At 32.4% G+C, this 121896-nt stretch overlaps 3 protein-coding genes across 5 annotated transcripts; 2 read left to right on the plus strand and 1 right to left on the minus strand.

The window, feature by feature from the left end:
* Positions 1–39599: 39599 nt before the first annotated feature.
* Positions 39600–83329, minus strand: LOC127705059 (DENN domain-containing protein 2C-like). 3 transcript variants are annotated; one of them, XM_052209330.1, is made up of 19 exons: positions 83211–83329; positions 77358–78887; positions 75053–75091; positions 68893–69030; positions 67531–67630; positions 65665–65741; positions 64790–64930; positions 61406–61423; positions 59413–59498; positions 58645–58714; positions 55561–55638; positions 53658–53777; positions 53025–53087; positions 49581–49687; positions 48524–48701; positions 47636–47759; positions 46898–47016; positions 46322–46457; positions 39600–44986 (listed from the first exon to the last, which is right to left on the minus strand). In XM_052209330.1, the coding sequence occupies exons 2-19, from the start codon at positions 78786–78788 to the stop codon at positions 44889–44891; spliced, it is 3123 nt and encodes a 1040-aa protein (XP_052065290.1). In that variant the 5' UTR covers positions 78789–78887; positions 83211–83329; the 3' UTR covers positions 39600–44888. The 3 variants fall into 3 exon arrangements, with proteins under 3 accessions (XP_052065290.1, XP_052065292.1, XP_052065291.1); XM_052209332.1 differs by lacking the exon at positions 75053–75091; XM_052209331.1 differs by lacking the exon at positions 61406–61423.
* A 10-nt stretch (positions 83330–83339) lies between these two features.
* Positions 83340–93676, plus strand: LOC127705074 (60S ribosomal protein L27a-like). The gene is made up of 5 exons (XM_052209352.1): positions 83340–83369; positions 88575–88638; positions 89534–89609; positions 90889–91060; positions 93522–93676. The coding sequence occupies exons 1-5, from the start codon at positions 83367–83369 to the stop codon at positions 93648–93650; spliced, it is 444 nt and encodes a 147-aa protein (XP_052065312.1). The 5' UTR covers positions 83340–83366; the 3' UTR covers positions 93651–93676.
* A 12406-nt stretch (positions 93677–106082) lies between these two features.
* Positions 106083–113392, plus strand: LOC127705060 (RING finger protein 145-like). The gene is made up of 3 exons (XM_052209334.1): positions 106083–106198; positions 109103–109303; positions 111393–113392. The coding sequence occupies exons 2-3, from the start codon at positions 109189–109191 to the stop codon at positions 113102–113104; spliced, it is 1827 nt and encodes a 608-aa protein (XP_052065294.1). The 5' UTR covers positions 106083–106198; positions 109103–109188; the 3' UTR covers positions 113105–113392.
* The last annotated feature ends 8504 nt before the right edge of the window (positions 113393–121896 follow it).

Raw genomic sequence — 121896 nt, forward strand, 5'->3', positions numbered from 1 at the left:
ATAAACCAATGTGATTAACCTTTAAGTATGAGACTTAGTAAAATGCAGCCTACTCTGCTTATATACTACAGTTAACACAACCAAGAATTTTCTTTCTTTTTTATATTACCTTGTGCATGATCCAACAGAATATGCTCTTCCGTTAAACTGTAATATACGGTATGGGTTTTTCTCAGTGTTGAAGGCCGTACAGTTGCCTATAATTGCTTACATCTACTTTATTTGAACTTTGGTGGATAGTTGTCTCATTGGCAATCATACCAAATCTCTTTTTTTTTATATATATTTAATAGAACTGGATTTACAGCTTCAGATAATAAACAGGTACATACAAACAGATCACTGTGGACATACATTTTGCTATGTACACACACACATTGTCCCTGACCTAGGATTTATAACAAAACACATCATAACCTGTTTGTTAATAAGATATTTATCAAAGCTTATCAATGATATTTCATAACATTGCACACTCATACATTAATGCTGTTTTAGGCTTTGTTTACAACAATTTGTTTGACATCGAGGTCGTTGATGAATGATGCAGCATATGCATTCTCATAATATTGAGTATTTTATGTCTTATTTTTTATCGACCTCACAGTTACATTCCTTTCAAGAATATGCACAAGCCCTCTGTGATATGTTTTGATCATAGTTTTTTTTTTAAATTATTATTTTAGTTGATGTTATCAGAGGTTTACTAAATTTTCAATACCGTTTTTAGTTTTTGTTCAACCGTGATAACAATGAGATAACGACATTATTTCTTATGAAGCGTTCCTTTGCTATTTTTTATACCGGGGTGTAACATTGGAGGACTTTTACTACATACTTGGATATAATGTACAAATATATCATGTTCAGGAGGACCGATATTTGTAAAAAATACCAGTCGAGAGAAGATATCATTTTCTGACCCGCAAACTATATTTATATATATATGCGAAATAGATTCAATTCATAACTGTTATTTTTCAAAATTACCACTCCTGAACATGACATATACATGTATCTGTTCAAATACACCGAATATATATAGGGAGGGTTAAGGTGGTCGAGTAAAACATTCGTATTTAATACATACACAGGCGATGAAAAGTCACCGTGAAGGGTTAAAAAGGCAGACGTTTTGGTATATACATATACCTTGGCATAAATTTTAGAAAAGTCATATCCTAGTGCAAATACCCCCGCAATGGTGAAAAATGAACGATAATTAATTAGATAAAAGAAATTTCATGAACGTTCATTGTTTTTTTACCAAACAGTTTAATTATCAAATGTGTATGAATTAAAGTGAAAATAAAATTGCGTTTGACCTTCCCGGTGTATATGCAGAAGGAAATACTTTGTTTAACCTCTCTGTCGTCATGCCAAAACGTATGTTCCTTTTGTATCCTTCAAGGAGACGCTTGATCCTTTATGCGCTATTTTTTAAATGCACCTGCCTTTTGATCCCCGTGTGTTATAGTTTAGCTACGGTAAGGTTCTATTTACACCTAGGGTAACTAATCCGATTAAAAGATTATTGCTTCACCAGATTCAATCAAAAGTATTCAGAATAATTTATAATGGTATTTCACTGATTGATTCTTCATGTTCGGTTGGACAGAAAAATAAACCCGTTGGCTAATCGTGTTGTAGTTAATTTTGAGGATCCCCGATACAATTATTTCTCATATCCATTTTCATTGATAACATTACCTAACGCAACCAACCTATATAAGTGCAACACGTCAAAAAGTATTGAAGCATAATGAAAGGAATCATAGCTTTATAGATAATGAATTCATTTAAAAAAAAGTGAAATTATTTTAAAAGTCTGAAGTGTATATTGTGAGAGAGGCAAATGGATTTACTCTAAATCATAGGGAACGTATATATTCATTAGATTATTAAGGTAATAATTTAAAATTAAAGGAATAACAAATTACAGAAGAAGAACATTTCCCTCATATTTCAGATCAACACAAAAAATTGCGATTAACTGGCCTAGTAAAAAACCTATTGGCATATAGTGGCATCGAACCAGTGGTTTTAAAAACTAAATAAAAAATACCAGACATTATCGTTAAAAAAATTAAGTTGTACGTCCATATAATATTGCAGTCTCAGGGTTAACTATTTTTGCAAAGAAATGTTGTCAAAACAACGGATCTACTTCCCTTTTAAAACGCATAGTCGTTTTTCCATTTACCATCTCAATAAAATTGGAATTACGCAGATATTTTTCCTTCATTTTATAATTTGAATTATATAGCAGTAATTAATAAGCTAAGCTTCAGGGCAAAAAATATCATCAAATTATTGTGATTGTCATACTCAACATTCTATAAATAGCCAAATTACAGAATAAGAACATTTCAATTATATTTCGGGTCAACATAAAAAAGGCGGCAAACTTGGCTAGTAGTAACCTATTGGACAAATAGTAGCATCGAATCAGTGGTGGTAAAATGAAGGAAAAATATCAGATTTAATTCAAAAACGATTTACATTAGTGATATTTGACAGACACTACCATAATGTTGAAGACACGTTTTTATTGTTAAGTTGCAGACTCATTGACGAATATTTATATAGATATAAGAAAAATATAAGGGCCAAAAATCTCATCAAATTAAATTTGTTGGTTAAACCTTGTTTATGGCTAGCTAAACCTCTCACTTGTATGACAGTTGTTTGTAGTTCCGCTATATTAAAAACATTTCGTAAGCAACCATATAGTTGGTTAATGTGACAATATTTGGGATCCAGCAGCTACTACTGTGTAAACATTATGATTATCATATTCCAGTCTATGTTAAAGCACTATACAAATGGAACGATACTCTATATCACCATTCATAAGCCACGCCAAACGTTCATTCAGTATGACATGCACTTTAAGTCACGATTTAACATCAAATCGCAGACTGATGTTCAGTAGGTACATACAGTTACAAATATTTTTGTATCCATCAACAGATCATTTATGAACAGTCAGTTTTAAAATCCTTGTCCACCTTAATTTAAGATAGATTGTATAATGCATTGTCAAGATCAGTGTAAAATTTCAATCCTGAAAAAAAGTATGAAAATAGTAGACACCTTTCTAGAGCAAAACATTCACCATGATTCTAGAAATGAAATGAATGAGTTATTTTGATTTTATTTTGCGAAAGCAATTGTTTAATGGAGATTTTTTATCAGATAAGTTTATTCTTAAATTAAATATAGAGAAGAAATCCATTGGGAACTTATATGAATTGTGCATGTATGGCTGTAGGAACGTTCTCACTTTGTGTATATCCAATGAAGAATGACATACGACAGCCAGAAAACAATTCTTGATTTTGAGATGGGTCTTATGGACCTCCACTTGAAATTTTGCTTATGTCTGCTTAATAAGATATAGGAAGATGTGGTATGAGTGCCAATGAGACAGCTCTCCATCCAAGTTACAATTTATAAAAGTAAACCATTATAGGTCAAGGTACGGCCTTCAACACGGAGCATTGGCTCACACCGAACAGCAAGCTATAAAGGGCCCCAAAAAATTACTAGTGTAAAACCATTCAAACGAAAAAAAACAACGGTCTAATCTATATAAAAATGAGAAACGAGAAACACGTATGAACTACATAAACAGACGACAACTACTGTGATCAGATTCCTGACTTGGGACAGGTGCAAACATTTGCAGCGGGATTAAACGTTTTAATGGTACCAAACCTTCTCCATTTTCTGAAACAATAGTATAACATCACAACATAGAAAAACAAACTATAAAATATCAATTGGAAGGCTTAACTCAATCAAAAAACGTAAATTAACACACAATGAACGAATAAATTTGACCTGTGACACCTGAATGTAAATAAAACAGTTAATAAAAAATTACAAGGGATAAATAATTAAAATCAAAAGTAAATAAACAGGTTTAAACAAAGTTAAAGTATGATATCACTGTGAAATTTCAAACAATTTTTAGAAAATCATCACTTTTGAAGAAACCTGCGTCATATTATACACAGGTAAATGAAAATAATTTTGTTGTTAAGCATACTTCTTCTGTGTATATATAATCTTCCGTTTAGGAATACCAAGAAATTTCTTTAATATCAATAAAACTAATCTAACACTTGGTACATGTGGGGTGAATATCAACAATAAAAATAGATTAGCATCTAAGGAAAAATGAAATAATTTTGATGTTCATAGTACGAAAAAGTGAAAATGTGTAGTAAATCAAATACCAAATAATCAAAGCTGGTATATAGACAAGATCCAAGTTAACATTAAATAACAAAAAAGCATTACAAATAGTATCAACTGGTCAAATTAAAAAGAAAGTACGATATGAGAGTACTCGCAGTTACTGACAACTAGTTAAAAGCCAAAACAATTAATAATAAAAAATCATGCATCAGAGACTATAATCAACTAAAATAGTATTACATCCCAGGGATTTAGTATTTTAACGTCATGAATAGTCAAAGAAGACATGAGTTGTGTATTGCCAAAAATAAATGTATCGACAGGTAGTAGGATAGTTAGGAGTGACTTCTTTATAGATAAAGATGAACGTGTGTGTGTCTCTATACATCCTGTTTGAAAAGAAAATACAAATTTAGTTATGTTTAAATTTGCTAATGACAAAATCGATATTAGTGCCAATGTAAACTATATTCAGAGATCTAATTACAACATTGGTACGATAACCCTTACTAATGAGTTTGTTTAAAGGATCGATGAGTTTACACGGATCACATAGTGATTTCCGCGCTTTGAGTACAATATTACCATAAAATTTAGGATGTAAAATACCATTTTTGTTAAGATTTCTACAGGTACAGCCAATAATACATTCTTCATATTATATTTTCTATGAATCACACTTATATCTTAATTTTCGCTATTTTAGATGAGCAATAATTTGATAGACTGTCTATCTCTCACAATATTATGACCTCAAAAATGCTCGTTTGTTTGGTCGATTAGTGTAAAGAGTAAAATAACAAAAATACCGAACTCAAAAAAATTCAAAAAGGAAAGACCCTTATTAAATGGAAAAATCAAAAGCTCAAACAAATCAAACGAATGGAAACCAACTGTCATATTCTTGACTTGGTACAGACATTTCCTGACGTAGAAAATGGTGGACTAAACCTGGTTTAATAGCTAGCTAAACCTCTCAATAGTATGATTGTATATAGTAAACAAGGTACCAGGATTATAATTTAATACGCCAGACGCGCGTTTCGTCTACATAAGACTCATCAGAGACGCTCAGATCAAAATAGTTATCAAGCCAATCATGTACAAGGTTGAAGAGCGTTGAGGACCCAAAGTTCCAAAAAAGTTTTGCCAAATACGGCTGTATGACTGTCGCATCAAATTCAATTATATTGACAACAATTTGTAAACAAAACAAACAGACATAATAGGTGAAAATGTCAAAAATAGGAGTACAGCAGTCAACATTCTGTTATAATTTTAATCACTATAAAGCAAACAAATATGTCAACAAAGAAAAACAAAATACCATATAAACAAAGCACATACGCAAAAATAAAAGACAAGAATACAGAAAATGACCATAGCACAATAACACAATGGCGGGATGTTTAAGTATCGAGCAACGCCAAAAAGATATCATCAAAAGTGGACTAAACTAAGTGGATGCCGTGTTTGTTCTGTCTTTAATTTCTAGTTCTGGAGGATATATTACCCAATCAGAAAAGTTTGGATTGTTTATGGAAAGAACATCATCAATATCAATAAAAATGATCTGGCTTTATTGATTTTCTTGGGTTTTTTTCACTTTTGGCAAGTGTCTGAAGGCACTCCGACTCGTATGAAAATAAGAAGAGGTCGTCAAGGAGAGGCGCACAGTACGTTTCCATAGGAATGCCGAAAATTTGTTGAAGAATTCTACCACCAAATTCAACAAATATGTTGTCAATAAGAAACTCCAGCATACTGATCACTTGTTCCTCTGTGTAGCATGTTTTATGTTTTATAATATAGTAGTCTGTTTCAGTATGTATCCGAGACTCCATTTCATAGATGACAGTTTTATACATAAGGAAATGCCTGTACCAAGTTAAGAATATGACAGTTGTTTTCTATTCGTATGACGTGTTTGAGCTTTTGTCATTTGCCATTTGATAACGGACTTTCCGTTTTGAATTTTTCTTGGAGTTCGGTATTTTTTGTTATTTAACTTTTGAACAGGATTCAAACTATGTTTTTATAAACCACTGTTTAACATTCTAGTCTTTGGATGTGTATTAAAGGATATTTCATTCTGGAAAAAATCTCTCTTTTTTTTATTTGACTTTTTTAAAACTAGCTTTTGGTAGCAGTAAGTACTCTAAAATTAGTACTTTTTGTCTTTCGTCTTTAAATTTATTATGTTGGTGCTAAATACCTATCTGATAAGTCAAGTTCTTTCCAACTGATATGTACAGTTTGTTTTCTGTTGTGTTATTACATCACTGTCAACCTTAGGGGTGTTAAGCACTCAAAAACAATCTGCTTGTGTCTTTCCAAGAACAGGAGCCTTAAATACAGTAATTGTCGTTGGTTGCTGTCTACCATACTTTTTCGGTTATTGTCTAACTATAAACCTGGTCATTGGTGTTCTGTTTTAAAAAGAGAGGGCGAAAGATACAAGAGGGACGTTCAAACTCATTAGTCGAAAATTAACCGACAACGCCATGGCTAAAAAAAAAGACCAACAGTCAAACAATAGTACACAAAACACAACAAATGCTTCTTTTGAACATTTGAAGGTCCCTACTATGTATTGGTTACCTAAACTACACAAAAACCCAGTAAAATATCGTTTCATCTCGGCCTCTAGTAAGTGTTCTACAACTAATCTTTCAGTGCTTTTAACTAGTTCCTCAACTACTATCAAAGAGCTTATCATAAACTATTGTAATAAAATATATGAAAAGAGTGGAATTAACTATTTTTGGAGTGTAAAAAATTCATTAGTCGAATATTTTAGATAAATTAAGTGCTTTTGACGGTCCTTTTGATTCTGTTGACAGTTTTAATTTTTTTTTCTCTTTACACTACACTTCCACACAATCTTATCAAACGAAAATTTGACTATTTAATTAAATGGTCGTTTGGTTGTAGGTATTCCTATGGGCACTAATAAATAGCAGACTTGTTTTTGTACTGTTATGAATCACAGTGTATGACCAAACTTAGTAAAGACCCGTCTAAATTTCATCTAATTGATAAATTCAACAACACTTACCGTTATCTTGATGATATTTTTTCGTTAAACAATCAAGAATTTTCTCAATATACTGCCGAAATTTACCCAAAGGAACTTACTTTAAATAAATCAAATTTAAAAGGTAACGACTATCCTTTCCTAGATTTAGATATTTCGGTTTTACACGGGAAACTCCACACAAAAATTTTCGACAAAAGAGATGATTTTTTTTCCCTATTGTTAATTTTCCCTTTTTGGATGGTGATGTTCCTTTGGCATCATCTTACGGTGTTTATATTTCACAACTCGTTCGCTATGCCCGTGTCTGTTGTGACGTTTTTGATTTTAACGAACGTAATCTATGAATTACTGATAAATTATTAACCCAGGGATCTCGTTACCACAAATTACTTAAAACCTTTATTAAATTCTTCCACAGATATAAAGATTTGGTTTTGAAGTTTGGTTGTACCTGTAGAAAACTTATTTCAAATGGGATTGCACATCCTCATTTTTAAGGCAATATTGTTTACCGCGCCCGGAAATTTAAAAACGATCCTGGTAAACTTATCGATCCTTGAAATAAACTTATTCTAAAAGGTTACCAATTCAACACTGTAATTAGTTCATTAAATATTTTTTTTTATTGGTACTAATATTGATTTTGTTATCAGTAAATTAAAAGCAAACTAAATATCATTGTTTTATACATATACACATTCATGGATCTACAATCTGTCGATACCTGTATCTTGGCATTGCACAATGTCATGTTTATGACGTAAATCCATTGGATGTGTACGGATTGATAATTTAGTCTTAGATGCATGATTTTCTTTATTAGTTGTTAGTGGCTTTGAACTATTTGTCAGTAACTGCGAGTACTCTCAGATCTGTACTTAGTGTATTTTTGTTGTTTGGATGTACAAGTACCCGGCCACGTCCCCTTGTATTTGTAGTATTTGTATTTTTATCCATCTGATCAGTTAAGCCTCTTTCAACTGATTTTTATAGTTCGTTCTTATGTTGTACTGTTACACCACTGTCCCAGGTTAGGGGGAGGGTTGGGATCCCGCTAACATGTTTAACCCCGCCACAGTCTGTATGTATGTGCCTGTCCCAAGTCAGAAGCCTGTTATTCAGTAGTTGTCGTTTGTTTATGTGTTACATATTTGTTTTTCGTTCATTTTTTGTACATAAATTAGGCTGTTTGTTTTCTCGTTTGAATTGTTTTACATTGTCATTTCGGGGCCTTTTATAGCTGACTGTGCGGTATGGGTTTTACTCATTTTTGAAGGCCGCACGGTGACCTATAGTTGTTAATGTCTGTGTCATTTGGTCTCTTCTGGAGAGTTGTCTCATTGGCAATCATACCACATCTTCTTTTTATATAGAAAACTAAAGACTGAGCAACACGAACCTCACCAAAACCTGGGGGTGATCACAGGTGTTCCGGAAAGGTAAGCAGATCCTGCCCCACATGTGGCACCTGTCGTGTTGCTTATGTTAGTACAAACCCGGTTTTAAGTCTAATTCGGTAGGTCACATTATGGGAAAAGGGGACGGAATTGTATTTAAGACATTAGGAATATATCCGCTATCATCTGTGAAACGGATATTTCATAGCGGTCAACCAACTCGTGATGGCGTCCGTAAAACTTACGAAGGGATGATTTCAACTTCACCACTTGGAACTCTTGGTTTAATAGCTTCCTTGTGAGCAGCAACTCTCTATCAAGGAAATCATGATAGGAAATACAACTGGTTTCATTTTTTTTTATCATACCAAGTTTTCTATAGCCTACTAGACTCAATGCATTTTGCTCATTGTGGAAGGCCTTACGGTGACCTGCAATTGTTTACATCTTATTGATTTATGGATGGTTGTCTCAGTTGTAGCCAAACCACATCACTGTATAATGAAAACCAACTATTTTTTGTCGCAGCTTTCGCAAAAAGAAAAATTACACACGTATACAGTTGTCTTGAATATATAAAACTTCATTAAATGTCAAATAAGAAAATAAGAAAATAGCAAATATGTGTCGCTGCGAAAACGAACAAAAAGGATGAAAGCGAAATACATTATCCGAAAAAATAAAGTTGGTTTACAGTTTTTATAAATGACTGTCTACTGTCAAAGTTACTGTTGAGCTTACTTTAAACACAAATTTTAAACATACAAATTGTGTCAGATTCAGGAAAAAAGAACTTACAATAATTACTGCACTCCATAGCGTATAAAAAAAGAGGGAAGCCAATAAAGCTTGACAAAAATCCAACGTTATACAATATCAAAGAAGAAAACGAATGTAAAATAAATTTCATGATCTTGAATTGGTACAGGCATTTTCTAAATAAAATGGCGTCTTAACTTTGTTTATGGCTAGTTAAACCTCCCACTTGTATGACAGTTGTTTATAGGTCCGCTGTATTGACATCATTGGGTGAGCAACCAAAACGGTTATAATTGGTTAATGTGACAATAAGTGGGATTCAGCGGCCAAAACTGTGTAGACAGATGAATGCTTAAATCTATGTTTCAACAACGACTTATTAAAAATCCGTTAATGAACATCACATGGTTTCTATTATGTATTTTCTGCTTAAATTACACAAGAAGCTTTATAAATTTCCTTTAATATTTGCATCAATCTTATGTTCAAAAACAACAATTTATGTTAGTTTGACTAATGTTCTAAGAACCGCTAAAACATGTTAACAAATATTGCTACAAAATCTATACAATACAGATATTTACTATTTATAAGTGTTTAAGAATATAGGAAGACACGAATAAGCTGCTTTTCTTTGAGTTTTGTTGACAGTAAATATTTATTGTTTCGTTGATAAAATGAACGGTACCAATTTTACTGTTCCAGATGTGAATTTCGGCAATCAATGTGTCGTCAGTAATGCCAGAGGCAAAAATACTTGCAGTGGCGGATCAAGGGGGGGGGGGGGTTCCAGGAGTTTGAAACCCCCCTTTTTTGACGATCAATGCATTTGAATGGGGACATATAGTTGGAACCCCTCCCCCTTTATCCTGGGTTGGGAACTCCCACTTGTAAAAATTGCTGGATCCGCTCCTGACTTGCAAATCGAAAACTTATCTAAAAAACTGCAGACCTGATAAAACAAAAAAGGAAAAAAAAGTGTAGCCAAATTAACTGTACTACCAATTATTAGGCTGTTTGTTTTTGATAAAATGACATTAAAATGAATAAAAGTATACATATATCTTTTGAAGTTTAAGTTTTATTAAGAAAATTCAGGCGCACATAAAGTTTTTCCGTTAATCTAAAGCTAGGGGGTGTGCGTATTTTTTTACTATCAATTTCATTTAAAATTAAATTAAATAATGATGAATTCTCTGTTAGACAAATCACGTATTACATGTATACAAATATATTTTGTCGATATTTGTACATGCATATTTTTGAAATATTTGTATATGGAAAAGAAATTAAGGTGACATCTTGGATGTAGAAAATATTACAAGGAAGCATTTTGTCATTTTATTAAATATATACATATTGATACATTAATTAACTATTGAAAGTACAATGATGTAATCTTATTTATGAAAGTACAATGATTTAATCTTTAAGTTAACAAACGTTTGATAATTATTAAGACATATTGATATATTGATATAGCTTTACCTTAGATCTACGTCTGATTACAGAAACCCTGAATAGTAAATTTCCACTAATATTCAAAATTGATTTCAAATGTGTATTCATCAAATGAGTCGGTGAATAACTTCATAGTGCTCCTTTACTAAATTTTTAAGTAAGATCATATTGTATAGTTTTTGGTAAAATATAACTTGAAGAAATCACAAAGACAAATATTCGTTGCTAAACAATGGTATTTAAGGCTTTATCATTTATAAAGAATTCAGCACAAACGAAATCCATCAAACAGTATTATTATTTGTGTTTTATTCAAATTCGTTTAATACTGTTTAAATCAAGTATTGCTTATGTTGTGTCACTTTTGTATAATATGAATTCACATGAATTTTCAAAACGGGTACACATTTACAAACATACCAATATACTGAAAGACATTATTTCAATGTAATTGCTTAAGGTGGATCATTGGTATATATTTCCTTAGATAGAAGTTTCTTATACTTTGCCAAAATGTAGATTTTTCCATGATTTTTTTCAAAATTATAATAAAAAGTATCGGTCACCGTGCTATTTTTCAAGCTACAAGTCGTGCAAAATTGCCAAAATTTGCAAAGATTGTTCATGAAAAAAACACTTTTTGTGAATAAAATGAAATCTATTAGATAGAATTTTGAAACAAAATATGATAAATTAGGTTTTAAAATATGCTGTGTTTGTACCGGCATACAAAGCAGTTAATAATGTAGTGGTGGTGTGACGCATATTCTACACGGAAGTTCTCCAAAAACGAAATTATCAGACACAGAGAGTCAAATTGTAAACAAGCATATCACTGCAACTACCCAGCTTAAAGCCTTTTTCGAACATTTGAAATACCCGATAATGTACTGGTTACAAGTCATGTCTTCTGTAACTGTACATGGCGTTAAAGCACTAAATCTCTGTGATGTGTTCTAATCGATTTTAGTTTTTGATTCATAACTTTTTATTATTAATTCTTTTTGGCTTCTAACTAGCTTTCAGTTATTGCGAGTACTCTCAAATCGTACTTTCGTAGTAATCTGACCTGTTGACACAATTTGTAATGCATTTTTGTTATTCAATGTTTACTTATTTTGTGATATATCTCGTCTCACTATTTTTAATATGTACCACCTTTGATAAGTATTTAGTATGACGATATATTTTCACTTCTGTATTCGTACTGTGAACAACAAATTTATTCATTTTGTAAAAATTATTCTCCGTACTCCGAACAACAAAATTATCATATTTAAATAATCATAATAGTCCGTCCGACTAACTGTAAATAAAATGAAATCGTATATTGAACATTTGTGATATTAACTGTTTTGCACAAATGTGTTAAGGTAGTGGCAGGGGTGTCCTGCTTTTTATTGTATAAAGCTTAAGTGTTTTTTTTTATAGATTTTAATCCCTGAATATTGGAATTTAGTGGATATACATAGTTGTACTAGAAACTGTTATGTGTGCGACATCAACTTTTTTATAACTCCTCATTCCGGAAATTATTCCAGTGAGAAGGTGTTCCATGATTGAAAGTTAATACGTATTGAAGAAGAAGAAAAAGATTTACCTGTGTACGTTTTTTTTTATTTAACGCCATTTTGTCCTAGGTAAGTGTTGTCTTTTTGACATTGTTTGACATCTTTTTTTTATCAATATTGTATTAATATTGTGTCATAGATAAAATGTATTCGTTCAGTGTATGTTTACTTGTTTTTGTTTATATGTCTTTTTGGTCGAGTTAAGCCATTTCATTTCATATCTTGTAGTGTGTCTTGTTGTGTTGTAATGTTACACTACTGTTTCAGTAGTCAACATTACAACATAACATTAGGGTGAAGGTTGGCGCCTGTTAAAACGTTTAAACCCACTGCATTTGTATGCACCTGTCTTATGTCAGGAACCTCTTGTTCAGTGATTGTCGTTTGTTGATGTGGTTCAGAAGTGTTTCTCGTTTCTCGTTTTTTATATAGAATTTTATATATTAGACCGTTGATTTCCTGTTTGAATTGTTTTACACTAGTCATTTTGGGGCCTTTATAGCTTACTGTTCGGTGTGAGCCAAGGCTCCGTGTTGAAGGCCGTACTTTATCCCATAATTGTTTACTTTTTACACATTGTGACTTGGATGGAGAGTTGTCTCATTAGCACTCATATCACATCTTATTTATATGTAAGAAAATAAAGAGAAAAAATGGTGTCACCGACCTTGTTTTCTTCCTACTAGAAAACACTGAAAATTACTCTATCATTCCTTTTTAAAAAACTAACTATTTGAGATATCTTCCCTTAAATGGTTAATTTGACAATTTGATCCGAACAAACACAAATATTTAATATTTGATACATCAGTCTTATTGGTCCGTGTATATTTGCGTCCCTTCGTTTTTCGTTCTGAGATATCAAATTATTTGTATTTTCTAGCTATGAACACCAAGTTTTTGGAGTAAATATCATTGTTTCACATTGTAAGGGAAAATATGAAAATATGTATGGACATAAACCGGTATGAGCCCGCGTTATTGACAGCCATTAACAACTAATAAAAGAAATCATATATCTGAGACTAAAATATCAATCAGTCCACATCCAACAGCCAATGGATTTAGTGTAAATACTTCATTTACAGTCATTACAAACATTACCTTGTGCAATGCCAAAAATATAGGTATCGACATATTGTAGTACCGTGAAAGTGCATATGTGTATAACATACTATTAGTATTGTATTAATTTACTGATAACAAAATCAATATGTATACCAATAAAAACAATATTCAAAGATTTAGTTACAGTGTTGAATTGGTAACCTTTCCGAACAAGTTTAATTAAAGGATTGATAAGTTTACCCGATCGTACATAAATTTTCGGGCTCGGTAAATTATCACCGAAAAAATGAGGATGTGCTATTCCGTTTAAAATAAGTTTTTACAGGTAAGGTCAAACTTGCTAACCAAATCTTTGTATCTATGGGAGCATTTAGTAAAGTTTTAAGTATTTTATGATAACGAAATCACTGACTTAATAATTTACCTGTAATACATAGTTTACGCTAATTGAAATCCAAAACTTCACTATAAACAGGGGCATAGCGAACGAGTTGGGAAATATAAACACCATAAGACGGTTCCAAAGAAACATCACCGTTCAAAAAAGGAAAATTAACAATAGGGGAAGAAAAATCATCCCTTTTGTGTAGAGTTTCTTGTGTAAAACTGAAATGTCTTAATCTTAGAAAAGACACTTATTGTTGTTAATATTTGATGTATTTAAGGTAAATTCCTTGGGGTAAATTTCGGCAGTATTTTTTTAGCATTCTTAAATATTTAACGAAAAAATATCATCAAGATATCGGTAATGTTTTTTTTATAATATAAACTACTGTTTTTACATAAACGTATTCGGATGTGTATTTAATGATATTTCTGTCTGAAAAAAAATATTAGTTAAAATTGACTTTTGACTAGCTTTCAGTAAATGCGATTACTATAAGGTGATACCTTTTTTGTGTTTTGTGTTTTCATTAATTGTGTTTGTGCTAAATACCAATTTGTTAAGTCAAGTCTTTTCCGACTGATGTAAACACTTTGTTTTCTGTTGAGTTATTACACCACTTTCTAGGTTAGGGGGTGTTAAGCAATGACAAAATTTGCCAGTCCAAGACCAAAAAACCTGAGATTCAGCTGTCTTCCATATCTTTTTTTTTCTCGGTTATTGTTGTATTATAAATCATGCCATTGTTGTTTTGTTTGAGGGTTTTCAATTGTTTTATCATACACATTCTGTTTACCTGCTTAGTAGACTGTATGCATTTTGCTCATTTTTAATGCCTTGGGATGACCTGCAATTGTTTTACATCTTCGTCTATTGTTTATTGATATTTTTGTTTCATTTGCAACCATATGCATACTACACCACAAAACACTGCAAACCAACTAATTTTTTCAGGCGATTTATCGTCACGACTTTCGCAAGTATAAACATAACATCAATACTTCACTTCATCAAGAAAATAGGAAACTCGCGAATGTATATAGCGGTGAAGATGGCAAAAAGGTTAAAAGCGAAGTGTCCGCAAAAAATAGTTTGTTTTTAAGTAATTATAAATTAATGTCTTCTCTCAAAGTCAGTGTTGAGCTCACTTTAGATACAAACTTTCATGTCAAAAAGTACAAATTGTGGCAGATTCAAGAATAAAGTTTTAGCAATATATATAGCTTATTTTTTTCAGGCAATGTACTATAAGAAGAGTACATCTTCTTTTACTCCATAGGAACTGATTAACAAAGCACGTAGACACATTATTCAAAAACATGTTTGTCAATATTTTTACATTTATTTCTAAAAATTATGAAATTAAGGTGACATCTTGTTTGTAGGAAATCATGACATGAAAGTAAGTTTTTATTTTTTTACATAAATTAAACTATTAACGTACAATGATGTAATATTTAAGTTAGCAAATGTTTTCAATAATTGAGACATGCTTAAATGAGCAAAATGGCCGACTGTGCAAGACTCTCACGGTTGTTAAATAAAACCCTCGTCGTCAAAGTACCCCTCTGAATTTGTTGAATAAATGTTCATCGTGTTTGGTAAAAGATAAGTAGTTAAACGTTGAAAAATTAAAAAGACAAATAAATAATGGTATTTTTTTTATTCAAATGCCGTTTAACATTGTTCAGTAGAGATATTTATTTATTTTGTTATACTTTAGTATAATTAAGATTAAATGTTTCAAAACTAGAAACATTTGTACAAACTTACTATTATACACACAAGCATGAATGTGATCGCTTTGATAATTTTGATATTGATGTGATAGCTGTAGTCTTATATGATCTACGGCGTAATTGTTTATTGTGTCTTTTAGAAAATGGTTTGATTATTTACTTTATAAGAGAGTAAAATCATTTTTCAAATCTAAGAGCATTTGAACATGGACAGGGTAACTGTTAAAATTTATAAAATTTCTGTTTCAACAATTCTTAGACTATACATTTTTTCTATATGTTGACGTACTAATAGTAAGTACAATTATTTTGAAAATAAACAGTGCATGCCAATTTGTTCACAATTGTTAAACTTCTTGTAGTTCGATCAAAGGTATCTTTAAAGGCAATGTGTATGGCTGCTGAATACTATTTTTGATATTTGTTGATGAACTCATGTGTTTTATATGGACTACTAAATTAATTTAAAAAAAGATACCAAATATACTGACAGAGAAGTCCAGACTTATGATTTGACATTAATCATACAATATTTACGTGAACGACATATCAGAATGACATTTTAGAGATAACGGTGTTGTATTTTAAGCTTTGTGGACGTCCAGCGGTAGATTCACTGTCGAAAATTGATTTTTCCTGGCTACTGCAGCGTGTGGATTGCAAACCTGCTGGACTTTTATTAGTAGTCGGTGTTTGGGTGCAGACATGATTTATAGTATTTTTTTTTCCATTCTTCGTTGACGATTTAAAAACTATTCAGATATTAGAGTTTCAAAACAATCAGACGTAGTTGACAATCTTACACAACGGTGAAAATTGGATTTCCATTCATTTTATTTGATTTACAAATACATAACTATGTCCTAACAAATAAGATTGAGAATGGAAATAGGGAATGTGTCAAAGAGGCAACAACCCTACCAAAGAGCAAAAAAAAAAAAAAAACCGAAGGCCACCAATGGGTCTTCAACACCGCGAGAAAATCCCGCACCCGAAGGCGTGCTACAGCTGGCCTTCAAACAAAAATGTGCACTAGTTCAGTGATAATGGAGGCCATAATAAACTCCAAAGCATATAAATGAACTAAGATAAAAAAATCATACAAAACTAACAAAGGCCAGAGGCTCCTGACTTGGAACAGCCGCAAAAAGAAGGTTTTATTTAAGGATCTTGCAAATACTCCAGGACACCTTGTTCTAAAATTTTATTTGATTAACCTAAAAACCTGGACATGAAAGTTGCAATGAACCTACCTACATTAGATCTTACGTTAGTCAGTAACAAATATCGGTAAATTTACAAAGACATGTTGAGTTAATTTGAATTTAGGCACTCTCTTTGAATTTTTAAATATTTACACATGTATTACTTATTGCTAACCTTAAAACGCATTGAAAGGCTACGTTAAACTTATCTTCATCATACAGCCATCAGATGCTAGATAGAGAAAATAACAAATCACAAATAACGTAAACTCGAACTGATTTTAAAAGTAAGTGTATTCTAAATAGGATACAGACACAATCATGATTTGGTTGACTATTAAGGAATATCATTCAAATAGGTGGAGTTTAGACCTAAGTTTCTTAATTATGTAACTGATGCTTACAAATATATCTATATCGGTACATATTTAACTACTGCATATTTTAAAAGTTTGCAGTCTATCTAATCCATTAATTACCGTAAAGAGAAAAAAATCATTAAAAGTTTCTTATCAATGTACTACATGTATAGATTTATCCATGTAAGTATTTTTGTTAAATGTTTTAACTTACTGTTATGACAAAAATAATAAAGTGTAATTTACGCAGTGTAGAAACGCAGGAAAAATTAGACATCGCTGTCTTTCATAGATATACGAAGATGTGGGATAAGTGCCAATGAGACAACTCTCCATCCAAGTCACAATTTGTAAAAGTAAACCATTCTATGTCAAAGTACGGCCTTCAACACGGAGCCTTGGCTCACACCGAACAGCAAGCTATATAGGGCCCCAAAAATGACAAGTGTTAAACCATTCAAACAGGAAAACCAACGGTCTAATCTATATAAAAAACGAGAAACACTTATGAACCACATCAACAAACTACAACCACTGAACATCAGGTTCCTGACTTAGGACAGGTGCAAACAAATGCAGCCGGTTTAAACGTTTTAATAGGCGCCAACCTTCACCCTACCTGAAACAATAATGTAACATTACAACATAGAAAGACACACTATAGAATATCAATTGAAATGGCTTAACTCAATCAAAAGACATATTAACAAAAACAAGTGAACATACACTGAACGAATACATTTGATCTACGACACAATGTAAATACAAAATTAATAAAACAAGGGGTTAGATGTAAAACAATATCAGAAAGACCACCATAACATTGGACAAAATGCCGCCAAATAAAATAACGTTTACAGGTAAATAAAAATAATTTTGTTGTAAGGTATACATGGAGTATTTTTACAAAATAAATAATTTTGTTGTGCTTGTACGAGAACAAAAGTGAAAATTTATCGTCATACTAAACACTTATCAAGTGGTATATATTAAAAATAGTGAGACGAGATATAACACTAATTAAGTAAACATTAGATAACAAAAATACATTACAAATTGTATCAACAGGTCAAATCAACACGAAACTACGATATGAGAGTAATCGCAGTTACTGAAAGCTAGTTAAAAGCAAAAAACAATTAATAATAAAGAATCATGCATCAGAGACTAAAATCTACTAAAACATGTACACATTCCAGGGATTTAGTGTTTGAACGTCATGGACAGTCAAAGAAGACATGACTTTTGCAATGGTTTGTTCTTTTATGTAATATCATTTATTTTTCACGTGATCCATGTTAAAAAGACTATAACCTTGGACAAAACGGCGTTAAATAAAATAACGTACACAGGTAAGTCTAAATATAATAATTTTGTTGTTAGAAGTACGGAGATATTTTTTACAAAATAAATAAATTTGTCGAACTACTTGTTGTATATAACATATGAAATTAACAAAGAGCGTTTTTGTACATTTATCTAAAAACTGCATGTACTGTTCAACTTTTCTAACAATTCAGCAAGTTTTCTTTATTGTTAACGTTCGTTAACCCAAGGCTTACACGTTTGTACTTTGAAAACTTTAATATATGTTTTTATATCTTTATCTCTTAAACATAACTGTTTTCTTGTTATTATTTCTTACATACAAGATGTCACATTTAAAATAATTATAAACATATTATGCAAATACTGAGGTAAAACTATTAGCAAAATGTATTAAATTAATTTGTCTGTGTTTTTTGTGTCCAACGAGAAAAGATAAAATTGATCGTCTTTTTCCACAAGGGGCAAATCTCCAGGCATTGTCCTTGTCACACGGGTTTCATCTGATGAGATATATTAACACAAGGACGTTTAGAACCTCGGAATCAAAGACAAAAGTGTACAAATGTCTACTCTTATATATATTTTGACATTTGGTGGACAGGATTATGTATACCTCTATAACTGAATTGAATACAAATTCAACATGTCAAACCTATAACCTGTCGAAGTTTTCGTTCCTCATTCTTTAAAGAATAAAATATCCATGTTACTTTTGTTCAATATGGGTTTCAACGGGTTTCTAGACTATAAGAAAAGAACAATCTTCCTGTCATGATTTAATGCGTGGGGCTTCATAAATCCCAATTATCTTTTTTGCGCATATTGCAAATAACTTATTTTGTGTTGTTGTCGTGTCTCATATCATTGAACTTCAAAATGTTTGGAAGTGAAATTTGTTTTTCTTTAATTTGATAATTTGCTGTTTCATGAATCCTTACACTACCAGGGCACCAAATTTAAGGATCCATGTTAAATTCTCTCATACAACCAATATGCAAATTACTTGACTGTCACAAATAAATCTTGGTTCGAATAGCTTTTAAGCCTAGTATTTGTTTTCATATTTAAAATAAGAACACATATTTGATTTTTGCTTTCAGTGAATCTACTTGATTTCACTTTATTTCTGTTGAGTTATTCTCGTCGTTTATTTGTTGCCTACAGGGTTTGGTAATTAAAAATGGGTCGATCGGATGTTGTCAAGGACACAACAACACCGATTATATCAGGTGTCCCCATGATCATCTTAAAGGATGTACTGAAAACGACACATATGCAGTCTTCTGATTCCTCTTTATACTATACAAATTCAGACAAGTTTGTTTTGTTCGGCCCTGTACTGTTCAACTTTCAAATATTTTAAATTTCAATGACAACTTGCAATATTACTCTATTTCCAAATATAACCGTAAAAACTGTAAAACCTTTGATATACTAATATCTGATACATACTTTCGAGGTAACTTGACCACGACAAGTTACAATACACACAGTCATGAGAATTTAAATTGTACTGCTTCAAATATTGTGTACGGTATTGAATGTGCTCTGTTTGGACTGATCTATGTCGCGGAAACTCGACAAAGACTCAATTTAAGAATGAATGACCATCGGTATAATGTTAATGATCCTAATAACAAAAACATTCTCTGTAAACATTTTAATCAGCTTGACCATTCTATTGTTTCAATGAAAGTCCGGATTATACAGAAAATTTATCATTCAACAAATGACCCCATATTGAGCACATCTTATGGGTTACAAAGAAAAGACTTTTGGTTTAGAGAGTTGGGAACAGCCATTCCCTATGAATGCAATGAAAGAATTGATGGTGTAGGTATTTTGTCTAGTCCCAGCTGTAGTACTGTCAATAAATTACAATTATTTAAAACTTCTGCTCGTCGAAACATGGTCACAGAAATTATACACCACCTGCTGTTCACACCGTGACAATTGATAGTCTGTTCAAACACCTGTGGGAATTCACCATATCAGAACTAAATCATACTCCGTTCCTTTATATAAATTTTATTTACTATTCAAGAGGCCCAAAGTACATCCGTTATTGATTCTAATTCTGTTTTGTATAGATTAGTTGCAAAAATGGACATTGCTAACCATAGACTATTCAACCCGAAGTAGAATTCGCTAATAAAGGTTTAGATGCTATCAATATTAGCAATATTTTCCACCAGAAATCTGTTCAATAAATTATACCTGATTACTTCAAAAATAAAGCCACACCTGTAATTTCATATACTTACACCAAGCCTAATGCATCCAAGATTTTCAACCACAAGAGGGTTTTAGAGGCCTTTAACCTCACAGATGAGAAATCCGAACCTACGGATTGCTCATGTGCATCGTCAAAATACAATTATAGTCCAGCTGGTCATGGTACTAATGGCGACCTTGACATCGTAGCCAATGAACAATTAAGAGAGTTGTTAGCCAAGGGATTAAAATGTGTAATTCCCCAGCCAAGCAACTGGAAAAAGAATTTCAGGTTACTGATGGATGCAGTTGAGGACTATGCCAGAAAATGGGTAAACCGCGAGTCAGATGAACAAGAACAGGACACTTTGTCCGAATAGATCAAAGCTATTCGATCATGCATTCAGAAGCGCATTCGGAATCTACGATGTACTATGAGCACAAGGGTTTTTATAGATATAAGAAGATGTGGTATGAGTGCCAATGAGACAACTCTCCATCCAAGTCAAAATTTATAAAAGTAAACCATTATAGGTCAAAGTACTGTCTTCAACACGAAGCCTTGGCTCACACCGAACAACAAGCTATAAAGGGCCCTAAAAATTACTAGTGTAAAACCATTCAAACGGGAAAACCAACGGTCTAATCTATATAAATAATGAGAAACGAGAAACACTTATGAACCACATCAACAAACGACAACCACTGAACATCAGATTCCTGACTTAGGACAGGTGCAAACAAATGCAGCGGGTTTAAACAATTTAATGGTACCAAACCTTTACCCTTTTTCTGAAACAATAGTGTATCATCAATACATAGAAAGACACACTATAAAATATCAACTGAAATAGCTTAACTGAATCAAAGGACATATTAACACCAGTGAACATACACTGAACAAATAAATTTGACCTATGATACAATGCAAACACAAAATAAATAAACTAAGGGAGGAATAATAAAAGTAACATGTTATACCGCTATGAAATGTTAAACAATTTAAGAAAAACAATATGCTCGAATAAAAATATCAGCCATTTGCAATTTCTTTAAACAAAGGTAAATGAAAATAATTTTGTTGTTAGGTATACGTGTACAGTTCAAATAGAGAAAGGAAATATTTATTTTGATGTTCATAGTACGAAGCGAAAATTTATAGAAATACCAAACACTTATCAAAGCTGGTATATAGACCAGATATAACCCTGAATAACATTAAATAACAAAAAAGCATTACAATTAGTATCAACAGGTCAAATAAACAAGAAAATACGATTTGAGAGTACTCGCAGTTACTGACAGCTAGTTGAAAGCCAAAAACAATTAATAATAAAAATCATGCATCAGAGACTAAAATCAACTAAAACACATCCCAGGGATTTAGTATTTTAACGTCATGGACAGTCAAAGAAGACATGACTTGTGCAATGCCAAAAATAAATGTATTGACAGGCAGTAGGATAGTTAGGAGTTTAACCTCTCTATAGATCAAAATGAACGTGGGTGTGTCTTTATATCCCGTTTGAAAAGAATACAAATTAAGTTATATTTTAATTTGCTGATGACAAAATCGATATTAGCGCCAATGTAAACTATATTTAAAGATCTAATTACAACATTGGTAAGATAACCTTTACTAATAAGTTTGTTTAAAGGTTCGATGAGTTTACACGGAATACATAGTGATTTCCGCGCTTTAAGTACAATATTACCGAAAAATCTAGGATGTGAAATACCGTTTTTAATCAGTTTTCTACAGGCACAGCCAAATTTACTAATCAAATCTTTGTATCTATGAAAGAATTTAGTAAACGTTTTACGTAATTTATGGTATCGAAATCCCTGACTTAATAATTTACCAGTGATGCATTGATTACGTTCGTTAAAATATATGACATCACTACACACACGGGCATAACGAACGAGTTGGGATATATAAACACCGTATGATGGAGCCAAAGGAACATCGCCGTCTAAAAGAGGAAAATTAACAATAGGGAACGAAAAGTCGTCTCTTTTGTCGTAAATTTTCGGATGGAGGTTCCCTTTAGAGATTGAAATGTCCAAATCTAGAAAAGGACAACTACTGCTGTTTATGTTAGATTTAGTTAAAGTAAGTTCTATTGGGTAAATTTCGGTAGTATAGTAAGAGAACTCTGGATTATTTAACGAAAAAATAGCATCTAGTTAACGGAAGGTATTGTTTAATGTATCAACTAAATGTAACAATGACGTGTCTTTACTGAGTTAGGTCATAAACTGAGATTCATAGCAATACCGGAATAAATCTTTGTTCCAGCAGATAAAGCCTCCAATAGTATTAACTTCATATGTAAAAACCATTACTAAGAATGTCCCACAAAAGAGCTTGGAATAAACAGCAAAACCGGTAATCCTTCATATTCATTAACATCATTTACAAAGGATGAAATTTTAGAAAATCACAAATCTGTCCTTATTACTTTCGGTATTATCATCAAAGAAAACGAAGAAATCTACCGTCGTTATACTGGATACCAAAACTTCACAAAACACCTTATAAAGAACGATACAGAGCTGGATCATCAATATGTTCGACTAAACATCTTTCTAAAGTGCTGACTACTATTCTTTCTACAGTAAAAGATGGCCTTCAAAAATATTGTGATGAGATATATTCAACCAGTGGTGTCAATCAGATGTGGATTCTTAAAAATTCTAAAGACCTACTGCTAAATCTTAGCTCACAATCTCTGCAATTTTGCAGCAACATTAAGACATTTGATTTTTCTACGCTTTACACTACTATTCCCCATGCTCAATTGAAAGATCGACTTTCCCATCTCAATAAACAGAGATTTTGCTATAAAAATGGGAATCGTAGATATAAATGTTCTTGTTTTGGGTTATAATAATTCTTATTTTGTGAAAAACCACACTGATTCTATCAGAAAAGACACCGAAGATGATATTATCAAAATGCTGGACTTTTTGATCGACAATATATTTGTTGAGTTTGGAGGATTGATATTTCGACAGACAGTCGGTATTCCAATGGGTACTAATTGTGCATCCCTACTGGCCGATTTGTTTTTGTATTCGTATGAAGCAGAATGCATTCAGAACCTTCTAAAAGACAAAAAGAAAAGCACCTAGCGAAATTCTTTAATTTTACTTTCAGATATATTAATGATGTTCTATCACTGAATAACCCATATTTCAGTCAGTACTTATATCTCATATATCCCAGTGAACTTGAAATTAAGAATACTACTGATACTAGAAGGAATGCTTCATACCTTGATCTTTTCCTCAATATTGACACAGATGGACGACTAAAATCTATGACAAACGGGATGATTTCAACTTCCCAATTATCAATTTCGCATTTCTTAGCAGTAACATACCCTCTGCCCCATCGTATGGTGTTTACATATCTCAATTGATACGTTATGCTCGTGCATGTTCACACTATACGGACTTCATATAAAATTGAGAATGGAAATGGGGAATGTGTCAAAGAGACAACAACCCGACCACAGAACAGACGACAGCAGAAGGCCACCAACAGGTCTTCAATGCAGCGAGAAATTCCCGCACCCGGAGGCGTCCTTCAGCTGGCCCCTAAACAAATATATATACTAATTCAGTGATAATGAACGCCATACTAAACTCCAAATTGTACACAAGAAACTAAAATTAAAAATAATACAAGACTAACAAAGGCTAGAGGCTCCTGACTTGGGACAGGCGCAAAAATGCAGGATATACAGGAGTTATGAGGAGGAAATTTTAAAATTGACACTCCGTAAATTTTGTGGACACCATCATATACGATGTGTATGTGTCTCAACTAACTAACGACATTTTTACCACGTCTTGGATTGTGGTTTACCATCAACGTCGTCTAGTCTGCTAAGTACCGAACGTGACCTACTCCCGAATATGACTGTTTTGCCGAGTGCGAATTCGCATTGCTATACGACGCATCTCGGTATTTATACATCAAACATTCATGTATTTAGTTATGATGTTTCTTTCTTTTGTATGTCTTGTTGAATATTGTGTTTTGTCTTATAGTTTGTGGTTTGAGTTCTGTGTTTTCGGTGCATTTCACATGTGTCTTATTTGTCAATGTGGTCGAAATACTCGTGGATCGTCTACGTGTTTTTGTTTTGTGTTGTTTGTTTTCGGGTGTGTTTGCTGTTTGGTCTTGCATGGTCTTTTCTTATATTACAGTTGTTTTATTTTTATTTTCTGTGTGGGTGTGAGGGTTGAGACAATTAATCAGCTGCTTCATTTATATGCTTTTTAAGCAACTATATGCACAGGATGTTTTTTGTCTTTGTTTATACACAGTTTTGATTTCGGAGAAAAACCGACATGGTTAGAAAATACAAATAGTGACACCATTACAAACACGGCTCCATTTTGATGTTCTTGTCATGGTTGGAGGATACATAAAATAACACCATTGCAGACTCAATCTTGTATTATTGTGCGTCTACAATAAAACAAATCTATTCTATTTTTGGAAATTTACCTGTGATAATAAAAGCGTCACAAAAAATACGTCACTTTTTGTGGCGTTGATACATTCGTGAAACGCACAGTTTATAATATGTTTGTGGTGTCCTGGTGTGCTGTTGTGGATTCATGGGAGGTGTCCGTTGTTATTCTGTGGTTTACATGTTGTAATGTACTATTAAATTATTTTTTAAATGTGTTTCTCTATTCTGAGTGTTCTGGAGTTTTTTTTACTGTATTCCTGTCACGTTATGTTGTCATTTTAGCTGTATTTTTAACATTGTCATATCAGTAGGAGGTTTGGCTAGCCATAAAACCAGATTCAACTCACCATTTTTTCTTAAAATGTCCTGTACCAAGTCAGGAATATGGCAGTTGTTGTCAAATAGTCCGTTTCTATGTATGTTGGCGTTTGTTTTTGTTGCACTTCAGTGTTTCCGTTGTTCCGTTGTTTTCCTATCAGAGTTGATGTGTTTCCCTCGATTTTGGTTTGTGACCCGGATTTGCTTTTGCTTAATCGATTTATGACTATTGAACAGCAGTATACTACTGATGTCATTATTGATTAGCATTTCAATATGAAAGCTTGCCAGTGAAGTTATAGCCAATTATTATAGAATAACTAATCGAAGAATTCAAATATAGAACAATATTCAACGAGTGACCGAACAACACATTAATTCACGAATGCGAATGAGTGTTGTTCGGTCACGAGTTGAATATTGTTTGATATTTGAATTCTTTGATTAGTTATTCTTTTTATTACATTGACAATGGGCTTTTTAATGGAATTAAAGTCGAAAATGTAAGGAACTATATCTTTTTCTACGCATTCACAATTTGCTTGATGCGACGTCATCGACAACGTCTTGACCACAACTATTGTTGTATGACGTCAGAGGAGTGAAATAACCACGTTTATTTCACATATGAAATTTTCGGTTTATATGTCACTGGGAAATCACGGTAATTCATTGTAACCATTGTAATAATTTGTTTTAGTCATCAGTATATTGTAGTAAAGATGTTTTGTATATCATATGACCTGATTATGAAGATTCTTGTTGACTTAATGTCCCTGTAGTTTCATTCATTGGTCCTATTCTGAATATTTTGGCTGAATCGTTTCTGAAGAAAGTTAACCAAAAGACTGCCAAAAAATCAAATTCAATACGATTCATTTAGTTTTTAGATTAGAAAAATCTACTGATGAAATTGCATATCCTCATGGGTGCTATCCGTCAAGACTTATCATTCGATACATCACCAATGGTATAATTCATTCCGTTAAGACATCTCGATAAATTCTAAGGAGATAAAAAAAAACACACACATATAGATGTAAGAAGATGTGGTATGAGTGTCAATGAGACAACTGTCACAATTTGTAAAAGTAAACCATCATAGTTCAAAGTACGACCTTCAACACTGAGCCTTGGCTCACACCGAACAGCAAGCTATAAATGGCACCAAAAATGACTAGTTTAAAACCATTCAAACTGGAAAATCAACGGTCTAATCGATATAAAAAACAAGAAACGAGAAACACTTATGAACCACATCAATAAACGACAACCACTGAACATCAGGTTCCTGACTAAGAACAGGTGCAAACAAATGCAGAGTGTTTAAACGTTTTAATAGGTGCCAACCTTCACCCTAACTGAAACAACAATATTATATCACAACATAGAAAGACACACTATAGAATATCAATTGAAATGGCTTAACTCAATCAAAAGACATATTAACAAAAACAAGTGAACATACACTGAACGAATAAATTTGATCTATGACACAATGTAAATACAAAGTTATCTTGACAAAGATATGCAATTCCGTTTTTATACACATTGTTAATGAAAATATGATAAATAAAACAAATACAACATGGAAAACAGAAGTAAACACAAAAAAGACTTAAATTTTACAGTTGAATTCATGTGCATCAGCAGCATCCTGCGCCAATGGACATCGATCTGCTCATTTGGGGTTAGACATCGTAAAGGGGAGTTCCATATGTCTCATATGTGATTGATATTGTCAGTGTGATAGTTTAATATTAACTGATATAATCTAAGTCCACTTTCCAGTATATTACAAGAAATTAAAAATGAAAATCAAACTTTTTCTTCAAATGGTATGCTCTTGATCATGAAGAAAGTTCTGTCCAACTTTCGTAATATTGCAAGCAGGTGTAACAAAGACATTGAAAAATAAACCACAAACTGCTTGTAATTGATAATTGCCAAGAATTCCATCCATCTTACAGTAAAACGCTAAAAACTAAAAAAGAAAAATTTTGCTTCAGATGTCATCGCTTAATCATAAAACAAATCTGTCTTCGTTTCCCAATATTCTGTAGAGGCTTGTCAAAGTTATCGATGTCTTCAATAAAACCCTGGCAATACATTTGCTTTCTTAAAAAAATGAAAATCAGGATGAAATATTATAGTACCCTTTCAAATAACCATGGCTGTTTCCCTGTAGAAAATATGAATATTTTTGTAATTTAACAAAGTAAAAGGTATTTATTTCAGCCTAATACAAGGAGGAAATAATTGTTTCTGTCTAAAAGTATTAAAAGTGTCAAATCAAAAACGGGTTTCAAAGTTATTTTGAAACTACCTATTCTAGAGGTGGGATGAATCAGAGGTGGATACTAAAAAATTCCAAAGATCTTTAAGAGTACATACAATCTAAGACTCTTTCATCCTGCAATAGTATTAAAACATTTGACTTTTCTACACTATACTCAAGTAATCCCCATTCCAAAAAAAAGACAAATTGAAAGAGTTAGTCCTGCCTTGATTCATAAAAAAGAATGGCCAACGTAGATACAATATTTTGACTTAGGGAGTGGTAAATCCTTCTTTGTAAAAAATCACATTCAAACAAAAAATTCTCTAAAACTGACATTGCCAAGATGCTTGATTTCTCGATTTACAACGTATTTGTTACGTTTGGAGGACGTGTTTTCAACAAACAATCGGCATTCCCATGAGAACTAACTGTGCTCCACTTTTTGTCGACTTGTTCCTTTATACATATGAGGCTGACTTCATACGGAACTTCTTAGGAAGAAAGAAAAGAAGTAAGCAGTATCCTTTAACTTTACTTTCTGCTATATAGATGATGTTCTCTCACTAAATTATTCAAAAATTTGGTGACTATGTTGAACGCATCTATCCCATCGAACTAAAAATAAAGGATACAGCAGATACAGTTAAGTCTGTCTCATATCTTGACTTACATCTAGAAATTGACAATGAGGGTCGGCTGAAAACAAAATTTTACGATAAAAGAGATGATTTCAGCTTCCCAATTAGGAATTATTATTCATAGATATGTTAATTTGTTAACGTACTGGTTCCCAGATATGATCTCTGTGTTTCATCTAATAGAGACATATCTTTGGAATGTTACCAGTATAGAAAAACATGGTAGCGCCTAAATTTAATTCTAAGGAGGTTCAAAAATGAAGGTAGGGGTAGTATAGAATTTTAGTATAAGTTTAAACTCTTAGAAACATAACTTGGGAATGTTACCAGTATAGAAAAACATGGTAGCGCCTAAAATTTAATTCTAAGGTCCAAAAATGGAGGTAGGGGTAGTATAAGTTTAAACTCTTAGAAGTTCAGGGCATATAAATGTTTAAATTATGCCGCACAACCCTATATTTTGACCTTTGAAAAAATTGTAGTGCATATCAACTTTCCGTTCTGGGATATAATTTTTCACGAAACTTCACAATAAAAGTGGCACAGTTTTAGCCGCAAAGGGAGTTCCTATGGGAAATTTCACCAAATCTGGTTTATCTGGGCCTTAACTATGATGACTCAGCATAAGTTCATAGTTTATAGTATGCATAGTTTACTTAAAGGCCTGAATTCAAAATAAATTCTTAATGTATGCATATTTGTAATTTGAATTGTTAAGAAGTGCTTATATTTACTCTTCGCAGTCATTGAAACTTATGGATCCTTCCTGAATATTGTTTTGAGGTGTTTTTGTTCTGTTGATAACCAAAAAGTAAGCCGTAACACCTGAATGTGTTTTTTTGTGACCGCAGCATAAAAAAATACAAGCTAGAAATACAAAAATACCTAAACAAAACATATAGTGTTGTCTATCCTAAAAATGTACTTAATATTCCATATTCACAGAAAAAGCAAAATAATTTAGCAAAAGTGAGGCCCCAGTGACAAAAAAACCCAGAAAAATGCCTATCCCCCGGGTCACAAAACAGATAATTTGACCTGTAAATGCTGTGATTTTATTATTTTTAAAGTCTTTTGTATAGAAAACAATAACTGTGCTTTGAAATTATGCAAAAATCAGATATTAGCAGTCAGTTCTACAAAACTTTTAGTGAAGTCATACATTAGATTGGTAACTTCATACATTTAAATTTTGAAAATATGGCTTTGTTTAAACACTTCTAGTTAATATATTAGCTTAATTATGTTAGATATATGGTTAAAGATGATATTGTTGCCACAACATTTCTACACTGATCATTTGAGGTAGATATTGTTTACTTTAATTGACAAATAGGCACAAAGTAAGATGTGGACTGGAGACTAAGGCGACTTGGATACTTTATATAATCTTGAATGTTGGAAAGATTAACTACTAAACTTTACATTTATAGTATTCTGAAATGCTTTTAATTTGTTATAAGAATAGTTTCAAACAAGTTCTAGACATTTCATTTCAGAAAACATGCACATAGGGTAAGTTGACAATAATTAAAGTCTTGTTTTCAAATTCTTTAAAAAATTGAAACAGGGTTGGGGGTATAAAATGTACTGTAAAAGAAAAGATAGAGTATATGCAGTGATTTCTTTAAGGCTATAATTCTGATAAATAAGTATTGTTGTGAGAAAAAGTGTTTTTCAAGAGTTTTCTATTTGAATAAATGTTTGTATAGGTTGCACTTTGTAAATACAGCTGTTTCACAAGTCACGCCTTGTTTGGGGAGATATATAATATTCATAGATATGTTAATTTGTTAACGTACTGGTTCCCAGATATGATCTCTGTGTTTCATCTCATAGAGACATAACTTGGGAATGTTACCAGTATAGAAAAACATGGTAGCGCCTAAAATTTAATTCTAAGGTTCAAAAATGGAAGTAGGGGTAGTATAGAATTTTAGTATAAGTTTAAACTCTTAGAAGTTCAGGGCATATACATGTTGAAAATATGCCGCACAACCCTATATTTTGACCTTTGAATAAAATAGTAGTGCATATCAACTTTCCGTTCTGGGATATAATTTTTCACGAAACTTCACAGTAAAAGTGGCACAGTTTAAGCCGCAAAGGGAGTTCCTATGGGAAATTGCATTGTCTATATTTACAGAATTGCAACCTATATAGGGTGAAAAAGAGAACATATAGAATTTCACCAAATCTGGTTTATCTGAGAGATTTAAATGAAATTAACTCAAATACAAAGTTGTATGAATATTTCATGAAGATTGAGAAAAATGGTTGGATTTTACATAGATATATAAAATCGTATAATATAAGCAAAATGAGGATGTTAAATTTGATGTACGCCTTTTTGTGCTTCTTCGTTACATTTGTTTGTTTTTATAGTGATTAAGATGATAACACAATATTGACTGCTGTACCCCTATTTTTGACATTTTTACCTATTGTGTCTGTTTGTTTTGTTCACGCATCGTTGTCAATATAATGGAATTTGATGCGACTGTCATACAAGTGAGAGGTTTAGCTAGCTATAAAACCAGGTTCAATCCACCATTTTCTACATAAGAAAATGCCTGTACCAAGTCAGGAATATGACAGTTGTTATCCATTCGTTTGATGTGTTTGAACTTTTGATTTTGCCATTTGATTCGGGACTTTCCTTTTTGAATTTTCCTTGGAGTTCAGTATTTTTGTGATTTTACTTTTTACATGTAAAATTGAAAATAATTTGGAATATACATTGCAGTATTTTTCTTTAAAATCTATTTGGATTTTTGTGCATAAAAACACTGTATTCACTCAATGGAATTCCATTTTCATTAGATGGAATTAAGTTAATCTGAAATGTAAAAAAAAATCAAAACTGGAATGCAAGTACGTGAAATAAGTTCATCCAACATGTTTCTGTGGCTTTAAATGTGATTTTGAAAATAATCATTATAAAATAAATTCTGGATCGAATATGAAGATGATTCACCTATTTAGATGGGATATGTATCATGGAAATCATGCCGCATCCAGGTAGACTTTAAATGCATGAGTGAGCATCTATTCATCGAATCTAACAATACCAAATGGTCAATTTAAATTTCCCAATTGTATTGTCAATTTCACAATTTTGTTGAACAATAGGTAAAGGTAAACAGCAACACCTATAGTCAAGTCACAGTAATAGATAATACAATGTAGCTATTCAAATGAATATTCAGAATAATTGTGCATAAGAATGTTTACATTGCACGAGCCTGCAATGCAATACTAAATTCAAATTTGTGTAGGAAATGTTTATTCAAAAGATCAAAATTATGTCCTTTCAAAATTGATTAACAAACGATTATTAACCTAAAACATCATATTTGGTGCATTTATTATTGGTAAGAACATAACGATGAGCAAATAATCATGTAATGTTGACTTTGTATTAACTTTAAACAAGGTTCAGAATTTGCAGGTGAATTAATGGTAAATAATTAGAATGATGATGTATGCTATGTTATAAAATCCAGCTTCTTACATAGATATGTGCGAATAACAGTTGACATGTCATGTTTCCATTAACAAATTTACAATTGGTTTTTCCCAACCTCCAGTATAACGTTCAACAAGATTTAAGTATTATATACACAGGTGTAACTCCTCCTTTCTGTATTAATGAAAATATAAAAATAAGAAGACCTGGTATGATTGCCAATGAGACAACTCTCCACCAGACACCAAATGCCATAGAAGTTAACAACTATAGGTGACCGTACGGCCTTCAACAATGAACAAAACCCATATTGCATAGTCAGCTATAAAAGGCGAACAAATGACTAATGAAAACAATTCAAACAAGAAAAAATAACGGCCTAGTTTATGTACAAAACAAAGAACGAAAAACAAATATGTTATACAGCAACAAACGACAACCACTGAAATACAGGCTCCTGACTTAGGACAGGTACATACAGAATGTGGCGGAGATAAACTCGTTTGTTGGCTTCAAACCCTCTCCCTAACATAGGATAGTAGTGTAACAGTACAACATAAGAACAAACTATAAAAATCAGTTTAAAAGGGCTCATCATATCGGTACAAAGCAGAAAGACATCTAACAAAAACAAAAACACAGACCGGACGTAGCAGGGTATTTATACATCCACACAACAAAACAGACACTACGTACAGACTTGGGAGTACTCGCAGTTACTGACAGCTAGTTCAAATCCTATAACAACTTAAAATATCATGCATGTAAATCTTCATTACAATATTTGAGCAAACGTTTATTCAAACAAAGCAAGCAATCCAACCTAAAGTATTGCCCTACAAGCATTTGTAAATCAGCTCTCACCATTAATTTTGTTCTAGGTAATTTCTTATTTGTAACCATGAATAAGTTTTTGTCCATGTGTCGTAAAATACAATGAAGGTTTGACAATGATATTGTTGTCTTAATACTTTGAACCTTAAGACTGTATCTTAATGCCAAAAACTTAAAATAAGGAAAATGATGAGAAAACAATGCTTACAAACTGTTTCTCTGAAAATTGTCTTTTGATCATAAAGAGGCTTCTGGTGAAGTTTCAAAACTTCATGCAGGTTTGAAAAGTTCAAAAGCTAAACAAGCACTTTAAAAACAAACTAAACCTAGATGTCTCACTCCTTCTGAAGTAGGTACGATTCCCAAGTTTTTGCTTTTTGACGTTGCTCTGTATCTTCTCAATGGATTTATGAGTTTGAACATCAGTTAATTACTGTTAACGCTAATCTGCACATAACAATTCTATAACCCAAACAACGCGTTACACATTAAAATGTAAAACTATTCAAATACAGAAAACGTACCTTAAAAATTGAAGTATGAAAGTTATGAAAACCCTTTCCGACGCAAAACGTCTGCTCAAAAACATTTAGTTAGAACCTGACTAGTTATCAAGTCAAAATTAAACATAGTACATGTATATTGATAGTTGAATATTTTGTCAAATGTAGGTGTTAAAAGTTAGACAGACAGGTTTGTTAAAACCTGACACAACTACAACAAAAGTACACAAGCTGAAATGTCTCGCCTGTTTTACTGATCAAGATGGCATAATTGAATCTTATGTTGAAAGTCTTTAAGATAAAGGATAAATAAAAGTAAAACATAAATTTTACATTATCTATGATATAAGTAAATGAGGTGAAGTTCAATTGAACCATGCAAGATGGGCATGAACACCATATAATCATTCCATACACAAAATATATTTTACGTATTGCGTATAGTATCTGAGAAAGATATAACCACGAATATGTAACTCTGACTAATGAATCATTATATGAGGTCAAGGCTAGATGAACTCTGCAAGACAGTCTTGGATATCGGACAGTTATTATTCATGCCAAATATAGTTGACCTATTGATTATGGTATCAGAAAAAACAGTATAAACCACGACAATTTAATATTAATCAAATGAACCATGATACTGAGGTCAAGGTCAGATGAACCTTGCCAGACAAACAAGGACACATTAAAATCATTCTAAAAAGCAAATTTAGTTGACCTATTGTTTATAATATCGAAAAATAGACCTAACTACAAAAAAGTTAACTTGAGCAATGAACCATGAAAATGATGTCAAGGTCAGATGAAAACTGCCAGACTAACATCTTCACCGCACAATCATTTAATACCAAAAATATAGAAGATCTATTACAGAAAGGATAGTAGAAACAGACCAACTAATTTTAAAACACTTAATCACAGATCCATAAAATTGCGGCCAATGTGAGTTGAATTCTGTCTGTCAGACATGCAATCCTTGCAAAGATCCCATATATCAAATATAATTATCCTATTACTTATAATAAGTGGGAAATTCACAAGCACAACAAAACTATAGCTTTTCAAAACCTTTCTTTCTACTGAAAATAAGAAGAACAAAAAATAGATATTTGTCAAATCAATTTCTTTTTCAATTTTATCTTTCCGTGTGGCATTCCTACTAAGCAAACCACTGGTGTTGGTGCTGTTAATTCCAATATTTTGACGTGTGTGCGTGATTAACATTCAAAAATGTGTATACTTGAAACAAGATTAAGATTTTTTAAAATGAATTCCAAAGCGTAAACATCCTTTTAAATGGTATGGCATTGTACATGTATACAATCAAGCGTATACATAAGCATAGGTCTAGTTATTGTCCATAAATATATGACAATGTATATGTATTTTTTATAAAACTATATGAAAAAGGGGAGGTATGTGATGTCTCAGCTGTTCACTCCTACGAAATAAAATGAAGCCCCAAACTCCCTCGAAAGAAAACTGTATTTAAATATAAGCTGCAATAAAATTCAAATTAACCGATAAACTCTCAACTCTCTAGTAGAGAGCTTACATAGGATTCGCCTGTTGCCCAATCTACTTCATATGTACTGAATGAAATAGTGTTTAAACTCAAACTCTCAAAAAGATACCTTCTGGTGTCTGATTTGGCCATTTCGCTGCACTCTAAATGTCCGAAGCTGCACCCTTCTGTGCCAACCCCCTTCAATGGGAAATGCTCTGAATTGATTTTGCAATTCAGTGCCCTTTTAGTGATCGCTTTACCATTATTACGTTATTTTACACCATTCTATCAGTGTTAAAATCAAGCGTATTACATTTCCGCGTAACTTACTATTGTTGTACTGTAGAATATGTTTTAACTTTATATCAATAACAAAATTAACCAGCAGAAAGTCCTATTTACATCTCCCAGCGGGACAACATGTTAACCCGGCTTACAGTGGAGGCAAATATATTTTCGAATCGTATGACTGCCGCAAAAAAATCATGTCACGTTAATTAATTTCAATACATAGGCCTGCTTGTAGGGTGTTTAATACTGGATAATAATTTACCTGACAATCCACCTGGCATCATTATCTTTATTGCTTTTAATATGATTTGATTTTGATTATCACAATAGGTTTAACTTTGATCATTCTATTGATGATTTCAACTTTCGTGATGCGAGTGTTCTACCACAGAACTATGTTTTTATTATAATAAGAATCATTCATTCATACATACCGATTAAGTTGAAGATGAGACCGGCACCTGATTTTTTTATGAAATGCACGTTAACTGTCGATTAACCTGTGAACTGACTTACGCTTTACCCTTTTCATAACTATTGACATAGTCGCGTTAATAATATAACACAACTTATTTTAATAAAGAAATTTCCAGTTGCATGATACGCTTGACTTTTCAATTCCAGAGAATTACAGGTAATCATTTTCAATTGCTTAGAGGGTCATTATGACTTTTGACACTGTCCTGAGAAGTAACCTTAATTACATCTCAACGCCTGTGTTCCAACCGGGGTATCTGAGTCGAACCACCCCTACCAGATCACCTTATCTTGAGTTTCTTTGTTCTGCATGCTTTCCTTTGTTCTGTAACGTTTTGGCGGGAACGTCGAACACACGATAAAACTTAGAAATATTTATGCGGAATAAAGACTAAAAAAATCCACTAAATTTCCAGTGTAGTGTCTAATCAACCTTAAGACCTTCAGCATATGAAGCAACGATTCAAACCCCTACACCAGGATGACATGATACTATTAATCTAACATATTTAAACATTGTATCCGGGGCTCATAAAGGGTATATACTATATAGTAATATATAAAGTATATTATAATTATTGTATAGCATTCTGAACTAGATGTTATGAAAGCGTAAATGTTTTTTCATATAATCTAGAAGAGCTGGGATGTAAAATAGTTATCCCACTCGGACTTGGTGTGTCAGTTTAAGATCACATTCCGGCCATCGCGGTGATCTTACACTGACACACTGCGACCACATGGGATAACTATTACTGACCAGTTAATAATTTTTTGATGATTTGTTTACAGAGTGGAGTCTATCAGTGCTATCAGAAATTAAGGAAGCCTTTAATAGATAATAAGGTTTGTATAATTTCATGTCAGTAATAAAAACCAAAATCAATGTTTTTTTAAATCTTATTAAGTATTTCCTGTCTATTTGTGTTACTTTATTCACGCATTTGACGATGGCATCAATATTTCTTTGTTTTCTAGCAATGTGCAGTTTACTATCCATATATTTATACTGAAAAATCAATTGCCTAGAGGGCAAATACTAAAATAATTAAAAAGCATTAATTAAATTTTTCTTAATCTGCTAACCGAATCCCTGTGTTAAAAAAACATGATAAAAGAGAGGCAAAAGATACGAAAGGCACATTTAAACTCAGAAGTCGAAAATAAACTGACAACGCCATGGTAAAAAAAAAGACAAAACCAAAAGACAAACAACAGAAAACACAACATAGAAAATTAAAGACTGAGCAACACGAAACCCACCAAAAACTGGGGGTGATCTCATGTGCTCCAGAATGGTAAGCAGATCCTGATCAACACGTGGCACCCGTCGTTTTGCTCATGTAAGTACAAATCCGGTGATAAGTCTTATTCGGTAGGTCACATTGGGGAAAAAAAGACGGGATTGTTGTTACGGCATAAGGAACATATCCTTCGTCATCGGTGACACAGATATTCCATAACGATCAACCAACTCGTGATGTTGTCAGTAAAATTTACGAAGAGATGCTTTCAACTCCACCACTTATAACTCTTGGTTAAATAACTTCCTTGTGAGCAGCAACCATCTATTAAGGGATTCATGATAGAAAATACAAGCCATGGAACATCGTATTAACTGGGAGATATATACTTCATATGCAGGCGCTGCTGGAATGTTGCCTCATAGAAATGGAAAGTTCACAATTGAGAAGATTAAATCATCTTTTCTGTCATAAACTTTTGTTTTAAACAAACCATTATTGTCAATTTCTAAATGTAAGTCAATGTACGAGGATAATGATATCTTTTTTTCTTCCTAAGTAGCTCCTCGTCAGCCTCGTATAGATAAAGAAACAAGTTGGCAAAAAGAGGAACACAGTTGGTTCTCCCGGGAATGCCGATTGTTTGTTGAAAAATACGTCCTTCAAATGTAACAAATATGTTGTCAATCAAGAAATGAAGCATCTTGATATTGTCAGTTTCAGAGAATTTTTGTTTGAATTAGAGTGATTTTTTTACAAATAAGATTCCACGTTGGCCATTTTTTTTAATGAAACAAAACTGGACCAACTCTTTCAATTTGTCTTTTAGTTTGGAATGAGAAGTACTTGTGTAAAGTGTTGAAAAGTCGTATGTTTAAATACTTTTAGGTTGTATGTACTCTAACAGATCATTGGAATTTTCAGTATCCACATCTGATTCACGCCACCTCTAGAATAGGTAGTTTGACAATAACTTTGAAGCTCAGCTTTGATTGCTTATAAAATTGATGTTAATAATTAAGGAAGAGGTTGTGTGGATCACTGGGAAGACCCAGTAATATAACGTTGCTTGTAAGGACATTTATGCAATTTACGTATCCAATACAGTGAAGGAAGATACAGTCCTTCATCCTTGGTTGAAATTCCAAAGGAACATATAAAACAGATACAGATTATCCAGGATTTCCTTCTTAAGTGTCGTTGGGGTATATGTTGAGTTTTCAAGTGAATTGTCAATAATTAATTCATTTATCAAGCAGTTTATGTAATGTGATTTACACACAAAAACAATGTTGTTTGGGGCATTATTTTCTGGGACAACAACATATTTGTCATTGTGGTAAGACAGTTGGTTTGCAACATTTGGGTTTTGAAGATTAAAAAATGAAAACAACACATTATAAATTTCATGCGTCCGAAGCACTTTTCTAGATTTACCTTCATCAGGAACGGAATGTAGCATGTGCATTCATAGAGCCATTCAGTTTTTTAATTCTGATTGATATTAACGACCTCACAGCCTTTATTTATTCGGAAAGAGTATCTACGTATTCTTTATTGAGTTCAATCCATTGCCTGACATAATCATTGAATGAATCCATCAGTATTTTGAAGGATGGATTTAGGCTCATGATACCTCAAGCCTTGGATAACACATTTCGAAGTGAAGTGTTATGGACTATGGTTAAGTCACCAGTAATAACGTGGCCAGTTGGATTATATATGAACGAATAACTAGCACAAGTGTAGTCAGAAAGCGTTAAATAGTGCTATTTTGAAACAATTTATGTGATATTAGATTACATTACTATGACGTGTGTAGAGATTTTATGATAATTTTATGAATGAACTTCTTTCAATAAGAAAGACGAATTAAACAACATAAAACCGTATAATGGAATAATTTAGTTAAATCATCAATATTAAATTGGCAACTGACATAATTCTATATTTTGTTGAATCAATTCAACAACGAATGAATCGCAAATATAAAAAATGATTTTTTTTTTACACTTGGACTTCTACAATCCTTGATAGTCAAGCGTTTGCCACCTTTAATAAATACAGAAATATATCTACAAAAAATGTGATGGAACTTCACAAATCTATTGTTGTTTTTCGACTGTTTTTTTTTAAATGTATGTCACTAAAACAAATATAAAGGATTTTTAGAATAAAGATGGAGAATCAGCTTAAAATCATTGGCTTGATTTGGGTCACATAATTAATGGAAAACTACACAAATTTCAATTTTTGTAATTTCAACACACCTCAACATATGTTTACAAAAGTTAGAAAAACTAAAAAAAGCTTACACCAAACACATAAATGTCAGTGAAAAGTTAAACACAATATTCTTTTTGGATGCCTACATACTATGTGTTACGGTAACTTGATGCTATTGACATTCTAAAAACGAAACTTAAATGTAGACCTAAATTGATTGAAGACTTGATGTCATATGTTGGAATTCAGTCTTTTTCAAAGTTTCAAAAGACTACTCATTGTTTTGGCTGGTATTTTACTTTTTTTTAGAAAATAACCTGATCAAGGAACTAACCACAAAATTCAAGGCACCACTTTTTAAATCAGGTCAAGGATACACTGATATGGTCAAGAGAAATTAGAACCCCATAAAGCCTCTATACATAAAATATGGATAGCTTTATGGAAAAACGCTTACTTTGTCAAACTGTCATAAAAATAATTTTTATAAAACAAAAGAACAAACTTAAACAGAAGGCAACACCAAATTATCATCAAGCCTAAAAGGAAAACTATTGTGAAATAAAAAAAACAAATATATAGAAACAATAACAAATTTTATTATCATTTTGATATGGAATGCAAAGAAAAGAAATAATCAAATTTCACTGTGCCATAAATAATAAGCAAGCAAGCTGAAGCAAAATGTACAAGCTACTTGTAGTACCTTAACATTACAGTTCAAAAGTTTTCGATACCAAGTATATAATAAGTAGTACTACTGGTATCTTTTTTCATCATGATTGACACAAATTACTTAATTTCATGACATGATTTAATTAGAGTTTTTTTTATCACGAGAAAATTCAAACAATACACCCCCTCAAATACAAAAAATAACAAAAATACATGGTATAAATGTTCAAAACCATACAATTTTTTTCACTCAATTCACATCTTTTGATATTTTACTATTTTTGGTTACATTTCAATAATAAAAAAAAAGACATTGTAAATGAAATTTTTATCCAATAATTGTTTGCGATGAAATGCTAAAAAAATAACAATTATTTTATGATGTAATAAGTACTGTCAAATATAACAAATTATATCCACCAATTACAATTTCTAAGATATAATAGCTTAAAATAAAAAGCAAGCAAAACTCAAGATAGAGATAGATTTTCAATTCTGGATTTTTTGTTTCGTTTAAATTGGCCAATGTAAACCCTATATGGTAACCATTTGACTTTAAGTGTTGGTCTTGAACCAAGGAGGGTATTTTTATTCAATTACTGATAAGAATGTTTGTTTTCTCTAGGAATAGTTTAAAACTGTTAATTTCTAATTCCAAATAACCTGTTACAACCATAAATATTATCAAGAACATTTTTCTTTTACAACCTCAGAACTTTTTTTCTTGTTTGGAAAAAAAAACAAATTATAAATTAGTAAAATATATAAACAAACCTGTTAGTCTCCCAAAACAAAGTAGCATGCCATCATTGTCAGAAACAACTAATTGGAGTAAACCGGAATTGGTAACAGAATCATACTAAATTATATAAGATCTGTTGTTATATCCTGCCAAATTGACAATAATACAGCACTGTACCTTTATCACAAATTTCTACAAACAAGTATCATCTAAGCCCTCTCACCTTTAAATTGTTCTAGGATAGCAAGGAAGAACTGTATATCTAATGTTGTTCTTCAGGATTTTTAAAGAATTCATTGGAATACATTGGCATAAATTTGAACCTTAAAGAAAAAGAGAAAATTATATTTAAGCAATTTTTCTTTGGAGATTCCATAATGTTTTGAAGCCAAAAACTACAACAATTGACCAGGGTTTTCTATTCTTTATTACCTAGTTTGAGATATAATTTGTAATCTATAGCAGAATATTTTTCTACAGATTCATTTATAAGAATCATAATGGTAAACCAATTTTCATGAATGTCTTGTCTGACGATTTCACCTGCATCTTTGATTTAGTTTTATCTAAATAGGTTTTGACATGCAAAACAGCTATAAAGGAGCTGCACAGCTACCCCAAACAGTAACCTCGTTACTATATACTAAAAATAAGATGAAGGTTATTTGAAAATGTCTTGTTGACAAGGGCATAACTCCATATAAAATTCAGTTAAACTGGTGAATAGGAAAAAAGATTATATTATTTTTGAAAAAGTTGATAGTATCATGGCACTGTCAAAGAAAAAAATGATAGCTGTGTCTTACCTTACCTCTTACATCAAAAACAATAAACAGTTGTAGGTTTCCTCTTAAAATTTGCATTCTTCTTTTTTAAAGATGAACAAAACCATGTTACTGTTGGTTGTGGGAACATATTTACCATGTTACCGTTGGTTGTGGGAACATATTTACCATGTTACTGTTGGTTGTGGGAACATATTTACCATGTTACCGTTGGTAGTGGGAACATATTTATAGACTTGTTATTGTATTATGTTATCATGTTTGTAAACTTATAAATGCTTCAAAAATAAGATTCTATGATTCATTAAAATTGTAAGTACCTTTAACTAAAACTATAATGATCAAACAAATAAAAGTCCTTAAAAACCCTTAAACAACATTTCATTAACAATGTACAAACAATTTTTATAATTAAACATGAAAAATCTATCCCTAGCAAATAAATAAAAGCGCAATAATACTAAGCAAAAATAATAAGTATCACAGATAAATAGTATTTGTAAAATTCTATATACACTATGGGACTTTGCCTATGACTGCTGCTTACACGCTGCTTACCATAATTATCTGTTAAATTGCACATGCACATAAATACCAGTTTAAAATCATCAGCATTATTATATATATTATTATATTACATAATCTATCTGACAGTTATAAAACATGACACATAAAAAATATGTATGATTTATTTTACATTCAAGTTTGAAATAAAAATATTACACTGGCCCATTCTGGACGATTGTTAATATACTATGGTCTAGCACTTTTCATTCATGAAAAACATGTGCCATGAAGGAAAAGTTTACAATTAGAAATTTAAGAATATGCAATTTACAACTGCTCACAATGAAAGACAAATGAAAATCTTGGGTAAACTTTCAAATTTGATTTTAAAGTGATTATGTAAGTTGAATGTAACCCATATATATTAAATGCATGTATTAGGATTTAAAAAAAAAACAGGTTCTTCAATTTCAATATTTTTATACAAATTAGTACAAATATTTTAAGTACGCAAAAACTAATTACAAATGTAACTATAGGATCATTTTGTTCTGCAACAACAACAATAATAATATTAAAATTGTCTACATGGTAAAATTGTCAATGAGAGATTCTTACTCATTTACCCTTCCTTCATGCAAATAATTATATACTACTTTTAAATATCAGGACATTTATTACTTATTAATTAGAATATATACAAATCTAAATTACAATGCTGAATACAATATAATAACCAATCCCTTTCAAATTAAATTTGTTATCTCACAAAAAGTATGACATATTGCCAATCAATGTGAACCATATGTTAATAAAAATACTTTGATGAGATTCATATTATTTATATTAAGTATTAATTATACAACTAATTGTTATAATGAGATATTCATGATGTACTTATCAAAACAATTTATTTTTCTGAAATTTACAATTTAAATTATCAAGGTGGATTCTGGGTTTCAAGAAAAAGGGGGGGGGGGGTATTTTGTCCATAATGGAAAACCATGTCAGATGATTTTATGCCAAAAACTTATATTTTTTTCCTAAATCCTCTACCCCTCCCCCTTGAATCCACCACTGAATATACAGGATAAATTCTATTTCTATGAAACAATTATAAAGAATCAATCATTTATAACTATTAATATGATGCATTGGCACACATGCAAACATATCTTACTTTTAAGTAAAATAAGGCACCAACCCCTAAGTAACATTATGATAGGAATTATAACTTGTTTAAATGATAAGTTTTCTAACAAGTCATTTTATACAGATTTTCTTTTGTTCAACTAGAATTTGCAGCTAGCAAATGAATATTATGATGACATAATAAATGCAACCAAAAAATGTCAGCTCCAATATTGCAAACTTTTGTTTTTCAAACATTATTGTTATATCAACAGAAATTGACCATAGTTCTACAGGTTTTGTATATGTATAAAGAGTAACTTAACACAAGAAGATAGGGAAAATATGAGCACCATATCAAACAAAAGATCTGACATTTTAATTATATTAAAAATGAGATTTATACAAAACATGTTGTCTGTTTTAATGCGAAAGCATAATTTTTGAGAAATTTATAGGTTAACAAAACCACAGTTATAAATAAGCATACTGTTGATTCATATTATCCAGGGAGTATTAATTTTCATGGGTTTCATGGACATAGGTGAACCAAGAATATCAGTGTTCAAAAAGATACAATTTCCCTTGAGACTTGTATTCAAAATTTGTCAAAACAAAATAATCAAGAATCAATAAAAAGTTTTTTCCTCGATCCATGAAAATTATTCCCCCCCAAAAAATAAAATAAATCTACAGCATTTTACTTAAGTTTGGTAGTTAAAACAGAGAATTTATGATTAAGTGCTGTTCTTGGCACCTCTATTGTAAAATCTTAAAGATACTCCAAGAGATAAATACAACTTAAAATGTCAATTTTTTTTAATAAATAAATAATAAGTTTAAAATCTTACTTATATCTTTGCTTTGGTCCCCTCAAAAGTAATATATCCATGAAAAATACCTCATCCATATTTAGATATGAGTAAAATTTTCATGTAAAAGATATTTTTCTGAACAAAGTATTTCACAATAACTTTGTTGTGGTTCAAATATCTTATTGGGTAAGAATTTTTGCTAAAAATGTCTCTTTTTCTTAAGAACAAATTTGTTTTGCCTTTTTCTGAGATCACTGAGTCATTTTAACATTTCCGTACTAAATTGCCAAATCATATAATTATACCTTTTTTGCAATACAAAAATAACAGAAAAGTATAAAAGAATTTAGAATTTCTTTGGGGGGAGGGAGGGAGAAAAAAATAATACTAAACTTATATCTTCTTATTTTAGATCATTATTAAAACAACACTAAAAAAAAATAGATTTTCAACAAATTACAAAAATTGTCATTCTGTTATTTACTTTTGTAGTTAATAGTGTATGAACATATTTCCAAATATCAAAACCAAAAACTTTATTGCATATTGTCATTGCACTTAGAATAATGCATGATGAAAAACTTCTTGATAGGTGGAGAGAGATCATAAAGAGTATTTGTGAAATGTTCTTTGTATATAAATGTTTGGAAATTCATGTAGTGTAAATATCATAGAAACACAAAAGTTTTTTTTTTAATGAAAAGCATTAATATAGTCGGTTTTTGCAATGAGTGTAAAAACTGCTCAATAAAAATGTGAAACTTGTACTAGTTATTGTACCTTAATTCATTGAGTTATATCAGAAGTTTGGGTTGTTTGGAGATAATGCATTTAAGTTAAAACGTTTCACAAATTTAAATTTTTTATTTTCCTTTGTTTGTTATAACTAGTATTAACTTTCCATGTGTTCAAATAACAAAAATTGTGTATCAAATTAATACATGATACCATGACAAATTCTTGGATTATAAGCAGAAAATTCATGGAAGGATAATATCTTTAGCACAATTGTTATCAAATGCAATAATAAATTTTTATACAATGGTTTTATATTTGATAGTAAACATTTCATGCAAATAATATATATATATATATTTCATGTATAAGATGATAATGCTTATATCCATTGTATAATTAATTACTGAGATAACATGAGACAATTTTACAGATAAATATACCGATATCTTGTGACTATAACTCTGAATGATTGAGACTATTTTAGTAATTTCAGGAATCCTTTTGACTTCTTTTTGTCTTTCTTGGCTTCTTCCAACTCCTCATTGTACTCTTTAATACGACTGTTGAATATATCTACAACACAAATGAAATGACTTATTAATATAAAAAGAAGATGTGGTATGATTGCCAATGTGAAAACTCTCCACAAGACCAAATGACACAGAAATTAACAACTATAGGTCACCAAACGGCCTTCAACAATGAGTAACCCCTTTACGCATAGTCAGCTATAAAAGGCCCCGAAATGACAAATGTAAAACAATTCAAACAAGAAAACTAATGGCAATACTAATGCATGTATATCGCCCATAAATTAGTATCTTCTTAACAATAAACCTATTCTTTCTTTGACTACGGTTATCAGTGCTCCTGTTCTTATCAGCCTTGTCCAAACAATTTCAATCCAGCTTATAACCACTATCTAACTGACCATAAATTTCTATTCCATAAGGAATATTGAAGGGAAACCACTTATATACTGTAGAAAATGAAATAAAACTTTGAATTAAACTCATAAAAGTCAGTAATTCTGATCGTATATGAGTACTTTAACAACCATTGTTGCATGCAAGGAAATACTAAAAACTAAAAATGAGATTCTGAGCAGATAAGTCTCAAAAAATAAATATTTTGGGTATAACACTAAGTAAGTACTGTTCCGTTAAAAAATAATATGGAACACATGGTAAGGAATTTTGAAATGTCAACTAGTACATTGAAAATAAAAGTGAAAGTCTAAAGTTGCATCTATAGAGATTTAACTTATTTTGAAAGTGCCTTCCCTGGGTGGCATGTATGTTTAAATGAAATAGTTCTAAGTAGAAAGATAATATTTCTCATCATTGAAAAGTTTAAATTTGTTTTTACCTTTACCCAGTTGCTAAAGAACTAAGCCACTGTACAATGATTTCCTTTACAGCATAATTTGTTAACCCCCTTTAAATATACTTAAGCCTAAGATTTACTTCATATTTTTTTATTAAGTGATATCTTGATAACTTTCACTTTATTATAAGAACATTTTGTCTTAATGAAATTGTCCGTCTTGATTTACTACATTGGCTAATAATAGAATCAATAAACAAATTCAGTAATCCTCAGTATCGTTTTGATATTTTAAATAAACATTCAATAAGATGTTTGAATACTTGAAGCATCTGTATATTTCCTTTTGTGACTAAAATTTCTCTCATCACTCGGTTGTGAACTGAAGTCTATCAAACATGCTCAATAAAAGTCATGACAACTTTAAATTTGACCATATTATGAAAGTATTGCATGAAATGGATAATAGTAATTTCAAGTAAATTTTATGTCATTTTTAAACCATACAACAATATTAAAGAGCTGGTGTGTCTTACTTTATAGCTTTAGTTTTATTTCTTTGATTTGACTTTGAAAACTTACTAAGCGTATTCGTCTTTGATTTGTTTTTAGTTTCCACTTTATCTGTGAGGAACACCTCAAACATCTGTGTTTCTGTAAACCATTCTAAGAACTGTTCCATACTAGAGGACTGTGCATTCTTTACAAAACTATCTTTCTACAAGACCAATTATTCATATAGATATCATTAATTACCTTAATTACTTTGCTAATTAGTATTCTTAAAGGTATACCTTACAGTGCTAGCAGAAAATTCCTCAATTGACCATTTTTCCTGTGATGGTTTTTTCAAAACATAATATAATGTGTGTGTGTACAATGATGTATGCTGGAGACAAAAGTTTTGGGAAGTTAAGAATATTAACTTATGGTAAGCTTAGATTCCAAATGGCCTAAACAGAACATGCTTATAATGTCATAATGAGATAACAACGGACATTTTTGTTCAATGTGTCCAGATTATATATCATCCTTTTCATTTATAAATAGAACTAATAAAATTTGGAAATATTGAAAAAAAAAATGTTTGAGATTTTTTTGGCCAAGATAGCTCTTATGTCTAACCTTTTCTTTTAAAAATTAAAAAAAAACACATACCTCAAAGACAAGCTGACCATTTTGCTGAGTTGTAATGTGGTTTCCATAATGTCCAACGGCTTCAACAAAGAACCTAAGGAAAGCTTCTGATATCAGCAAATTCTGGGCATTTTTCAGATCTGAAAAATGCATATAAAAATGAGCATTATCTTAGTGAATTGAGAATATTTATTTATTGTTTTTTTTTAAATCTATATAGTTTGGCATAGGTAAAAGATTGCAGGACAATCTTTCCAAAATAATTATTATTATTATATAAATTGGATATCACTTGATATCAATTTTCATTATTTAATTTAAATAGTAATAATAAACTTGCTGAAGGCTTGTTCATTATTATATTGATATAGAATAACTCATGTTTATATCAAGCGATATCCAATTCTCACTTTTTATGAAACCTATAATAAACTATAATAGAGTAATTTCCTAACCAAAATTTGACAATAGCAAGTAATTTCCTAACCAAACATTGAACATAGCAAGTAATTTAATACAATCTATCAATACAACATGCAACAGTGTGCATTAAAATGATTTTTTTCTATCAAATTTTCTGTAAATTGGTAGAGTTTACAAACCACCCTTTACACATTGCTGAAAATTATCTAGCTCTTTTTAAGAAAAAATAATATATAAATTGATGATGAGTTAAACTGACCTGTTTATGACAATAATTAAAATGATATTTTTAAAGAAGATTTTGTGTAAAATTCTACTAAACTACAAGTTTCCTACCTCCCTCAACTTTGCACATGTTTAGGACTGTTTTTAGTGCTTTCTGTACAGATTTAGGCAGCAGTGTATCCTCATCTCCTTGTGACTTAATCACTTGTCTTTTATCAAGGTCAAATATAAATATCTAAAATGGTAACACAATGCTATTTGGCAAGTAATAGTCAAAGAGTCCCCTAATGTTAAAAACAATACAACATGTAGGAAATTATCTCTTAAAACAATAAGTACCATTGCTGTCTGCTATATTTTGTTATTTTTGCCCATGTTTAATTCTATTTACTGTTAATGACCAAAAGGTACTTTTGTCACTCACACAAAACTAAACAAAACCAGAAACACAATAAGTGTATGCTCAAACATGAGGACTACTAATAGTTATTATGACATAAAGGTGTCCTTTTTCAAACAGCTAATTATCAGTATTGTAGAAAGGTTTCAGCAATTATTTTATATTATTTATGCATCTTCAAAAGCATATATATAGCTGTAGAGTTTGAGGACTTCACCTCATCACTTATGACCCTCAGTAATGATAATGATAAGAAAAAGAGCCTTTAAGGTATTAATATGAACTAGTATTTTATCATTTTCTTTTCTCATGTACATCCAGTCAACATTTTTTACCCTAACTAAAGAACATCACAAACACTGTGCTCTAACTCCTTCTAATAGAAAATTTCTGGTTTGTTGATTATTTAAATTTGTGGTCCCCCTGTACCAATGAAATACACAAAAATTGGTATCCAATGAATAATAATGACTCCACAGTATTCAAAGAAATTTAAAGGGTAAATGTTAAATATAAATGAACTTCAAATTATTGTCCATGTTATCCAGTTCTGAAATTAACTAAATATTAGATATCAGGTATATGGCATTTACTCTCACCTCACTAAGTGGCAGATTAAGAACTGTCTGAAGATGTGACGACAGTATTCCAATAACATATGGTGTGGGAGAACAACAGATATCTAACATGGTATCTGGTAATACTGGAATGTATGTGTGTGGCCAGGAGAATGGATAAAGTAAAGATCTCATGGCATGGATTGTCTGGGATAAAATCCTGAAATAAAACATCAGAAACTTTAAGATAATTATGGAAGTTTAATTGTAGTTTTAAGGGGAAAAAATAAGAAACAAGAAAAAGGAAAAAATCAACTGATTTAGATCATAAACTGCAGTATTACAGAAACTTTTTAAAAAAATACAAACAATCCCTCACGTTATTTTGCATTGTCAGCTTTGTGTCTCATTGAGGTTTTATCTTTTATTTATACAAAAAAAAACCTTTGAGAAGTCTTAACTGCTATGAACATATTACATGTAACAATGCATAGGATTTTCAATAAGAGATAACAGGAAGCTATTTTCTCTTTAAATTAATTAATTCATTTGTATCGTTCAATACTGTTTATTCAGAAATTATTACATTAATTTTATAATTGCAATTTTGACATGACTTAAAAACATTCTTGATTAGTTATTGCTATTTCAGAAAAAGTTAGTTATAGATAAATGTATCAGATTTCAGAATGGGAATTCTTATTACTGCAATACTTTTACAGTACCTTCATTCATATAAATAATAAAATGCTTCGCCGAGCGCAGCCTGATATGACCACAGAGGTCGAACCCTGAACAATTGGGGCAAGTTTGGACACAATATTCAAGCTTGATACTGTCTGAATTTGGATTGTGATCAAATGTTTTACATAATATAGGTTTCTGACACAAAATAAATGTGGGCAAAGATCTTAAAAATTTGAAATGGGACGTTTAATTTACCTAGTATAGTCTGATATCCAAAATCTAACAACATGGTTAGATTCAGCATATTGAAAAACTCGTCATGAATGCAAATTTTTTGCAGTTGTATAAAAACCTTGCAATAAAATCTGAATTTACAGTACAATGTATGTAATCTTGAGTCATAAATACAAACCCAAGGTTTTTCGCACAGAACAGAATGCTTCTCTCCAGTAACATCACAGAAAATAATTTGATTAATTTATCTACACCAAGCTTTGATAATAGTGTTTCTCTATTTGCCTGAAAAAAAGTCAAATTAAATTGTTAAAAAGATTTTCTCAATAGAATACATAAATAAATTAACATTATTCTTACCAGAAACAAACTCTTCACTATAAAGGATAAATCTGAAATGATGAATTTAAACTTTTACCAAAAAATTGCAGTTTTGCATAGCTATAGAAACCCTTTGACAGAAAACTTCTGAAAGATTATTTCCTTGAAATAAGATCTCCCACCACAAAAAATACTTAATCTAGATTTATAGAAACAAAATGTAAGTGTAAACTGTACAAACACAGTACGTAGGCAATTTAGGCATACATAGGGAATGGCAAGCATGTATTAGCTTTTTGTAATTAAATACAAAAATATTAACTTATAGAAACAGAATTATTGTTGAGATTATAAATATCTACCATGGTATCCATAAACATTTCTATCAATATTGCAATTTTTCAAAGTGTCCGTTATTTGTTAGTAAATTCTTTCAAATTAGGCAATTAAAAATTATTTGGCTTCAAAACACTCACTCTTTTCCTCTAACCTTTTTATATAAAATGAAGTTAAGGATTAAAACTATTCTTGGTGGGTTAACAATGTAATGTCTGATGGAAAACTACCAGAAAGGCATTCTTGTCTATTCTAAAAAATATCAAAATTGGCCTAATCGGAATTAAACACATTTATTCTAAAACCAGTTGTTGGCATGACACGGGCTATGTTCTTCTCATATATTTTATGACGGTATAATACTAAACCCCTAACAGGAGGGATTGTGCAAAAAACATGTTTAACCCCGCTGCATTTTTGCGCCTGTCCCAAGTGAGGAGCCTTTGTTAGTCTTGTATCATTTTTAATTTTAGTTTCCTGTGTATAATTTGGAGTTTAGTATGACGTCCATTATCACTGAACTAGTATACATATTTGTTTAGGGGCCAGCTGAAGGACGCCTCTGGGTGCGGGAATTTCTCGCTGCATTGAAGACCCATTGGTGGCCTTCGGCTGTTGTCTGCTCTATGGTCTGGTTCTTGTCTCTTTGACACATTCCCCATTTCCATTCTCAATTTTATCAATGATACTAAAGATTTACTTTCTTGGGCACTCAGGAAATTTTTTAGCTATGTATCAATAAAAAATTAAAAAAAAATAAAACATTTTTTAGCTTCTTACTTAAGTTAAGGTTTGCAATTAATATTTGCCATACTAGTTTTTAAACGGTAATGTCATGAATGTCTTGAGGAAACCTAACCACAAAACAGTTGTGCCAGGTGAGCAGAAAACAACCATCCTCTAATCAGTGAGATTGAACATTGTTTATATATCTGCTGACTGATTGTTGGTGTTTAAGGCCACTTTCAGCACTATATTGGCTATATGGTGGCAGTAAGGTTTTATTGGCGGAGGAAGCTAGAGTGCCTGGAGAGAACAACTGACCTTCAACAGGAAAACTGACAATCTTAGTTAATAAAAAATGGAATTGAATGCACATGCCTCGTGTGGGGTTTGAACTCACCTCAGTATTGACAGGCAAGTGATATAGTAGATAAACTTCTTAGACCACCTAAGCCCCCATTTATATAAGTTTTATAACTATATTCATGAAAGCATACTTAATTTCTCACCAGACATATGAAATATTACCTTGTATTTTACAAAATAATTCCAATAACTCTGGAATGCAAAGCTGAAATATTTAAAATCAAAAAGTAGCTTGGCTTTAAGAAACCTAAGTTAACATTGACAAAATTTTCATGAGGACTCACAGAAGCATTCTTGAGCTATTTTGAGACATGTTAAATTTTCCAGTTTTTAATATCAAAGTCAAATTACTCAGGAATTGAACTACTGGTACTAGATTAAAATTGTCAAAATAAAGATGGAGCTTACCTTAATAAGTAATGATAATGCAAAAAAATTTCAAGTGATTCACAGAAACCAAACATGAGTTATCACTACACCCATGAAAACTGCCTTGTTTACGACATAAAAAGTCCCTTAATGCTAAAATGACTTACCTGAATATCATCAAATTTGAAAAATTGCTTGTCCGCTTGAAACCTTACACTGCATTAGAAAGTTCAAAACCTAACGTTTTGTAAAAAGATTTAATAGATCTGTGAGAGCATGCATGATCAAAGTATTGAGAGACACAGGAATTTTAGGATTAAAAGTCAAAATACTCAAGAACAACTAATCTAAAAATACACAAAATTTCAAAAGTAACTAGTCTTCGTGGAACCTAACATTGTGTTAATATTTGGTAAGAATTTGTAAAAGCATAATGGAACATGCCACGATGGTTGGACAGTTGCTTTGCCTGACAGACAGACAACAGTATTGAAAAATCTTTAGACATTTAACTTGATATAATTACAAAAAAAAGAATGTGTCTGAGGACGTTATTGCCCCCCCCCCCCCCCCCCTCAAGCTTTGCAATTTTTCAAGTTAAAAAGGGTCATAACTCTAGAACACTAAATGACTCACTGCCCAAATTCGAACTCTGCGAGTTTTTGGTTCTTAGCATTGTGTATGAGTTTCATAAAATTTGGAGGAGTAAAACTTGTTAGAGTGCGGAAACTAAAATGGGATGGACGTACGGATGGAAAGACGGACGGAGGGATAGTCAAGGGTAACACTCAATGCCCCCATTGCCTACGACAGGGGCATAAAAATCAAATAGAAAATTTCTAGTTCCATATACAAAATATAAAAAACATCGGAAAACTCATTAAATAAATGCTAAAATCATCTCCTTGATCGATACCTCAAAATGAACAAAATCTTATAACTATCTTATCACGACATAATGATGCAGCAATCACAAGCATGTTGCAATGTGAGGTCATAGGTTTGCAATCTTACAATATTATTATTTGTGTTAAAGAAATTGAAAAAAATAAATTAAAGGTGACAAAAAATAAATTAAAGGTGACAAACTTATACACTTGACGTAATTATAGCACAAGCGTGCATTGCAAATAATCATGCACATATGTCAAAATTGTACAGATAATCATGCACATATGTCAGTATGTCAAAATTGTACTCACTCTTATCATCTATGATAGTAAGGAACAGAATATTGAAAATATATATATGCATCCAAAAGTAAACTATAAAGTGATTTGTACATAAAAGTTTGAAAGAAAGAAAGAAAATTACTAAATGAATAAAATTGGATTGTAGTTTTATTTTCAAACAATTATTTTTTTCTTCAATTTCCCATATCTTTTTCATTAATTCATATTTTCAACTTAAAATAACAAACTGTACTTTATATGGATATTAGTTGATGAGTAATATCTATCAATCTATCTTTTATCTATTAACAAAATATTATCTTACTTTAACTTACATTATCAACTCTGTCATCATCAGGTCTGGCAAGAAATATAGTACCTGTTTCCCAATTTTCATCCTAAAAATAGAAGCAATGAATATAGTTCCTGATTCCCAATTCTCATCCTAAAAATAGAAGCAGAAAATATAGTTCTTGATTCCCAAATCCCATTCTAAAAATAGAAGCAAGAAATAAAGTTATGGTTTCCCAATTCTCATCCTTAAACTAAAAGCACGAAATAAAGTACCTGATTCCCAATTCTTATTCTAAAAATAGAAGCAAGAAATATAGTTTCTGTTATAAACCAATTCTTATCATAAAAATTCAAGCAAGAATTATAATTCCGGTTTCCCAGTTGTCATCTTTAAAATAGAAACAAGGTTAATCAAGGTAATAAATAAAGTAACTATTTCCAAATATTCATCTGAGACAAAAAAAGAAACATAGATTCTTCCTACCAATGCTAAATGAAGCTAACCTTCTGACCAATTTGGCTTACAGTATTCTTTTTTATTAATAAAATTTCCAGAGATGCTTAACCACTACTTATTAATAGAAAGACAAAAGGCTCCCGATGACTTCCAGACAAGATTTATCAAGGTCTGTTTTCAAGAACATCCATTTAACCTATGAGTTCAGATTTTATACCAATGTTCTAACATGCACCATCTTTCCTGGTTCAGGTAAGGGTCTACCAAATGCTGCTACAATCAATTCTTTTGCCATGATCAAAGATAATTGTCTTTTGGCTTCAATTTCATCCAACAACTAGAAATAAAATTACAGAAGTCCACAGTATACAGTATACAATAAACTATAATATCAATCTATGTGTACATGTCTCGTCCTTAATTTCCCATATTCTTGGTCATATTTTTCAATAGATATTGGAAGATGTGGTATGAGTGCCAATGAGACAACTATCCATTCAAGTTACAATTTATAAAAGTAAACCATTATAGGTCAAGGTACGGCCTTCAACACGGAGCATTGGCTCACACCGAACAGCAAGCTATAAAGGGCCCCAAAAAATTACTAGTGTAAAACCATTCAAACGGAAGAACCAACGGTCTAATTTATATAAAAACGAGAAATGAGAAACATGTATGAATTACATAAACAGACGACAACTACTGTAATCAGATTCCTGACTTAGGACAGGTGCAAACATTTGCAGCGGGATTAAACGTTTTAATGGTACCAAAATGCATTTTTTAAAGGGCTAGTAATGTCCAAAACAATGGTAGTTCAAGGAATAACATGTCATATTTCATTTTGGATATTAATAATATAATATAATAATAAATTACACAAAGTCCTTGAGATTGTGAAACAGCAAATTGGTTACTGTAAAATCCAAAAATTTTGCATGCATTTATTATTGCGATTTTTAAAGAATTTACAAAAATGCAAGATTAATTATTACTATTTAGGAAAATCTGCATACAAATATATGTATCAGATATCACAAAGCGAGTTCTTATTATTGCGATACTCACCCAGTCACATTATTTGCATTAAAAAAAAACTCACAATAATTTCTGAATTTACAGTATATTTCTCAAATTAAGATAATTAAAATTTGCATTATAAATGTTAATTCTGAATATAAAATTTAACTTTCTGGTTAAGAAAAAACATCAAATTTGTTTCAAAGAAACAAAATAATTCCATGACATTTAAGAAGATTTAAAAATGTATAAAAATGTAGTTATGTATTTGAAATTCATACTATTGTACTAGAAATAAGGCTAAAATTACATATATCAAAGTTTTCATAAAGTCAATATATCTGTTGTTGATAATTAGAACCATATTATAATGAAACTACTGTAAACATGATTGTATCATACCAATGTGATCACTAGAAATACCAAAAATAAATGTTTAATTATTTTGCCACAATTTCAATTAAAAAATAATGAATGCTTCTTTTTGTAATTTTATTGGGGTGTAAAAGTGTTGACCGAAGCACATTTTGTATAAAGCGTGGAAGCGCTTCATTCTATAAATGTGGGCACAATCAACACTTTTACACCCCAATAAAATTACAAAATGAAGCATTCATTTCTTATAATTACATTTTTATGCTAATAAGACCATGAAAAAAAGGTTTTATCAAGTTTTTCTTTCATTTACCTGTGCACTTTTTTGTAGAAGCACGTGTCATCACGAATGTAGCATTTCATTTTGATATGAAGGTTAATTTTGGAATGACGCGCGATTGTTGTTAGCCAATCAAACTAATGAATTCTCGTGAAACATATATACCGGTACATGTAATTATTATACTTTAGATTTTATTGGCAGAATTCCTAATCAGCATACAATTAGTATATATTTGGTAGAATGTCAATGCATGCATCTGACTTTTTATATTGTAATGTAGTTTCTTCTTTCAAAATATTCTCTTATTTATTATTACTTTAAATATTAACGTCCAGTAAAAAGGATTTAATTCCTGAGTAAGACGTTAAACATCACCATAAATAGACAGAACTTTAAATATAACACAGAAAACTTAGCAAAACATAAATATTGTATATCTTACATCATTATACATTGAGAAAGCATCTACAGGACTAACTATACAAATAACCTCTGGTAAACCAGCTGGTGTGTCTATAGGCTGAAATAAATATAGTATGTTTTCATCTTAAACTTTTATAAACTACAAGTATCTAATGTAATTATTTTCTATTCTTACAAGAAAAACATGCACATCTGCTCATAAAACAAGAAATGATTGTAACAGGATGCTGTTACGAAGTCTCCCAAACGAAGCTCCCATAATTCGTAATTCCCAGGGTCGCCTGACATTAGGCAAAGTCCAGTGAAAATTGGTTTGGTCCAGTAAATTTATATGCATTAATGATGCCTGGGGACTAACCCTGTATATCATTCAAATCATCTTGACATGACAAACCAGAATATATATAGTTTAGGGGTGGGGATCTCAACCATTTACAAGATACTAGAACATTGGGGGTGGGGGGAACCCCTGGGGACTGACCCTATACGTCATTCAAATGTTCGAGACATGACAAACAGGAATATATATGGTATAGGGGTGGGGATCTCGACCATTTACAAGATATTAGAACTTTCTCAAATGGCAGGGGTCGGGACGACCCCTGGGGACTAACCCTGAATATCTTTCAAACCATCTTTGCATGACAAACCAGAACATATATGGTTTAGGGGTGGGGATCTTGACTACTTACAAGTTATTAGAACATTCTCAAATGGCAGGGGGTCGGGATGACCCCTGGGGACTAACCCTGTATATCATTCAAACCATCTTCGCATGACAAACCAGAATATATATATGGTTTCGGGGTGGGGATCTTGACCACTTACAAGATATTAGAACTTTCTTAAATGGCAGGGGGTGGGGGTGACCCCTGGGGACTAACCCTGTATTTCATTTGATGTGCTTTATCATGACAAACCAGAATATATATGGTTTAGGGGTGGGGATCTCGACCATTTACAAGATATTAGAACTTTCTCAAATGGCAGGGGGTCGGGATGACCCCTGGGGACTAACCCTGTTTATCATTCAAATCATCTTAGCATGACGAACCAGAATATATATGGTTTAGGGGTGGGGATCTTGACCAGTTACAAGATATTAGAATTTTCTTAAATGGCAGGGGGTGGGGGTGACCCCTGGGGACTAACCCTGTATTTCATTTAATGTGCTTTATCATTTAGAACATTTTCAATTAAAAAGATTGTGTCTATCACAAACGGTTTTCAATTTATAATCATTTGAAAATTTTAAAAAATTAAATCCCATAGGGTTCTATAGTAAAACCCTCCTATCTTTTTGCCCCTCAAAGTACCCCTTTATAAACCCCATTGCACAAACAAAACCCTGATTGCACCACTAGACATGTTAGTCTAACATATTGTGAAATCCTAAGTTAATCTGACAAGCGGTTTTGGAGAACGGGTGCGGACAAGTTCAAATTTAAAAGCGGCAGAAGAGGAAGAAGAAGAAGAAGAAGAAGAATAATAATAATAATAAGAACTGAGCAAAACCAATAAGTCTTCCCAAACTTCGTTTGGGAGACTTAATAAGCAAGTGTAGTTACATATCCCAGTATGAACATCCAAATGCTTGATAGGTGTGAACGAGTTCGTCTTTAAAACTGTAATTACCAGTAGTAGAAAAAGATAAATCTGCAATAATAATTATTGTACTAACAAAAAATAGGGTTTTTGTTACATTCATAACATGTACTATCTTATTCAGAGACAAATTCTATTGTTAAATTGACTGATTGATTTAAAACATATCTAATCCTATCAAAAGGAAGTTAAAATAGCCCCTAGACCTTGCACTTTGACCCACTAACCTTAAAATCTATAGAGGTCTTCCTTCCTCCAAAAAAGATTGAATGTTTGATTTATATGATATTTCCAGGAATTCATAATTGTTAACAAAGTAAAGGATAAGTAAGAGATTTATTTTGATAAATTTTTCAATGAATTTGAATTTTGAAGATTAACATTTATGAGCATTTAAATTTGAGGAAATCTAAAACTAAAAGCAGGTAATTTACATTCCTCCACGTGAAAGTAACAGCAGTTATGATGTCATACAAGGCCACTTCTCCATCTCCATCTCTCTAATTTTTAAGACATAGTGTATGAAGGGCCTAATCTAGGATTTTGAATGTTGAATTCAAGGAGGTACAAAGTTGCTGTTGTATTCATTTCATTTAATCATCAACAGTATAAGTCCTTGGTGACTTTGAAAATTTTTATTTTTACCATTTTTGTTTACCTGTGCGACTTGTAAATCATAAGTTGTCTCCCTTATACCGATTTTGAGGGCGAAATGACTTTGCTATGGAGTCAGTCAGAAGCCAGTTTGAGCGATTTCAAATTTTTAAATCGACTTAAATAGTCATTGTGCTGGCTAAATTATGTCCTGGTGCATGTCATATAAAACACATTTCAATGTAAATGATCAATGTCAATATCATTCATCAGAATGTTTCACAGTCACAAATATGTGTCAAAATTATTTCACATGAATTTTGCATTAAAAACTTGTTAAATAATTTGTTATACAATATAGAGCTTTCAGCACAACTCCTCTGTAAAGTCTATATATAGCTGTTGTCATCTTAACCTTTAACATGTATAATCTTAAAATCAAATATCTTTATTCAGGTCAAGAGATAATATCAAGCAACAACACTGGTCATACTTTAAGTCTATTATCAAGAAACAACATTGGTCATACTTTAAGTCTATAACTCAGTTCAATATTCTGCCAAATACAATGATTCATTTTTAGATTAGATATTTTGTATGGTCCTTATGCTTAAGTTGTAACTTCTTCAGGCAAATCTAATTTTAAAAATATTCTGTTTAGGCATTTTGGTTGCACAAACTTTTGGTCCCAGAAACATGTGAAGTGTGCACTAAATTTATGTATGTATCAATGACATGCCAGTCAATTTACAACATAATTTCAATATGAAACTATTATCATCATGTTTAAAAGAAAGAATTTCAGCTGTGTATGGATTTTTTATTTGTATCAAATTTTTACACAACATGATATATATCATTATTTTCCAGCCTTCCACATGAGGATAAAGTAAAAATAACCTACCACAAGTCTTTTACAGTATCCATATACATGTTGTCCATCAAAGGTGGTCAGTACAAAGGAAAAAGACTCACTGCAAACAAATATATCACAATTAAAAACAACTTTGCTAAAACGTTTGCTACATCATTGACCAACTTCAAATAAACTATAGTATTGGAAGCTATTATTGAGCTTTCAAACCAAATATAATCAAAATTGTCAAATTAGAATTGAATCATTTAATAGTCCACTGCATCAAAATCACTTTATAATAATATGTATTTGTCATATATAACTCTACTCTCATTGGACTGACATACAGTGACCTGTGCCTTTATTGACGATATCACTATGATGTATGGATAGATGGATTGTTGTTTAATGTCTAGTTTTGGCATATTTTACATGTATATCAGAACAACAAGGTAACGTGATATGAATATGAAAACTGCTTTGTTGTAGACAGACATGCTTAGCCAGAATTTGAAGGTACCAGTTCACAAGAAGACACATCACCCTAAAGGACACATAATTCTGATGTCAAGCTGACCTATCTTTGCTCTTGTGCCACATGTTTAGCACAGAAGCAGCAAATAACCAATTTTCAAGTCTTTGGTTTGGCCTGGCCAGGGATGGAATTTAGCATCTCCTCACTCCAGGCAAGCATGCTACCACTTAATCACTGAGGCAGTCTATATCACTATAAACTATGTACTTGATATATGTAATAGTATTGGTTACTTAATACTATTACTAAGTCAAATATCCCATTAAAATAATGAGACAAACCTTGGTGCTGCAGGAGAAGCTGTTTTTACATCAAATTCTAATGCATCAGGAAAACAGAACTGTGGAATGGAGATATTACTCTCTATCTGGAATTAAATGTAAACAAAATTGATAAGTCCTTTTATTTAAAAAAAAAAAAGAACTATCATTGTACTGTCTGATTGTTGTTTTCAATATTTGACTTTGGCGAAAATTTGTCATACTGTATCTTCAGCTGTTATTCATATTTTCATAGCTGAAGGACGCCTCCGGGTGTGGGAGTTTCTCGCTGCATTGAAGACCCATTGGTGGCCTTCGGCTGTTGTCTGCTCTATGGTTGGGTTGTTGTCTCTTTGACACATTCCCCATTTCCATTCTCAATTTTATTTTCACAACTTAAATAAATGAAGATCTATCCTCAACCTCAGTAAATAGAATTTTTCAGGTTTTTATAAAATAATCCTATGCAATATGCAAGACAATCCCATTTCTTGCTACTGTTCAAATGCTGAACCTCAATTTGCATAAAAAATTATTGTTTAAGAATTTTTTTTCCTGAATTCACAATTGTACTTTTTCGTTGAACATGTTGAAGACAGACAAATCAGAGACAATGTATTTTTCAAGAGGTACCATCTAAGGGCAATCTCATTATGGGTTAGAAGTTTCAGAATTCAGATGGGTTTTTTCAAAATTAATTGAGCAAAGTTATGCCAGATTTGCAAAGTAAGGCGAAATTTGACAGCAAAATTCCTAAGCATTAGATAAAATAATTCTAAATTCCTTGACCCTATCAGAGTTTTATATCTGATGGTTCAAATATTGATTCTTCCTTATTTATGTTTTAGTTTCAGTAATAGCTTCCTTGTTGGCAGGTTTGCAGGAGCATCTGATGTGACATCTTAAAGGTTGACAGTTTTGTTTAAATTGGTCCAGTAGCTTCATAATAGTTTTCAAATAGAAAATGTTTTAAAAGTGTCCACGTGGACCAAAGATGCCAAGTGATTCCATCTCATCTGGCTTTATTTGCCAGGTGAGTTGAAAATAAAGCCAAAAAGTCTATCTCATTTAGAATAATATTGCATATTGTATGATACATGAATAAATATTCCTGATACTAACAAAAGTACTATTTTTTCTATATTTTTTAAATACAATACCATGCTTGATATTCTAGCAATTTAAACACTTCAATTACTTACATGTTCAATACAAATCTAGAATGCTGATTCTATATACACTTGTCATTGCATTTATTAATATAATATTGTAAATGGTGAAACAAAAAAGTGACCCTTTACTCTTACACATAATACTTAAAATTTTTCATTCCTTTTTTTTGTACCTGGCAATTAACAGGTTAATTAGTCAGATCTGAAAAATTAGTAGCCTCATTCTTGAATCATATGCAAAGGTTTTTATCATGCAAAACTAAATTTAATTGTGCCATTACCAAGGTTTAAAGTTGACCTTTTTCTTAACATGCATATTTGATCATTAAATCATTATAATAAGGTATCCAATGATCTTCATGTTTTCAATAAAAACAATGTGAAACAGGCTAAACTTACTGGTTAAATGAAACATGTAAGGCTCATGTAGCTGATGTATATATTATTTTACTGGTTATTTAGGACTTGAGTCTGCAACTTTTTTTATGTCAGGCTACAATTCTACTACCTTCTTAACTGCTCAGCCTACATAGGGGTTTGATCATTACAGAAGTTAACATTAAATGGCCATTTATAACATACAATGAAGGAATCTTAGTAAAATTCCTTTTGTATGGAATAACAGAAACAAAAAATAAAATTTTAACAGCGATAAAAAATATTAATCAGTTCCCATTGTCATGCAAGTTGGTTATTCTTTCACCATAAATGCAAAAATATGTCATCAATACAGATATAAATAAGGGAGATAACCTCATGTTTATCTATATTTCCTGAGTAAATAAGGATTTATATGGATGCAGGTATTATGCTGATTTAACAAAAAAATAATCTAAGTTTACCTCTCCTTCTCCTGCAGGCTGAAATCATTTAAAGTCAAAAATAATGTTCCCCTAAATACTGGGGTATATCTACTAAAATCATGTAGTCAATCCTATATATATAAATCAAATAGATGAAGCACTCAGTTAGGAATTCAAACAAAGTCAATAAAGTAAACATATCCTATCACACTAAATTGAAACAAATTTTGCTTTTGTTACACTATATGTGTAGGCTATGTTTAAATAATGGAAATATCCAAATTATATTTGGGCTTGTAATTTTGTCATTTGTAAAAATAAACTGATGAAGACATATATAAGATGTACTTTTTGCAATCTTCTTTTGTCAAGATGAAATATTAAACTAGAGGCCCTAAAGAGCCTGCAGGCGAGCTCACCTTGATCTATGTGCATTTTCAACATTGAAAACAATATAATTATAAACAGGATGCCTTCTTTCATGTCTTTGTTGGTCTATTATTGCTGATATTTTTTTTGTTTTCACTGTCTCTCTATCAAAACTGTTTGCCAAAATACAAAAATTGGGTAAAAATTGTCATTCAAGGGCAATAACTCCTATATATATAAGTCTTCTCTTGCTGATAATATTTGCTATCAAAAGTTTTTATCAATTATTGTTCTTAAGATAATAGGCAAAAAAGAAAAAAAAAGTCGATATTATCAATTAAGGGAAATAACTCCTATAAGAAGTCTCCTGACAGTTATAGTGTAAATAGACAGTGGGTAGATTTCAACATTCAGAACATTTCTTTATCTACAGATCTTCAGTGTTTACACTCTGCAGTTAACATAATAGCTTAAAAAAATATATTTACAATATATATACATTTCTAGAAAATATCAATTCAACTGTATGAGCTTAAGAAATAGTAAAAATAAAAGTGAATTTGTCAAGCTCTTTTTTACTATTTCAATGTATTTACAGGGGTGTGGAAATGCTATGCCTGGCTCGCCCGACTCATACATTTGACAGAGCGGACAAGCAATTTTTTGTGTCTTTGTTGCCCTTGGACAAGTAAAAAAGATTTTGCTTGACAATTTTAATTTATATAACTATAAAGAAAAGTCCTCAAAATTTATTCATCAAAGTAGAAAAAATATCAAATAACAAGACGAAAGCAACATGTTTAAGTAAAAAAAACTTCAATGATCAAGAAATAGATCGATTATCAATCAACATAAAATAAATATGCGCACCCGGGTTTCATTTTTTTTCCCATTGATCCAGGATTGTCGATCAGGTTATAGCAACTATACACCGGAAATGTCATTATAAATTTTGAGCTTGGTGTACACTCTACTAATCTTTTTTATAATTCTAATATACAAACAAAGACAACGAATAGCATTTTCATTGTGTTTCAAAACTGTTTTAGAAACAAACACATTTACAGTAAAATACATTTTCTTCATTCCAAAATTCATTAAGAAATCAGTGCAAGTAACTTTTCTTCCGGACATGTAAAATTTACAATTTCACTTGCCCGGGGACAAGTGGTTACAACAAATATTTCCACACCCCTGGTTTAGTAGGAAATAATTTGTTTTAAAAGATTTTCTGATATTGAGCTTAATATATTGTTTTTATTGTACAATAATTATTATTCACTCATGCCAGTCAGTTGTCTTTTTTTATCTGAAGAAATCAATATTGCTATGACATGGACCATAGAGTGGACATCAAAATGAACTGTAAAATTATCTGTAATTTGAATATTACTTTTCGATCATAATACAAGCAGATAATCATGAAACAATTTTTGCAAACAGCAAAAGGTTATGTTTTACATCTATGACTGTATTTCTCATGTCTGAATGGTAAAATGTTCAATTGAGAGATAAATCACAAATTGTACATATACAATTACAACTATGCATTCAATACTTACAAAAGACCATCAACAATGACAATCATAACAATTTGAAACAACAAATATGTAAAATAACAAACTGACAAATATGTTTAACATATGTTTTACACACATGCATGAAATCCACATTAGTGTCATTTGAATTTAACTCTGATCAGTGATTTTTCTAGATGCTTTTCATGATCAGGTAGCTGTGTGATAGGAATAACACTACAGGTGCTCAGATTTGTTGATAACTTAGAAATCCAATGAACAACATGCACGTAATTTGACTTACCCAACAAGAACATAATTTGACTTACCCCACAAGAACAGAATATCAATTGACCATTTTTAGTTATTTTGATGTTCCTCTTTCAGTAGTAAGAATAAAAAAATGTAAAAGAATACATGTTTAAAAAAAGTTGCTATTATTCAAACCATCTCTCATTTTTTTCCTTGGTAATCTCTACAACCATTTCTTCAAATATTAATAACTAAATGTATTAAAAATTAATTCTCACTTCTTAATAAAATAAAAACTTTAAAGAAGGAAAATTTGATTGATTCCCAAACTTATTTAACAAAATAAAAGAAATATGATAAGCAATAATGACTTTAAAAAGGATAAAGATCCAAAATAATACTGAAAGTTTTTCTCCTTTCCCATCCTACTGTCTATTTTTGGTACCAATCCTGAGCAGAAATTATATTTTGGGGTCAAAATGTCTCTATTTTGGAATTATTTCCATTCATATAATATCTATTGTTTCACGAGGTAATAAATCTACCTTTATGTATTATCATTTGTACATATATTATATTCCCTGCACGTACATGTATAAAATCTTTGTTGTCCTAGAATATTAACTAATAATACAGTTTTACCTTGAATGCTTATTGCTATTTTTTTCATAAAGTTTGAAAGAAATAACACGGTGAGCATTTGTCAATATGAAAGGTTTAAGTTTACTACAATTTATATCCAGTTAAAATATTAACTAATATTAGTAGTCAATTTGGGCTACAGCTACACACTATGTAAATTAAACAAAACATTCACTGAAAGAGTTTTTTTTTTTATCAAATATGTTCAACAATGTAAACACAAGATGATGATGTCACATATAAAATGGAAACCATCACCACAACCAGACAACAAAGTTCTTTCAAATTTATGATTCAAACACACGATTGATTTTCACAAAATGTAGCCCCAAATAATAAGCAATATGAAATTCAAGATCCTTGACTTTACATATCTATATGACTTTTTTTATTATTAACTATCAACCATAATTGTTATTAAGCAGAAGGCACACAGCTCGTTTTAGGCCTAGGAGTATAATTTCATTCCTACACTATAAAGTTTCATAACACTTGATTATTGCTTTTGATACCAATATGATGAAAACTTTTCCTTGCTTAAATAAACTTTGCAATAAATAAAAGGTCAGTTACAATCTTTGACTTTAGACAGTAAGCAGTTCATTAAAGAAAATCTTTAAAAACAGAATTGTAGTATTTATACCTGTTCAGGAAATTTGTATATAATATACGGCCTGTATCCACCTTCTTCAGAGACCGGCTCAAGACCGACGATCAATGCAAAGTCAAACAACTGAGGATAGGCTACTGACTGGGCTTGTTTGTTGTCTTTTCTCTTCTTTGCCTGTAATCAACACATTATTTTGATTACCCAAAATGTTATTAGTTTTACAGTTGTTTTACTTAGATCAACATTCATGATACAGAGGTATTTTGAAGGAACATGTCTGTTCTCAACCAAAACAAACTTAAACTTCATACAATGAGGAATCCCTGATTTGTAAATTACATATGATACTGAATAATTCTGACAGGAAGCAGAATTAAGAACTGCATTGAGATGGTAATAAACGTAGCTTTTAAACAGGTCAACAACAGATCCTTTTGAGATTGTTTCTTGAGTTCTTTATTGTTCAGAAAGCATGACTTTCATACTTGTTAACTTCTGTGTTTGAGATTATAGTGAAACTATCTCTTTTAACTTTTCATGATGACACAAACATTCCTCCCTATGAAATATTTGAACATGGTGTATGTTTTCTATGATGTTGTGTTTGAATTAGTTCCTGCTCTGTTGAAATCTCAGTTTAGTTTGTTTATTTTTCTAATTTCAAGTCTTCCGTCATTAATTTCAAGTCTTCCGTCATAATAGACAATTTTCTAAATGATGTACTTGCATCTGTGCATCTGAACACCAACAAAAAAATCAATAAAACAAAAGACAGCATAATTTTCATGTTCTGTACAATTAACTGCATGAATATTTAAGATGACAATTTTAAGCGTCTTTATTGCCACAAGTCATAAGCATTATCTATGCTCTCTTTCTGTGTGTGATACAAATGTGTATATACTAACTGTATTCCTCCTAACAACACTACAATAATCTTTCCTTTTTTCAATTTCCTTTTCATCAACCAAACTGTCAGACTCCACTGAAATTATAATTTGATGTAAATTTAAATATTCTTTTCTAAAATATCCTCAAATCCCCATCAAGTATAAAAATATTGTTAAACCTACTAATATTTGCTAGAGATTTATTTAAACAATTTTTGTGAGTCAAAATTAATACAAATATTACAAATATAAATCCTCCTGAAGATGTTGAACTTTAAACTATTCTTATAATTAAACATTACATGGTGTGATTTAGAGATTGACTTATTATATAGACAACTGTCTGTTTTTGAAGACTGTATTTTGACCTCTAAATGTCTTTTGGTTACTATTGCAATGTCATATATCCAACATCTCTTTTCATCCCAATCAAATAAAAAAATCTGCTGGAAAAAGCTAAACACAAAAATAAAAGTATTTAAGAAAATAAGTTGGTTTGCAGTAAACAATTCCTGTAAATTTAGATGCTTTCCCCATTGTAATTTTCCCATTCTAACATTAAGTATTTAGGTAATGTGGCTCTTTTCCAAAAAGTAATTAAATCAAAATTATTAAAAATTATACTGAAATTTTCATGCAAATTCACCATGTTCACTGGAAAAAATATAAAATGTAAGATAATTATTAATCAAAATGTTTTCAAACTTCATGAAAAGGCCTATAGAAAATGTGAATATAAGCTTATAGAAGGTACACTCTCTCTGGGATGCATTAAAGTGACATTATCATGATTATCAAGAGGTGTTTTTTGTTAACTTGGCATAATGTAGGAATATTTTGATAATTTAACATAGAGCACAAGCACTGCCCAATAATAGCAGTGAATAGCTAGGTTAAAAATATACTACTTCCGTAAATTTCTTTTTGGGCAATGGTTGTGCTCTATATAATTTTTAAACATGCATGAGTCAAATAGCAAAGTTGTGTGTTATTGTGGCACTTTACTGAATTTACTGTCATTTCATTGCTATTTAAAAGCGAATTGAAGTGTTTTATTAAAGTACATAGATTCAAAATTTAATTCCATCACTAGCAGTTTGGCATATGCAAATTCACACTTATTATATGCTTTGGAACAACAGTGTTATATGTAAAGTAATTCTATATATGAAATAAAAGACTAACAAAATTACCATTTTCCTTTAGAATTCAAACCAGATATACCTTGAAAACAAGCACCTTTAAATTTTCATATATTTATTTATCAATTTTATATAAAATTTTCAAATAAATTTGTAGGACTAGTTAATAAGAAAATGCTGATAAGGTAAATATATCTGCTGATTTTTCTTGGTTTTCCCTATAAATAATTCATATCTTTGTTGTATCATCCTATATAAATTCCCAATGGCTTGTATCTCAGAAAGAATAAAACAGTTACCCCTAAATTCCTTATTTCTCTGGTGACTTCTAACAAGAACTATTCATGTGGAATCTAAAATAATTCTTTTGAGAAGTTTATTCACTTCACCTTACACACTTTTTCTGTGTTTTTTTTTAAATGTATAATTGTTCTGTCACCAATCAGAACTAGTAACCACACACTTGTTCCTGTAATAAGTAAGGAATCTTGTCAGTGGGTATCTCTGCTTTTTAAGTCAGTGTTGATTTCAAATCTTTGGTCATTTCTTTTTTATTTAATCACTGCATGTGTATACTTTAGATATAAAGATTTAGAGATTGCCATCCCTTGTTGGCACATGTCTTATATTTAAATGCATATGTTTACTCTGGGATTTTTTTTTTGTAAACTTGTGTTGTTAGATTTCTACCTCATTGTCGTTAAGTAAAGATGTATTTCTATTCATATATATAGTGACTTACAAGAACCTAAATCAGCACTCTGGGTTCCTTCTTGGTCTTCATTTTCTGTTTTCTTCGCTTTCCTCATTATTGCAAAAGCTATATTGATCTTCATTTTAACCTGCAAAAACAAATTCAATACATTTTTCTTTCAAATATTGATACAGACTAATGTAGATTTGATGTTAATAATAACCTTGCATTGTTTCTCACCACAAAACATGTCACTAAATAATCATCATCTACTAACCCTTCCAACTCACCTGAGATGTTGTGTTTTGTGGCCTGTTGTTTGTCATATTTTTGTATTTTTGCCATGGTATTGTCTGTTTTTCCTTGACTTATAATCTCTGATTGTCCATTTGGAGTCTTATGTCTCTTTTTTTAATTTTGTCAGACAGAAAACAGAAGATACTTATTACTGCACATCTTTTCAGTTTGTGTTTTTGCTTTAAACACTTCTACGAATAAATTTACCTAGAAGCTTTATCATTTCATCAATCAAACCATACAAAATAATAACTCAATGACACGTAATTTTTCCATACAAGTAGCAATCATAATAAATAATATAATTAAAACAATTCAGATAATTTGTCAAAATTATTATCTTGGGACCTTCGATAAAAAGGCTGTCCTTCCCATTTCTAAATGCATGAAAAGTATTTAGGTAATGTTGTAACAACCTGTGGCTTAACAAAAATAGAGCATAAAGATGTAAGTACATCTGGTAGATTTTTGCTTGAAACACTTACAATGACTGGAGACAATAATCATTATTCATTACTTATACATTGGTTTTCCCAACTACCCTCCATCACTAATGCAATCTTGGGTAGATCAGAGACCCAATGTATTCATTATACATTGGTTTTTTTTTTTCCTATACTACTACCTGGGAACAGTATATCTAACATTGATATAAACAAAAATAACGTGTCATCATTCGGTTATATTGGGAATAGCGAGTACATATTATACACATATCCTTTTCTGTATTGTGTCATTTATTAACTATGACATGACGATAAAATCGGCTTTAATTAGGTAGTGTCAAGTCTTGTTAATATATATGTTCCTGCTAATACCATGTGACTGTGCTTCCTATAATTGTCTTACTTCATTTAGAATATTTAAATAATTGCAATAACACTTCTTTTATGCAATCTGTATGAAAACATATACTGAATATTTTAAGGTACAAATTTAGTTTGTGTTTTTGATCTCAACATGCTCAATTAGACTTAACACTCTCATAAATGAATTTTTACCTTTATAACATATGCATAGTCTACATGGTCTAATTAAGTCACAAACTAATAAATAAATGTTTCAGAATCTATTAATGATGTCATTATAACGACATCAGCAAATTTTACATACACTTTGGAGTTTCTTCTTATTCTTTGAAATGTCAAATTCTTTTCTATCTTTAGTTAAATGATGAGTGTCTTGACTGAATATTCTCTTCCTCAGGTTTCCCAGCTTGCATTTCACTGCTTGACTTATAGGTCTGGCTTCCTGTAAATAAATCAAAGAAAATTAAATAGATATTATTGGCATAAATCTAAACATCCCTTTTCTCACATTGCATGGATAATCATCCAAGCATATTTTCTCATCATTGTAATGCATAACAATGTTTTTTTTTCGTACCTTTTTCATAACAAATTGACCTAATGTGTTACTGTTTTTATATAAGCTGCACCAAATGTTTATTTTCTATGATTTTAAACAAAGTCCACATAAAATTTCTGTTATTATTTTCATTTCATGATTTTAGTTTCTGTAAATGTAAAATAGTCCAGGAAATATCAGAAAAACCCTGCACAATGTGGTAAAAGCATGAAACTTGGTATATAAGCTCCTAGCACCATTCTAAGCAAAATAAGATATGGAGCCAACCTGAAAAAAATCAACTTCCAGTTTTTTCCAAGATGGCGGCCAAATTGCAAAAATTCTAAGCTAGATATCAAAGAAACCGAACACAAGGTGGTAAAACAATGAAACTTTATATATTATCTCTTTAGACCCTTCTCAACAAAAAAAGATATGAAACCAATATGAAAAACTATCAATTTCCGGTTTTTTTCCAAGATGGCGGCTGAAATAACAAAAAAAATAAAAATAAAACAAGTCAATAGGACGTTGTAATATTTACCAAAAAAATATATCAGATGAGAACAATTGAAAGTAATATATATACAGTAGCTGTTATATGCAATAACACGTTCATTCATCTTGTTTGTGTCGGTAAGCCCTATACTCTGCAGTCCATCAGGCTCAATCTCCACCACACTTGCCTAAAGCTGTATTCGGAAGGGCGGATTTGAAACCCTTGCATTGTCCTCGAAAACCTTTCTTGCATCCACAGTGAACAAGTACCTGTAGTGAAGAGGTTGCCTCTGTCAATATTGTCCAGAACGGGTTCTTACATGCCGTTGTCTTGCATTTTCCAACTATACAAGTCTGGGGATGGAAGAACAGGCTGTAAAAGCAAACACTGTAACCAAATCAATCCAGCTTGGTACACAGAACGTTTGGTATGTTGGTAAAGTGCCTCTTGTGGTACAGACTCGATTGATCTACCTTTATGTGCAAAGAGTACTTTTCTAGCTTCATTTACACTGTTGTATTCACTTGTCCGATGGTACAAAAGAACAATATATCGCTCCAGCAATGGTAGAATTGAATCACTGCATATTGTCCGTGGTTGGTCTGCCATCTGTCAAAAAGCAGCTGATACCTCGGGGAAAGTATTCCATGTATCCATTGCTGTTTTCTTTCCTCGTCCTGCATGCAAATGAAGATACAGTGTCACAACCTGTAAAGGCGTTGAATATTGGTAAAAGCATGGATTCAAGAGGACCCAAAGATTGTGCAATATCATGAATAGGAATGTAACGGAAATGTTTTCCGGTTGCAAATGTTATCCATATCTCATCAGCTTCTGTGTCCTTAAATACAGATATAGCGATCACAATTACGTCTGTATCCACAGTTTTAATGCTGACCTTTTTTAAACCATCCCTGACTGCATCTGCAACGTGAATCATAACTATCATATCTGCTTCTTCGTGTTTGCACGATAGCAGTTTTGACTTGTCTTTGTGTTCCTGATTTGAAATCCCATTCTCTCAAACTGTACAGATAACGTTCTTTTCAGTATTTGCTACTTCTGCCAACTTTTCCGATAGAAACTGAAACAGCTCCCTTTTATTCTCATCAACCCGTAGAAAGTCATGCCAATTCTAAGGGATATTTGTTTGAGCTTGAACTCGCCTTCGAATTCCCTTCCCTCTCTTTTCTCTGGTTGCACTTTTGACGCTGTTTACTACATATGTGTCCCATACTACATCAACGCATCCAACATCGCTATTTCGGTTTACTATGTAGGGAACAAACACTTTTACCGCATAAAAGAAATAGCATTGGTCCAACCTGACGCTTCCAGCCTATCGCCAATAGTTTTTTAAAATGGCCATCTCGATATGAAGACCTCCAAACAAACTGAAGAGTTTATCTTCGCCGTAACCAGAAGAATCCGCCATCATGAGTCAAAATGAGACCATAGGTCAGTGTGATAAGTCAGATCTATCAAGAAAATGTCTTGAGCCGTTAATGTCTTGAGCCGTTAATATCTAAAACAATAGTTAACCCTCAAGTGAATGCAACAATAATTGACAGTGCAGCAGTAGTCAATATGCTCAAGCCTGGTGCAGCATATCATTTCATGATTATGCGGTATAAGTGTTCTTCACTACATAGTAAACCGAAATAGAGATGTTGGACGCGTTGATGTAGTATGGGACACATATGTAGAAAACAGCCTCAAAAGTGCAATCAGAGAAAAAAGAGGGAAGGGAATTTGAAGGCGAGTTCAGGTTCAAACAAATATCCCTAAGAACTGGCAATTGCTTTCTACGGGTTGATGAGAATAAAAGGGAGCTGTTTCAGTTTCTATCGAAAAAGGTTGGCAGAAGCAGCAAATACTGAAAAGAAAGTTATCTGTACAGTTAGAGAGAATGTGATTTCAAACCAAGCACACATAGACAAGTCAAAACTAAAACCGTGCAAACACGAAGAAACTGTTACGAGAGTTATGCTTCACTTTGCAGATGCATTTAGGGATGGTTTAAAAAAGGTCAGCATTAAAACTGTGGATACAGACGTAATTGTGATCGCTATATCTGTATTTAAGGACACAGAGGCTGATGAGATATGGATAACATTTGCAACCGGGAAACATTTCCGTTACATTCCTATTCATGATATTGCACAATCTTTGGGTTCTCTTAAATATAGGCTGTTACCAATATTCCACGCCTTTACAGGTTGCGACATTGTATCTTCATTTGCAGGACGAGGAAAGAAACAGCATGGGATACATGGAATACTTTCCCTGAGGTGTCAGCTGCTTTTAGACAGATGGCAGACCAACCAAGGACAATATGCAGTGATTCAATTCTACCATTGCTGGAGCGATATATTGTTCTTTTGTACCATCAGATAAGTGAATACAACAGTGTAAATGAAGCTAGAAAAATGCTCTTTGTACATAAAGGTAAAGGTAGATCAATCGAGTCTCTACCATCAAAACGAGAGGCACTTTTCCACCATGCCAAACGTTCTGTGTACCTAGCTGGATTGATTTGGATACAGTGTTTGCTTTTACAGCCTGTTCTTCCATCCCCAGACTTGTATGGTTGGAAAAAGCAAGACAACGGTATGTAAGAACCTGTTCTGGACAATATTGGCAGAGTCAACCCCTTCACTACAGGAGCTTGTTCACTGTGGATGCAAGAAAGGTTGTCGAGGACAATGCAAGGGTTTCAAATCCGCCCTTCCGAATACAGCTTTAGGCAAGTGTGGTGGAGATTGTGCCTGATGGACTGCAGAGTATAGGCCTTACCGACACAAACAAGATGAATGAACGTGTTATTGCATATAACAGCTACTGTATATATATTACTTTCAATTGTACTCATCTGATATATTTTTTTGGTATATATTGCAACTTCCTTTTGACTTGTTTTAACATTTTTGTTATTTCGGCCGCCATCTTGGAAAAAACGGAAGTTCATAGTTTTTTCATATTGGTTTCATATCTTTATTTGTTAATAAGGGTCTAAAGAGATAATATATAAAGTTTCATTGTTTTACCACCTTGTGAACGGTTTCTTTGATATTTAGTTTAGAATTTTTGCAATTTTGTCCACCATCTTGGAAAAAACCGGATGTTGATTTTTTTCAGGTTGGCTCCATATCTTATTTTGCTTAGAATGGTGCTAGGAGCTTATATAACAAGTTTGATGCTTTTACCACATTTTGCAGAATTCTGATGAAAAATTGGACTTAGCTGCTTGAGTTTAAGTATATATTCAAAATCTGACTTAAATGTACATTACAAAACGTATGTACTTCAAGTCAATGATGCAGTATCATGACCCATGAGTGTTGCAAGAAATGTTGACCAAAAATAAAATACATAAAACATGATGAAGGGTACAATTCATTTGGCAGACACTTGGAAACTAAAAACATTACTTTATACTCAATAATGTATGTATAATTCAAAATGTTATGACTTTTCTACCCTTCACACAAGTATTCCCCATTCCAAACTAGAAGACTAGAACCTGAAAGAATTAGTTCTACTTTGTTTCATAAAAAAATGGCCAATGTAGATACCAAGTAGTTTGTCTTAGGGAGTGATAATTCGTACATTGTAAAAAACCCACTGTGATTCAAACAAAAAATTCTCTGAAAGAGGGACGAAAGATACCAGAGGGACAGTCAAACTCATAGATTGAAAACAAACTGACAAAGCCATGGCCAAAAATAAAAACGTTATCAAGATGCTTGATTTCTTGATTGTCAACATATATATGCATATTTGTTATGTTTGGAGGACATGTTTTTCAACAAACTATCAGCATTCCCATGGGAATCAACTATGCCCCTCTTCTTGCCAAATTGTTCCTTAATTCATATGAAGCTTCTTCATACAGGAGATTTTTAGGAAAGGGAAGCTAGCATTATCCTTGAACTTCACGTTCCGCTATATAGATGATGGTATCTTTCCCATCTCTTTTGTTATCGTTGACAAAAATACATGTTTAAAAAGTTGACCTGCATTTTTTTGTGCAAATCTTAACAAAAACTCAATACTCAGCTACTGTCTACATGGTCTAACTAAAAGAGCAAGTTTCGTAATTGCTATTCAATAGAAAAACAAGAAAATACAATTGGATGTTTTTGTACCAAAGTATGACCCATTTTACATGTTTTGGCAACAGGTTTTTACCTTTTTTCACAAACAAACAATATCTCAGTATGACGTGGTGAAATCTAAATATATTGCAGATACTTCAGAGGTTAGTTGTCAGAATATTTTATACTAAAATATGCTGATGATACTTTAGAGGTTAGTTGCCACTAAATTTTAGACTAAAATATGCTATTGAAAAATATATATACTAATTAAATTCACTTCTTCAATGTGTAGTAATGTTGCTATTTATTAATAAACATGCTTTTAACAACATGTTAATATAAAAATAAACATGATAAAGGAGATGTGGTATGTTTGCCAATGAGACAACTATCCACCAAAGTTCAAATGAAGTGGATCTAAGCAATTATAGGCAACCATATGGTCTTCAACAATGAGAAAAACCCATACATTTGTACCTTATAGACAGCTATAAAAGGCCCTGACATGAAAAATATGAAACAATTCAATTAAGAAAACTAAACATGTTAATAATAAAAACAACCAATTAAGGTATTTTAAAGTTTCACTATAATTTCCAGTACCCTATAAGCAAGGTCAAAAACTGGCAAAATGTGTATCAACAAAGTCCAATGGATATTTCAAAAACTGGCAAAATGTGTATCAACAAAGTCCAATGGAGTAATTATGAATCATATTTCTAGATAAAATTACTGTGCAGAGAAGATGGCAGAGGTTATATCTTATAAAATGTGATGAGTAACGATTGATTGGAAAAAATATATGTTTATATTTTGTTATATGAATAAGAGGAGGTTTTTGGTATGTCAATGAGACAGCAACTTAAAGACACAAAACAAACAAAGGCTACCAATGATTACAGAAATCATGATCCAACTGCTGGAAAAAATTTCAGGAGGCCTTGAAAAAATTTTCTGTTAGCTGTTCCAAAAAAAATCTCATCATTGTCATGATTGTGCTTTTTATAAAATTATTTGGTAAGCACTTTAAATGAAATATTTTATAATTAGTAACAGATTTTGAAAAACAGTTTTGCCTATCAACCTATGTTTTTTTAGATACTGAGCTAGTTAGTGCAAACACACATGTGCTATAATTTTTTTTAAAGGACAATTTGTTGATACACAAACAATAAACAAACAATAAACTAACAGAAATAACAGAACTATCAAACAATGTTTTACAAGCATAATATATATATCTGGTCAATGGCAGAAATGGTTCACAAAAAACTAAACAATGGTGTCACAGGTTAGTACTAAACGGAAACAATTATCCCATACCTACCATGCTTAACTGACGGTACAGTTTACTTTTCTTTGGTTGCTGTAATATGTGTACCAATTGAATCAGATGAAATTGTTGAACTGTGTGCTAATCATATATACTGTTAACCTACACAGTTCTGCAGATATTTTAGTTTGAGTTCAGCCCTTTTTGGATGACTTTGCAGTGTTTTTTTCAAATGATTTTCTTATTTTCTTTACATATTTATATAGTCAAGATTCAAGTTTAACATTTTGGAGTTCATTTATAATAACATAATTTTTCTATTCACAAAAGTCACAAAATTAATCACAATCAAAATTAGTTGGTTTACATTATATACATGTACATTACAATGTATATTGAATAAACAATCGATAAAATATCAATAATGTTTCATTTTCTTTTTAATAACTACTTATTAGCCAGTTAATGCGTTACTTGAAAGTTTAATCATAAAAGGATTTTCTTGCAATTGAAATCACTAAACTCTACAACAAATTGCTAAAAGGAAAAGATATATAATAAAGTGACTTTTTGGGTCCTTTGAATTGGAAAATAAAATTTTCTTCATTATATTCTATCAGAAATAAGTATTCATATTTTTGAATCGTGTGTCTTTCATATTTGCTTTAGACATTGTGGGGGCATGCAACTTCTTGCATGATATGCAAAACTGCAAAAAATAGCTTAAGTTTTGAGATCTTTTGATTAACAGTCAAGTACATAATCCATTATAGAGTTATTACAGAATAGATCTGGGAGTTGTTATTATGAAAGAAATGTTCATGTTATCTGCTAGTTTTTTGTCAACCTATAGTAACATATGTCTGCTAGTGCTATGCCTTTATAAAGTCATGAAAGTATCATGTTAAATCAAACTGTCTAGACAAAAGTTCTGAAATAATGCATGATTATATAACAAAATTATACAAGTTTGGTACAATGTATCAGTGATTTACAATGAATAATTTCTGTATTATCATATAAGGTTTTATTACAGATAACTTGTTCTATGTATGTTTGACACCAATTCATTTCAAAAGTCTTGCACAGAAACTTTAAGTTTTTGCTAAAAAATGTTTTTCTTAATTTCATTCTATAATATATATTGAATATTGCCAGCATGCATGTTCTCTTAATAATCTTTTTATTTGAAAATAATTTAATGAAAAATCACTCAAATTCAGTGTTTTAACTTCTCAAAACCTGTCAAATTAGTTTTAACAGAAACATTGAAACAAAAATATAGCTAATTCATGAAACAAGAAATTGAAAATTAGACATGTTAGACAGAAATTAGTCCTTTTAACAATATCATATTACTGGAATAACAACTGAGTGCTAATACAGGTGACATTGTTTTGCTTTATAAATGATAGGTATTTTTACAGCTGAAGCCAACTTATTAAAGAAAGAGGAGATAACTCATGATTTTTTCTACTGTACATTAACAACTGCTAAAAACATTTTGTAATAACTTTATAGGCAAAAAATGATAGCTAGACTGATAAATATTTAGATAAGGGCCAGATCCGTACCCAAAAAGATATTTATACAAAGATTTCGTTGTCATGGTTGTGGTTACATGTAAATCATCTTTTAGAATTTAATTAGGCTGACTGGTTCATATATAATTTGGTCCAAAACTATGAGTAAATGGCCATTTTTGACCAAGCATGTATAGGACATGAATAACTGACAAATTTTACTAAAATAAGCAATTTTGGTGATGAAATTTATTTCTTAAACTTTTCATTTGAATGAAATAAAAATTTCTTGGTTTACAGGTTTGTCCAAAATACAGAACTTTAAGTTATAAAAGTCTATACACCTTCCAAATCTATGCATAATTTTGCATTGCCTTGGTTTACAATGTACATGTCAATATAAAGTGCACCTTTGAAGCAACACTGATCATGCTGATTTAGAATATGACAGTGCAAATGAAGAAACATTGGAAAAAAAGAGCATTTTTCCATGTGTTTTTGTACACAAAAATAAGGATAGTAGAGGCCTAGGGGAGGAAGAACCTTTTTCGGGACGTCGGGATTAGACCTTCATTTTTGCAAGAATTCTGGATTGGGCCTTTATTTTCGTGGGAATTCGGGATTTACACCTATTGGGACTAGGGAATTAATGATTAATTTTATGGGATCCGGGAAAGCATACTTTATTTTTTCAAGTTCGGGATAACATCCCCTCCTACCGCCCCTCACAGTAGGCCTAGGCATAATTTACAATTTATATTCTATCAAAGCAGTTAAAGCAAATTATGATGGATTTACAATGTGTCAAGCTGTAATCCAAATTAGTTAAAACTTACCGCAGGTGTGGAAGCTGTTTGTTGAAGTCTTTTTTTATGTCTGTAGGGTATTGCATAACCTGATGGATCAACATAAACATCAAAATCTGTGTCATCCCTGAAGTTAACCTTAATAGGATCCACATAGATAGGATCGTCAAAAAAGCTGTCCCTTCTTAAACATTCAGCACTAAAACTTCTTTTTAAGCTGCCACTTCCTTCCAATAAATTATCTTCAGGTAAATCCCAATGTTTTATCTTACTCAGATCAAATTTTGTATTTTTTAAATCAAGTTCCTCATACAGAGGTGATACATTACCAGTGAGTGTTTCTCCTGCTGGTCTTTTTGGTATTTCTGGCTTTTCCCTCTTACAAAAGGAATTTGATTTCTGAGGGGTACTAGTTGCCACAGTATCTGGTTTGTCTCTGGGAGGTGGGGGTCTGTTTGGTCTAAGAGGTCGTTTTGAAACACTATCTTTATTTTCATTTTCAGATTTGTTAATTTTTTTATAAACTGGTGCATTTTGAATAAAATCATCTGGAACTGTTTCATAATGATGTTTCACTTTAAATTTTTCCTGAGATATTTGTTTGTCTTGTATGTTCAAATCTTTAAGTTTCATATAATCATCGTGAGCACCTGTCCGTGGAGGTTTTACAGGAGGAGGAGTTGGAACTGATGGTCCAGACTCCCAAACAGCACCATATTCATTATCACCATCATCCTGAGCTTGACTGGGAGGTCGAGAACGAGGTTTAACTGGTGGTGTTGGTTTCATATCCTTAGAGTCCACTTCAGAGCTAACTGGTCGAGATCTGGGTTTTGCAGTAGGTGTTCGTTTAAAGACATTATGGTCATCTTCTGTACCCTCTAATGAAGAACTGATACGTTGTGATCTTGTTCTAGCAATAGTAGTTGGTCGTAATGAGGAAACTGTAGACTGACCTGGTACATTAGTATCCTCAGTATTGTCTATGCTTTCAAACCTTTTTGTTCTTTCTGCAACAGAAACTGGCCTTGTTGGAGAGAACCTTGATACAGGATTCCGTCGCAGTGCTTCAGAGGCGATATCATTGTCTGAATGAACGGTTTTTAACTTTCCAGAAGACTGTGCATTACCCTCATTGAAATTCTGAACTAATTTACTGATTGCTGGAGATTCACTACTAGGTCTACGTTTATGTAAAATTTGTTCACGCGTTGATTTCAATTCCTCCTTTTCATTACTCCCATTCTGTGATGTCAATGCAGGTTTTGGGAGAGTCCTCTTTGGGCTTACATTGCTAGAATTTGACAAGGCAGATGATACTGGTCTAGGAATTTTCTTAGGACTAATTGGAGGTCTTGGGTTAGTACCTTCTGCAGTATTTTCAAATTTTTTACGAATATTTTCCATCTGACCAGCATCCAATTGACGAACACTTGTTTTGGGGTTCACATATTCAGACATACTTGATAATGTTTGCTATAAGAAAAAATTCCCATGTTGAAAATTTTTGCATTTCTCTCTTCTTTTTCATTTTCCTTTACAATTCTAAATATCTTGTATCTGAAATCAAAATAAAGACATTCCTTTAATAGTTTTCTGCAAAAGGAAGTGAATTTCAATTCATATGTATAATGTATATTTATCTCTTTAAAAAGACTCTTAAAAAGATGAAACAGTAAAGAAATGTCAGTTATGTATAAATATATGCAATTACTAGAGGAAATGAGAAAATTTATCATGTTTATACATGGTGTAACTCACCCAACTTCAATAAGCAAGATTGACAAAATTATGATAATAGAACATGATAGAAAGATGTAGTAAAAACCTTGATAAACAGTAATCCAACTTCTAAATATTTGATAAGGGTTCAACTGAAATGTGTCTCATCTGCATTTAGTGCTGTCAGTGTGAAAGTGTAATGTTGACTGCATAAACTAAGTCCATTTATCCATGTTATCAGTAAAATTAGGTAAAAAAGAAAAGAAAATTAGAAAGTTTGCTTTCTCTTACATGTCTTAATTATGAAGAAGCTTCTACCAAAGTTTCATAATAATTTCTATATAGGGGGGTGGTGGTTTTGGAGGCGCTTATTTTTCTATTTTACTTTCCATACATAACCACACAATTTGACCTGCCCCCACCCATACAAAAATAATTTAAGCGCCTTCCAACCCAACCCAACCCAACCCATATATTTTTTTCTGGAATAGCCTTCATAAAAAAAGTGTGTTTAAGTGTGACTGCAGTCAGCTTCTCCAGGTTCTCTTTGACTTATGAGTTATATCAAGAATTTTCAAAAAAGGGGGTCCTAAAGAAAAAGGAAACATTAGGAGTGGGACTTGTAAAAATTCTAGCCATTAATCATATATGAACTTCCATAAGGACCCCCTAAACTGCCGCTGTTTAACCTCTTCCAATGAATATGAAAATGTACAATATGATGTCATTAAATTTCCAAAGTGAGATAATCTAAAATCATCCCTCCCCCATTTCTTTAAATATTGATTCGACATATTTATACATATCAAATGACTCATTACAATAAATATGTGTATACAAATTTGAGGCAACATTTTTACATGTTTTTATAGAACAATGTGTAAGTAGATGAGGACCTTAAACATTCATGGGATTGCTGATTGCACACAATAATTTTTTTTTTATTGGTAATTGCTTTAAAACAGCCTACATTTCATAGCTCCTATAGTTTTTGAGATAGCATCCAAACACTGCATAAAAACAGTAAAAATAGATATTTCAGAGGCAAACACTCCAATACACTGTTACATTTCAACTTATCAAGATATACTTTTTCTGCAAACTTTTACAAGGCAATTGCAAGATCTATATAGATACATGTAATATAAGAATGAAACTCGGTTTTCCTCATTTTACTGTCATGACTGAAATTCTCTGTCCATTTATACATAAATTCAGTTTGACTACAATATTAGCATAAATTAAAAAAATTTAAAATGTACCTTTTCTTGCATTGTCCATTAAATTTTAGAGATAACTTTCAAAAATTACAGACAAAAGATTTATACTTTTTGGAGAATGTGGGCAATAAATATTATACATTTATAAAAAAAAAAATAAGATCATCTATCATGTCTATGTATAAATTTAATCAATGTATGTATGTTTATATGAAGCACCACTCCACCCAAACAAGAGCTGGGAGGGCACAGTGCAATTTGTGTCTACTTCCTTATAGGATAAATGAAGATGTGTCACTAACATAGTAGATACAACTAATATACAACAATCCCCAACAAAACACAAACACAACACCAGTGGAGAGTCCGGACACCAGGAAGTCTGATAGTATTGTGTAGGAAGGAAGCCATGAATCACAGGCTACTTTGATCAACCAAGGACTCAAAATACAAATACACTACAGCTTTCAAATTATCCTATATATATTATTATGCTTGAACTAGATTTATTGAACAAGATTATAATCACTTCTGTATATATGCACCAATATGTGGAGAAAAAAATTAAAAAAATGTATGTGTCTTTGATAGTATTCATTCAAAATTACATGTTATTTATATATGATTGTTTTAATCCATCTATTTTACAAATTTCCCTGATTGTGACAACCAAAATTGATGTAACCTGCATTATTGAAGGTTGAAAAAACAAAAGGGGTGTAATCTGGCTATAATAATGAATCAAATTGCCAGAATATATATGCAACATGTTAAATGTCGGCAATATATGAAAGAAAAAGAAGAATAACATCTACCACAGGGTTGTTTCATTGTATCTCAGCATAAACATAAATCAATCTCATAAGGCATTGTCACAATTATTAATGATTATATATATATTGTGCTAATAAGGAGCACATTCACAACGATTTATATTACATACGCTTATTGTAATAGCTTGATAACACATACATGTAGTATAATACCTCCACGCAATGTAGTTTATAAAATATACATGTACGTCTCATCATTGAGAAAATACATCTTTGTATATATTTGTCTTTGTTTTTTGTTTATTTTTGTATTCGTATTTTGTAAATGTCAGCTGGTATCATTCCAGTGTTCTCCCCAGGATTTTTGGATAGCACCAGGGTAACGCGTGTGGACTTCTTGGTGAAATATTTCATGCAATCAGTTGTGTCGCGTCGAATGATTCCTGTATTGGAATTTACACCAATAAAATTATTTGATTTGATTTGATTTAATTTTCAAGACACCAAAGAGGAATATTAAAGCTACCAAACCTAAATCAATTTTCCCAGTGAATAATCGAAATGCTGTGTTTTTTCATTCATTTGTGTTTTTCAATGGCTCCAGAAACACATAACCAGTCAAGGGTATAACTCTATAGGGTTATTAGAGAAAATATTATTACAGATAATTTCATGAGTTGTCTACTCTTTATTCCTTAAATTTTCTTAATCTGTAGCAACATATGTTTGTTATTTGTTAAATAAATCATAAATATTTTAAATTTTAGTGGGCACTTGGGAATTCTTTAAACTTTGCGCAGTAACTTAATACATAGCCTTGATAACTAATTTTCCAATTAAATCAATACATTTTTTATCAACCATGGTAAATCAATGAGACAAGGCTTTTAAGGGATAAACTTAGCTGTAATAACAAGGCTTAGTTATTACAGGCATGTAACTTATTATATGAGACATTTGGGAATTACTTGGAATCTTGAGCAGAACCTCATTACATGTACATGCTCTGATCATTATTTCTTACAATACATTACAATACATTGTGATTAAGCATGATATGTGTCTGAGCAAAGGCTTTGAAGTGATGTAGAGAAGCTGTAATAACACCCTTTAGTTATTACAGGCATCTTTTTTCTGGTGTACATACATGTAGGTGTACTATGCATGATTGGCAAAATATAAACTGTTGTCTTTTTCTATAGTTTAGTATACATAAAGACAATAATAATATCAATAGAACTTGCATACATTTTAACAAAACAAAGGATGTATATTGGCCCTTTGAAACATGTAACATACATATCTTATCACAGTTTTTGGATTTTTTAGTCCACATTAACAAATGTATGTTATGTTTCTCTAATAATCCTAGAGTTAAACCCTTTACTGATAACCTACAGTCATGACAGTCAAATTGAATGGTAGACACTCAATTTTATTTCTGTTCTCAGCGATAAGAAAAAATGACATCAACAACAGATATTAAGTAAAAGCTTGATTTTAAAAGGTGACCAATTTTAGGACGGAAGAATGACTAGTCAGTCCATCTCTATTAGCCAGAGGATCTTCTGTTAGGAGGATCAAATATATATTGTCAGTGTATCTCATGCTGCATGTTAGTCTTATAATATAAGACTTCGTAGGTCCATATCACGTGGTTCAGCATTGATAGTAAAATAAAATATCCGATAAAAAACATTGAATGCAAACGATATGGACCTACGAAGTCTAATATTATAGGACTAGCTGCATCCTCGAATTATAGGTTTTCATGCTAATTAGAATGCATTGTGACGTCACAATTTCCATTGAAAAAAGCATACATAGTACGAATTCATATGATGTACGAAAACATATGATCTGGCGATATGTTTATTTTTACTGTTTACTAATATTAGTAAATGACAATTCAAAAGAAAAATTTGTGCAGAACAGATGAAATAGATAAATTGTTGCTGATGCTTTGATCAATATGCAATGGACTTTGCAAGACTATTAAGTAATTCTGGGAAATGCCACCACAGAAGTGTTCACTGTTAGTCACTTATAGTATAATTTTCTAGTGAAACTGAACAGCTGAATTCCGGACTAGAAGCAGATGTCCATTTGCTCATTTTGTCAAAAGAGCTGACAAAATTCTTTGATGAGCATTGCAATTTCTATCATACCTTTGTCCTCATTTTGAATTCAGCACAACAAACTATCTTATAATGTGGTTATTTACATGGTTTCGCTTTACATTTACTATTCACTTCCTACACCGGGCAGCGCCATATTTTCTTATCTCGTTTCCGCTTCCGGTCTTTCCATAAAATATTGTCAACATGGTGGGCTATATTTATTCAGTCTTTTCAAATCCGAAGTCATCTTGCCCTCCCCATTTTATTTTATTCTTGAAATGATTGCTTGATCCAATTTAAACGTTTTGTCTGTTTAATTTTGCAATAATTATCCTAATATGAGACAGGCATTACCTGTGAAAGGGGACGAAGTCTGTATGAATATTTTTTTTTAATTCAAACATATTTTAACTTCAAAATATGTTAAAAAAAAGAAACTGAAATACCGTAACGTTTCCGATTTTGGTTCTGTTGTTAGGGATTTTAGTTGTGACGTTATTTAAGTTATGACGTCATATTCAATGTAAACAAAGAAACGCTTTCATCAGGTAACGTTTTTTTCATATCAAATAATTGTTAAAAATGAAATTGGTATTGTGTTCCGTCCTATATTTTACTAGACTGATAAATATATATTTCACTCAAAGTATCATGACAAACGAGACCGGAAGAAGGAAGTTGATTTCTGCGCAAATGCGGGAAAATAAAAAAGTCTGAAAAAAAAGAGTTAACGATTTTGAGTTCATTAGTACAATGAAAATTTCGGGAAATTTTCCCTATTTTTTTTTTTTTTTTTTTATTGATTTTTCTACTGTAATAGGGGACTTCGTCCCCTTATAAATCATGTCAGCGTGAAATATGAAGCTTATTTTAAACAATCTCCTTTCAGTCAGGGGTACTACTTAAACAAGTGATTTCAGAATCACTTCTTCAAGTGATTTTGGCTGTGAAATATTAAAAATTTTCACAAAAATAGACACAGACTTTTTAAATCACTGAAACAAGTAATTTGAGAAGTTAAAATGTAATCACTTCAACATCAGACAACAAGTGTTTATAACATTTTCTTGATATTTTTCACACAAGCTTGCCTTTTTTATTGGTAAAAAGACGAGAATTCCATTGAAAAAACAACTATGTACATGCAGAAATTGTCTTTTGCTTGATCTGTCAGTTTTTACAGTTTATTTAAAATATGCAAAAACTGGAATAATTTGTAGATCATTATAACTCTAAAGAAAACCAATCAGGTTACCTAATATTGCTGACCTTTGTCTGATAGTTAGAGTAGTTAATGAATATTTGATTATAGAAAAATTCCCAAGGGTACTTTTAAAAGCTTTAGCGCACTAACTTACTGTCCAAGCGCACTGGTGAAATTGATATACAAAAGAAAGGGATAATTAGTTCTATGTAGGAAAATTATAAAAAAGTTTGTCAAAATATGGAAAATCAATGAAATTAGCATTTGAAGATCAAAGGAAACACCAAAATCACTTAAATAGGTGATAACTGAATTTATCAAATCACTGAAATAGGTGATAATGAAATCACTTGTTTAAGTAGTACCCCTGACTGCCTTTTGGGTGTTCAGATTAGGTTTTCTTAAAACAAAAAATGTGCTCAGCCTGTCTAATGTAGTCTATTATGTAGATAAGTTGGCGGTGCTCATTGTGGCGATTCTAGAATTAAAAAAGGGTTACTTTTATGTTGATAGATCTTGCGATAGACCAGCGTTTCTGTCTTAATGTAATTTGCAGATTTTTCCTGATTTTTGATTTATTTTTGTTTTCTTGTAATCTTTTCCACTCGAAAACCATCATATTTATTTACATGCAAGACGACGTTTGAAATAACCAACAATATTAAAGCCTGGTCATGCATGTACCTCATGACTATATGCTACCATACTTGCATGTATCCAAAGTCACACCTTAACCAACTGCGCATAAGAAAATCTTTTCAACTCGAGACTGGTTAAGCTGCAGAACCGTAGCTCTTAGGTCCTTATGACATTTTTTTGACGTTTTCCGGCCATCCAGCTAAGGATTATTCTTATGTTAAAACACTTAAATCAAGGGTCCGGAAACGGTCATATATGCCAGACATGACCGATTTGGAAACTGAAAAGACCGAAATGATTTATTGGGATTTAGGTCTTTTTTTTTTTTTTTACAGAAATAATTTCGGTCATTTCATTGAGATCAGGGTTTTATCGGTCGCCATTTTGAACTTATTTTTGTTTTCAGGTCATCAAGAAAAATAGATTTGTTTGAGACAAAATAAAAATTTTATTGATTTGTGTTAGTGATTTAATAATATTTATCATTAGTCTGTTGTTTATTCTATAATGTAAGTAAAAACAATGTACAGGACTCTGTCGAGTCACAGCGTGGGGTAAGTCTGGGTTCAAGCCACTAGGTTTGTTTACATAGTAAGGATAGTAATCAATGTCCAGGAAGTTTGAATTCGGCTTGGGTGTCGTTATTGTCTTGATTAAAGCCATAAAGGCCATGTACACAAATCTCACCTGTAAACACCTGTTAAGCAATAAAAACAATATGGCGATTTGCTGTGCATCAAATTTAACGTTTTAACCATTCTGACCTAGATTTTCCCAAACAGATATTATTTTATTCATTAAAGAAGACAAATAACACTGTTGACCCGAGAATCTGTCTATTTTTATCCAAATAAAACATATAATCCATTTATAATCGATCAGCTGATTTGGTCAACGTTTGTTAAATATAGATTTATGTTTACTGAGTTTGCGCATGGAAAATGGGGATCAACATGGGTTAATTGATAATCTTATTTGAAAGATCGATTTTACTGTTAACTTTTCGGTAGGAAATGGCAGATAAAGATATTAATAGATTTGCAAAAGTGGTAAAGCGTATAATTTATAGGAATGCAGAATTAAAAAAAAATGTTTAAAAAAGGAATTAAAACTAAATAACGTAATTTAGATTTGAAGCCATACAGCCTATTTAAGAAATATACTCAGCGAATGAACAATCTCGATTTTTTTTTTTTTTTTTTGCACTTCCGATTTTTTGAAACCATCTTACTCACAGAATGTAATGGGCGTTATCCTTTCTTTTGTTTTCCTGGCTAAACTTCCGATTTTTACCCAAGTGAAGCCATACATTCTCTCTGTAAAGACCAACAGAATTCATGGTTTCCCCTTTTTGATCCTCATATCGTAAACCAGGTGAATACACATTATCTTGTTGTGTATTAGGTAATCACTTACACTCATCCAAACAGCAGCAATTTGAACAATACAAACGATATCTTGTACATGCAATAAGAAGCTCAACACAGTTTATTAATTGGTTTACATAACTTTATTTCAAAATGATGAAACATGCTCTTTTAATTTATGCAAATTTAAAGGGTTATGCATACGACCTCAGTGATGCAATACACAACAACAAAACGTCTCCTCGTGTAGTTTCTAACTCAGAGACATCACTGTTACTGTTAGATCAAGGTACAGTTACACTTGTTTGACCCAATACTTCACAAAAAAGGACTTTACTTGTCCATGTGCAAGACTTGTCACCCTTAGAAAAATGCATTATTGTGCATCACGATATTATTACATCACAAAAAAAAAATGACCGAAATGACTTGGGAAAATTTCCAGATCCTTGACTTAAATAATAGGAAATAATAAGATAATAGTTAGTCGAATTTTCTTGATTGTACTAAATAGCGATGAGTTGTATGACTTTTTTGAAAATAAGTGTGACCTGAACCTGGGATGCAATTCCAAACATTTTAACATGGGAATAATCTGTAGCTCTTAGAAGGCAAATTGTTGAAAAATATAAGGACCCAAGATTTACTTTTTGCAGCTAAGAAGGGTTAGACTCCCTTTAAACACATACCTCATTTATACAACAATATTTTTCAGTAATAAGATCCCATTTAAAATAGTTGATTTCAGGGGTAGCAATTTATTCATTTACAGGGAAAGCTGCTTACCTTGTAATGTTAACTTTGCTACTGCTGATCTTAATGTATATCTCATTTGGGTCATCAATCCCAAACTGCATCTTTATAACCCATGTAGGTGATTGATGACGTGGTCCCAACCTGAATAAGCTTGTCCAAATTATTTATGAGACTTGGAAGAGAGAGACAAAGGATACCAAAGGGACATTAAAAAATCCAAAACTGACAATGCCATGGCAATAAAACGAACAAAATTACTCAAAACAACATAGAAAACAAAAAAATGAGCAACATAAACCCCACCCAAAATGGGGGGTGATCCCAGGTGCTTGGGAAGGGTAAGCTGGTCCTGCTTCACATGTGGCACCTGTCATGTTGCTCATGTTCAAACATTGTGATCAGTCTTAATTCTGTAGGTCACATTTGAGGAAAAATGACGGGATTGTGGTAACAACAATTGGTACATAACCCTCATCATCTGTGAAACAGATATTCCACAACGGTCAGTCAACTGGTGATGGTGTCTGTAAAATTTTCAAAGGGATGATTTCAACTTCACTGCTTAAAACTCGTGGTTCAATAGCTTCCTTATAAGAAGCAACCCTCTATTAAGGAAACATGGTAGGAAATGCAAGCCCTGAAATATCATAAAAACTGGGATATATATAAGGCTATGCAAAAAAGATTGTTGCTTTCCCCTAACCTTACTGACCTTGCAAGACCCTCAAGGTTGTTAAAAAAAAAACTTGTCGCCTAACCCTGCTAGGTCTGTTTTTAACCTCTTTGTCAATTCTCTCTTTAGACAATTATCAATGACGCTTTGATTGTCTGATAATTTCTTTTAAAAAGTTTCATTTGTCATTCTTCATGTTTAAAGTAGCTTATAATATAGATCAAGATATAATTTGAAACAAGGTTTTTTCTCAAGAATTTCCTGTCAGTGGTTTAATAAAAAATTCTCTTGTTTTTTTGCAATAAAAATAAAATAAGTTTTGCCTGTCTGCCAACCATTTAATATCTTGTGTAGTGGAAAAAAAACGTTCAGTTTTCAATGGCCTAATCCATATGCAGGCACTGCTGGAATGTGGCAACATTGAAATTGAAAGTTCACAATTGGGAAGCTGAAATCATCCCTTTTAAAGTTTTGTTCTCAGCTGACCCTCATTGTCAATTTCTAAGCACAAGTCAAGATATGAAGTAGACTGAACTGTAACTGTTGTACCCTTAATTTAAAGTTTGATTAGGTAGATGCCTTCAACAAAGTCACGGAACTTTGAAATTTTTAATGAGTACATCATCCATATAAGGACAATGTTAGCTTCTTTCATTCTTGATAAGAATCTCTTGTATGTAGTCAAGACTTGTATGAAAAAATGGCAATTTAGAAAGAGGTTTTCATGGAAGGCAGAGACAGTAATAATTATATTTTTTATCATTCCTTTTCAGACAACAAAAAATAAGAAGACCAGGAAGCTGAGAGGCCATGTCAGTCATGGACATGGTCGTATTGGTATGTTTTATTTGTTAAAGTTTAAATTGTAGAATGGTACTTGAACTGGTCTTCCTAACATTGAAATCTGTATACCTGAATCTGTTAGACAGCAATAAAAATGATCCAACTCCATTAGATCCATAAAATAGTGAATTTGGACCATACTGTTTTCTATGTTGATTATATACCCTTATTGTCCTGATTGATGGTATGAAAGTATTCAACAGGCAAAACAAATTTATCTAAACTTGACACAAACATTTTAGACAAAGTTACACATGAAAACACAAAGACAATTAATAATTGACAAATTGACATACTGTGTTCTTCCTAAAGGGAAGCACATGAAAAAAAATGAAGCTACATGTTTGATGAGAGACAACTCTCCTAGTTTTACATGTAATTTTTTTGTTGATCAGGACGAAGAAAAAACTAAACATTTATGCAATCCAAAATGATTTTAACAAACTCAGAACAAAAGAATTGCAATAACCCTCCCCTAACAAGGTAATTAAAAAAAATACTAAAAGAGTTGACATGGAAAGAATGGTTGAAGGATACTTGGGACTATCAATTAGTTGAATAAAAACATTAGTATCTATAAGTTTCCAAAAAACTGTGTTGAACAATGAAACTGGGGAAATACAGAAAGCAGGGAAACCTTAGAATAGGACCAACATTCTGTGTGTGAAACTTAATTTAATTGGCAAATCTTACACAGGGAAAACTTGAGCATATAAAGCCAATATTTAGGTACCATAGGGAACTAAGAAATGAATAATTTTGGCCCTGTAATATGAAATGAACTTTGTAGAGCAATTAATTAGGAAATGTTACATGAATTGAAGCTCAGGCTCATTGGTAAACAATTGCTTTAATAGAATAGTATGCTTAGATTTGTTTTACTTTTTAGGCAAACACAGGAAACATCCTGGTGGTCGTGGTAATGCTGGTGGTCAGCATCATCATAGAATCAACTTTGATAAATAGTGAGTATTATTCAATGATAATTATGTATATATATAGGATTAGTGATTGAAAAATAAAATAAATATGCTATAAAGAAGTTCAGAAATGTATTGCCAAACATGGAACATGGAAATAGAAGTGCACTCTTTTAGCTGAAACTCCATATATTGTCAGATTGATATTTTTGGGGACTTAAATTCTGCTTGAGATAAATCTTCAAAATAGCAATGCCTGATGATCCTTGTATATAATCTGTATGGTTATTAGTCCCCTACCGACAAAGTCCAAGGGGACTTTAGATTTGCACTCGTCAGTCCGGCAAATCAGTTTTCCACACTTTTTTTCTTCGTACTTGAAGACATTGATTTGATATTTGGTATATTGTTTTATCATGACAAGTTACAAATCAACGTATTATGGTATACCGTTGTCCGTCCGGCCGTCGTCAACATGTCGGCCATTAACTCAAAAACACTTCAACCAATTTGCATAAAACTTTGGTGAATTGTTCATATCAATTGATGTGAGCTCCCTTTCGTTTTTTATAAAATTTAGATTTTTATGTTTCTGAGTTATGGGGTTTTATTCATTAAAAAAAGGGGGGGATTTTCCAGTTTTCGGACAATAACTCAAAAATGCTTTCAGCAGTTCTCGTGAAACTTTGGATAATTGTTTATATCTATTGATGTAAGCTCCCTTTCAATTTTTATAAATTTTAGATTTTACACTTCTGAGTTATGGGATTTTATTCATAAAAAAGGGGTGATTTTCTAGTTTTCGGACAATACCTTTAAATTGCTTTGAGCAGTTTTCATTAAACTTTGGTGACTGGTTTATATCAATTAAGATAACCTCCCTTTAGTTTTTCACAAATTTCTGATATGACATTGAGAAGTTATTGAACTTTATTTGTAAAAAATGCAACGGGTGTATCATGCTTGAATATAGTGACTTGATATTTGTTATAAAGTTAACACCATGACAAATTATAGAACAAGTTAGCATTTTGTTACAGTACAATGAATTTTTAACCGGTAGGGGACTATGCATTGCCAGGCAATACTCTCAGAATGCTTGTTATCTATTGAAATACCTACTGTATTTTTTTTTAACAAAAATTGTTAGACATCTTTTGGGGTTTTCAGCCTTAAAAGGTGACTTATTTTTTAAAAAGAAATTCACAGGTGTATAAGTATGTTACTGCAACATTATGTAAAGATTTATTAAAAAAAAAGCAAATTGATAGTGCACATGTATTATTAAACTAATTATGAAATGATATTCAATATTATTTGACAGCCATCCTGGTTACTTCGGTAAAGTTGGTATGAGATACTACCATAAGACCTTGAATAAGTTCCACTGTCCTGCTGTTAACATAGAAAGATTGTGGAGTTTAGTATCAGAACAAACTAGACAAGTGTATAAAGACAAAAAAGACAAGGCACCAGTCATTGATGTAGTAAGAGCTGTAAGTATGAAGACGGCTAGAAAAGTAGACAGTACCAGAAGTCAAAAGTTTTTTTGTTCAAAATAAGGTTCTCATGGTTTTAAAAAAATGGCCAAAGATCCTGTATCCCTCATCTCTAGATTATAGATTTAATCCTGTCTGGTTATTTAAAAAATAATTCTGGCTATTGATCATGTGTATTGAAAATTCCTTTAAAAGAAAAGATTCCCTCCAATCTTAAAATCACTTTATTCAACGTTTCTTGATTATTGTACAACATTGGAATTTTTATTATTTGCGGTCGTATATTGGTATGACGTTGATGTCGTCGTCGTTGTCGTCCGAAGACACATTGGTTTTTGCACTCTAATTTTAGTTTAAGTAAATGGATCTCTATGGAATTTTACCATAAGGTTCAATACCACAAAAGGAAGGTGGGGATTGATTTTGGGGGTTGTGGTACCAACAGATAAGGAATTAGGGATCAAAAATAATCATTTTTGTAACTTCCAGACATAACTTGTGTGTTAATGTATGGATCTCTCTGACATTGTACCACAAGGTTCCATATCACAAAGGGAATGCTTGGAATAATTTTGGGGTAATTGCCTCAAAATTTTAGGAATTAGGGGCCAAAAAAGAGGCAAAAAACAATCATTTTTCTAGTTTCATGACAATAACATGTGTGTAAGTGTATGGATCTTTATAAAAATTGTACTACAAGGTTTCATATCACAAAGGGAAAGCTGGAATTGAGTTTGGGGGTAATTGCCCAAAATGTTTAGGAATAAGGGGCCAAAAAGGGGTAAAAAATAAGCATTTTTCTTGTTTCCAGACAATAACTTGTGTTCAAGTGTATGGATCTCTCTGAAATTGTACTGCAAGGTACCATACCACAAAGGGAAGGCTGGGATTGATTTTGGGGGTAATTGCCTCAAAATTTTAGGAATTAGGGGCCAAAAAGGGGCAAAAAACAAGTATTTTTCTAGTTTCAGGACAATAACTTGTGTGTAAGTGTATGGATCTTTATGAAATTGTACTACAAGGTTCCATATCACAAAGGGAAAGCTGGGTTTGAGTTTGGGGGTAATTGCCCTAAACGTTTAGGAATTTGGGGCCAAAAAGGGGCCAAAAAACAAGCATTTTTCTAGTTTCCAGACAATAACTTGTGTTCAAGTGTATGGATCTCTCTGAAATTGTACTGCAGGGTACCAGACCACAAAGGGAAGGCTGAGATTGAGTTTGGTGGTGATGAATCATAAGGGGGTTCAAAAAATTTGGGGAGGGGATTTTTTTTTTTCCTTTTTTCCCTTTTTTTCTTTAAAATTTTCCATTTTAAATTGGTTATTTCTGATTTATATATAAAAGCAAATAACAATGATATGGTTTCAATAGGTAAATTAAAAAATTTTAAGTTCTTAGACCACATTCATTCTGTGTCAGAAACCTATGCTGTGTCAAATATTTAATCACAATCCAAATTCAATGCTGTATCAAGCTTGAATGTTGTGTCCATACTTGCCCCAATTGTTCAGGGTTCGACTTCTGCGGTCGTATCAAGCTGCGCCCAGCGGAGCATTTTATTATTACTTTACAATCAAAATAATTTCTACCAGTGTTAGTTTTCTCGTTTTACATTTGTCATTTTAGGGCCTTTTATAGTTGACTATGAGGTATGGGTTTTACTCATTGTTGAAGGCCGTACAGTGACCTATAGTTGTTAACTTCTGTGTCATTTGGTCTCTGTTTGAGAGTTGTCTCATTGGCAATCATACCAAATCATCTTATTTTTATGTCCGGTAATTAAGTATTAGAATGCTATTTTTTTGTTAAGAATTTTTCTCCATTTTGCGTGTTTTGAAGGTCTCACTTTGACTTGGAGATAAAGAACAGGAAATTAAGTGCTGTTCATTTGTGTGATCTTTTTATGCACATAGTGATTATATGTCAAACATCATATACTCCTTTTCTATAGGAATTCAGAAAGACTTTAATTATAAAAATAAGAAGATGTGGTATGATTGCCAATGAGACAACTCTTCAGGAGAGACCCAACCCGTATTATTATAATTAATATATCCAATCTAGGACTAGGGGCTACATGTATATTGCATTCACCTTATCTGTCCTTTCTTATACTACTGAAAAGAATGACTTCATATTTGGTCAGCAGGTCTTGTTTGAGCATTGTCAAAAAAGTGTTTCTTCACATATAAATCAGTACTCAAAAACTTAATTATACACTGAATTCCATGATACAAAAACGTTCCAATGTTTGGAATTGTGTAAAAGTGTACTATTTGATAACTTACATTGTTTAAGTGAACACTTGAAGATGTGCATTATAACCAGATCACTCTATAGGAAAAAGTAATTTGTTATCATATTAAATACTACATAGAAAATTGCTGGGGACACATTTTTTTTGGAACGGATTAATGTCAGCAGAGTTAGATTAATTACAAACATTTTCTCTCTACAGGGATACTACAAAGTTCTTGGAAAAGGACATTTACCAAAACAGCCAATGATAGTGAAAGCCAGATTCTTCAGTAGAGAGGCAGAAAAGAAAATAAACTCTGTTGGTGGAACATGTGTCCTAGTGGCATAAATTTCAATAAAAATAACTACAGTCTATATTGAGTTTAGTGTCTATATTCATTTTGCCGTGTTAATCATTGTTTATACAGTTGAATATCAGAAGCTTAATTAATTTCATTTTGTAAAATTAGTAATTGATTTGGAAACCATAACAAATAATGAAGATGTGGAAACACACAAATGTTAACTCTTTTTGATTTGGTTAGTTTTATGTGGTTTAATTGCTTGACCTTGATTGTTACTTGTGTTCAGACACTATGTCTTGTTGTAAATTGAGGAGTTTTTCTGGGTCTGTTATTGTTAAGTAGTTTTTGTACTTACTAACAATACAGAAGTTACCAGATTGTCTGTTTCTTAAGGTCTGATTTCATTTTACACACCCCTCAACCATGATTACGCCTGAACTGTTCAAATGGGTTTTTAGTCCCCTACCGACGAAGTCGAAGGGGACTTTAGGTTTGCACTCCGTCCGTTTGTCCATCTGTCCGTCTGTCCATCCGTCAGTCAGGCAAATCAGATTTCCACACTTTTTTTCTTCGTTCTTGAAGATATTGATTTGATATATGGTATATAGTTTTATCATGACAAGTTATAGATCAAGTTCGAATTTTGTTTCTGTCTGATGATTTAGTCCAGAGTTATGGACCATATCTAATGTTAGAGTACTATGTTAAGTCATATTTCTGTACAAAGGGAGATAACTCATTTTTTAAAAGACATTCTTTGTTAAACTATTTGAAGAATTTTTTGGCAGGTTTGTTTTTTTATATTTAGTATAAACTAATTTTCTGAATGCTATATATATATAAAAATTTATGAAGAGAAATCCTTTAATTAGATAATAATCTATTTTTATTAATGTATATATTTCAATACATTACATTGTGTAGATAAAAGTTGTTGACATTTTTTTCACTCATATAATCAGTTTTCCACACATGCTTGAAGATATTGACATGATATTTACTTTTTGTTTACACCATGACAAGTTATAGAACAAGTTAGCATTTTGTTCCAGTAAAATGAATTTTTACCCGTTAAGGGACTATGTATTGCCATGCAATACTCTCAGAATGCTTGTTTTTTTAGCAATTCAAAAAATACTACCATTCCTCTTCCACATGACAATTACAATAACAATATGTATAAAAATTCTTTGAATGATTTTCGTAATATCAATGAAATGGAAATAAAGTCTCATAGGATTGTAAGTGTGCCTTATTTTATCACCTTGCATATTCACAACTTGGACTGTTTTTCTTCAGCAGTTTATTAAAATTTTGAGCAGTTGAACAGTGGTTTTTGTCTCGCCTTGACGGAGTCAAAAAAGCGAGACATAGATATGCTGTTTCCGGCTGCGGCGCCAACAATGTATTAGTTTGTGATTAGGTCTAGTTCATGGTGAACCACTAGTGGTAGGTCAATGATATTTGGTATGCAGTTGTATTAGCATTGGCACATCTCATTACCATGGAGATTATTTGGCCCGCCCCCTCAGTCAAGGTCTATTGACTTTGAAACTTTTCATAGTTTACATGTATTAGTTTGTGATTAGGTCAATTTATGGGGAACCACTAGTGGTAGGTCAATGATATTTGGTATGCAGTTGTATAAGCATTGGCATATCTCATTTCCATGGAGATTATTTGGCTCCGCCCCCTTAGTCATGGTCTATAGACTGAAAATTTTGCGTAGTTAACATATATTAGTTTGTGATTAGATCAGTTTAAGATGAACTGCTAATGTTAAGTCAATGATATTTGGTATGCAAATTTAATGGCATTTGCAAGTATCGTTTCCATGGAGATTATATAGCCCACCCCTGATCATGCTGTATTGACTTTGAAACTTTTACATAGTTTACAAGTTAATGTTTGTGTTTAGGTTTGTTTAAAGGGAACAACTTATAATAAGTCAATGGTATGTTGTTGTATTAGCATTGGCACATCTCATTCGATGGAGATTGTTTAGCCATGTACCTTCAGTCATGGTTCATCGACTTTGAATATTTGCATAACTTGCATGTTAAAGTATTGCTATTTTAATTTCAACATTTGCATTATCAAAATTACAAAAAGGCGAGACATATCTCTGTGATAACAGTTTACATAAAACAAACAGAATTTAGAATAAAACTGCAATAGGTGGAAAGCAACACCTACAGTCAATCCACAGTAAATGACCACCTGTTGATAAGCTCTCTTGTTACCTATTGTACAATTTAAATGGACAAATTGTATTGACAATCTTTCAAACTGGTCAGACAATAGGTATTACAATAGGACAAAAATTACTGGATAATACAAGGACAGTAATAAATAAAAAAATCCATGCATTCTTGCATTGGTCCCATATCATTTTGGTCGCACATTTCTCAGGAACTACAGACTTTCTGAAATTTGGTATCCAGCTTCCGTATGAGCATGCTATACTTTGTGATGTACTTTCAGATTCATCACTCATCCACTTCCTGTTTTTCAAACATGTACGTTCTTGCACTTAATAGTCATTTTTTCTCGGGAACTACAAATCAGAGCTTCCCAAAGTAAGTGGTTTCAAACTTCTTGTAAGCATGCTTTATGCATTTTCAGATTCATCACTCATCCACTTCCTGTTTTCTGAATACTTATATGTTCTTGCCTATAATGGCCATGGATGAAGTTTTCGTCATTGTTATTTTTCTCCCCCTGGTGGATCGCTCTCCTTAAGGTGTCGGCGTGGATGGGGGGGGGGGGGGGGGGGGCTTGCGTGTCTCAGTGACCATGAGAGCTATGCCAGCTGCAGCTTCGTCTCCTGGTAGGGTTACCCATGCTGGACAGGTCGATGGGTAGAGACCAGACTAAAGTGATCCGAACATCGTACGAGTTGCCCGATGTTTAAAATAAAAATAGGCACTCCAACCTGTAAGCCGTGGGTTGCTACTCGTGTCGATGGTTGACGAGATCCTGATGGACGAGAGACTGTTGCTAGACTCCTGTCAAATGGAAGAGGTTTCAGACTCAATATTCTGCTTTGGCTCCGATATCATCTAAACGGGAGGTCAGATGGACCCAGTCTGATCAATTGGCTGGTCACACCAAGCCCTTCAGTTTTTCCTTAAATTTAGCTTTCCTGTAACCATGATGTTTTCAATGTTTGAATAAGAGATTTTTAAAAAACAAGGATGACTGGAGAAGGCGGTGGCTCATGGGTCAATCAAGTGGTACGCTTTCTATTGCGCTTGATGGATACGCTCTGGTGCTTTCTGTAGTGAATCTTGGGTGTCAATTTTGGTGACGAGCTACATTTTTTTGGAGCTCGGTTTCAGCATTGGCACTTGACCCCGGCTCGCCACGGTAATACAGTATCGCCCTTGTAGGCACTCCGAGGAGGGTGGTTGACAAGAATAGTGAATATTTTTCCTCTCATTATGGCACACCTAAACCCAAACTCCAAATCAGCTCTTTAAAAAAAAAGGAAATGTGACGACTCTGAGCCCTGTCAGGAAGATGATAGTTGGCCCTGATTTATTGTGATAACAGGTACTGTCGACAAACCTATATCCAAAATTTCCCCTTTTGTAATTCAGAAATGTTTTCAAGGCATTGCAGTAATGGTCAAAAATGTTTCTAAAATGAGATCAGGGAATTTATTAGTTGAATGTATAAACAAAGGTCAATCAGCTAATTTGCTGAAATTGACAACTATAACTGGTTTTGCTGTTTCGGCATCAGCACACACTAGTTTAAACAGTAGCAAGGGAATCATTCGAGACAGACGTCAATATCTTTCTGTTCTAACTGTTGAAGAAATTTGCAAAGAACTTTCAAACCAAGGTGTAACTGATGTGGTTAGATTCCAAATTAAAAAGAATGACCAAATGATTAAATTAAATACTTATCTTTTGACTTTCAAAACTCCAACTCCTCCTTCCTCTTTGAAATTGGGATGCTTTGGCATCAAGGTAGACATGTACATCCCAAACCAATTATGTGTTTCAAATGCCAAAAGTTTGGTCATGGGACCAAACAATGTCATGGTAATGCAGAAATGCTTCACAATTGTTACATGCATGGGAATGAGGGTTACAATGGTTACATACATGGGGAAGTCAGGTTACAATGGTTACATACATGGAGAATGAGGGTTACAATGGTTACATGCATGGGGAAGTTGGGTTACAATGGTTACATGCATGTAGATATGGCACAAAATGTGCACCTGAATATAGGTATCTTGTTTTGTTACCCCCCCCCCCCCCCCCCCCATTGAAGCAATGGTTACATTGGTTACACACATGGACCTTTACTAAATGATATGCAATACCGGCTTTATAGTTGACCATTTCTGCTGCAAACTGAATAGGTAGGGGTAGAGCTATTACAATGATTACATACACATTGAAGTTGGGTTACAATGGTTACATGCATGTGGAAGTCAGGTTACAATGAAAAAATACATATGAATATATGATGATTTATGATAGTTTGTATGAGTGTAACCAATGTAACCATTATGTCAATAGGGGTTACAAAACAAGGTAACTTAATTCTGGTGCACATTTTGTGCCTTATATGGATAGCTTCTGTTTCGAATGATTTCAAAGCTACGAACAAGCCTTCGTATGCCAGCAAAGTTGGCCGTTCATTCAGTCACGAGTCGACACAGACTCGAATGAACCGGCTCATTGATGCCATCACCTAAAAAATGAAAGTAAGAAATCAAGTAAAAAAGATACAAATAAATCAGACAGTTGGGGCAATGGATCTATCTGGGATCTTCCCGACGATATAGATAATTCATCTATCGTAAATAGTCTTCCGACATCTGCCTCTAATACAAAGTCTACTAGTTTATCTTTTACATCTCGTAAACATTCTTCTAAAGCCCCGTCTCCTCTTCGTTCTCCTAAACAGCAGATCGTCCCCAAAACGCCAGTAATTTCCTCCCCTCAGAAGTCATCTGATAGGTCACGGGGTAGATGTGGAGGCGGAGTAACACCAACTTCGTCTAGTCAAGGAGATCAACGACTCTCCTCACAAAACAGATTTGTCACACTCACTGATGAATCAGAAATGGAATATGAAAGTGTTTTGCCACCCGAAAGATCACAATCTTAGGGTGATCGAAATAAGAACGCTGGCAAACTCGATAGCATTCGTCCTTCTATTCATAAATTATGACAAGTATCATTCTATGGAATTGCCGAGGTCTTAAAATAAATCTTCTCGCGTTAACACTTCTAGTTCAGTCTTTTTACCTTATTGCATTTTGCCTTAAGAAACTCATCTAAAAGAAAGTGACAATGTATCTTTAAAAGGATACAACATTGATAGCACATTTTCTAAGGAAGACGAACGTGCTGCAGGCGGATCAACCATTTGTGTGAAGGACAACGTCATTCATAGCACATTCCAACTCACCACAGATCTGCAGGCAGTTGCAGTTCGTTTATCATTAGATAAAACAATTACATTATGTTCTATATATATTCCACCTAATTCAAATATAAATAAAGCTAAACTCAAAAAACCTCACTGACCAATTACCTTCACCTTTTATACTTATGGGAGACTTCAATGCCCACAATCTCTTGTTGGAAAAGCAAGTATCATAATTCCAAAGGTAAGATCATTGAAAACTTTGTCTCAAGAAAGATTATGCATTTTTAATGATGGATCTAATACTTATCTCCACCCTGGAAACGGGTCTTATTCTGCTATTGATATCACTATTTGCGATCCGTCTCTTCTTCTTGATTATTCATGGCGTGTCCATGATGATCTATGTGGAAGTGATCACTTTCCAATAATACTTGAACATCTTTTTCTTCTGCTCAACAGAGAGTTCCACGTTGGAAACTGGACAAGGCGGACTGGCCCTTGTTTGAGAATCTCTGTCAAGCGGAGCTTCAGTCAAAGATGTTTGAGACTGTTCAAGATCCCATTTTAACTTTTAATACAGTTTTAACGTCAATTGCTGACAGAACAATTCCTAAGACCTCGGCAAATCCGAAACATTCCAGCAAACCATGGTTTGATGACGCTTGTGATCAAGCCATAGATGACCGTAAAAAATCTGAAAGACGGTTCAATCAACATCCTACGACGGAAAATTTAAGTAATTTCCGTATTTTTCGCGCTAAGGCGGACTTGCAGACAAGCACGACGGACGTCTTGGAAAAAATTTGTCTCGGGGATAACATCTCGTACTCCGATGACAAAAGTATGGAACATGATACAAAAGATAAAAGTTAAAAATTCTAAAGCCACGGTAAAACATTTGAAAGATGGCAATAATTTATTAACATCTGAAAAAGATATTGCCAACAAGCTTGGTGAAACTTTTGCGAAATCTTCTTCTAACAACTACAGGGAAGATTTTAAAAAAGTTAAAAAAACAAAAAGAAAAAATGAAGTTGAACTTTAAATCGAAAAATTCGTAAGGGTTCCGCGGAACCCAGTGTGTCGCCTACTTTTGCTGTTAGTCGCAGGCTCAACAAAAATGGGGAAATAATTATTAAAAATTTTCCTCTAGATACTATCTTTTGATTGTAAGAAGCTTCTGTTCAAGTTCGGTAAGAATCCAGGATGATTTATGAATCTAATAAATGTTTTATAAACTTTAACTGCAGACTGTATGTAATGTTAACTGGAAGAAAAACTAAGTCCATTTATAAGTAATATACGGAAAAACAGGAAATAAATTTTTATAAAATTTACTTCTGGATACTATCTTATGATCATAAACAAGCTTCTGTCGAAATTTGGTAGAAATCCAGGATAGTTTAAGAAAGTTATTTAAATTGTAAAAACTTTTTAACCACAGAGTGGATGTAATGTTAACTGGCAGAAAAACTTAGTCCATTCATAAGTAAAATACGGATAAACAGGATTTTATTTTTACAAAATTTACTTCTGGATACTATCTTATGATCATAAACACGCTTCTGTTCAAGTTTGGTAGAAATCCAGGATAGTTTAAGAAAGGTATTAACATTTTAAAAACTTTAACCACAGAGTGAATAGTTGTGGACGCCGCCGACGACGACGACGGAATGTAGGATCGCTATGTCTCGCTTTTGCGACAAAAGTCGCAGGCTCGACAAAAATGGTGAAAATTATAATAAACTCTTTTCTCTGGAAGAACTTAAAACATCTCTGTCAAAAGCCCATGATACAGCTTGTGGGCCTGATAATATTCACTATCAACTCTTAAAACACTTGCCAGATTCCTCGCTGGGAGCTCTTTTGCAGCTCATGAATAACATCTGGGAATCTGGTGATTTACCATCAACTTGGAAGCTTGCAACCGTCGTGCCTATTCCAAAACCAAGTAAAGATCACACGGATCCTATTAATTATCGACCAATTGCTCTTACCAGTTGTGTTTGTAAAACACTAGAACGGATGGTCAATGATCGCCTTGTTTGGTTCCTGGAATCAAATGGGCTATTAGCCAATATTCAGTGTGGATTCCGACAGGGTCGCAGTACTCTTGATCATCTTGTTCGATTCGAATCATTTGTCCGTAATGGTTTTGCGAAAAATGTACATGTGGTGTCGGTCTTTTTCGATCTTGAAAAGGCCTATGACACGACATGGAAGTATGGTATTTTAAAAGATATTTTTGATATGGGTTGAAAGGCAATATGCCAAATTTTATTTTGAATTTTCTGTCTAACATACAATTTAATGTTAGAGTAAATTCAACCATGTCTGATCTGTATGATCAAGAGATGGGTGTCCCTCAGGGGGAGTATTTTATCTGTTACATTATTTAGTCTTAAAATTAACAGCCTTGTTGAAGTTTTGAAAAGTAATATTGAAGGTTCATTGCATGTTGATGATTTTTTAATATGTTACAGAGGCAAAAATGTGAATAACATTGAACGACAATTAATGGTCCTCGGAAAATGGTTTTAAATTTTCTACTTCAAAAACGGTTGGGATGCATTTTTGTAACGAAAGGAAATTGCATCTTGATCCAGACCTCACCTTGTAAGGAAACCCAATTAAGATGGTTGATGAAACCAAATTTCTTGGGTTAGTTTTCGATAAAAAGTTAACCTTCTTCCCCATATCAAAATGTTAAAATCGAGATGTTTAAAAGCATAAGATATTTTAAAAGTTGTCGACAGCACTGATTGGGGTGCTGATCGCAACATCTTAATTTATATAGATCTATAGTTCGATCTAAACTATGTCAATTGGACATGCTTTGATACTATATATGCCCTTGAATTTTTACTAGATAACATTTTTGTTCGCTTTGGAGATTCCGTATATCGTCAGGTTATCGGAATTCCAATGGGGACTAACTGTGCACCACTTATTGCGGACCTTTTTTTGTATTGCTATAGTTACAATTTATGACAAAAATCAGCAAAGACCCATCGAAACAACATCTGATACACAAATTTAATAATACTTTTAGATATTTGGATGATATTTTGGCTCTCAATAATGACGACTTCAGTATGTATACTAAAGAAATTTATCCTGTTGAACTTACTTTAAATAAAGCTAATACTAACAATGACCACTGCCCTTTCCTCGATCTTGATATCTATATCATTAACGGAAAGCTTAATACTAAAATATATGATAAAAGAGATGATTTTTCATTTCCTATCGTTAATTATCCATTTGTAGATGGTGACGTTCCCTTGTCACCATCTTACGGTGTTTATATATCTCAACTTGTACGATTCGCTCGTGTATGTAACAATGTTTTAGATTTTAACGAGAGAAATTTATGTATTACTGAAAAATTATTACACCAGGGTTTTCGATATCACAAACTAGTCAAAACATTTACTAAATTTTATCATCGGTATAAGGACATCATTCGTAAATATAGCTCAACATGCAGACTTCTTACACGTTCAGGTATTTCACATCCAATTTTTTATGGAAATATTCTTTATAAAGCACAAAAATGTCAGTATTCACCTCTGAAGCTAACAAAACCTTTAAATAGACTTATTAAGAAGGGATATAGTTACGATACTGTTGTCAGGTCATTAAAGATTACATATTTTGGCGTTAATATTGATTCACTTATAGGGTCTTTGCATCGGCACTAAACACATTTATTTAAAAACCAGTTGTTGGCATGACACGGGTTATGTTCTTCTCATATATGTTATGATGGTATGATACTAAACCCATAACGGGAAGGATTGTGCCTGATATTCATATGATGAAGACATAATATTTCAATCAGTTTAATTGAAGTCTGGAGCTGGCATGTCAGTTAACTGCTAGTAGTATGTTGTTATTTATGTATTATTGTCATTTTGTTTATTTTCTTTGGTTACATCTTCTGACATCAGACTCGGACTTCTCTTGAACTGAATTTTAATGTGCGTATTGTTATGAGTTTACTTTTCTACATTGGCTAGAGGTATAGGGGGAGGGTTGAGATCTCATAAACATGTTTAACCCCGCCGCATTTTTGCGCCTGTCCCAAGTCAGGAGCCTCTAGCCTTTGTTGGTCTTGTGTTATTTTTAATTTTAGTTTCTTGTGTACAATTTGGAGTTTAGTATGGCGTTCATTATCACTGAACTAGTATATATATTTGTTTAGGGGCCAGCTGAAGGACGCCTCCGGGTGCGGGAATTTCTCGCTACATTGAAGACCTGTTGGTGACCTTCTGCTGTTGTCTGTTCTATGGTCGGGTTGTTGTCTCTTTGACACATTCCCCATTTCCATTCTCAATTTTATTTTATAGATTATGGTTCAATAGTGTATGGCTCTGAACGGAAGTCCTACATACATATTCTCGATGCTGTGCATCACCAGGGTTTGTCTTGGCGCCTTTAAAACCTCACCAGTTGAGAGTCTGTATGTAGAGGCTGATGAGCACTCACTCTCCAACAGACGTTTGAAGCTTGGACTTCAATACGCTGTCAAGCTAAAAGCATATCCAGAAAATCCTGCCTACAGCTGTGTTTTTGATCCCATTTATCAAGATATATTTGCAAAACATGAAAATAAAATTCCTTCATTAGGCATTCGTTTAAAACCACATTTAACTTTTTTTGATTTAAAACCTGTTGCACAAGTTGAAACTTGCAAATGCCCTCCATTGGAACTTCCAAAACCGAAAATGATATTTGATCTCCGTAAATACAAGAAAACGGAAACAAACCCTCTTTTAATCCAACAACATTTTGCTGAAATTAAGACAAATTATTCAGATTTTTCAACTGTTTATACAGATGGATCGAAGGATGGCAACCGAGTTGCATCTGCTGCTGTCTTTGGAGACAGAGCTGCGACTCTCCGTTTGTCATCTGCCGCATCCATATTTACTGCTGAAGCAAAGGCAATAAGTTTGGCTTTGAAATTTATTGCTACTTCAGACAAATCCAAATTTATTATATATTCTGATTCCCTTTCATGCTAAAAAGCTATACAACATACTAAAATTTAAAAAAAAAGATAGTTCTCAAGATTTTATATGTAATGAGGAATTTAAAAATTCTTCATAAAGAAATATTTTTTCTATGGGTTTCGAGTCATGTTGGAATCCATGGAAACACGGTTGTGTACAAAGAAGCAAAAAATGCCCTGGATGATCCCTTATCTAACTGTGATAAACCATATACCGATTTTAGATCTAATATTAGAGAATATGTTTTTAAGATATTGGAAAATGAATGGAGTAAAAAAGATGATAATAAATTACATGAAATTAAACCTAAATTAGGTAAACCTTTAAATACTTTAATGTGCAGAAAAGATCAGTGTGTTATTTCTTAGATGCCGTATTGGTCATACTAGAATAACACATGAGTATCTTCTGAAAAATGAAGAACATGTTTTAATTAATTGTATTGACTTTGCTGATATTCGTAGGAAGCATTTCAATGTCAATAATATGTATGATTTATTTGATAGTGTTCCAGTTACAAATATTGTTTCATTCTTAAATATTAAAATGATTTTAAGTTTTATCACGTTATCTTAGTGTTGAATTTTATTTGTAAATAATCAATTTTGATTTAGACTTGAGTTTTTTTTTGTATATTGAAGGACCTTTTGTCTGATTTAAAAAATATACTTTAAATTGTTAAATACTTGAATTAGCTCTTGCCGCGATATAGCCTTTTTGCGCTCATGCAGCGTAAAGCAAACACCAATCAATGTAATATTTCTCGCGGACTACATGTGCATATATGTATTAATCAAGGTTTCTGAAATTTACAATCAACCTTCTTGTGAGCATGCTCTTCTGTGTGATGCGATTTTATTTCCATCGTATATCTCCCTGTTCAGCCAATACTTAAAGTGGGGGTTTTGTTAGTGCAATAGTTCACAGCTCCACTTGTTCAGATAAGAAAGATTTTAAATTCTGTTTTCTAGCACCTTTGTGTTTTTAAATTGGCACTTTGAAGACACAAGGTCAGTTGCTTTCGTCATTTAAGTATCTTAGCAATAGGTCTACAATATTTGGTTTATTGAATTGTGATTTTTACATTTCCATCTTGTATATGTTACTACCCGCATCCTTGATCTTAATTTTAGGTCACCTGGTCTATTATCTTGAAAACATGAATAGATAGACTTAAAAGCAAAGATGAGATTTATAAGCACGTCAAAAATGACTGAAATCGTCAGTCGACTTCTTATAGGAAGTCTGATCTCGGATCCCGTTTATTGTTTTGTCAGAATCCTGTATCCCGACTGGTAAAAGATATTAAACTATTGCTAGACATCGGTTGTTAGAATAAAGCATATTCATTAAGTATAGCAAGGTAAACTAGCGTTCCGGACGTCTGTACCCAAATTGTATCGGTTGAGGACACCCCCACCCTGTGCAACTTGAGAAAAAAATATGCCGCTCTGTAAAAGCCTTGTGAAAATTATCACAGTGTATTCAGTTGATTTGGGTTAGTTACTTTGGAATGTAATTAATTAAATGTGAATTACCAAACAATATTATAGCTATTTATAAATCCTAGCAAATACATTGCAAAATTGTCCAACTGAATTGTAATTATACCCATTTTAAGCAACGCTATTTATTGACTAACAATTACTTTACAAATGTAACTAATTAAATAACAAATGACATTTGAATAACATTTTGTTAAACAAATTCCTACGTAATTTTCGGATACAATTGACGGAGATACCTTGTGTATAGTATTTGTCTTCTGAAATAACCCCATTATGTGACAAAGTTAGATTTTTTAGATACAATTTGTGAATAGTTTAGACATCTTGCTTTTTGGTTTTAATATCGAAAAGTTTCTGTCTCATGGATGTGTACCCCATGTAAATATCAACATAACATAAACATATTGCACTAGTCAAAAATGAAAATGAAAGTAAAATACTACTCTAATCATTTACTATAAATAATCCATTTCAAAGTCCTTTTCGGGTTTACCGGTTTCCAAAATTAATTTATATACAAAGTCGTGTATTTTTTCCTTGTATACATGTACAGGTATGTACGTCATGAAAATTTTCAGGACACCAAAATGCATATTAGGATATATATTTAAACTCAAGTTGTAGCAACCATATACTCGGAAAAGGAGCCGGCATAGTACCCCCTGAACGGTATGTTTAATCATTGCTTATAAGTTTATTTACTATATTTAATCTTTTATATCTATATATAATAAGCTCACTTTTTTAGCTCACGGATCTTAATTTTAGGTCAAGTGAGCTTTTCTCATCACTTTGCGTCCGTTGTCCGTTGTCCGTCGTCCGTTAACTTTTTACATTTTGAACTTCTTCTCGAGAACCACTGAATGGAATGAAACCAAACATGGCATGAATGTTCCTTATGAGGTGCTGACCAAGTGTTGTTGCTTTGTAGCTAATCCATTATCCAAGATGGCCGCCAGCAGGGGGACTTAGTTTAACATAGGACCTAATGGGTAATACATACAAATGTCTTCTTCTAGAGAACCACTGAATTGAATGAAACCAAACATAGCAAGAATGTTCCTTATGAGGTGGTGACCAAGAGTTGTTACTTTGTTGCCGATCCCTCATCCAAGATGGCCACCAGCAGGGGACTTAGTTTAACATAGGACCCTATGGGAAATAAATACAAATTTCTTCTTCAAGAGAATCACTGAATGGAATGAAATCAAACATGGCATGAATGTTCCTATAGATGTGCTGACCAAGTGATGTTACTTTGTAGTCGATCCATCATCTAAGGTGGCCGCCAGCCGGGGACTTAGTTTAACACAGGACCCTATGGGGAAAGTTTAACATAGGACCTTATGGGGAAAGTTTAACATAGGACCCTACAAATGTCTTCTTCTTCTAGAGAACCACTGAATGGACTGAAACCAAACATGGGATGAATGTTCTTTATGAGGTGCTGACAAAGTGTTATAACTTTGTTGTCGTTTTTTCCAAGATAGCTTTAGAAAGGGGGCATAGTATATAACCCTATATCTTAGTTAAAATACAAACCAATGTCTTCCGCTTGAGAACTGATAAATAGATTGAAACCAGTTATGGTATGAATGTTCCTTATGAGATGTAGACCAAGTTTTGTACTAGTAAATATTGAGGCTCCAATGTACCTTGACATTTTGCATTTTACATGTTCAAATAATCTACTTAAAACCCGGTGAGCAATTCAGGCTCTCTTGAGCCTCTAATTTATACACGTTTGTAGTAACAATGGTATATAGAATAACTTTAACATAATGTAACAAAGATACATCCATATGTTGAAGTAAAGAGTGTCCTACCGAAGGTCGGTGGTTCTCTCCGGACACTCTGGCTTCCTACACCAATACAAACTGACCGCCACGAAATAGCGCAATAGTGTTGACAGTGGCGTCAAAAACCAATCAATTAGTCAATCAATGAAGTAAAGAGTGTATGCAATGAGTCTGTCCCCAGTAGGGGTCTGTTATCCAGTGGTTGTAGTTGGTTGCTATCTGCCATAATTGTTTTTTATAAATCAGGAGCTTAGTCATCCAGGGATTTATAATAGCTTACCATACCATACGAGTTTCACTCATTGATGAAGGTTGTATAGTAACCCGTAGTTTTTTTAAATCCTTGTCCTTTAGTCTTTATAACGATACTTGTCTCATTGGCAATCGTAACCCATCTTATTTCTTTTACAATGCAGAAAAAGAAACAAAAAGTAAATCACTATAAATTGAGGGTGAATGAGACGTGCCGTAGAAAACCAGTAATTATTATAAAACCAGGATCAATATAGGATTGTCAACATGTTCCTGTTTCATATAAAAATCTCTAAACTGTCCGAGCTAAAGACAGTTTGCGATTAAGAGAGACTATAAGATCTGCCATCACCACACATTACTCCATGACTTAAAGGACCAAAATGAAACAACGCTTATGGTTGTAGAAACAAAGACAATCGCTGAATTTACATAAATTTTAAATGACTTAAAAGTTTTCACACTAAGGTCAGCTTCTCAATTGATCGCAACATTTTTTAAAACTTGACGCAACTAAATCATAAACAGTTAATTCTGAAAATATTATTTAGTATGTGAACAATCAACGTCATTTGGAGCGACAAAAATCGCAGAATGTGAGAGACATGGATGCCAATCCGGAGTCGACGACGTAAACTTATTCTATAAAGCCTTATATTTCAGAAGGTGGAAGACTTGGATACTAGGTATTTGTATACCGATGCTTTATGAACGAAGCTTCCGTCTGTCATATGTCCATTGTCAATTACCTCATTTACATGGTTCGATGACTGCAGTCAAAAAACGGTATTATAATAATAGCTTTTTATCTTGTGAATTTTTCACTTATGCTATGTTATGGTATATGGGATCTTTACAAGGTCTACATGTCCGTTAGACAGTGTTCACTAGACCTCGACCTCATTTCATATATCAGTGAGCAAGGTTGAGTTTTCGTGATTAGGTCCATATCTCATATACTATAAGCAGAAGGTCAGCTATATTTGGTTATGGAATAATCGTGAGGTGTACATGTTCTTCTGTCGTAGTTTATCTGACATTGACCTCGTTATCATGGTTCACTAGTCAATGTTAAGTTTCGTGATTAGGTATGTTTTTCAGATACTATAAGCAGTAGGTCAACTATATTTGGTATATGGAATGGTTGTAAGGTATACATGTCTGTCTGGCAGAGTTCATCTGACCTTTACCTCATTTCATGGTTCATCGGTAAATGTTAAGTTTTTCTGTTTACGCCTGTACACCATATTTGGTGTATGGAATTAGTGTAAAGTGTACATGTCCGTCTGGTGGGGTTTATATTACCATGAACTTATTTTCATGGATCTTGATATTGTTTAGTTTATGTGATATCTTTAGTAAAACTTTATCTTAAAGACTTATCATAAATTCAACTATGATTAGTAAAGCAGGCATGTTTTTACTTGTCTACTTTTTAAATTTCGTTTTTTGTTCCTTTAATTTTTTCGAAGTTGCACCCATCATGGTTTAAATATCGTTATTTTTTATATTTTTATTCCAGCTTGCCGAGGCAGATTTGATATTTCAATACAAGTCAGTTGTTGCCAAGACAAGGTTTAATATTACACCTGTCAATTGAAAGCGGCAATGATTTCTTTCATAGGAATATTTTACCGAATAGCCTTGCTGTATGCATTGGACACTATAACAAGATTACAACATCTTTATCCAGATCAAGGACAAACTGTATATGATTATATTGGTATGTCAGTAAATTATCAGTAAGCGTTATTTTTTAGAACAATATAAACCTACAAGATACCAAATAATGCACAATTTCTCATCAGTGGTGCTCAACATCAATTATTGGAAACCCGAACGTTAAAAAGTCGGAAAGCAATAAAACAAAATAAAAATGACAAATTAAGACTAACTAACGAATACATGTGGCGATGATGATCATGTGCATCATCTGTGGAATAACCTTAGAACTTCATACATTGTACAACAAAAGATTTTTTTTGAAAATCTTTTTTAAATTTTAAGTTCCCTACATTTTTGTGGTGTGTGTGAGGATCAAATAGTCGCCACTTTCTTACCGTTGATTCGTTTGTCCGCAAAAATTTAAAAAAAAAGATCCGATCCCGTCATACTTTGAACGACAAATTTTTTTTTATTTATTAATATTACTTTTACTGTTAAGTCTGTTTTTTGTGATATACATTTGACATGGCTCTGTACTTATGTATCCCGTCATACTTAGTGCCACAGAGTTATTTTATCTATCAATATTACTTTTACTGTTAAGTCTGTTTTTTGAGATATCCATTTTACGTGACTCTGTACCTATGTATCCCGTCATACTTTGAACGACAGAATTATTTTATGTCTACCTGTGCGAATTTCAAACGCGCGTTTTTACGCCAGTACTTAAAACATTCCATCCTTTATGGGTGGATTTTACATAGATAAATAAAATCGTATAATAAAAAAGCAAAATGAGGATGTTAAATTTGATGTATGCCTTTTTGTGCTTCTTCGTTACATTTGTTTGTTTTTATAGTGATTATGATGATAACACAATATTGACTGCTGTACCCCTATTTTTGACATTTTTACCTATTGTGTCTGTTTGTTTTGTTCACGCATCGTTGTCAACATAATGGAATTTGATGCAACTGTCATACAAGTGAGAGGTTTAGCTAGCTATAAAACCAGGTTCAATCCACCATTTTCTACATAAGAAAATGCCTGTACCAAGTCAGGAATATGACAGTTGTTATCCATTCGTTTGATGTGTTTGAGCTTTTGATTTTGCCATTTGATTAGGAATTTTCCATTTTGAATTTTCCTCGGAGTTCAGTATTTTTGTGATTTTACCTTTTACTACTTTGGCTATAACATCCAGGTCATGGTTTACCTGACTATATCTAGGTGTCAGACCACCAATTACTCCCTCTAAGTAAAAGCGGCCCTACTCTGACACAAAATAGTGCTTTTGATGTCCTTGTTTACTTAAACTAACCAACAAATTTGCAGAAATGAAACTTTTGGTGAAAGAGAAATATATTTAGACCATTTTGAGCCAAAATTTACTTGTCTATGAGTTTGCATTTAAAATTGAGGATTAATGATCATTAATGCGCTCCATAGTATACTAATTTAAGATTTCCAGAAAACCAGGGGTTATTTTTTGAGTACCTCTTTTTGAAGGTCAGTTTTTTTCTTAGAAGGCTTTAAAGGTATGTTGAAAATTGGCATGCATAAAGCTGACACATGTACAATTCAGGATATACCTGGTTTCTCTGAAGTTAAACTTAAGGTAAAATATTTAGAAAGCTGTGAAAATTGCAAAATTTGGTTGAACAGAAAGGGATATTTAATTGGTGGCATGACACCTATCTAGTGGTGGCCGACTCCGTTTTTTTTAGAAAATAGTTTGTTTTATTTTTTACAATTTGAATAATTTTTCTGTCCATAGAAAGAACCCCCCACCCCCCTCCCCTTCCAACTCACCCTCGCCCCAAAAAATAAAAGTTGAAGGTCGGTGCCTTACAGATACATGTATCTATCGACCAATCTGTTTATTTCAAGAACAGAACCGTCTTAACATTTTAAATACACTGTATTTTCAATACTAACAAAGAAATGTTTCACTGTTAATATTTTTTTAAATGTTAAACTTGTATTCGGTACTATTTTAATTTTTTTTACAGTTTCCATGGAATTTAAAAGTGAAATCAAACCAAGAACATTTATTGAACAGCTATTTTGACCTGCATTTGGTTAATGTTTAAAAAAAGAGGAGTGAAATTTTTGTTCTAATGATTATACGGTTATTTTCTTTTCAGGTCTGGTAATTTTAAGTTCTCTTCTGGTTTTGCCAACTAACATTACTGATAGATGTTTGAGGTATGGATCATGTTTTATAATCATGAATATCAACTATCACTTCATGAAGCATTATATTACGAACAACAACTTCTCTTCTGGCAAGGTATTCATTTTAACTATGAAATGTCCTCTGACATGTGTTTGGATGAAGTCAGACTGGATGTACTATTTGAATAGTTTTATTTGCAATGTTATTAGCAATAATAAGCTAAATGTATCTACTTACGCATTGATGTTAATTGTATTTGTATGTTTATATGTAACTATACTTATATTTAGATTGGCTATGGAGCATAGAACTAAAATGTTATTATGGTTAACAGTAACAATCACCTTGCATGTTTTCCTACTCTACTTGTTCCCTGTTAAGTCTATAATTTCCTCTGATGTCAATCTAAAGCTAACAGTATTATTAGTAGTACAATTAGTTTTAGCATGGGTTTATCTCAACACTTTCAGTATTCATGGATACACGAAAAGCGTGTTGATTTCTGCCTTTCTTTATACAGAAACAGTTCCGTTGTCATATTTCATTTTTCTGATTCTGACTGGTTGGTATATTGTTCAATGTCTCGCCAGATTAGATGAATCCAATTTACAAGGACTGGAATCTTTTGATATAAAAAGATGGTCCCAGTCTCACTACAGGGAAATGTTACTTTCTCTTTTCTTTTATTCCATGTTTAACATCATATTCACTGGATTAATTACATATATACAGAGCTCGTTGATTATAAGACATGTTCAGTTAACCGTTAGTATCTTCTGTAAATCATGGATAGGAATTGGTTGCTTCATCATTTTTGTATTCTTCATTTCAAGAGCAGTCATGGCTGCTTGCATATTTTATTTACGAGGATTTAGAAGAATTCGAATTAGAATAGAAAATCCATGTTTGTCTGACTTATGGATTATGGTCTTCCTGGTGGTACACTCTTCCGAAAAAGATACTCATAATCAGGATCAATATCTGATAGCAGGCGTACTAATGATCGTTTCAACTCTTTTGAATGATATGCATAATACTGCAGAGCCTGTTTTAATGGAATTAATTGCTAATAAAGGAATGACACGGAGGCAGCTGATGATTTTTACTTTCTTTGGGATCTTGGGGCTAGTTCCTGTTTTTCTAATTTTCAACCTTCAAGAGGAGATGAATATTCTATCAGTATGGTGGAGGGGAGTATATTTGATGAGTTTGATTCTTACAGCAGTTCAGGTTATTTCCTCCTTGTCAATGCATTGTATTTTGAGATTTTCCCTTTTCAATTCGAACTTTAAAAAAGCTACAAACTGTGTCTTAGGGCTGTCTTTATCTTTCCATATCTTTTATGGTATATCGTTTTTACTATGGTGTATTTCAAGTATAACACTAAGCATATCTGGATTGATACTATTGGTTCTCTCACCTGGATATTTTTACAGTCAGTGGCAACAAGCATGGGAAATGTTAAAACAAAGACAATCTAAAATCAGCCGTCTCGCATGGAGGCCTTGTAAATGGGACAGTCGACTTGTTGCAAATGACGATAAATGTTCGGTATGTTTATGTCCGTTACCACTTAATTCTTTGGGTAACTTAAGAATGAGTTTTTGCCATCACATTTTCCATGAAAGTTGTATTCGAAAATGGTGTGGTATAGGGAACGATTGTCCTTTGTGTATATGACAAAATATGCAAAGGATTTCTTAGCGATAGCACATGTTTTTCGGAGTAGTTTGTTGGTGTTCACGAATCATGTTTTCCCACACATGGCATATTGGCTTATTCGTATTTTGTTTAGTGTCCTGTAATTTGAGTTTACTATATTATTGTTACTTGTCTTGAAGTAATTTTTCTGAACGATGACAATATGAGAAAAAAATTTCTTAATGATGAAAAATATTGAAGGCAACTGTATTTTGTGCAGCTTGATTCTCATTTATTATTATCAAATTAAATAAAAATCACATGAAATTTAAAATTTGACTTTTATATCCCATAAACACACTATTTCTATCAATTTTAGCTTTTAAACTATTCTCAGCATACGTAGATGTAATGTTCTCTCTGATAAAATCTGTTGTCAAACAAACAACAATAAAGGTATTTGTTATTAAGACAGCAACCCAACTTCACAATTAACAAAACTAGAGGCTCTCAAGAGCCTGTGTCGCTCACCTGATTCTAATTTGGTTTTGGAAATCATGTAAAAATAGATTAAAATCATAACAGATACCCTAATAATGAGTGAGGCCAAATTTGGTTTAATATTGGTCCTGTAATTTAATAAAAAAATCCTGCTGGCCATCTTGAACAGTAAATCAGCAACAAAGTATCAACACTTCATCAGCACCTCTTAAGAAGCATTTATGCCATGTTTTGGTTTCATTCCATTCAGTGCACCTCTAGAAGAAGCATTTGTATGTATTTCCCATAGGGTCTTATGTTAAAGGAAGTCCCCCCTTCTGGCGGCCATCGTGGATGAAGGATCAGCTTCAAAGTGACAACACTTGGTCAGCACCTCAAAAGGAACATTCATGCCATGTTTGGTTTAATTCCATTCAGTGGTTTTCTAAAAGAAGACATTTGTATGTATTTCCCATAGGGTCCTATGTTAAACTTAGTCCCCTGCTGGCGGCCATCTTGGATTATGGATCGGCTTCATAGTAACAACACTTGGTCAGCACCTCATAAGGAACATTCATGCCATGTTTGGTTTAATTCCATTCAGTGGTTCTCTAAAAGAAAACATTTGTATGTATTTCTCATAGGGTCCTATATTAAACTAAGTCTTCCGCTGGCGGCCATTTTAGATTATGGATCGGCTTCAAAGTAACAACACTCGGTCAGCACCTCATAAGGAACATTCATACCATGTTTAGTTTCATTCCATTCAGTGGTTCCCTTAAAGAAGACATTTGTATGTATTTCCCATAGGGTCCTATGTTAAACTAAGTCCCCCCGCTGGCGGCCATCTTGGATAATGGATCAGCTTCAAAGTAACAACACTTGGTCAGCACCTCATAAGGAACATTCATGCCATGTTTGGTTTCATTCCATTCAGTGGTTCTCTAAAAGAAGACATTTGTATGTATTTCCCATAGGGTCCTATGTTAAACTAAGTCCTCCGCTGGCGGCCATCTTAGATGATGGATCTGCTACAAAGTAACAACACTTGGTCAGCACCTCATAAGGAACATTCATGCCATGTTTGGTTTCATTCCATTCAGTGGTTCTCCAGAAGAAGTTCAAAATGTAAAAAGTTAACGACGACGACGGACGACACGGACGACGGACGCCAAGTGATGAGAAAAGCTCACTTGGCCCTTTGGGCCAGGTGAGCCAAAAAAAGGAATCACATGAAAAAAAAACTCAAAGCAAAGAACGGCGCTTTTGTTTCTTCATTTCAAAGTCACGGTGAGACCTTCTGCACGGAACACAACACCTCATCACACTGCAATATCAAGACAACACCTTTGCTTCTAACATGATATATAATGCCACATGTGGAGCAGAATCTGCTTACAATTCTGGAGCATCTGAGATCCCCCAGATTTTGGTGGGGTTCGTGTTGCTCAGTCTTTATTTTCTATGTTGTGTTTTGTGTATTGATGTTTGTCTTTTCGTTGTTTGTCTTTTTTTGCCATGGCATTGTCAGTTTGTGTTCGATTTATGAGTTTGAATAACCCTCTCTTTTATAACATACCTTCTCTCTAATTGTACTTTTATAAATCTATGAATTATCTAGAAAATAAGGTTCCAACTGCCCTCATGTAAAGTTGACAGTAGATTGATTTGGCAATTAGTTTTGTGTCCCCGTTGGTCATATAGCGCGTCACGCGGTTCGGTACCTATGATCATACATCTCTTTACGTGATTCGGACCCTTTGATAATATAGCTCATCGCGTGATCGGTACTTGGCTTTCAAATACTTGACCTCAGGCGTTCCTGATTAAGGTAAATCAATAAAAGAGCTTTTCGGACACACAATATTTACAAAGTTTGTTTTATTGACCACCAATGAGATCCACTGATGAACTATTTGTCCTTAAGGATACAGTTCGGCCAATACAAGTGGACTGCCATGGTTTGCATTTGAGGGTGCAATTCGGCCACTACTGATCGCCTGGTAGTCCTTGAGGTACAATTGTACAGTAGTTTGTGATTCGGCATAGGTAATAATCTGTTAAGGGGCATTATGTTTCCGTGAATGACAGTTAAATTAAAACCACGTGAATATGTCTTTGTTATTCGATGTTTTCTTTTTAAATCGTGTATGCCTCTCAAATTATTCAATAATATTATATTATATTTTTGCAAAGCTCGTAACATATTTCTTGATTCATAATTATAATATGTCAGTTTTTTTATGCCCCGCCGTCATTAAGTTTTACCCTTGTTCGTCCGTACGTCTTAAACTTATTTTCCATTCTCTATCTTTAGTTTGCCCCAACACGATATTATGACATTTATATACAATGCTTAGTACGAATTTGAGTGGCATCACTTTCACCGTTCTCCAGTTATGTCCCTTTCAATAATGGAAAATTGCTAAATTTGCCGTTTCCGCATTCTAACTTTAGTTTGCCTCAACTAATTCTTATGAAACTGATACACAATGCTATGACCACCAAACACAGATTATGTTCGAATATGGGTGGCGTCATTATCACCGTTCTCGAGTTATGACCCTTTTATAACTAGAAAATTGATGAATATGCCGTATATTTACAAGCGGGATATATGTGTCCCATGGACACATTCCTAATTTATTTTCAATAGCATAGAAAATGGAAACGAGAAATGTGTCAAAGAGACAACAACCCGAACAAAGAGCAGAAAACAGCCCAAGCCCACCAATGGGTCTTCAACGCAGCGTGAAAATCCCGCACCCGGCGACTGGCCCCATCCGGCCCCTTAACAATAATGTATACTAGTGTAGTCAAGTGGTTTTCCAAGGTTTTCAGAAACACAAATAACATATCGCAGGTTTAGGATTCGTGTAACAACACAGGCGTTATGAAATAAGATGTATAAATATTCATCATAGTTTATTAAATTCTCCATATATATATATCATCATAATATCACAACTATTTCTTCTGTTATAAAAATTTCACATTAAAAATCTTCTAGTTTCAATTTATATAAATTTTAGGCAACGTCTAATATACAATATGAAAGAAACAAAAATAAAGAACATTAGTATGTTTCATCTCTGTATATAAATTTTATACAATATAATTAAGTGCATAAATTTCTATTTCCTCACTGAAATTTCCTTTCTTATTTTTTTTTATCATAAAGTTTAATTATTAATCAAAACTATTAACTTTAAACAATTACAAAAATGTAACTTTCATAATGGATTTCCATATAAAATAACCAAATAAACTGTTTCTAAGTATTTCCAATTCTGAAATATATTATCTCCCTTATCAAATTATCTCCCCTTGTCAATACTGATGTCATAACATGTACTTCAAAAATATGACTAAAAAACATGTTATCATTTGTAAATAACAAAAAATTTTAACCACTGCTAAGCTAACAAAGCATCCACAATTAATAGCAGTAAATTTAATCTGTATTAATAATTCTAGGAACTCATGGTTGATAAATATAATTACTACACATACCCTAAGTAAGGTGAGAGTAGACGTCTCATTGCAGATAATCACAATCTTTATCAATCATTCTGACAATCATAGCTGATCACAATAATCTTATAACATCTGTAAATAACATTCATAGTTCTAAATAGTTCTCTCTTTCAGAGTAATACAGATATTATTTCTGATTTTCAACGATTCTCTTTTATTTCTTCGCTCTCATTTTATTACATCATTACATCAAAATAACTTTGATTCATCAAAACGCACAACTGATCAAGACTCTTAAATATTAAAATATTTGCATAACGCTTTCCAAGACACAATGAACCTTATTCCGGACTTATCATAAAAATCTAAATAGCTTCTCCATAACTAAACTTACAACTTGTGAATGAATTATGACTTTAATAACTTCTATATCTTTATTCTAAAACTGTCTTAAACGTGTAACAACTTAAATTATCGCTTTTCACCTAAACCACCTGCTACACGTGATATGCTTCTCACTCGAAAGTTTACTATGATAAAAACTTGTTTTAAAACAATAATATTACTTCATGATAATCATAACTCAACTTACAATATTTGAATGTTCACAATTCTGTTTCCAATTACACACGTCACATTGTGTTCCCAAAAAGTTGTCAGTGAGTGACAAAAATAAATGTCAACCTCTTTAAACTACCCACGCTATTATCTGCGCAATCGCAGTCAACTTTAACCTACGAGAGTATCAAAAATCTCTTTTTACAATAAATTAAAATCTGTTTATTTTTATCTTTATCTTCTTTTTATATATTCTTTGAATATCTTAATCACTAAATAGTAATTATTTTAGAGTAAAAATAATTTCCAAACCAAATTTCAATAACTATACAAAGGGAACAATTCAATCTAAAAAATTATCAAAATCTCAATCTCTCATGCTACATTCGTATAATCATGATACGAAAATATAGTTGTAACAAAAGACCATGTAATCAAATATAGAATTATAAACAACGTTTCCAAAATAATAGCATTAGTACAATAAGAACTCAATGAATATCCTATTAAAATGAATTATACAAGTTCTGAACCTTTTCTCTATTTCATTATTCTAACAAAATATTTTAATGTAATCTAATTGGATTATATCGCTTATTGATTTTACAGACTATTCACTTAGTTAATAATGTCTTGAAAATATGATTACATAAAAAGCTAGATTCTACACGAAACAAACTAAATAACTTATGTTGAGCAATTTAGAGCAAAGCAATTAGAACTAAGTAAGCAAGTTTGTTCTTATGTTGTACTGTTACACCACTGTCCCATGTTAGGAGGAGGGTTGGCGCCTTCTAACTAGTTTAACCCCGACACATTCTGTATGTGCATGTCCCAAGTCAGGAGCCTGTAATTCAGTGGTTTTCGTTTGTTGCAGTACATCATATTTATGTTTCGTTCATAAATGAGGCCGTTGGTTTTCTGGTTTGAATTGTTGTACATTTGTCATTTCGGGGCCTTTTATAGCTGACTATTCGGTATCGGTTCTGATTTTTATGTAAGAAAACAAAATAATAAGCATTGATACATGTAGCAAAGCATATAAAATCCAACTCAAATCTTAGCCTTCGCATCTACGTGTGAGGTAACTTGCCTCAAACTTAGATGCGAAGGTCAAAACAATGTAATCACTTCATAGGATGGAATCAAACCGACATGGACGCCAAACTAAACTCCAAAACATACAAATGACCCAAAATAAAAAAAAAACTCACAAAACTAACAAAGGCTAGGGAATCTGTGTATGCATTTAAAACTACTTGAAATGCATGTAGTATATTAACTCAGGAGATGCGGAATGATTGCCAAATGAGAAAACTATCTATCAGAGACCAAATGACGTAGATGGATGATCGTAACTATAGGTCAACGTATGGCCTGCATTCAGAAAACGGGAGAATCCCATACATTTTAGTAAGCTATTATAAAAGGCCTGACAAGTCAAAATGTAAAACAATTCAAACGAGAATAACAACAATCTGCTTTATGTGTAAAACAATAAACGAAAAAAAATTATGGCAGACTAAATTACATACTCATTAGTTTGGACAGACACACGAAGAAGGAGGCTGGATTAAACAAGCTGCGAGTGCTCAACCCTCCCCTAAACTTGGATAGTGAAAGCACAACTTCAGAACAAAGTGTGAAAATCAGTTGTAAAAGCTTTAGTCATTCAGATCATAAGACAGAAAACAACAATCAGAAAGACATAAAGACACAATGTACCCATCTAAAAATAGTCACTGTCACTGAAACTAGTTCATGGTCAATTACAACAAATAAATAAATCATGATTTTTTTTTAAATGGCTGAGTCTCTGAAAGTATGAATGCTACATGTGTCTTTGTTCTTCTAAACGCATAGAACAAAAGTCCGAATTATTGTTCGAAGTTTTGCAATTTAGAGCAAAGCAATTAGAACTAAGTAAGCAAGTTTGTTCTTATGTTGTACTGTTACACCACTGTCCCATGTTAGGAGGAGGGTTGGCGCCTTCTAACTAGTTTAACCCCGACACATTCTGTATGTGCATGTCCCAAGTCAGGAGCCTGTAATTCAGTGGTTGTCGTTTGTTGCAGTACATCATATTTATGTTTCGTTCATAAATGAGGCCGTTGGTTTTCTGGTTTGAATTGTTGTACATTTGTCATTTCGGGGCCTTTTATAGCTGACTATTCGGTATCGGTTCTGATTTTCATGTAAGAAAACAAAATAATAAGCATTGATACATGTAGCAAAGCATATAAAATCCAACTCAAATCTTAGCCTTCGCATCTACGTGTGAGGTAACTTGCCTCAAACTTAGATGCGAAGGTCAAAACAATGTAATCACTTCATAGGATGGAATCAAACCGACATGGACGCCAAACTAAACTCCAAAACATACAAATGACCCAAAATAAAAAAAAAAACTCACAAAACTAACAAAGGCTAGGGAATCTGTGTATGCATTTAAAACTACTTGAAATGCATGTAGTATATTAACTCAGGAGATGCGGAATGATTGCCAAATGAGAAAACTATCTATCAGAGACCAAATGACGTAGATGGATGATCGTAACTATAGGTCAACGTATGGCCTGCATTCAGAAAACGGGAGAATCCCACACATTTTAGTAAGCTATTATAAAAGGCCTGACAAGTCAAAATGTAAAACAATTCAAACGAGAATAACAACAATCTGCTTTATGTGTAAAACAATAAACGAAAAAAAATTATGGCAGACTAAATTACATACTCATTAGTTTGGACAGACACACGAAGAAGGAGGCTGGATTAAACAAGCTGCGAGTGCTCAACCCTCCCCTAAACTTGGATAGTGAAAGCACAACTTCAGAACAAAGTGTGAAAATCAGTTGTAAAAGCTTTAGTCATTCAGATCATAAGACAGAAAACAACAATCAGAAAGACATAAAGACACAATGTACCCATCTAAAAATAGTCACTGTCACTGAAACTAGTTCATGGTCAATTACAACAAATAAATAAATCATGATTTTTTTTTAAATGGCTGAGTCTCTGAAAGTATGAATGCTACATGTGTCTTTGTTCTTCTAAACGCATAGAACAAAAGTTTCAAGATAACATAAACTTCATCCTCACAGAATGATATTATTTGCTCAAATTGACAGGGATTCGTGAACTAAATTTGGCTTAAACTATGATAGCAATTGAACACTTCATTATAGTTTCTACCGATGACCTACTGTCATGATTTTTATCCGACCCCACTGACGGACGCGTTGACATATAATGCATACAACTCAATAATAGCCAATCAGACGTTAAGATATCCTTCACTTCCCCCAGAAGCAGCCCGGAAGCAGCTGAGATGCAGCCATTTAATGTTATTTATAACCAATGAGATACCGTTAACAGATTTACCACATTCCAGACGTCCAGCTTTTGACTAATCAGACTGTATGGTAATAATGATATTTACGATGACCGCTGTAAAAGTCTTGTTGGGGTTCATTCATTGGAACTAATATTTCATGTGGTGTCCCATCTATCATGCCAACGACATTAGGCATTTCATGCCATTTTCCCCTCATGTGAAGCCACTCTGCTGGCGTCGGCTATACTACAATAGGTGAAAAAAACCACAATTTTATCCATGTTTGTCTTATGATGTGACTGATGATTGATACGCTAAGTCCGAAATTTAACGAAAGTAACGAATAGGAAGGATATTGACGAAACTTAATTAATGTCATTAAAATTTTATTGTTAACTGACAAGATCTTGTTACCATGCCCTGTCATATTGCCTGTTACTAATCCAACTAAAGTATAAATGAGTGTGGGTTTTCTCCGGTCAACATCCAGAAGTCATATGGTACGGAACGTCTTCTGATGATCAATGAATAAACATCATTAATAACATATTTTCCGTGTTCCCAATTTTCTATAATTCTATTTCGAATAGTCATATTGTAAAATGGTAGAGGTCTTCTTCTTTGTTTTGTATATTGGAAGAATAAATTCGGTAAAATAACAAATCCAAAATCTTCAGTATCACGAAAAAATTAAGGTGGCGGTGGTTTTAACAGCATCTTGTATTTCATAAACATCATAAGAATGATAGCAAACATATTTGTTTCTACATTCATTCATTATGTGACGTTACATTTAAATCTTCAGGCGACTGATATTAAATTTATTGTTTAGTTGCCAATTCGATTTATATACATTAGGTGAACCCTATTATTTTTTGTGCCCGGTCGGTTTGGTTTTTTTAGGTCAACTCGATCAACTAAAATTTTATAACAAACTGACCGACAGAATAAAAAAAATCGCAACCAAAAAAATAAAACCACA

The sequence above is a fragment of the Mytilus californianus genome, unplaced genomic scaffold (genome assembly GCF_021869535.1).
Source record: "Mytilus californianus isolate M0D057914Y unplaced genomic scaffold, xbMytCali1.0.p SCAF_6, whole genome shotgun sequence".
Classification (NCBI taxonomy): Eukaryota; Metazoa; Mollusca; class Bivalvia; order Mytilida; family Mytilidae; genus Mytilus; species Mytilus californianus.

Coding starts and splice junctions, on each gene's coding strand:
- LOC127705059 (XM_052209330.1), bottom strand. CDS start 78,788: ATGTCTGAATATGTGAACCCCAAAACAAGTGTTCGTCAATTGGATGCT. Junction 49,688..53,024: donor ATGATGACAGAGTTGATAAT/GTAAGTTAAAGT, acceptor ACTTTTTTTCAG/GCAAATAGAGAAACACTATT. Junction 48,702..49,580: donor TTCTGTGCGAAAAACCTTGG/GTTTGTATTTAT, acceptor GTTTTATTTCAG/GATTTTATCCCAGACAATCC.
- LOC127705074 (XM_052209352.1), top strand. Junction 88,639..89,533: donor TCATGGACATGGTCGTATTG/GTATGTTTTATT, acceptor TTTACTTTTTAG/GCAAACACAGGAAACATCCT. Junction 91,061..93,521: donor TCATTGATGTAGTAAGAGCT/GTAAGTATGAAG, acceptor TTCTCTCTACAG/GGATACTACAAAGTTCTTGG.
- LOC127705060 (XM_052209334.1), top strand. CDS start 109,189: ATGATTTCTTTCATAGGAATATTTTACCGAATAGCCTTGCTGTATGCA. Junction 109,304..111,392: donor AACTGTATATGATTATATTG/GTATGTCAGTAA, acceptor TTTTCTTTTCAG/GTCTGGTAATTTTAAGTTCT.